We start from the raw sequence: 144,179 nt of genomic DNA, 5'->3' as shown, positions 1-144,179 counted from the left end.
TTTCAAGGCTCTCTTCTAAGGATCCTTAGCATTAACACTGAAACTTCCCAGAAAACCCAGGAAAATCTTTTGATCCTAAGGTCCTCTGGTTAGCAACTGTAATTCCATCTGCAATGTTAATTCCCATTTGCCATGTAACCTGACATACTCAGGGGTTTCAAGGATTAGTCTGTAAACGGTATCATCATTCTGCCTGCCATACTCATATCCAGAATAATGTACTTGATTGAACCACATGAAATTGTCATTTATGTAAGACAAAAATGGTCATTTTTTTATGTACATATTTTCTTGGCCATGCTCCATGGCCTGTGGACACCAGTTCCCCATCCAGGGATTGGACCCACACCCCCTGCATTGGAAGCATGGAATCTTAACCACTGGACCCCCAGAGAAGTCCCCAAATGGTTATGTATTGACAAATTCATCTGCTTCTATTATTAGTTCTGGTAAGAATGAATTAGTACTTCCTCTAAGATGGAAGAATTTCAGTGGCATTGTCACCATGTAGCTGGCTCTTCTATCTATTTTTTGGATAGCTGGCTTTTCTATCCAAAAAATAGTGGCAGATGAGAGCTAAGTGTTGAGTCACTGCTGCTGGTGAATTGTGCACTCCACAGTGCCAGTGCTCAGGTCCAGTCATGACTGTGCCACCTCCATCCTACAAGGATTCGCTGCTGTGTGCATTTAATATGATGATGCATGAGATCCAAAAACACTCAATTCATGAGAGGCAGCTCACATCCCATTCTCATTTGCTGTTCCATGATCAACTACTCAGGCTGCATGAGGGCTCTGAAACATGCAGGGAGCTATTCTTTAAAAAGAAAGAGTGGTAGTCCAGTGGTTAAGAATCTGCCTGCCAATGAAGGGGACACAGGTTTGATCCCTGGTCCAGGAAGATCCCACATGCAGTGGAACAACAAAGCTTGTGTGCAAAAACTACTGAGCCTGAGCTCCTAGAGCTTGTGCTCCCCAATGAGAAGCCCAGGCACTCCAAAGAAGAGTGGCCCCTGCTTTCACAACTAGAAAAAGCCCATGTGCGGCAATGAAGACCCAGTACAGCTGTAAATAAATAATACAATTTTTTAAAAGAGAGAGTGGCCTCATTTCAAAACCCTACAGGACTGCACTGCAACCCACCCCTGGGAAATCCTCATTCATCATGATAGTTACCCCTAGTTGAAAACAGTGGGTCAGATGCTCTAAATGGCAGGGTGGCTTGACTGCAGCCTGCACCTTGGACATGCCATGCTGGCACCATGCCCAGATATAAACTGGCAGATTTCCAGAGTACCTCAATAAATAAGTCATATATTCTGCCTTCTAAATCCAAAAAGACCCATCAAGTCCTAGGCCTCTTAGTGATAAAAGATGCAAAGTACAAGGCACATCCTTCTTAGTGATAAGAGATACAAATCCTTTATTAATAGTTTTCCCAACGTGCTCCAAACCAGTAGGTCCCTAAACACTTCACTGATGTACCAAGCCCCTGGGGTTTACCTTTCTCCCTTTGTCACATAGCATGTTTTATGAAAGCATTTGGGCCACTTGCCTCCTCTTGCTCATCAGGTGTAGTTAACATGATATCATCAACACAGATGAGTTACATGACAGCCTGAAGACCATCAAGATAATCCAGATCCCTGTGTTATGACAGAAAGGAGGGGATTTATGCAAAACGATGAAGGGTATATATCGATGGAGGTCCAAAAGCATTCATCAAATCCAGAGCTGCATGCCACATACCAAGGCAATGCTGATCTATCACAGTCAAGAACCTACATGTGTAGTCTCTGCTACTGGGGCTCCAAGTTCCTGATGATCCTGTCATAATTTGTCAGGTTATTGCAAAAACTGGACAGGAGAATTGAGAAGGCAGGGATTAAGACATGATCCCCACTGTCCCTGTACTCTTCAACTCTTGAATAAAAGCACTAACTCTGCAATCCCTTCCAGGACATAATACTGCTTTTGATTATAGGGACTTACTTGACCCTTCCTATCATAATGGACCTTACTCCACGAATCAGAGAACCAATGAGAGGGTTCTGCCAGCAGCTAAGAATATAGTATCAATTAACCTTAGAGGGTGGGGAAATAGACACAGATAGGATCAATAGACCCACAGATCCCACTATGAAGCCAGCAATTCAGTTCTCACCTGCCTTCTATAAACCCCATGAAAACTAAGGGATTATAATACAATTTAATGTCAGATCAGGCTTTCCTGGTGGCTCAGCAGTAAAGAATCCACCTATCAATATAGGAGACTTGAGTTTTATCCCTGGGTCAGAAAGGTCCCCTGTAGAAGAAAGTAACAACACATGCCAGTATTCTTGCCTGGAAAATCCTGTGGACAGAGGAGCCTGGTGGGCTACAGTCCATGGGGTCACAAAAAGTTGGACACAACCGAGCAACTAAATAACAACAAATGTCAGATCACAAATCTAAGATCCTTGAAAACATTATGTATTACCTTTGCACTGTAAATGGGTATGTCATCTTTTCTGAAGGTTCAGAGAAGTATTTACCAGACAAACTCTTGGTAGTATTGTGGGGGTGGTCTTTCCTCAAAGGAATTCAGTCTGCCCTTCAATCATTGTGACCTATGTCTGTAAAATTGACTTAGATTTGGAAACTACACTCAGGCTTCAATTTTCCATTATAGCAACTAATTTCTACTTGCCAACCCCATTTTGTTTTTATTTCTTAATTACATAAATTGAGAATCCCTTAGTTAGCTGTTCCTATATCTTATTCTCAGGATTACCATGACCTATTGACCTTTACCACAGATTCCTACAGCTAAACAGACTTTGATTGTCACAACTGATTTGCTACTTTTACTTCTTATTCTGTAATTAAATCAATTTTATCTATGATAGTTAAGCACTGTTACCTGGCTCCTGACATTCTATAATCCCAGCATCCTTACTGATAACAGGGAGTCTAGTTTCATGGCATATTTTATTGCCAATCCCCAGCTTGCAGAAAACATCTACCAGTAAGTTTCTCCAAGATTTTGGTGTCCTCTCTAATGACTTCCATATTACCTTAGTGAAAGGAATATCATCACTTTTACTCTTCTGCCCAGTCTCTCCCAGGGACCAAAGTCAAATGGTAGGTCTTACCTTATAGAACCATCTAACAATTCACCTCTCTGAGCCTTCCCTCAATTTCCTCAAAGTGCCAAGGAAATTCTGGCCTCTCCACTTCATTTACTACTGTCCATTATCATGTCCAAGTTTCTAGGAGTCATCCTGACAAACTCCCAGAACCAACCTCAGGCATTGACTCCTAAGTCATTGCTTTTGTTTTGTTTTGGTTTGTTTGCTTTTTTAAAGAAAAAAATTTATTTATTTGGCTGTGCAGGGTCTTACTTGCAGGACATAGGGTCTTTTGTTGCTCCTTGTAGTAGGTGGGCTTCCTTGCCCTGTGGCATGTAGGATCTTACTTCCCCAACCAGGGATTGAACCCACGTCCTCTGTATTGCAAGGCAGATTCTTAACCAATGGACCATGAGGGAAGTCCCCTGAGTCATTGTTAAATGTCCACCATATCAGTGAATGTTTCCATATTCAGATATCTATTACATTATCTCCAAGTCAGTGTGTCAAGATCCAGTTATCTGTATTATCCTAATCCCTGATACAGAATAGTAGCAATTTCTAGAATTTCTTTGTCTTGTCCTCTTTATCTTTCAGAAATAAGACTTTCACTTCCTCACCGAGGCTGTGTTGAGACTCTTTGTCTTGTCCTCTTTATCTTTCAGAAATAAGACTTTTACTTCCTCACCGAGGCCGTGTTGAGACTGTTTATGGGTATTTGGTCTAGCATTGGGATAGTAATCACACATCTTGAGAGGAGCAAGCATCATCTCAGGTGGCAGTTTCTCAGCTGAGGTCGTTGAATGGTCTTTGGACAAACAGAGTCTGTTCTCTAAAGAAGGAAGAAGGAGTTTCTTTAGCCACCCAGAAGCATGTAGAAGAACTATTGGCCTTAGTGTTCTCAAATTTATCTACTTAAATATCTCAGGGGTCCACTCTTTCCCTATCAGACGTCTAACTTTGACATAGGACCCTTAATAAGACTCTTCTTTTAGTCTTCTTTGCAGCACTAATTTATAAGAAGATCCTAGTCCTGAGTTCCAGAACAGTCTGTCATGTGGCTATATGAGGTGACAAACTCCTTTAAAGCTGCTTGAAGCTTTAAAATCAGTGGGTTTTAACTTGGCAAGGAGGTGCCCCAAGCCTATCAAAGGTAACTGTCCTACACTGCAGTCCTTATAATTATCAATGCTCAAGTGTAACAGCCACTTCCTTTCCCAATACCTCGCCTTGCAGATGCATCCTTTTTCCAATTAACCACAGGAGTGTCCATCACTGTGATGCTGCTGGATGCTAAGAGTCCTTTTACCTTCAGACCAGTGGGCAATTAGACTTCAAAATTCCAATCTGAGATTCTGCTTTCTGGTATTACTCCTCACAGAGTTGTCTCAGCCTCTCCCAGAGATTAAGAAAAACTGTGCATGCTGGTGTTTCATTTTGGTGTGGGGAGGATAAGGCAGAATAGCCCTAAGAAAGTAAAGCAAGAGATGAAGCAAAGCAAAGCAAATATAAGATGAGTTGGTTACAATATGTATCGCCACCAAAAACAAGCCACAAAAAATCTGCAACTGGATTTCCCTGGTGGTCCAGTTGTTCAGAAGCTGCCTGCCGATGCAGGGGACATGAGTTTGGTCCCTGCTCTGGGAGGATCCCGTTTGCCTTGTGGCGACTAAGCCCCATGCAGAGCCTGTGCTTTAGAGCTGGGGCTCTGCAACAAGAAAAGCCACCACAATGAGAAGTCCTTGCACCAGAACTAGAGAGTAGCCCCTACTGACCGCAACTAGAGAAGTCTCACATGCAGCAACAAGGTCCAGCACAGTCAAAAATAATAATAAACAATTATAACAAAAAAAACCTTTTAGGACACCCAGACAGAAATGATCATTTCCTCTTCCATGTTTCCCAGTAACTTAACCTGAATCTTAAGACTCATATAAGTGACATCTATTCAGAAAATGCAGCTGTGATGTATATAAAGGACACATTTCTGGAGGTTTGCTGGCAATCCTGGAAATTCCTTGGCATGTAGAGGCATCACCTCGCTCTCTGCTGTCTCCCCATGGAATTCTCCCTTGTGTGTGCCTGTCTTCAAATTTTCCTTTTACAAAGAACCAATGATGCCAGGTTAAGAGCCCATCCTTAACCTTGACTGCTAAGTATGATGTCATCTTAACTAACTACTTCTGAAATAATCCTATTTCCAAAGAGGGTCACATTCTGAGGTATTGTAAGTGAAGACTGCAGCATATGAATTTGAGGGGACACAATTCAACCTGTAACAAAATCCCAGGAAAGTTTCATACATATTCGGGGCTTCATTCTTTTTATTAGAAAAATAAGAATAAGTTTAATAATGCCGTTTGCAACAACATGGGTGGGCCCAGAGATCGTCATATTGAGTAAGCTAAGTCAGACAGAGAAAGAGAAATATCATATGATATCCCTTATATGCAGAATCTAATAAAAAGATACAAATGAACTTATTTACAAAGCAAAAACAGACTCTCAGAGAATGAATTTATGGTTGGGGCAGGGGGCAGAAAGGATAGTTAGGGAGTTTGAGATGGACATGTACACACTGCTATATTTAAAATGGATAACCAACAAGGTCTTACTGTATAGCACAGAGAACTCTGTTCAATGTTATATGGTGGCCTGGATGGAAGCTGAATTTAGGGGAGAATGGATATTTATATATGTATGGCTGTCCACTTGAAACTCACAACAATGTTAATTGGCTATACTCCAAAATAGAATAAAAAGTTTTAAAAATAAGAAAAGAAAAACAAGAATAACAGTACAGAAATGAGTACTAAAATGGTACTAAATTAAATGAAGATCAACTGCAATATTTGAGAGCTGCTAGATGGAATAGCAGAGAAAGAAGGGATCAAAACAAAAGGAATTTTGTCTACTTATTAGAAAACAGATTCTGCATCCAAACAGCTTTCCATTTTAGAGTAAGATAGCCAGCAAAACAATAGAGCAAGGAGATACATGAAGTGTGTGTGTGTGCTCAATCGCTCAGTCATGTCCGACTCTTTGTGACCCCATGGACTGTAACCCTCCAGGCTTCTCTGTCCATGGGATTTCCCATGCAAGAATTCTGGGTGTGGTGCCATTTCCTACTTGAAGAGATCTTCCTGACCTAGGGATTGAATCCATGTCTCTTGCATCTGCTGCACTGGCAGGTGGATTCTTTACCACTGGCAGTGCCTGGGAAGCCCCTGAGATATGTGAAGAGTACAGAGTAATACATTCTTTAATTATAAGGAGTTTTTCTTTAAATAGTGAGGGGAGAAAAATAAGATCATCTATACCAATCTTTTACAAAGCAGAAAGAGGGACACAGATGTAGAGAACAAACACACGAACACCACGGGGGATGGGGAGCAGGATGAATTGGGAGATTGGAATTGACATATACACACTACTATGTTTAAAACAGATAACATTCTACATTTTCCATGCTTTTTTTTCATTATACAAGCACCGAATCCAAATTTCCTACCAGTACCCACAGATAATCTTCTGGACTCCTAAATAATTTCTTTTTTTTAGAAAAAGATAGTATTTCTTTGTAACATTTTTATTATGCAAGTAGGGGACAAAAACCTTGAGTCAAATTTGTTCTCAGAAATCATTGGCATTGAAAATACTTTGTATTCATTCATCGAAACTGTTGGAAAAATTGTACATTGGAATCCCCAACAAAGGCATTTTGCATTATTCACAATGTTTAAATGAGGCTGTCAATCTCATCACACAGTAAATAAGGAGGTTATAATGGTTTTTGCATAGTCGCAGCTACTAATGCTTTTAGCAGAGAATTTCTGATCTTGATTTAAATATTTAGAAGACCATCAGACGGGTGTGCATGAGCGCACCCACACACACACACACACACACACACAAACACACGCACACACACGAAAATAAGAGAGAGATTCTTCCAACAGTCCTCCAGAGGATCACAACTCAACAACTCTCCACACTTCATTTCTACCTTGCGTTTTCAAGTCTCTCACTATCAACTCCATGAACCACTCAATTTTGTTCTTTGTAATCATTATTTATGGCCTTACTTTATGCTAGTTGATGTAAGAGGAGTGAGAGGAAAGACCTGAAATTGAATACAATAAGAATTTCTTGAATCTCTTGCAAGCAAAGAGATTGAAAACATACATGTACATCAATGCAGCTTCCCAGGTGCTGCTAGTGCTAAGTAACCTGACTGCCAGTTCAGGAGACATAAGGGATGCAGGTTTGATCCCTGGGTCAGGAAAATCTCCTGAAGGAGGAAGTGGCAACAGAATTTCCCACTTGGTATTCTTGCCTGTGAAAATTCCATAGACAGACGAGCCTGGCGGGCTAAAGTCCACAGGGTTGCACAGAGTCGGACATGACTGAAGAGCCTTAGCACACACACACATAAGTAATTCTAAGACAGAAGACACCATAGACATAAATGTCGATGTGTATTCAGATGAGAGAAAAAAGAAAATCCTACTGTAGATAAGAGTAAGTAGGAGTAAGTAAGTAAGGAGGAGGACCAGGCAGAGTCACAGAGGAGCAGTATTTGAAAAGGGCTTTTAGCAATGAGCAATGTTTTTAGAAAAGATACTAAAACAACAAAGGAGTCAAGCTTGATTGAGTTGAGTGTATTTGTGGAGTAAGGACAGTTATGTGGCTGAAATATGTTAAAATGCTGTTTTTAGAAGTCAAAATTGTATGTGGGGGCCAAACTGTAGAAAATTCTGAAAGCCAGAATGAGGGGTCTATTTTCTCAAACATTGGGAGATCTTTAAGAGGAAAGCAGAAATGTGTGCTATTTTATAGAAGATTCCCTTGATAATTGGAGCTCAAGTTGAAAATAGGGAGAAGAGCTACAAAGCTCTCACAATGGTGGGTACCAGCTAAGTCCTCAAAGCTCTGCCAGACTTCATGCCATTCAACAAATATCTCCTTTTTCCTGCATCTTTTTTCTATCTCCTGTACATTCTTATTTAGTCAATATCCTCAACAAATCCTTTGGCCCCACCTTCTGTCCCTGTCCAGCCATAAGGACTCTTGCCTCTCCATCTGATTAGGCAAAGCCCAGCTCAGCAGGAAGATAGGGTCCATCTGTCTAAACTTGCAGTTACCGCTACAACGATGCTTATTCCATTCTACTATCGTATATGTTTGCATGTCTCTCTCTTTCCCATTTGACCATGCTCTTCTGAAGGGCAATGGTAATGATTTATGCATGTGCCTAGGGCCTAGCCAGGCACCTGGCACACACCAGCTGCCCCATAAATATAATTCCATAAATAAAATTTCTACCATTTCAACTTAGGGGGAAAGGGGTTGCTATATTAAAAATTTTCATGACCTACAACTTCACATTCTCAATAGCATGCCAAGAGTTTCCGAGCCTATAGCTTGGGTTTTCTGGGATATCCCCAAACCAAGATAGTTGATATAATTTTCTGAAATAATTTAATCCCTATGATATCATTTCAGAGAGCCATATTTAATGCATTTTTTTCAATTTTCCTTAGGGTTTATCAAGTGCAATTTTGGTCACACATTGGTGCCCCAAATTCTGAAACATTTCAGAAATTTTAATTATCAATCAACTAAGTCAGTTTATTTTTCAGACCATATGTCCTACTTTGGTGTCAAAAACAAGTATTATATTTATTCTATATAAATAAGAACTTAGGTATCTAGTGGCATGTTTCTTTCAACATTCTTGAAATGTGAATGCAACCAGTTCTAGATCTTAAGACCAGTCTAAGCCTTGTTTGCAAATCTCAACAAATTTGACTCCAAAACTTTGATGAGAGATAATTTTACTGAAAGTTTGCTTGAAAAACAAGATTTGTTACTTTACATATTACAGAGCAGGAGTTTCTGAAAAACTTCTTTGGGGGGTTCAAGATCCACCACTTAAAGCCACTTCTCTCTTTTCTACCCTACCCTCAACCCTCTCATACAAGATTCAGTCATTGTGGGTTTTCTCACTCCATTCTCAGGCCATTTTTCTCAACCTCCTACCCTGTGTTTAGAAACTTTTCCTACAATTTTCCCTCTTATTTGTTCCCTATTTTTATATCATTTTATATAACTCATAAAACAGTGCTTGTATAAAACTTCACACAAAATTGCTAGAGAGCATACCACTTCCAAAAACGTCCTGGGTTTTTGTTACATTCAGTTTTCTAAGGATGCACTCGGAGAAGGCAATGGCACCCCACTCCAGTACTATTGCTTGGAAAATCCCATGGATGGAGGAGCCTGGTAGGCTGCAGTTCATGGAGTCGCAAAGAGTCAGACATGACTGAGCGACTTTACTTTCACTTTTCACTTTCATGCACTGGAGAAAGAAATGGCACCCCACTCCAGTGTTCTTGCCTGGAGAATCCCAGAGACGGGGGAGCCTGGTGGGTTGCCTTCTATGGGGTTGCACAGAGTCAGATACAACTGAGCGACTTAGTAGCAGCAGCAGCAGCAGCAAGGATGCACTCAAATCAATGGTAAAATGCAGACATTATGCAATATTTCATTATTTCTGGTAAAACTTTTCTCATTACTTTGTCTCCTCACAGTATTAACTCTGATAGCCACTTTGCACGCTAGAATGTCAGAAAAACATTAAGCTTGAATCTGCGAGAGCCAAGTATCTCCAAACGACATTAAGAGCCCGTTGGCCCCCCAACCCCCACTTCTTCTTCTTCTTTCTTTTCTTTTTTTGCCCTACAGCACGTGGGATCTTAGGATCCCACATCTTAGGACACAGGGACTGAACCTGTGTCCCCTACAGTAGAAGCAAAGGATCATAACAACTGGACCACCAAGAAAGTCCCACCACTTCCGTCATCTGTCTACATGGTGGGGCAGAGTGAGAGCTCAATGACTTCCAGTCCAAGGTCTTGAGACCCTCCTCCTCAGTCAGGCAAGAAGTAAACATTTGGGACAAAAGTGGAAACTGAGGCCGTCTCTGCAGGAAACCAAGTGGCCATGCTGTGCTGTGGTCAGGCCTGTGACCCTTAGCATTTAAACTGCTAATCCATTTACCACCATGTAGAGCCACTGGGGGGCTTTCCTAGTGGCTAAGATTGTAAAGACTCTACCTGCAATATGGAAGACCCAGGTTCAACCCCTGGATCAGGAAGATACCCTAGAGAAGGAAATGGCAACCCACTCCAGTTGACTGGAGAATCCCATGGACAGAGGAGCCTGGTAGGCTATAGTCCACAGGGTCACAAAGAGTTGGACACGACTGAGCAACTGACCATTCAATATCACAGTAATCCAAGTCCATGCCCCAAGCAGTAATGCTGAAGGAGCTGAAGTTGAATGGTTCTATGAAGACCTACAAGACCTTTTAGAATTAACACCCCAAAAAGATGTCTTTTTCATTATAGGGGACTGGAATGCAAAAGTAGGAAGTTAAGAAACGCCTGGGGTAACAGGCAAATTTGGCCTTGGAATACAGAATGAAGCAGGGCAAAGTCTAATAAAGTTTTGCTAAGAGAACGCACAGGTCATAGCAAACACTCTCTTCCAACAATGCAAAAGAAGACTCTACACATGGACATCACCAGATGGTCAACACCGAAATCAAATTGATTATATTTTCTGCAGCCAAAGATGGAGAAGCTCTATACAGTCAGCAAAAACAAGACTGGGAGCTGACTGTGGCTCAGATCATGAACTCCTTATTGCCAAATTCAGACTTAAATTGAAGAAAGTAGGGAAAACCACCAGACCATTCATATGACCTAAATTAAATCCCTTATGATTATACAGTGGAAGTAAGAAATAGATTTAAGGGACTAGATCTGATAGACAGAGTGTCTGATGAAATATGGACAGAAGTTTGACATTGTACAGGAGACAGGGATCAAGACCATCCCCATGTAAAGGAAATGCAAAAAGGCAAAATGGCTGTCTGGGGAGGCCTTACAAATAGCTGTGAAAAGAAGAGAAGTGAAAGGCAAAGGAGAAAGAATAGCAAGGAGAGATAAGAAAGCCTTCTCAGTGATCAATGCAAAGAAATAGAGGAAAACAACAGAATGGGAAAGACTAGAGATATCTTGAAGAAAATTAGAGATACCAAGGGAACATTTCATGCAAAGATGGACTCGATAAAGGACAGAAATGGTATGGACCTAACAGAAGCAGAAGATATTAAGAAGAGGTGGCAAGAATACACAAAGAACTGTACAAAAAAGATCTTCACGACCCAGATAATCACGATGGTGTGATCACTCACCTAGAGCCAGACATCCTGGAATGTGAAGTCAAGTGGGCCTGAGAAAGCATCACTACAAACAAAGCTAGTGGAAGTGATGGAATTCCAGTTGAGCTATTTCAAATCCTGGAAGATGATGCTGTGAAAGTGCTGCACTCAATATGCCAGCAAACTTGGAAAACTGAGCAGTGGCCACAAGACTAGAAAAGGTCAGTTTTCATTCCAATCCCAAAGAAAGGCAATGCCAAAGAATGCTCAAATTACCACACAATTGCACTCATCTCACATGCTAGTAAAGTAATGCTCAAAATTCTCCAAGCCAGGCTTTAGCAATACATGAACCATGAACTTCCAGATGTTCAAGCTGGTTTTAGAGAAGGCAGAGGAACCAGAGAGCAAATTACCAACATCCGCTGGATCATGGAAAAATGAAGAGAGTTCCAGAAAAACATCTATTTCTGCTTTATTGACTATGCCAAAGCCTTTGACTGTGTGGATAACAATAAACTGTGGAAAATCCTGAAAGAGATGGGAATACCAGACCACCTGACCTGCCTCTTGAGAAACATATATGCAGGTCAGGAAGCAACAGTTAGAACTGGACATGGGACAATAGATTGGTTCCAAATAGGAAAAGGAGCACGTCAAGGCTGTATATTGTCATCCTGGTTATTTAACTTTTATGCAGAGTACATCATGAGAAACACTGGACTGGGTAAACAGAAGCTGGAATCGAGATTGCTGGGAGAAATATCAATAACCTCAGATATGCAGATGATACCACCCTTATGGCAGAAAGTGAAGAGGAACTCAAAAGCCTCTTGATGAAAGTGAAAGGTGAGAGTGAAAAAGTTGGCTTAAAGCTCAACATTCAGAAAACTAGATCATGGCATCTTGTCCCATCACTTCATGGGAAATAGATGGGGAAACAGTGTCAGACTTTATTTTTCTGAGCTCCAAAATCACTGCAGATGATGACTGCAGCCATGAAATTAAAAGACACTTACTCCTTGGAAGGAAAGTTATGACCAACCTAGATAGCATATTCAAAAGCAGAGACATTACTTTGCCAACAAAGGTCTGTCTAGTCAAGGCTATGGTTTTGCCTGTGGTCACGTATGGATGTGAGAGTTGAACTGTAAAGAAAGCTGAGCACTGAAGAATTGATGCTTTTGAACTGTGGTGTTGGAGAAGACTCTTGAGAGTCCCTTGTACTGCAAGGAGATCCAACCAGTCCATTGTGAAGGAGATTAGTCATGGGTATTCTTTGGAAGGACTGATGCTAAAGCTGAAATTCCAATACTTTGGCCACCTCATGTGAAGAGTTGACTCACTGGAAAAGACTCTGATGCTGGGAGGGATTGGGGGCAGGAGGAGAAGTGGACGACAGAGGATGAGATGGCTGGATGGCATCACTGACTCGATGGACATGAGTTTGAGAAGACTCCGGGAGTTGGTGATGGACAGGGAGGCCTGGCATGCTGCAATTCATGGCGTCGCAAAGAGTCAGACACGACTGAGCAACTGAACTGAACTGAATGAGCAACTATCACACACACACACGCAGATCCCATTTGTGGTTTGATGATTGCTGCTGATGGGATGTCCCCTGTCCCCCAAACTTAAAAAGCAAGGCTGGTTTGGAGCCAACACTGAAGAGGGAGGGGCACACTAATACCCATGACACTGGACATGATGTTATTCCCTGTCAAATGTGTGTTGTCATGTTAAGTTCAGTTCAGTCGCCCAGTCATGTCTGACTCTTTGCGACCCCATGAACCACAGCACGCCAGGCCTCCCTGTCCATCACCAACTCCTGGAGTCCACCCAAACCCATGTCCATCGAGTCGGTGATGCCATCCAACCATCTCATCCTCTGTCGTCCCCTTCTCCTCCTGCCCTCAATCTTTCCCAGCATCAGAGTCTTTTCCAATGAGTCAACTCTTCGCATGAGATGGCCAGTGTACTGGAGTTTCAGCTTTAGCATCATTCCTTCCAAAGAAATCCCAGGGCTGATCTCCTTCAGAATGGACTGGTTGGATCTCCTTGCAGTCCAAGGGACTCTCAAGAGTCTTCTCCAACACCACAGTTCAAAAGCATCAATTCTTCAGTGCTCAGCCTTCTTCACAGTCCAACTCTCACATCCATACATGACCACAGGAAAAACCACAGCCTTGACTAGACGGACCCTTGTTGGCAAAGTAATGTCTCTGCTTTTGAATATGCTATCTAGGTTGGTCATAACTTTCCTTCCAAGGAGTAAGTGTCTTTTAATTTCATGGCTGCAGTCACCATCTGCAGTGATTTTGGAGCCCCCAAAAATAAAGTCTGACACTGTTTCCACTGTTTCCCCATCTATTTCCCATGAAGTGATGGGACCGGATGCCATGATCTTTGTTTTCTGAATGTTGAGCTTTAAGCCAACTTTTTCACTCTCCACTTTCACTTTCATCAAGAGGCTTTTGAGTTCCTCTTCACTTTCTGCCATAAGGGTGGTATCATCTGCATATCTGAGGTTATTGATATTTCTCCGGGCAATCTTGATTCCAGCTTAGTCACAGCCAAAATGAACTGAAGTAGTTCACTATCTTCAAACCCTCTTTTAAAACTAACAGGAAAACGAAGGATAGTACCACCTATTGTAATGTGCTATTTTACTCAATATCAGAATATATCTGTGTTGTTTCTAGGTATGATGGGGAAAAAATTCCAAAAGAAAAAAAGCAAGTAAAAATCCAAGAATTTAGATGGGAAGGGAGAAGGGGTTTTGCCAACAATTTTTATGGAAAACATTAAATTTTGAAAAAAAAATTTAGTATTTTGTAATTCTATTGCTTCATTAAAAAAAAAAAAAAAAAGCCACCTCTTGAGCCCATCTGTATGGCTGGAGCGCTGAGGATACCACACAAACGCAGGACCTGCGGGTGTTCCTGGTGAGTCAGTCTAGAGAGACAAGAAACAGCTCACAGAGTGTGTCCACCTCTCTTCACTGATTGTTGTTATTGTTGTTCAGTCACTCAGTTGCATCCAACTCTTTGGGACCCCACAGACTTCAGTAAGCCAGGCTTCCCTGTCCCTAACCATCTCCTGGAGTTTGCCCAAAGAGAAACTAAAATTTGGGAGAAGGACCTCCACACAAGAAAGGTATTAAGGAGACCATCAAAACACGGTTTCCAAAAACTGAACATGCTCTAGATTATAAAGCGATGTATTTCATTCCTAGAACCTTTTGATGTCTCTATTGTGGGCATTGGAGAAGGAAATGGCAACCTACTCCAGTGTTCTTGCCTGGAGAATCCCAGGGATGGGGGAGCCTGGTGGCTGCCATCTATGGGGTCACACAGAGTTGGACAGGACTGAAGTGACTTAGCAGCAGCAGCAGTGGTGTTTAGTCACTAACTTATTCCCAGTTCTTGCGACCTCATGGACTGTAGCCTGCCAGGCTTGTCTGTCCATGGAATTCTCGGGCAAGAATACTGGAGGGGGTTGCCACTTCCTTCTCCAGGGGATTTTCCTGACCCAGGGATTGATCCCAAGTCTCCTCCATTGCAGGTGGATTCTTTACTGACTGAGCCACCAGGAAAGCTTGTTGTGGGTAGACAGGATGCTTTTGTAAAAATCATTAAATGATTGTGCTTCTGAAGTTGCAGGGTCACATTCCACCCTCTAGAAAGCAGAGCAATTTTCACAAGGCTTGGAATCCTCTTGGATACCTCCTAGAGACCAGAACAAATTCCACGGCACATTTCTGTCCCTCTTCTTAAGTAAAGTAACTCAGCCACTCTCAGCTTACCCAATATTCATTCCCAAAACCAGCTGAGCAAAAAAGGATACTTCTTCCTGGTGTGGATGGGAGTAAATATGAGAATTTCAGAGACATTATTTAATGTTTCCCTTATGATCTGTCTCCTAGAAGAACATTTAATGCATCTTTTATTTTTATTAACTTTTATTGGTATATAGTTACTTTACAATGTTGTATTAGTTTCTGCTGTACAGTAAAGTGAAGTAGCTATTTATATGGCAACCCACTCCAGCATTCTTGCCTGGAAAATTCTATGGACAGAGGAGCCTGGCGAGCTACAGTCCATGGGGTTGCAAAGAGATGGACACGACTGAAGCAGCTTAGCATACGCACATACATATATCCCCTCTTTTTTGGATTTCCTTCCCATTTAGGTCACCATAGAGCACTAAGTAGAGTTCCCTTATACAGTAAATTCTCTGTTAGTTACCTATTTTTATACATAGTATCAATAGCATGTTTGTATGGAAATCCCAATCTCTCAATTCATCCTGCCCACCTCTCCTTCCCCCTTGGCATCCCAACATTTGTTCTGTGTCTCTATTTCTAATGCATCTTTTAAATTTTCCTTAAAGCTGGCCAGACACAATACTGGGCACATATAGGTAATCAATAAATATGTGTTTATTGATTTCTTATGTGCACATTTCAAAAATTTTAATTATAGGCCTCTCAGAAGCATTGTACAGCATTGATCTAACAGTCATTGGACACCTACTGTGTGAGGCACTGTATGGATGTCCAGGGAACTGAGGATGGAGTATGCCAGAATCTCAGAAGAAGTTCCCACCGCATCAGCCTGTTTGTCCCACTAATCAAATAAAACTCAGAAACTGACCTGAAGAGGTGATCTAAAAGTCTCTTTAAACTGATCATTTTCAGGCTCGTTACACAATTTCTCATTAGAGTTTTCAGCTCTTTAGATTAAAAAGTCATAGACCCAGAACAAGCTAAGCACATAAGCAATATTTGGACCACTGTAGGAAGGCTCCTGCCTCTGTCAGCTCACTGACTGAACCAGACAGCCTAATGCTCATTCCCATCCCATTGCTCTGGAAGGCATTCACTGTGCATTAGGGCATCCTGGTGGTAACCAACACTGTCCATTAAACCTAGATCATGTTCACTAGCAAGGAAATCATTTTTAATGGAAAGAATTCCATTTTAACATTCTATAACGGGCCATTTAGTAGTATACAAGAGGGTCAGAAGGGCTAATTAGGGACTATTTGAGCAAGTATAAGTAATTTGGTTTTCCCAGGTTGTCAGTTGGGAACTCCAAATCCCTGAGCAGAATACTTACATGCAGATATAGTATCTGACTTTATATACCTGTGGGATTATTTCAGTACCCCATAGCTCAGTTGAAATGTCAGGTTGTGAAAATTTGCTTCAGTAAAACAAGTTTAAGTCACATCCGTCCTTTTGATTTTTATAGGATCTGAGTGGCTAAAAGCCTGCTTCGTTTTTTCTTTTGTTTTTTTTTTTTTTAAATTAGCTCCATGAAATTCTTTTTTTTTTTCACTCTATGTACTTCAGTATAAACACTGAAAAGCAGAATCTCTTCTTTTCTACACAAGCCAGCATTCAGGACAGTAATTATCCGAATTGTTTAATTCTTGCTCCCTTCCTGTTTGCATGTAACACACTTTACCGAAATTTCCTCAACGTGAGACCTTTCTAATAGTTTCTTTTTTTTCAGCAGTTGTGAAGGAAGCTGTCTGAGGAGAGGGAGTAATTTTGGAATTTGATAGCAAGGCCCCTGAGGATATGAAAACTCTCTCAAAATGCATTGTACTACCGCCTGAGGCAAGGAAGGTATACTAGTTCTGAACATCTGGCTTGAAACTATTATTTACATAATGAACTCATTCTTTCCCACCCTCAATATTTACCTCTGGATCCTCTGCTGTCTCCCTCAGGGAATGCTCCAGAAAGCAGTGGAGCCATCCTAAGCCAGCCTGGGCCAGCTGGTAGCGAGCCTGGCCTCCACATCCACCCCCCACCCCACCACACACATCCACCCCCTCACTCCCCCCCATCCACCCCCCCCAACCCCATCCCCCCAACCGCCGCTTCGTTCTTCAAGTTCAGGTACAAGGTTTGTTCTCATGCTTACCCTTTATGACTTTCACTTTCATTGTTTCCATCTAAGGTATTTTTTTCTGAATGTATGCATTTTTCCTTTGAGCCACAACAAAAACTCTTTCGCTTCTTTTTTAAACAATTCTTCACCGAGGACCTCTTTTCCTTCCTTGTTTAATTTTGAACCAGAAGGGCAACTCTAGATAGAAAACAAGAAAGCTTAAAAGTTAAGCTTATGGGAAACTCACATAAAAGAATTGTTTAAGTCAACTGAAAAACAAATAAAGAACTAAAGCCAAAATTCTCTCCTAGATTAATTGACAAAAACAAGAGAATGCACAAACACAATGGAAAAACATGAAATTTTTCTGAAGTTAAGATCTATCAACCAAAAAAATAGGACTCCCCAAGACAATCTTGGATAAAAAGAGCAAGGAGGAGTGGGAGATTTGTCCAACATTTTTATTAAAGTTCTAATATGACGATGTGGCATATGAATTGGACTAGGTAAGCAGAATAATGAAAAAGAGCAAAGAGCCCTAAAATAGTCCCACACAAATAATACTGAGCAGAAATTTGAGGTCAGTAACCTGAGTAATAATTATTCAATGGGTCTAGAAAAATTGGTTATCTACAAGGAAATTGAATATTTTCTTTTTAACCTAGATCATATCCAGAAATCAGTTGCTAGTTGTAGAATTTTTAAATATGAAAAGTGAAAACTATAGATATTATGGAATAATGTATATGATATCTTTACAGTCTGAGAGCAGAGAATTTCTTAAACTAGAATAAAACTGGCATACCATACAGTTAAAGATAGGTACATCACTACGTTGAAACTAAAAACTTCCATTCATTGAAAGACCACAAAGTGGGAGACTTTTGCTATATTCTTAACAAAGGATTTGTATGTAGAATCAGTAAGAAAAAGATAACACAAAAGAGAAATAAGCAAAAATGTAAATGGGCATTTTTTGGCCAAGGCAACACAAATAGCCCTAAGCATATGAGAAGATGCCTGTTCTTACTGGTAATCAAGAAAATACAAATTAAAGTCACAGTGAGAAATGAGTAATTAATATTGTAAAAATTAGAACAATGATATTAAAATTTTTTAATTAGAATTCAATCAAAACAAGGTGAAACTCTAACATATTGTAGGTTTAACTTGTTACAGCCATTTGGAAAGAAGTTTATCCAGATTGTACTAAGGAAAATAGAACATACAGATATCCTCTGATTCAGCAATTTAATTCCTATGCTGTGGACTGAATGTTTTTGTTCCCCCCCCCCCTCAAAAATGTATGAAATGTATGATGAAAGCCCAACCCCTAAGATTAGGAGTTGGGGGTCTTTGAGAGGTGATTCGGTCATGAGGGTGGAGCACTCAGGGATTCAGTTCAATTCAATTCAGTCACTCAGTCATGTCTGACTCTTTGTGACCCCATGGACTGTAGCACACCACACTTCCCTGTCCATCACCAACTTCCAAAGCTTGCTCAAACTCATGTCCATCAAGTCCGTGATGCCATCTAACCTTCTCATCCTCTGTTGTCCCCTTCTCCTCCTGCCTTCAATGCTTCCCAGAACCAGGGTCTTTTCAAATGAGTCAGTATTTTGCATCAGGTGGCCAAAGTATTGGAGTTTCAGCTTCAGCATCAGTCCTTCCAATGAATATTCAGGACTGATTTCCTTTAGGATGGACTGGTTGGATCTCCTTGCAGTCCAAGGGACTCTCGAGAGTCTTCTCCAACACCATAGTTCAAAAGCATCAGCTCTTAGGCACTCAGCTTTCTTTACAGTCCAACTCTCACATCCATACATGACTATTGGAAAAACCATAGCTTTGAGTAGATGGACCTTCATTGGCAAAGTAACGTCTCTGTTTTTTAATATGCTGTCTAGGTTTGTCATAGCTTTTCTTCCAAGGAGCAAGTTTCTTTTAATTTCATGGCTGCAGTCACCATCTACAGTGATTTTGGAGTCCCCCAAAATAAAATCTCTCACTGTTTCCATTGTTTCCCCATCTATTTGCCATAAGTGATAGGACTAGATGCTATGATCTTAGTTATCTGAATGTTGAGTTTTAAGCCAGCTTTTTCACTCTCTTCTTTCACTTTCATCAAGAGGGTCTTTAGTTATTCTTCACTTTCTGCCATAAGGGTGGTGTCATCTGTGCATCTGAGGTTATTGATATTTCTCCCAGCAATCTTGATTCTGGCCTGTGCTTCATTCAGCCTGGCATTTTGCATTATGTACTCTGCATATAAGTTAAATAAGCAAGGTACAATATACAGCCTTGGCATACTTCTTATCCTTATCCCATCTGCCATGTGAGAACATAGAGAAAACACGGCCATCTAGGAGTGGGTCTTCATATGTCACTTCATCAGTCATCTCTTGCTGCCTTGATCTTGGGCCTCAGAACAGTGAGAAATGAATGTTTATAAGCCAGTCAGTTTACTGTATTTTTGTTGTTGTTGTTATAGTGGCCAAACAGACTAAGACAGAAAATACCATAGAGAAACTCTAACCTGTAAGGTAAGGAAAATTGTATAATAATATTCTTTACTGCCCCCCAAAAGAAGTGATCTTAATGTCTATCAATAAGACCATGGATGAACCATTGGGTATTTACACAGTAAGACAAAGGAGTGAAAGTTATGAATTACTGTTATATACATCACATGAGACCACTGCCCCAAGGCCCATGATACCTACCCCCAGAGTACCATACATGTTCTCCAGTTTAGACTGGATTAGCAGTTATTGCACCATATTCCAGCATGTAGAAAAGGAGAAGGGAAAAAACAAGCAATCTCCTCTAAGGAAGTGACAAAATAACACACACCAATTCTAGTCACACTACCACGGCAAGAATTTAGTCACATGACTATGAAACCGCTGCAAGAGTGGAAAACATAATCTCTAGCTAGACAACCACGTGCCCTTTTAAACTCAGGTGAAAGTTCTATTCCGACGGCAAAGAAAGGGAGTAATGTAATATTGCAGATAGAGGTGTAGCGCCCCATATCAACGTCTACCTAATTCCATTCTCTTCACTCTCTCCCTAGAGATAACCTCTGTTGTGAATTTACTGTTTATCATCCCCATTCCTATGTGTGTATCCACAGCAATTACTAATTTTTTAGTTTTTAACCGTTAGAGGCATGCTGCCATCCTGGATGTATGGTTTTGAATGTTTTCTCATACATCTGCATATTTCTGAGATTTTCCTTTGTTAATAAGTGTAGCTCTAGTTCACTCAGTTTACCTACTCTTCAGTGGTCATATGTGAATGTAATACAAGCTATTTATTTATTCTCCTGTTGGTGAAAATTAGGTGGCTTTCGATTTTTCTTTAAAGTGCAAACTCAAAGATTTCTTCAAAGTCCAAAGGTGTTAATGTTAATGGAGATACCCATGCCCTAAGCTATGTGCTGTGTCTGTACTATAAAAATTAAGAAGACAGAGAAGATTTAGATTTATCTCCTCTAAGCATGAATCTGCACTGATTGGTTTAAATATCTGTTGTCTGTTTCAGTTACTTCCTAGTTTGAATTATGCTCTTGAATATAGTTGGTAAAGATAACACTAATGAATTAATGCTACTTGATTTTGCATACCTGGAGTAAGGTCTCTTTGATAGTAATGCAGATTTGTTTAAAAATAACCGGTGCTCAGTTGTAAAGAATCCACCTGCAATGCATGAGATGCAGAAGACATCAGTTTGATCCCTGGGTCAGAAAGACCCCCTGGAGGAAGAAATGGTAACCTGCCCCAGTATTCTTGTCTGGGAAATTCCATGGGTAGTAGAGCCTGGTGGGTTATAGTTCATGGGATTGCAAAGAGTCGGACACAACTAACAACTGAACATACACACAACCAAATCAACACTGCTCTGGCCCTTCTTTTAATGGGACCAGAGCCTAGCTTTGGATACAAATAAGTTAAACATCTGCCTTTCAGAACTATTTTTTTCAACTAGGTTTGATTTTGATCTCTCTCATAGAGTTGTTTTTAAAAGTTGGAAAATCTCTCCAAATATAATATACAACTTAAATGCTAAGATGACAAAGAATTTTTTAAAAAATCAGAGAGCAAAAAAAAGATTATTTTTACAGAATCATACCATAGCTTGAAAGACAATCAAGAAACACTTTTCAACACCAGACTTTTTACAGCTGATCTGCTCAAGACTGCAAGCCATGCAGTACCCAGTCTTCCTGCATGTTTCCTACAGGTTTAACCAGGACTAGCAAGAAATCCACCTGGTGGTGTGAGGCAGGCACCCTCCTGCTCAACCCTCATATCACATCTACATCCAAAGACTCTACGGCCTTTGTTATTGATACATAGGCAACAAAGGAGAATGTACAGTAATACAAGACAAATGATAAAGGTTTGGAACCTCAAAAGTTAGCCTGGAAGAAGATGGAAGCTTGGGAGACTGGATCTATTCAATGACATAAAGCTTCTTTCAGTTTTTGCTCAACACTCCTGCCCACCCCCAACATACACACAAATACACACATCATACTTTGCTTGCTCTAAGAAGTTCATTAATATTATTAATCAATTGATTGTAAACAAGAGGAAGAAAAAAAATTTCCAGAATATGAATAAATTTGGGGATTTACCTAGTGGTCCCAGTGGTTAAGAATCCACCTGCCAATGGAGGGGACACGGGTTTGACCCCTGGTCTGGAAATACCCCACCTACTGTGGAATAACTAAGCCCACATACCACAACTGCAGAGCCTGCTTGCCCAGAACCTGTGCTTCGCAGAAAAAGAAGATACTGCAGTGAGAAGCCCACACACCACAATTAGAGAGTAGTCCCCACCTGTCACAACTAGAGAAAGCCTATATAGAGCAACGAAGACCCAGCACAGCAATATACAATGGATTAAAGACAATCTCTTTAACAAGTGGTGCTGGGAAAACTGGTCAACCACTTATAAAAGAAAGAAACTAGAACACTTTCTAACACCATACACAAAAATAAACTCAAAATGGATTAAAGATCTAAACATAAGACCAGAAACTATAAAACTCCTAGAGGAGAACATAGGCAAAACACTCTCTGACATACATCACAGCAGGATCCTCTATGACCCACCTCCCAGAATATCGGAAATAAAAGCAAAAATAAACAAATGGGACCTAATTAACCTTAAAAGCTTCTGCACATCAAAGGAAACTATCAGCAAGGTGAAAAGACAGCCTTCAGAATGGGAGAAAATAATAGCAAATGAAGCAACTGACAAACAACTAATCTCAAAAATATACAAGCAACTCCTACAGCTCAACTCCAGAAAAATAAATGACCCAATCAAAAAATGGGCCAAAGAAATAAATAGACATTTCTCCAAAGAAGACATACAGATGACTAACAAACACATGAAAAGATGCTCAACATCACTCATTATCAGAGAAATGCAAATCAAGACCACTATGAGGTACCATTTCACACCAGTCAGAATGGCTGCGATCCAAAAGTCTACAAATAATAAATGTTGGAGAGGGTGTGGAGAAAAGGGAACCCTCTTACACTGTTGGTGGGAATGCAAACCAGTACAGCCACTATGGAGAACAGTGTGGAGATTCCTTAAAAAACTGGAAATAGAACTGCCTTATGATCCAGCAATCCCACTGCTGGGCATACACACTGAGGAAACCAGAAGGGAAAGAGACATGTGTACCCCAATGTTCATCGCAGCACTGTTTATAATAGCCAGGACATGGAAGCAACCTGGATGTCCATCAGCAGATGAATGGATAAGAAAGCTGTGGTACATATACACAATGGAGTATTACTCAGCCATTAAAAAGAATTCATTTGAATCCATTCTAATGAGGTGGATGAAACTGGAGCCTATTATACAGAATGAAGTAAGCCAGAAGGAAAAACACCAATACAGTATACTAACGCATATATATGGAATTTAGAAAGATGATAACAATAACCCTGTGTACGAGACAGCAAAAGAGACACTGATGTATGGAACAGTCTTATGGACTCTGTGGGAGAGGGAGAGGGTGGGGAGATTTGGGAGAATGGCATTGAAACATGTAAAATATCATGTATGAAACGAGATGCCAGTCCAGGTTCAATGCATGATACTGGATGCTTGGGGCTAGTGCACTGGGATGACCCAGAGGGATGGTATGGGGAGGGAGGAGGGAGGAGGGTTCAGGATGGGGAACACGTGTATACCTGTGATGGATTCATTTTGATATTTGGCAAAACTAATACAATTATGTAAAGTTTAAAAATAAAATAAAATTTAAAAAAAATCACACCTCAAAAAAAAAAAGAAAGAAAGAACTTCTTAGTATGATACATTTACTTAATATTGACACAAGTAGGCAAGACTGAGGTGTCCCAAATAATATTTGAGGATATAGAAAGATGCTTTGGAAAAAAAAAGTTTAAAGTGTTTTATAGGTCAAGAAAGAGCTATTAAGGGATGTGACCTATCACTAAGTGGATAAAAACACTAGCAGTGGTAGTAGTATCTTGGACTAACATGGAATTTTTTATTCAATGTCTTTGTGGCACTTTATTAATAACTAAACATAAAGTACACCTTGATTTCCTATCTCCACGGAATGCACACTAAATTCATACCAGATATTTACCTACGTTTTCCAACACATCCTCATTGATTTATGTAGTAGAATATTCTTCTTATAAAAAGAGAAGGGGAATTTCACTGAGCATCTACCATATGCCAACATATTACATACTTTATTTCATTTCATCCCCACAGCAATTATATGAGTATCATATTCCTATTCTTAATTTATAAATGAGAAATCAGAGATTTAGAAAGGCAAACAACTTTTTAAACATTCTGCAGCTAGAAGGTAGAAGAATCAGCATTTGAATGGAAGTCCATCTGGCTTCAGATCCCAGCAAGCTTTCTTCACTATTAAAATCCTTCCTAATGAATGCAGTATGTATTTGTGAAGAGGTAGAATGAGAGAAATTTCCCCTATGTCCACTCACTGTACGGGAGCAAAATTTGCCACCCCAAATTGCATAGCTCTGGCATCAGGAATAATTTTAATTTGATTAATTTTAAGACCCCAAACTGCAACGAGATCCAACCAGTCCATTCTAAAGGAGATCAGCCCTGGAATTTCTTTGGAAGGAATGATGCTGAGGCTGAAACTCTAGTACTTTGGCGAAGTATACCTCATGTGAAGGGTTGACTCATTGGAAAAGACTCTGATGCTGGGAGGGATTGGGGGCAGGAGGAGAAGGGGACGACAGAGGATGAGATGGCTGGATGGCATCACTGACTCGATGGACGTGAGTCTCAGTGAACTCCAGGAGTTGGTGATGGACAGAGAGGCCTGGCGTGCTGAGATTCATGAGGTCACAAATAGTCAGACACGAATGAGCTACTGAACTGAACTGAAGACCCAAAAAACTCAAGAAGAACTGTTGACCTTCCCCCTAAGTGCCTAAAAGAATGCAGAGGACACGTTCCAGGAAGGGAGTATCTGCTTAGATCACTATAATATGAACTCAGTGTGGAGACAGGGAGGAACATAGCAAAGTCTGTTAAAATTCCTCTCTGTGTCCCACAGTCTCTGAGTGGCCCATGGAACATTTGTTTATCAAATGCTTACTTTTCCATATCCATGTCAATTGCCTTCCTCCCCTTTGAAATCCCACTACTCCCAACATCTTCTTTTGTCTTTAACTGAAGATAGTATTTAAGTTTACCCCAAAACTGAAGTTTGCGGGTAAAGAATCTGCTTGCTGTGCAGGAGACACGGGTTTGATCCCTGGGTCAGGAAGATCCCCTGGAAGAGGAAAATGGCAACCCATTCCAGCATTCTTTTCTGAAAAATCCCAGTGACAGAGAGGAACCTACAGGCTGCAGACCAAAGGGTCACAAAGAGTTGGATAGGACTGAGTGACTAAGCACTTCTGCCTCTTTGGTGAGTTACTCAGGTTTCTTGAGTCTTTCTCAGGTATTGTTGCTGTTTGTAGTTGTCTAGTCGCTAAGTCGTGTCCATTAGCAACCCTTTGGACTGCCAGGCTCCTCTATCCATGGGATTTTTCAAACAAGAATACTGGAGTGGGTTGCCATTTCCTTCTCCAGGAGATCTCCCCAACCCACAGATCAAACCTGCGTCTCCAGTTTGGCAAGAAGATTCTTTACCACTGAGCCACCTGGGAAGTTCCTCTTAGGTATAAATGTTATTAAACTTTTGACAGATTTTCTCCTATTAATCTGTTTTATGTCAATTTAACTCTTAGACCAATTAGAAGAACCAAGAAGGGTGGAGGAAATTTTCTTCCTCCTTCATACCATAATCTAATAAAAAGGATGCATTTAATGGAGAAACTGACATCACGTCTCATAGCAAATCCTGTCAGTAGTGGAATGCTTTGGGAAAACTTGTTGGAATACCAGTCCCTAGGGTAGTTAGACAATGTGGCTTTGCCTCCTCCTACTAAGTCATTCACAGTCTCAGCTTTTCACTAAAATGCTACTGATTGCAAGTGACTTCCAAATCCAAACAAGCATTTTAGGTCTATTTAATAGATCAATACAGTAATTCGCTCCTGGGCCCCTGACATCATTTGTTTAGACCTGAAGTCTATGTAGTCAGATTGAGATGTATACGTTAGCATGGGCAGGAAATTACACAAATAACTTGCACTGAAAGATGTTAAACCAATTTAGATTGTGTGAAGGAGGTAGTATTTAACTCATTTCCAAGTGACTGGGATTAAATGGGTCATTATAAAGGCAATGCCTTCAACTAGCATCACAGAAGAAAATAAACCTTTCGGCCAAAAGGATATACTCCATCAGGTATAGATGCTTCGGAATTCCACTGAGCAAAGGCTAGAAAGAAAGCAGTCAAGAAAACCTAATATAAGTGGAAGAGGTTTTTTTCCTTCTTTTTTTCCCCTTCTTTTTTTTTTTTTTTTTAATCACTTCTATTTGACAGTGAAAGAATCTCCCAAGGGAAATAGCAGAAAACCTGTTGCTTGATTCACTTAAGCTCAGTGGACAAAACACCAGAGGGGAGCAATTTTGCCTTAACTCCCCAGAGGATCAGAGTCTATGTGGAACTAATAATAATTTTCCATCTCTAATTTTGACAACACGAAAACCAGAGTTATGTGCTTATTTGATCCAGTGTTGGGTTGGATTCCAGCAGCAACATTTCATACCAACTGAAGTCTGTTAATTATAAGTGCTGGGACATCAGCCAAAAGACCATTACAATAGTCTGAAGGGAATAAAATAAAAAGTTTTAACATGGATCCTTCCATCAGGAACAGAGAATTGGCAGTGGAAGGAAATTTTCATTACAGTTGAGGTGTGACTCATTTGTCAGGTGTCGAAGGAAAAGAGGGTTCTCCATAAGAGAAACAAAAGAGATACCTTGAAAAAAGAGTTTAAAGGAAGTCCTTTGCTGACCAATAATAAATGACTTGAGTGTGAACATCAATTCAGTGCTGGTAACAGTGAAGCCATATAAGCATTCATTCATTCATTTATTCACTCTTTCAACAAGCAGTTGTTTCATCACCAAGTACTTTGCTGGATGCTGTCAATCTGAAAAGGAATAAGACTTCATCCATATCTGTGAGATGGAAGGACAAAATGGGGAAAAGAGATAAAAATAGATAATGGTAATGTGATATCTTGAAGCACAGTGCTGGAGCAGCACAGAGACAGGACATGTCACCTTCCATGGACTGAAACGTGGGTACAGCTTCTGAGAGGACAGGAAATTTGACATAAATCTTGAAATACAGATAAAACTTAGCCAACTGGAGAGGATAGTATTCATGAAAGAGGACACAGCATGGGCCAAAATAAATTAAGGCCAGAGTTGTGGTGGGAAATATTGATGGGTTTCCCAGGGGGTACTAGGGGTAAAGAACTTGCCTGCCTATGCAAGAGACTTGAGAGAGGGTTCGAAGGTTCGATCCCCAAATCGGGAAGATTCCCCTGGAGGAGGGCATGGCAACCCACTCCAATATTCTTGATTGGAGAATCCCATGGACAGAGGAGCCAGGTGGGCTACAGTCCCTGGGGCTGCAAAGTCAGACATGACTGAAGCAACTGAGCATACACACATGGGTAGTTTGATGTTGACGAAGCAGAAAGAGTTGCTGAAGAATGAAAAACAGAGGTCAGAGGATGGTGAGCACCGCGTCTTCCCAAGGAGTGAGTGCTTTATTCGGGAGAGTGACACAGTAAATAGAGGATTATGGCAGCTGGATAGAGAAGGAATTGTAGTATCACTAAAGTGGAGAGAGTCTTTTACAATAATTATGGCAAGGGATCAGGAGGGAACACCAAATAAGGGACACTGAGGGTAGAAAAGAGGAGACAAGCTGAAAAGTATCTGAAAATAAAACAAGTGCAGTCGTGTGATTGGATGTAAAGGCTAGGAAAGAGGAGACAACTCTCCAAAAACTCAGAAGCTTAAATGAGAAAGGAGAAGGAGGGATAATGGAAGGTAACAAGACTTAGCCCTCAGTCAGGGCATAGGCTGAAAGAAACCATTATAAAGACTTGTAGGGACTCATCTTGAGTACCTGAGTGATTCTGTAAACAGTGCCATTTTCCTGGGCTAATATCCTCATTTCTACTTAAGATATTGGTTTAATGTCATTTAAACACATCCAGATCTATTATAGGCTTCCCTGGTAGCTCAGCTGGTAAAGAATCCACACCAGTATTCTTGGGCTTTCCTGGTGGCTCAAACGGTAAAGAATCTCCCTGCAGTGTGGGAGACTTAAGTTCGATCCCTGGGTTGGGAAGATCCCTTGGAGAAGGAAATGGCAACACACTCCAGGATTCTTGCCTGGAGAATCCCATGGACAGAGGATCCTGGTGGGTCACAATCCATGGGGGCACAAAGAGTAGGACATGACTGAGTGACTAAGCACAGCACCAGGTCTGTTATATTTGGCTTTTGGTTTGGGATTTTTTTTCCATCAGATACATATATCTATATACAACATGTAAAAGCACCCACGCAAGTTTTGGTAGACTGAATTTGAATCTGAATCTGCTTGTACCCTTGCCTTCTTTCAAAAAAAGACGCCAAGTTAGTTCTAGAATGTTCTTTCAGGCTCACCATTGCCTCCTCTTTATTTTCTATCAGTGTCTCTCTCTAACGGACTGAAGCATAGCTGAAAGTTACTATCCAATCTTATCATCCAGCAGCACAATTCTGATATGAATAAATATTTTCATTACTTAAATCTCAATTTCCCATTCAAATGACCAGGATATAAGGCATTACCTTTCCTGCCATTTGCAATCTCTGAGTCATGCAGCATTTACCTGTAAGTATGAGTGAGAAAGGAGAAGGAAATGGCAACCCACTCCAGTAGTCTTGCCTGGAAAATCCCAGGGACAGAACAGCCTGGTGGGCTGCCATCTATGGGGTCACACAGAGTCAGACACGACTGAAGTGAGTTAGCAGCAGCAGCAGCATCAGTGAGAAAAATGATAAAAATCAAAACACTAATTTGATAGTTGGGACATCAGCATGGCCTTTCTATTCTAATTTTTACTAATCTGCCTTGACATATAAATTTTTTTCATTCATTTAATTAGTATTTATTGAGCACTGCTTTGAGACCTTTGGATGTTTCTGTGGGGATGGGGGAGAGGGGGCGACTGTGAAAAGTCCTGCTGTTGTAATAATTCTTCTATAGGGAAACATTCAACTAAGCGTGTGTATGTACATGTGTGTGTGTGGTGTATATAAAGATGGATGGATACATACATACATATACACATAAATTAACAACTTGGACAGAGTAAGGGGTACTAGAGGAGGAGGTTTTTGGGATGTGGGACTTGCAGTGTTAAAACAAGGAAAGTTCCAGGCAAAGCAGGACAAGCCAGTTCCCAGAGTTTAAAGTGTGTGCTAGTCATGTCCAACTCTTTGAGACCCCATGGACTGTAGCCCGCCAGGCTCCTCTGCCCATGGGATTCTCCAGGCAAGAATACTGGAGTGGTTGCCATGTCCTCCTCCAGGGGATCTTCCCAACTCAGGGATCCAACCTGCTGCATCTTCTGCATTAGCAGGCAGATTCTTTGCCACTGAGCCACCAGGGAAGCCAGTCCAGTGGGGAGTCAGTGAGCAATTTTAAAGAGGAAGCTCAGTGTAGGCCTAATTGAGAAAATGGTAACTGAGCAAAGTCTTGATGGAGGTGAAGAAGACGGATATGTGGTTACCTGGGAGAAAATCCTTCTATTTAGACAGAGGAAAGGGCTGAGGAAAAGGCCCTTCCATGAGGACATGTTTGGTGTACATGGACATAGTAAAAATATGTATTCCAGGCAGCAAAATTTTAAAAGTGAAGTTTAATTCCAACAAACAGTACTCAAATGCAGTATCTTCTACTTCTTAACACTCTGATAGTGGACCTCTCCAAACTCTCTAGGAAAATATTTCACACTATTGGAGATATAAGCAAAGTAGTTTTAAATAGCTAGTGAATAAATAAAACTTTATTTGTGCTGAATCAACAAGCCAGAAGGACTTGAACCCCCAATTCATTATAGCTGTTCTTTAATATCCTCACAGTCATTTAGTGTTTGTCAGTATAAATAAACCCAACATGAAAATAATCAACATAATAATTTTTCTTCTGCATATTTAAGCTTTGCCTTAATAATAAAATGTGGTTGTGGGAATCCTCAAACATTCAGTAAATATCTGGTTGTTGTCATTGTTTAGTTGCTAAGTCGTGTCTGACTCTTTGCGACCCCATGGACTGCGATGCGCCAGACTTCCTCATCCTCCACTATCTCCCGAAGTTTGCTCAACTTCATATCCATTGAGTTGGTGATGCTATCCAACCATCTCATCCTCTGCCGCTCCCTTCTCCTTTTGGTATGGCCATAATAATCCCAGATTTAATCCATACCAAGACTCGATGGGCATTTCACAAGAAAAATAAGAATTTGCATGTTCTCCTTATTTTCATTCTTATTGACAGTATCTGAATAATCACACTCAAGAACATTTTTGCTCACAAGGACTTTAAATGGATTCATTAGAACTACTGTTTCAGTAAACCATGCAATTGCATCCAATTTCATCTTCATTTTGCATGTTGTGGGCAGAATTTACTTGTTCAGGCAGAGTGAACCCTTCAAATAAAACTGAATTTACAGAGAGAGCCCAAATCCTTGCCCCCACGTCATTTTCTACTCAAGGATACATTTTGGCCTAACACCACATCACAACAGAAGTCCCTTTCTTTTCATTTTTTTACCACATCCTAAGCAATTTCTCCAAGGGCTTCCTCAGAGTTATCTGCAGATGGGAAAGGCAATTCACAATGCAATAAAATTTATAGCTCATAAAATTATGAATAAGCCAAACGTTAAAAAAGAAAAGTTAAACTAGGTTTAAAATGATTTTTATAATAACAACCACATGAATTGACACAGAGTATGAATTGCAAATGTAAGGGAAGGCAACAGCTAAATGTTCTGTGCTCTCTGGGTGTTAAATGAAGACCATCAGCACCGCACAAAGAGATTCAGGAAATAGTTGCTGATTTCTCTTAGTAGAGATGGCCAGAGTAAGGCGCAAAGTAGATTTTTTTTAAAAAAGCAGATTAACTGGGTATGGCTATAAGTAAAATCCCCCAAAAAAGGAACCTGAAAATTAAAAGATAAAATGAAATGAGTCAATCCAAATAACCAGTGTGGTTTTTTTTTATGGTGTTGTTAAAAAGAGTAAAAATGCAGGCAAATAAAGACTGAAACAATCTTTATTCCTCTGAGTGGTAGATGTTCTTTTAAAAAGAAATATTGAAATACTTACCAATATTTAGAATAACCTCAATTTTCCATATATTATCAAATCTAATCCAGAATTGTCAAATCCTCACAGGACTGAGTCCTTGGTGGTCTTCTCATCTTGCTATACACCCCTTATGAACTCATCTATTTTATTGGCTCTAATGATTATCTATACGTTGATGATTCCCAGGTCAACTTCATTATGGCTCACATTCTTATGTCCTAGGTCCAAATTTCTATATCTGAATATCCTCACGTTTCTTGGGAACTTCAACCATACACTTAAATTCAAGCTAAATGAACTTTTTCTTCTGTATCTTCCACTCCAATTAAATGTCGTTCATTCACCCAAATGTGTGTGGGGACCTGGGTGGGGCAGGGATGCAGTCGACTTCCATAATCTCTCTGGGACCAGTATCCCTGACCCATTCCATACAATGAGTACAGTTAGGCATCAATGTATGCTCAGTTGTGTCTGACTCTGCAACCCCATGGACTGTAGCCCTCCGGGCTCCTCCACTCTCCACGGGACTTTTCAGGCAAGAATACTGGAGAGGGTTGCCGTTTCATCCTCCAGGGTGTCTTCCTGCCCCAGGGACTGAACCTGTGTCTCCCGCATTGCAAGGCAGATTCTTTACCCGCTGAGTCACTGGGGAAGCCCATAGGCATAAATACCTAAGACTTCTTTATTCCCTTTATCTCTTCCTGTCCATTTCCAGTATTATTTTTTCTCTGGTTCATCTGGGCCTTTTGCTTAGTTTGTTCTGTATCACTGGAGATTGACCTCTGAAAACTGTTTCTGAAGCTGTCTTACCAGTTGGATTCTATGTCAGTTTGATCAATAGATGGGGGGTGTGCACAAGTGGAAACTTGGAGGCCTGGAGAAGGGAGACCGTCAGGAACACCCAGTCACATAGGGACCCAAATATTCTATGTTTACCAGGCTTCAGGATTTTGTTTATACTGTTGCCCTAAATAGAATTCACTTTCTCACCTTTTCCATAAGGCAAATTCCCATTTTCTTCATGGTCAGTTCAAATGTTATCTGATGGTCTCCTCAACTCAGGGGAATTAATCCCACCCTTTCATACAGGCATCTTACATAAGAATCCAGGAACATGCTCTGAGCACTTTGAAAACATGTTCAGTGCAGCATTTAGTGTGCCAAGGAAACTGGCTCCTCATCAAAGATAGCAATGTGTATGTGTGTGCTCAGTTGCTCAGTCACGTCTGACTCTTTGCGACCCCATGGAGTGTAGCCCTCCAGACTCCTCTGTCCATGGAGTTTTCCAGGCTAGAACACTGGGGTGGGTTGCCATTTCCTCTTCCAGGGGATCTTCCTGACCAAGGGATTGAAACTGCGTCTCCTGCATTGGCAGGTGGATTCTTTACCACTGAACCACCTGGGACACCTAAAGATATCAATACTTTATTTATTATTAAATTATTTAGATACATTTTATTTGACTATTCAGTTCTTCTAAAATCTACCAGGCAATCCCACCCCGGCCACCACTCCCTTTTGCATCCTGCATTCCCACATACACAACTCTTTTTCTGACTTAAATATTGAAATCCCCCACCAGGCCTTGTTTTGCCTTTGTTTTACTCTCCCCACCCTCTTCGAATGGCTTCAACCACTGCTATGGTACTCTTGCCTGGAAAATCCCATGGATGGAGGAGCCTGGTGGGCTGCAGTCCATGGGGTCGCTAAGAGTCGGGCACGACTGAGCGACTTCTCTTTCACTTTTCACTTCCATGCATTGGAGAAAGAAATGGCAACCCACTCCAGTGTTCCTGCCTGGAGAATCCCAGGGACGGGGGAGCCTGGTGGGCTGCCGTCTCAGGGGTCGCGCAGAGTCGGACACAACTGAATCGACACAGCAGCAGCAGCAGCAGCAGCAGCAGCAGCATGGTTCTATTGATCATCAGTAAGCAGGTGACTCAATTTGTATTTCTGATCCAGGTTGTATCCTCAACTTCAGATATGGATATTCTGGACATCTATTTCAGTATGTTCCTCAGGCTTCTCAAAAGCAATATATCAAAACTGAGTCCATGATGTTCCTCATCCCCACATACACTCCTACTTCAAAACCCTCCCACGCATCTGTGTCTCAGCAAATAGTGCTATGAAATCTCTCCAGTCAGAAGCCTGGGAGTCAAGATTGATTTCCCCTTCCCTATCATCTATATTTAAATCAGTCAGAAATTTTCATCATGTTTTCCTCCTTCATGACTCACTAACCCCTGCCTTCCATCCTCATTAAAACACCCACAAATAGGCTGTGATCACTTATCTCCCAGGTTACATTTTCGCTAGCCGGTTTCTATGGCCTCCTAGCCATTCTTCCCATTGACGCTGGAAGGATAATCCTTCTGCGTGTTTAGAATATAGTTCTGACTCCATCAACCCACAATTAGAAAACTTCATGGCTTTCTCATGAGTTCATCATAAAACCTAGCATGAAACAAGACCCTCCACAATCTTGCCCCATCTTGCTTGTCTCTCACCACTCCTTCTCTTCATACTGTGCTCTAGAATTATCAAAATGAGGTTTCCCAGGTGGCAGTAGTGGTAAAGAACCCTCCTGCCAATGCAGGAGACTTAAGAGATGTGGGTTCAATTCCAGATCTGGAAGATCCCCTGGATGAGGGCATGGCAACCCACTTCAGTATTCTTATCTGGAGAATGCCATGGACAGAGGAGCCTGGGAGGCTACAGTCCATGGGGTTGCAAAGAGTCAGACACAACTGAGCACACACACACACACACACATACCACACACTTTGGGCAGAGCACCGTGAAAACTTAAAAGGTTTGATTTTTGTTCTCTTGGAATTTTTACAATCTAAACATATAGGTAGATATATATGTAAGTTTAATATCAGTCTATCACATGGACAAGATAGGCAGGATCTTACCAGCCTTATGAAACAGCTCACCACCCCCTGGATTCTGTGGGTTCAGAAATAACATTGTTCCCATTTGTATATGTAGCTTCACAATACAACTTTCTAAAATCCATGTCAAGAGCTAGGAAATGAGTCAGAAAAAGACATCTAACTCTATGAGATAACTCGCTCTAATTTCCTCATTAGTGAAAACGACATCATCATAAAGAATATCTGCCAACAATCTGATATAAAAATGTACATGCATCATGAAAAATAATTGCTGTTCAATTACTACTGAATTATAAAGCCGTCATACAGGTGCAATAACGCAAGAGCTTTGAAAGTATGAAAAACTGCTTAGCTTAGGTAATTACATGTGTTTGAAGAGTTTGAAGAAACAATGAAATCAGTATCAAAGTGCTATTTATAACCATATATTTTTAAATTTTCTGTTTTTTCTCCTGCATAAATTTTGAAAGGACAGGGACGATTTTCTAACTCTGGGGTCCAGGGAGTGAGAGAGAGATGAGGAGCTCTTCCTTTGCTTTTTGCCTTCTCACCTCTCAAATTGGATCCACAGGGACAGTACTACAAAGATAGAAATCTAGCTATAACCATGGTAATTGCATCTTTTAAAATAGTTAAATCTTACTTATGCCCTGTTCAGAGTTTACATATACGAAAAGTAAAATTTATAGGAAGGCAACTGTATTACTACTGTGAAAAGGATATATTTCTTGTAAATTTCCAGGATCTTTAGCAAGGGAAATTAGGATCTAAAACTAGAAAGGGCTTTAAATATCATGTAATCCAAGGGCATTAGTCACCATGAAAGGAAACTGAGGTCCTGAGAAGTTAAGTTTATTGTACAAATGTGTGTAGATAACAAGAGAACTGAGTCTAAAAGCATTTCTACAATGTTATAAACTTGATTAACTGTAAACTTTATTGGTCTGGGTCAATTTCTAGTTTTCAAGGTACTCAACCTTCAGAGCTCTAAGACAGATTATTTTACCCAACTACAATGCTACAGAAATAAAAGTGGCATGAATTTTACCACAGGACAAGCTATCAATTAGTTAAGTAAGCTTAGACAAATCACTTCACCTCTCAGCCCCTTCAGTTGTAAAACACTGTAAAACAAGGTGATGGTGGTGGTTTAGCAACTAAGTCGTGTCTGACACTTGCTTCCCCATGGACTGTAACCCACCAGGCTCTTCTGTCCACTGGGCACAAATACCCTCTTGCAGATTTAAGACTGTATAATTTTGATGTTAGGTGCCAGTCTATCTAAAATTATAAATTTTAAAAACCAGATGCCACCAGTCTTACTCCTGTATCTATATTTCCAATCCTTCTTCCCCCTATGGTAAGATGCTTTCCTTAAGCAAGGCATCATTCTTTCAAAACATGTCTATTAACGACCAAACCTGTACTCTAAGCAAATGATTAGATTAAAACTGGGGGCTGGGACTTCCCTGGCAGTTCAGTGGTTAAGACTCTGCACTTCCAATGTAGGAGGCATAGATTCAACCTCAGGTTGGGAAACTGAGATTCCACATGACTTGTGGCATGGCCAAAGAAAATTTGTTTTTAATGTTTTTTAAGTGGGGGCCTTAACATTCATCAACATCTTAAGTTTTCAAGGTCAGTACCATAGAGAGTAGTAATTTCCTCCTACAGATCTTCTCTAAAATTGGCAAAACCCAAATCTGAGGTGAATGACAAGAAATTAGTTTTACCTTCATACTGAGTAACATAGTACATGATTCAACTGCTTCCTTTTTTCTTTTAGTGAAGATATAATCTAGTATTAAAAATAACAAATTGTTTAGTAGACTTGGCAAAATTTTAGAAATAGTGACTCAAAAAATTAAAATTTTAAAATAGATTACATCTTGTGATGAATTTTGAAACAACTAAAACAAATCCATTTTCTTTCTTGAATAAAAATGTTAACTTTTTCTTAAGGTTATCATCCTGGCATATGTTTAGCAGAGGCTATAGTCTCCTATAGTCTTCTCTAGGTGCTTTTCAAAGGTATGACATGGTGCTCCATAAATTCCCATGAAATATACGTATTATTCAGTAGAGGTGATTAAACAGCAATGTTCTGAAATACTTTTGCTTTGGAATATTTAACATCGTTACAAAATGTCATTGGGGTTATGTTTCACTTCCACTCAAAGCAGGAAGTAACTCTTCCCACATATACACAAAGGGAACTCCATTTCCCTGTTTCATCATTGATTGGATATTCTGCAGGTGCCCCAATATGTCAAATGGTAGAGATAGTTTGACTCCAGCTCTGTTCCTTAGTGGGCTTCCCTGATGGCTCAGTTGGTAAAGAATTTGCCTGCAATGCAAGATACCCTGGTTCGATTCCTGGCTCAGGAAGATCCGCTGGAGAAGGGATAGGATACCCACTCCAGTATTCTTGAGCTTCCCTTGTGACTCAGCTGGTAAAGAATCCGCCTGCAATGCGGGAGACCTGGGTCCCATCCCTGGGTTGGGAAGATCCCCTGAAGAAGGGAAAAGCTACCCACACCAGTATTCTGGCCTAGAGAAGTCCATGGACTGTATAGTCCATGGAGCTGCAAAGAGTTGGACATGACTGAGCCACTTTCAATTTCACTTAACTTTTTTCTGTTCCTTAGTGTTGAACAGTACGACTATCCACAGCAATGTCTGCTATGTAATGTACTCATCCTCCTTGACACTCTTACTTCATCATGCTGCTGCTGCTGCTGCTAAGTTGCTTCTGTCGTGTCCGACTCTGTGTGACCCCATAGATGGCAGCCCACCAGGCTCCCCCATCCCTGGGATTCTCCAGACAAGAACACGGGCAGGACACATATCCAATTAGTACTAAAGACTCTACCTTCAATTTTCTAGCAAATCCTGGCATTTCTTTTTTTCATTCATTTTTGCCTAGGTTACTATGCTAGTATTTTAGGTAGTGGCAGTAGTAAAAGCAGTAGTTAGGAATTACTGAGTTTTGTCAATACCTCTTAACTGGGGTCCATACTTCTGATCGTGAGTGGAAAAAAAATGATTTGGTATGAAAGATTTTAGCCTTTTGTATCCTGTGTTATTGTAGAAATATGTTCTATTCAATGGGTTCAATATATAAAAGAGGGATGACTTCAGGACCCAGTCCAAATTCAATATTATAAAGCCATTTATGATCTAGATTTTTTCTTATCCCTTAGCTTCCTGACTCTTTTCTCCCCGACCTTGGAGCTCCCCAATCTAAGCCTTTTGAATCCTTAAAAAACTAAAAACAGAGCTATCCTATGATCCAGCAATCCCACTCCTAGGCATATACCTTGAGAAAACCATAATTCAAAAAGATACATGCACCCCAATGTTCATTGCAGCACTGTTTACAGTAGCCAAGACATGGAAGCAATCTAAATGTCTATCAATGGATGAATGGATAAAGAAGATGTGGTATATATATACAATGGAATATTCCTCAGTCATAAAATAAGAATGAAATAATGCCATTTGCAGTGACAAAGATGTACCTAGAGATTGTCATACTGAGTGAGGTAAGTCAGACAGGGAAAGATAAATATCATATATCACATATGTGGAATCTAAAAAAATAGTACAAATAAACTTATTTACAAAACAAAAATAGTCACAGATGTAGAAAGCAAACTTATGGTTACCAAGGGGAAAAAGGGAGAGAAGACTCTTTTCCACTCTCAGCCACTAGACACAAACTGAAATAATATTCCAGGCACTGTTCTAGGAAAAAGCATATAAAGATAAATATGAAACTGCCTCTATTCTCAACACATGGCCAGTGAAGAAAATGGGGAGATTGTGATTGACATATACAAACTACTATTAATATATATAAAATAGGTAACTAACAAGGACCTACTGTATAGCACAAGGAACTTTACTCAATACTTTGTAATGACCGTATGGGGAAAGAATCTAAAGAAGAGTGGAGAGATATATATATATATACAACTGATTCACTTTGCTGCACAGCAAAAAGTAATACAACCTTGTGAAAATTAATTTTAAAAAAAGTAAAGTGATCTGTATTGTGGAGAGTATGTCTTCTGTTAGAAACAAGCCTCATTTTATACATTTCCCAAGGGTGAATTGTATCCTTCTAAGGACAGTTAGGACTTCCCTGGTGGCTCAGACGGTAAAGCTTGTGTCTACAATGCGGGAGACCCGGCTTCGAGCCCTGGGTTGGGAAGATCCCCTGGAGAAGGAAATGGCAATCCACTCCAGTACTATTGCCTGGAAAATCCCATGGACAGAGGAGCCTGGTAGGCTACAGTCTATGTGGTCGCAAAGAGTCAGACATGACTGAGCAACTTCACTTTCACTTTCAAGCGATTTCAAGGACTTCCCAGATGGTGCTAGTGGTAAAGAATCCACCTGCAATGCAGGAGACACAGAAGACACCGGTTGGATCCCTGAATAGGGACGATCCCCTGGAGGAGGAAATGGCAATCCACTCCAGTATTCTTGCCTGGAGAATCCCATGGATAGAGGAGCCTGGCAGGCTACAGTACAGAGTCAGAAAGAGTTGGACCCAACTCAAGCAACTGAGCATGCACGCAGGGGATTCAAGCATAGGTATCGCTTCCATGGAAATATTTCTGTGGACTTTATTTTTATTGGAGTATAATTGCTTTACAATGTTGTTAGTTTCTGCTGTACAGCAAAGTGAATCAACCATATGCATACATATCCTGCCCCCCTGCTCCCCGACAGCTAGCATTGCTATAAGCTCTACTGCACTCTCTTCTTCCTCCACCACAGCACATAACTCTCTGGAGTGTAGTTCTTGCTTAATTGTTGATATTCCTCACTGTATGGTTACCCCTACCCAGCCAAGATTGCTATTCTGTCATCATGGGCTCCCCAGGACCTGGTAGCTACCCGGTGCTCAGTAAATATTGCTAGTGGTCAGATAGGGTTCATTAGGTGCATAACAATGCCTTTGTTTCCTTCAAAACATCCTAAGAATATCTCATCTTAAACTGTTTTTTCATTTATTCACTCAGGAAGTCAACTAGTCATGTATTCATATATAGACATCAAGTGTATTCTACCCAATTACTAGAGTCAAGATCTGGTAGCAGATTTTAAAAAAACAAATAAATAAGCAGCACTTCTTGTAGAACTGCATGAGTAAATGTTATTTCTGTCTGGTATGTCATACTCACTCTTAGCCACTAGACACAAAGTGAAATAACATTCCATGCACTGTTCTAGGCAGTGAGGTATAAAGATAAACACGAAACTGCCCCTATTCTCAACACACGGTCAGTGAAGAAAATGCAAACTAATTAAAAACTATTTTTTAAGAAAGATGTACACAGTGTCTTAAGAACACAGAGAAAACTATCTTTGAGAATCAAAGGAGTATTTGTTATTGAAGCATGCTGCTGCTGCTGCTAAGTCTCTTCAGTTGTGTCCAACTCTGTGCGACCCCATAGACGGCAGCCCACCAGGCTCCACCATCCCTGGGATTCTCCAGGCAAGAACACTGGAGTGGGTTGCCATTTCCTTCTCCAATGCATGAAAGTGAAAAGTGAAAGTGAAGTCGCTCAGTCGTGTCCGACTCTTCCCGACCCCATAGACGGCAGCCCACCAGGCTCCTCCGTCCATGGGATTTTCCAGGCAAGAGTGCTGGAGTGGGTTGCCATTGCCTTCTCAGCAATGTACATTTCTGGTACATTTCCAATGAAACCCTTGTGGAATCTGATACATTCAGGCACTGGGTGCTCAGTAAAAATCATGGGTGGTCATTAGGTTATCAAATAGGCCTTTGACTAATTTCCTCTATTAGATATGATACATTAAATATGTATTATATGTATAATATATATTATAAATATATAACATAAATAATATATATATACTAAATATGTATTATAATAAATTTCCTCTACTAAATATGATAAGTAAAATTTTGCATTCCAAAAATGATACAGGCTCTTTAATTTCAAAACATGCCTGATTTGTATTATAATTTGACATTAAATATCAAGATGTCTAAAAACTTTCCCACACTTTAACCCAGTGATGTTATTTCTGAGAACTAGCCTAAGGTTGTAGTCAGGGAATGAGAACTTTTATGCACAAATATTCATTAAATTTTTGCTTATAAGGTGCCTTCTCTTTTAAATGTGGGCTCAGGGTCCAGAGTTAAAGAAAGATTGACATAACTGATTTGAGACAAATGTAACTAACCCCAAGTGGAGGAATAGTTAAGTAAGCCATGCATCTGTCTATTAATGCAACCATAAAAATTCATGTTTACAAGGAGTTTGCAATGGCATGTTAAACTGCTTATAACATTACCTACAAAAGGGGTAGAAAACATATTATATAATAATTGTATACAATTATACAACTGAAATATTTAAATCTTGCTAATAAAAACTAGCCATGAAGGGACAACATCAAAGGAAATGCTTCAAAAAATTCAGTTTTTTTCCTTCTATTTTTAGACATTTTCCAAATTGTATCTAATGTGTGTACTTATTTCTATAATGGGGGGGGGCAATGTCACTTTATTAAGGGTGGCGTGGAGGGGGAAGGACAGAAAACAAGCCTGAGGGTGTTGGTGTTAGGATAGGATTGTATAAAGCTAAAGTATGCCTAAATTTCCACTTAAGGACTCAAGTGTATTCATAACGACAGTATTCAGTATTTCTGGCCAAGTGTTATTCTCAAGTGGAGTTGAGACTTGTCCTTTAAGTTCATTCTGAGCTCAGTATTGAGAAATGCTTTCCTATTGTTTCAACTTTACTCAGCAAATACTGTTGCTTTGGGGAAGCCCAGGTGGTTCAGTGGTAAATAATCCACCTGCCAATGCAGGAGACAAGGATTCAATCCCTGGAGAAGGAATGGCAACCTGCTCCAGGGTTCTTACCTGGAGAATCCCATGGACTGAAGAGTCTGGTGGGCTACCGTCCACGGGGTCACCAAGAGTCAGACACAACTTAGTGACAGAGCACACACTGCACACTCCCTGGTAACCATCCCCTGATGACAGGTTCCCACCACCTGAGTCATGTCCTTGGGCAAGAATGCACACAGGAGCCAAAGAATTCAAACACAATCATCACCAGGCCCCGGTAAGAGGTGGTGCTACCCTGCTTGTGAAATCACACTGCAGGAGTTCTTTGTCACATACTGGCTAAGTATTAATATATCAACCAGTGGCTGGGGACGATCTTTCCCTTCCATCTGGGGTGGAAAAAAAAAAAACAAAAACAGTATCACTGAGGGTTCTTTGTAAGCCACAGAAATCAAAGGGGGCTAATTTAAACCAAAACTGATTGTAAATTGAGTCCTGGGACTTCCCTCGTGGTCCAGTGGTTAAGACTTTGCCTTCAGTGCAGAGAGTGTGGGTTTAAGTCCTGGTCAGGGAGCTAAGACCCCACATGGCGCTCTAAAGAATCAAAGCATGAAACAGAAGCAGTATGGTAACAAATATAATAAAGATTTGTCTTAAGAAAAGAAATTGAATCCTTTACAGAAGGAAAAACTAACCATGTCTCCCTGAAGAATGTGAACCAGAACAGTCCTAAGCTCTCCATCAGGGGCACATGGACAATCCCTATTGGGTAGTACCATCAGACTCGGCTTCCACCAGGTCTAATCTTATCAGTCCACTTATGACTAAAATTCCTTGTGGAGAAACAGCGAAACGGCCATCTTAGACCTGTGCTGATCTCCCTTGGCCAGAAGAAAGCCCCACCAGGATCTCGTGGAATAGAAGGAAGTCATTCCTCAAAGGTAAGGAGGACCACACTTTGGGGTTTGCCCTACACAATCCCAGGGTGTACCTGTTTTTCAGGAATAACTATAAATAGCATCACTTTCGCTCACAAATATGTGTAAGTTTGGATAAGAAATTGCATGATTACTCCACACAAAGGAAAAACAAGGCATTGTTAACCAAAGGGGGAGAAGCAGTGCTGAGCTGGTGAAGATAGCCACCATCCCAATCAGACCCTTAGAGGAGGCCGACACAAAGAGTTTTGCACCCAATCTCTCAGGTCAAAGAATCACAGTCAGAAGTCTTTGTCAGTCTTCAGCTTTCGACTCCAATATGAAAATAACATTTCTGTACTCACCCCCTATGTTTTGAATTATTATGACTTTGACCCAATAATTCTACTCCCTTGTCTTCCTATGTCCTTCTGCTAAACTCCTAACTGTTAAAATGTTATCTTTTTACTGCTGCTTTTTTAGCTTAATTTGTGCTCTCCTGCTTTCCAAAATAGAATGTTAACATCCATTCAACCAGCTGGAGGGTCAGGGTGATACCAGAGTCGATACTCCCCAAAGCATGTGTAGGATAGCTGCTGTACCCCTCTTGCTGACTAATAATGAATCAAATAGCGCCTTTTCATTCTGATTTCCTCTGAGAGACTGTTCTACAAGCATGGGGTCAACTTAAAGGAACACGGTTTTTGTTTAAAAATTTCTCCTTTCATTAGTGCACTTAAATTACTTTCTTGCAAACTCTGCTTGTTACCTAAATGTACTAGCACTTTTGTTACCTAATTAGCTTTCTTATCAGAATTCCAACCAAAAATAACAAGAAATGTAATAATGATAAGGTGTCCTGCCCCCTCCAAACAGATTTCCTTTCGCGCTTTATCTCTAGGTACTGTTCTGGCTTGTTTTAATTAAAGTATCAGAAATTATTAGACTCAAATTATTTCTTGATCTAGTGCTCAAATTCTCCTGAAAAACTGCTTCTTCTGCCTCCGTATTTAAACCTTTATCAGTGTGAGGCAGATGAGTTTCCACATGTATGAAACTGGATTCATGTAATTCAGTATAAATTTTAGAGGAAAAGCCTAATTTAGCCTCTAAGTAATTAGACAAACAAATCGGATTTGGCCACACTGAGCTACTATGGTTTAAATACTCATGTCTCTTCTCAGGTTCTCTTGGATCATCAAAATGAACATTAAGGTGCAAAAAAAGCCTTATGAAATTTAGCATGGAGTTGTGAAATTCAAAGCAAAGATCTTATTTATTTTTTCGTAAGAGAGATGGGGGCAAAAATCACCAAGTTCAAACCACTAACTTAAGTAGTATTCAAGGAGGGTAGTCATGTCTGTTACAGGCTTTAAAAACACCGATGAGAGGGTGCCTTTAAATCCCAGCATTGAGAAGGAGAAAACCATAAGACATATTGGTTATTTGTTTTCCTCATACTCTGTGAAAAAAATTCAGGTTGGAATCTGTTTACTTCTAGTAGAGCTGTGTGAGAGGTTCACTTTATTTGAAGTCGTCTGCAATACCATTCCCTTCTGTACTGTCAAGCTTGGTTATGGCAATTACCAGGCCGCCATTTTGAACTTGTGTCTTATTGGAGCGTCAATCCTTACCCGGGTGTTTGCAGGTTGGCTTGCTGATGTCTGCCTAGGAAGAAACAAGCTGGTCCATATTTGCTTATTTCTGCATTTTCTAGGTGAGTGTCCACTTCTGACTGGATTGTTTTACAACTTATTTTAGTGGATTTTTATTAGAATGTTTGATTTACATTATTCCCACCTTGTTTTTAGCATAAAGTGTAATAAATGAGCCTAGAATGTTGTTTCAATTTATTTTATTCTCTGTATAATTTGAGGGATACTAGTAAGTGTGTATGTATGTATGTGTGTCTCTGTGTGTTAGAAGTTGCTTTGATACCTTTATCATTGCATTGATTATATTTTATATTAATTATCTCTTCAAATGTCTGTCTTCTGTAGAATGCCCTCCTTTTCCCCCTTCCTATCACAAGCCCAAATTTGTGACAAATTCTATGTGAAATGTGATGTTTATTTGCTTCACAATTAAAATGAAATGTGCTAAAAAGGTGTTTTGAAGTTCATGTAGAATAACTGAGAAACATTTTCATGAAAAAAATGATCTTTTAATTAGTCATATAGTAATTAAGATTGCATTTGATACATGATTTCCATGTTATGAGCTATGGTTACCTGCTAAAAAAATGAGTGAATTTAACACTATCCTGGGCTACTTTACATAACAAAAAAAGAAATATATCCTTAAAATTTTGGGAGCAAAGTGATTGTAAGCAATATTGGTAAAATATCAAGTTTGTTTGATAAGGTATAGAGACCAAGTTGATGAACAGTTTAGAAATTTAGACTGTGAAGTTCAACATGGTCTTCTAGACACAAAGGAGTTACTGAAGATGAGATGAACACGTTTGGGAAATCTTCCAATAAACAATCACAGTGAGAGGTTAGAGAAAACAGAAAATCTCTGGATGCTGGTCTAGTTGATGGAGAAGTATCAATTCAGGAAAGAGCATAAAACAACAACAACAAAAAACCTCATCGACTAAATAAGAGCACAAATATGAGGGAAGGACAGAAATTAACTCCAAGTTCTGAGCTGAGAAACTTAGGAAGGTACTTCATCAAAACCAACCAGTGCAGCAGAAATGCAGTTTTGGGTGAGAGGGAAGATGATGAGGAAGTGATGGGTAGCAGATACTCAGCCTATGTACATTTATATCAGATGGCCAAGTACCATTCACTAAATCGATCAGCGTGTGATTCAAACTTGTAAACTGCTTCAGTTCTGTGAAACATAAACTAAGTCACTGCATGGCAAATATTCATTCACCATTCCACAAATGTTTCTCATTGACTACTAGGCATTGTTCCAGATTCTGGAATGTAATAGAGAAGAAGGCAGTCTCTTTTCTTATGAAGCTAACTTTCTCAAATGGGACACGAGAAAATCAAGAAATAGCTATTTTGTTGGGTGGTAATGCACAATGATGAAAAATAAAGCTGGGGGAGTGGACAGGACAGACTAGATAGTGACAAGGCTGCTCTTCTGTATCAGGGAATATTTTCTGATGAGGAGGCATTTAAGCATGATTTACTCTTTTTTACTTGGTAACAGACTACATAGCAGTATACATATACATCAGTGCCAATCACCTTTGCAGATAAGATCATCTATATCATTTTTCTAGATTCCACATGTATGTATTGATATACGGTATTTGTTTCTCTCTTTCTGACTTACTTCACCCTGTATGATAGTCTCTAGGTTCATATGTGCCTCTACAAATGACCCAACTTAATTCCTTTTTATGGCTGAGTAATACTTCATTGTATATTGTGTACCACATGTTCTTTATCCATTCCTCTGTTGATGGACATCAGGAAATTAAAAAAAACAGGGGATATATGTATATGTATGTGTAGATGTAGAGCTGATTCACTTTGCTATACAGTGGAAACTAACACAATATTGTAAAGTAACTATACTCCAACAAAAAATTTAAAAAAGAAAAATATAAGCAATTCACGTTAAAAAAAAAAACCAAAAGTTTTCTTTAACAGGCTTCTGAGTTGCTTAAGATCATAGCGTTTTCTGTCTCTATTGATTAAGAACAAATAACCGTTGTGAAAGATGGTTTTCTCTGAGGGGTGGGAGTGCAGACATCTTTAATATCTCACATCAGGTGTTTCTGAATTGTTTTAATTTTGTTTAAATGGACTTGATTTGTTCTCCCCCAAACCCTTCTCCCATATGGACTACCACATAACACTGAGCAGAGTTGCATGTGCCGTACAATAGGTCCTTGTTGATTATCTGTTTTAAACATAGCAGTGTGTGTATATGTATGGCTGAGTCCCTTTGCTACTCACCTAAAACTATCAGAACATTGTTAATCGGTTATACTCCAATACAAAATAAAAAGTTCCTCCCAAATGGACATGATTTGTTTATATATTCTGAGAGGTGGTTTGAGTTTGAGGGAAAAATAAACTAGGACTCTGGATTCATTAAAAACACATATTGAGGGAAATATTTACTTTTAGGAAAATTATATTGCCTCCAGAATTGCCATGATTAATATTTTAATAAGACTATCACAAGACGAGGCTACATTCAGAAGAAAAACTTTATTTCTGGTGTGCTTTGGTGAGTCAGTGGTCTATGCATATTTATTTCTCTTTTTCTCCATCTACAGGCACTGCTTTATTATCTGTGGCTGCCTTTCCCTTGGAGGATTTCTACATGGGCACTCACCATCTGATTAACAACGTACCCAAAAAAGAGCAGACAAGGCTGTTTCACGTAGCACTGTTGACCGTCTGCCTCGGCACAGGAGGAATCAGAGCTGTAGTCTGTCCATTGGGTGCTTACAGCCTTCAGGAGTGTGGATCCCAGAAACAAACATCCCTTTTTAACTGGTAAGTAGAGCTAGCTAGGAGAGAAAACAGGCTTATAACATCCTTTTCCCTTTGTGCATTTCTCATTGTTTGCTCTCTGGGTCCATTTTAATGGCAGTCATTCAGCCTTTGCCATTGATTGGGCTGGGTGACAGTGAGATAAGACCTGTGACAGTGATTAAGCCAGTAGTCCCAGGAGCCTATGAGTCAGGTATAGACCAATACAGCTTAATGGCACCTTCTTGAAACACATCGATGAATTTGTCCTCCACATAAACAAGTGTGAGATGGTGTGTCGTATTGAATAGAAGATGGTTTTGGAGCCAAACAGGCCTTGGTGGAAATCTCAGGTCTACACAATTGCCTGATCTTAGTAATGTCATTTATTCTTTATGAGTTTAACCATTTCTGAAGGGTTATCATAATACCTCTTCTTGGATTTTCTTAGAAGTAATAATATGTATATTGCTGGTAGAGAACATGGCATATAGCAGTAATCAATAACTTGTTTTTCTTAGTTATGTCTACATTGTAATAGACTAATTCGGCAGGGATTATAAATTCAGCAAGAAGATGAGAAGGATGGAAGAATTTTACTTCTTAAATATCCATTAAAGCATCAACCAACATCTCTATTTCACATTCACTCCACCCCCAGCACCTGACAGAATTTCTAGTCCATAGAAATCAAACCACATTTCTATGAGTCTTTCTCTCCCAGTGAGTTCTTTTACAGTGTTATGTGTTTCTAAAGAACCAATTTTAATTATCAAATGCAAATTCAAGAAAAAAATTGAAATTTTGATCTTAAGAAAATGTAGTTCAACACTTAGTAGAGAACTTTGTTGTTATTGTCATTCATTAATGGATATCAGATATATCTGAGATATGTTGTCTTTCTTCCTCTTCTCTGTGAAATGAGTTAGCAACATTTTTCTAAAATATTGCGTTTTCCACCAGTGTTAGCAATAGATAAAAGCAAAGCAGAAATAGGATCAGACAAAATGTCTAAAGAGAACTCATATTTAAAGCATTAAATGAAAAAATTATAATAAATATTATTTAGGTATTATTACATGTAGTTATCTGAGACATTTCCTTTTTTCTTTCTGTCTTTCTTTCTTCCTTCCTTTTCTTTTCCCCACCCTCCTGCCATATTATATTAATATTACAAAGCACTCAGGCCTATTTTGGATTAAGTCCAGACGAAAGAGAATAATGCTATTTTACCAAAGGTGGAAGGAACTCTACTTCTTACAGCAAATTCTGCCTCCTTGACCTGCCCAAAGGAGAAAGAAAAATCTTTCTTTTTTATTCTATTCGGAGGTTTTAATCCTTAATTAGCAGCATCATTTTGATTAAATAAGACTCTGGAGGATTAAGACTAGAGAGCAATCAGTTGTTCTGAAAGATAGCTCTGGAGAATTTATTGTACTGTGGTCTTAGTCATTCAGAATTGTGTTTAATCAAAGTGACATTTCTCAGCGTTGATTACAAAGGAGACATTATATGAATGAAATATTTCCTCGGGGAAACGGAGGGGACACCCAATGGGTTTGTGCTTTAGGACATTGGAAAGGGGGATGAGGAATAGGGTGAAAATGAATTTCTGGAGCCAGGCCACATTTAAGATGAACACCTTTAGATTGGGTTACTTATTATTTTCTGATTTCATTAAAATCTCCAATAAAGGGATAATGCAACATTTTTTTTAAATTAAGGGTTCTGAGAAAGGGATATAAAGAATCAGAATGTTATTCTTTAACATGATGAAAGACTGTAGAAATAATAAGCTCCTTGAAGGCTGAAGATGGTTGTTTTTTCTTTCTCAGTTCAAATACTAAACTATGGAAAAACTTTTATGAACAGCTGCTTGTTGCAGTTTATAGAAATGAATGTTCATTCTATTCTTGTACATACTGCAGGGGTTGGTGGCAAGATGGATAGAACCCCTGCTGGGCAGCCAGGCAGCTGGCGGGAACCCGGCTGTGTCACTTAGGTGTCTTAGGTTTTCAGCAAGTTTCTTCACCTCTCAAAGCCCCGGGTCCCTCAGCCACAGAATGTGGATGCTTTGGAGGGCTGTTGTGGAGTTTTTATGCAACGTACCAGGGCACATTATAGGTTTTCAAATCAGGGTAGCTATGACCAATGTTATTCAATGACGAGTAAGTCATCAGCTAAAGTCATTGTCCAACTTCTGGGAAAGAGGAAGGCCATTTAGGAGAAGGTCATCTTTAAAATGAGCCGTTCCTTGATTTATCATCTATTTCTTCAAGTCAAAAATGCCCCTAGAAATGACAAGCGTAGTTAATATAATGAATTTCAGTAGTGGCTTTTGAAAAAGCAACATACCACTTGAATCCATAACCACTTGAAGGTTGCATCCAGTTCCGGTTTCAGCACAGATGTCAGATGTTCATAGTTACGGGACCCTTAATGAGATGTGTCATTGCATCTCTACCACCTAACGATCATGTGAAATAGTGTAGACTGGAAGTCTCAGGCACTGAAAGCACCACTTCCGAGTGGAGCTGCCAAATGTAGGTGAGAAAACCTCTCCCAGCCAACATCACCATCTGGTACTGGATTATCCTCAAATATGTACCTCATTGAAAGAATAAAGCTAAGCTCCCTGAAATCAAGAGGCACAGTAATCTGCCAACTTCTGCTCGTGCCATCACCCAGAACTGAACCTGGCTCTTTCAGTATTTTCCAAACGCTGAGGTGTACAATTAAGAGTTACCATACTGGAGATCATATGAGTAAATACACCTGTGCAGAATCTTTTCCGGAAGCAAACTGAATGGTGAATAATTAAGTCTGTTCATGACCGTAATTTTAAATCCTACCACAGTTAAACTTAAATCTTGCTCCCTCACGTCTCTACTTTGGGTTTCCCTGGTGGCTCAGATGGTACAGAATCTGTCCACAATGCAAGAGACCTAGGTTCTATCTCTGGGTTGGGAAGATCCCCTGGAGAAGGGAATAGCAGCCCACTCCAGTATTCTTGCCTGGATAATTCCATGGACAGAGAAGCCTGGTGGGCTACAGTTTATGAGATCGCAAAGAGTCGGACATGACTGAGCGACTAACACTCACTCATATTTTTGCTTACTTCACGTGATAATTTGCATCCCGTCTGCATATCATAGCCTGTTGTGAACCAGTTGCCAGAGTGAATTCTACATGCTGTAAAGGCTCAAATAGGATATTGGTAAATTTCTTGTAAAAGTCTAGAGACTGAATTATTCCATCCCTGAAATTTTGATTATCTGGTACTCAGTTTGACTCTACATAATATATGTCTCCTACTAAACTGTTCTGATTTAAAATACTTGCTCAAATTTAATATTTTTTATCTTAGGAAAATACTAGAGGTAAAAATCATTATCCCACAGCCTTTTTTTTCAAACCTGTTGTAATATTTTACTAAAGTATTGTCTGAGAGAAAGTGAAAGTTAGTCACTTAGTTGTGTCTGACTCTTTGTAACCCCATGGACTGTAGCCCACCAGACTCTTCTGTCCATGGGATTCTCCAGGCAAGAATACTGGAGTGGGTTGCCATTCCCTTCTCCAGGGCATCTTCCCAACCCAGGGATCAAACCTGGGTCTCCTGCATTTCAGGTGGATTCTTTACCAGCTAAGCCACCAGGGAGTATTAGAGTATTGTCTGAAAGAAGTGATTCTCAAACCCAGATGTCCAGGAAAGCTTAAAAATACTGATGCCTGGATCCTGCCACCAGAAATTCTGATCATGTTAATTTGAGGTGGGAACCAGAGGCTTTTTTTTAAAGCTGCCTAAGTAGTCAGGTTTGAGAACCACTGCTCTCAAGCAGTGTTGCCTGATTTTAAGAATCATTTGAGGATTTTGTTAAAAAATGTTCCCCATAACTCTACTTAATGCAGTGTGATGACTTGAATGGAAAGGAAATTCAAAAGGGAGAGGGTATATGTATGTGTATGGTTGATTCATTTTGCAGAACAGTAGTAATTAACACAACATTGTAAAGTAATGATATGCCAATAAAAATTAATTAAAAAACAAAACAAACAAACAGAAAACACTGCCCATGTCCCGACCTCCAACTTCTCAGATCAGAATTTCCTGGGAGCATAGCTGGGGAATGTGCATTTTTACCAAGTGCTTCAGAATTTTGAAAACAGTTCGAGAGACGTAAGAAAAGAGAATTCCACACATGGTCTGGATTTTTGAAAAGAAATAGAGCTAAACACTAATGGAAGCACTTATTTTGTACGAAGATGCTTCAGAAAATTTTGGTGATTCATGACAGTTTTTCTTTACCACTCCAGAAATCTACCTGATTGAGAAAGCCTACCTAATCCTTTAGGAGAAAAACAAAATATGAAATTACACAATTCTGCAATGGTAAAATCATAATTTACAAGATACATTTCAGCTAACAAAATCAAAACAGTTCTTGGCATAGTCTTATTAGAACTCATTTCTTTTTTTTTTTTTTTCTCTAATTTTATTTTATTTTTAAACTTTACATAATTGTATTAGTTTTGCCAAATATCAAAATGAATCCGCCACAGGTATACATGTGTTCCCCATCCCGAACCCTCCTCCCTCCTCCCTCCCCATACCATCCCTCTGGGCCGTCCCAGTGCACCAGCCCCAAGCATCCAGCATCATGCATCGAACCTGGACTGGCAACTCGTTTCCTACATGATATTTTACATGTTTCATTGCCATTCTCCCAAATCTTCCCACCCTCTCCCTCTCCCACAGAGTCCATAAGACTGTTCTATACATCAGTGTCTCTTTTGCTGTCTCATACACCGGGTTATTGTTACCATCTTTCTAAATTCCATATACATGCGTTAGTATACTGTATTGATGTTTTTCCTTCTGAACTCATTTCTTATTAGTACTCACTAACATGGACATAACTCTTTTTATTGCTTTGCTTTATTGTGCTTCACAGGGAATAGAATTTTTAAGTTCATAAATTTATAAATTTTTATGAATTGTAAATTTCGTAAAATTTACAAATTGCAAGTTAATGACAGCCTTGTGTGTAGCAAGTCTATTGGTGCCGTTTTTTCCAACAGCCTTTGCTGACTTTGTGTCTCTGAAGCATCTGATAATTCTCACAGTATGTAAACTTCATTATTATTATTTTATTTATTATGGTGATCTGTGATCAGTGATCCTTGATGTTACTACCACCATGCACTCAAGGCTCAGATGATGGTTAGTATTATTTAGCAATAAAATATTTTTAAATTAAGGTAAGCATATTATTTTTTTAGGCATAATGCTATAGCACATTCAACGCATTATAGCGCAGTATAAACATAACTTTTATATACACTGGAAAACCAAAAAGTTTTTGCAACTTCATGCCCCCTGTTATATCTTGGTGGTCTGAAACCAGACCCATAGTATTGATATCTTCAAGGTATGCTTGCACTCAGAATATCTTCTAAGTTGAATACTGAGGAATAGCTTGTAAACTATTAAACTATTAAAAAACCACTAGACCTTCCAAAATTCTATTTGCCTGGGCTCCAGCCAAGTTTAACAAATGTGCCCACTCAACGTAGTAACAACAGGCACCTCCTCTGTTATCTTTGCCAAAATTGTCAGCATTCAGAAAACACTCAGAATTTCTCTCTGACATACAATGATAAACTAAAAAATATTGAGAAAAAAAAAAAAAAAAGAAATTTCTTACATTTCTTACTGATCCTGCAGCCTCCCGCTTTTTCTTAAGGCCTGTATGGTGGCTTTTAACCTGTAGGTGCGTCAATAGTGACTTACTATCATCAATAAACATGCAGTGGTTCAAAGATCTTAAACTCAGAAAATGAGAAAATGATACACCTTTTTTTAAAAAAAGCAACAGAGTAAATTTGAAGACCTAGTGGGCTTTATCAGGTCATTCATGAATTGGGGAGCATCTCTTCTAACAACCAGAATGGTGCTTTGAGGGGTTGTACGAAATGGAAGCCTTTTGTAGGAAGAAGGATAGGGCATGGGAACTATTAGAAAAAGAAAATAAAGCATTATTTTTGGGTCAGGATATCTTCTTTTGGGAGTGGGTATTGGGAAGGGAATGGCAACGGTTGCACCACATAGATTGCTGCTTTTTCTCCTGAGGGATGGAGAGGTTCACAAGACAGATGACTTCATTGATGCTGACCAGAAAATTCCAGACTGGTTGATTACATTTCTGGGGAGGCTCAAAACTTCAAGTAAGTCATGTATCTAAGTCTAGGTTTGGTATCATGGACTTTAGCCCAAGTGACATTATTTTGGGCCTGGTTTTCTCTTCAACAGCATTAACAACTGTTAAAATTGGGATGTTGACAGAAGAAAGGGAAATAAAGACAGAAAGGGAATGAGAGCAAGTTAGAAGAGTGAGAGGCAGGGAGAGCAAAGAAAGAGAATGAAGCAGTCCCCTGAATTTCTTAATTAAAAATAAACCTTTTATTTAAATTTTGCTGCCTGTCCACCAAAATTAATGATCTTCTTTTATTAAGCTGTCTTTTCTTTAATAGCATTGTTGAAAAATACTTATAGATGAAAAGTAGGAAAAATTATATAAATGAATTTATTTACAAAACAAAAACAGACTCACTAATTTTGGAAACAAACTTATGGTTAAAGAGAAGAAACTTAGCAGGGAGGGATAAATTAGGAGCTTGGGATGAACACACAGATACTACTATATTACTATTGTTTAATTGTTCAGTCGTGTCCTATTCTTCTGCAATCCCATGGACTGTAGCCCTCCAGGCTCCTCTGTTCATGGGATTTCCCAAGCAAGAATACTGGAGCGGGTTGCCATTTCCTTCTCCAGGGGATCTCCCTGACCCAAGGCTTGAATCTGGATCCTGCATTGGCAGGTGGGTTCTTTAACACTGAGCCACCTGGGAAGCCCACAGAACTATATTTATATAATAGATAATCAACAAGGACCTATTGTACAGCATGGGGAACTCTACTCAGTATTCTGTAATAACCCAATGTGGGAAAAGAATCTGAAAAAGAATGAATATATGTACTATTTAACTGATTCACTATGCTGTATACTTGAAACCAACACAAACATTGTTAATCAACTATACTCCAATAATTTTAAGTAGAAACTGCAAAACTTCCTCTGGTCTCTCTTTCTCCAAGTTCATGTCAGCTAGGTTATTCTTTGAAGTATTTCAGTGGGCCAGTGGTCATGCTAAAAGAAGCAGTGGCTGACAACAGCTGCTGCTGCTGCTAAGTCACTTCAGTTGTGTCCAACTCTGTGTGACCCCATAGACGGCAGCCCACCAGGCTGCACCATCCCTGGGATTCTCCAGACAAGAACACTGGAGTGGGTTGCCATTTCCTTCTCCAATGCATGAAAGTGAAAAGTGAAAGGGAAGTCGCTCAGTCATGTCCAACTCTTCACGACCCCATGGACTGCAGCCCACCAGGCTCCTCCGCCCATGGGCTTTGCCAGGCAAGAGTACTGGCATGGGGTGCCATCGCTTTCTCTGATTGACAACAGCATCCACTATGAAATCAGCGCCCCACTGTTACATTGACTCTTCTAAACAGTTCAATTTTAACCCATTGAAGAGCCACAAATCCAGGTGAAGAGCCACCATAATCCTGGTGAATTATCTCAGTATCATTCCATGAAGAATAACATATTCTCTCTGAACTCTTAAAATTATCCACTAAGACTTGGGAGACCTGGAAGTTTTCCTCCCCTCTTTCATTATGTTCTCAAGTAGGATGGAAAGCCCATTTCAAACTGTTTCTCTTATAATCACTTAAAATAAGTCTGAAGCATGTCAAAATTGGTCAGTCTAAAAAATGACAAAACATTTGAGTGACTTTAAAAATTATTACTAAATATGTTTGTTAGCCATCTGTATGTCTTCTTTGGAGAAATGTCTATTTAGTTCTTTGGCCCATTTTTTGATTGGGTCATTTATTTTTCTGGAGTTGAGCTGTAGGAGTTGCTTGTATATTTTTGAGATTAGTTGTTTGTCAGTTGCTTCATTTGCTATTATTTTCTCCCATTCTGAAGGCTGTCTTTTCACCTTGCTGATAGTTTCCTTTGATGTGCAGAAGCTTTTAAGGTTAATTAGGTCCCATTTGTTTATTTTTGCTTTTATTTCCGATATTCTGGGAGGTGGGTCATAGAGGATCCTGCTGTGATGTATGTCAGAGAGTGTTTTGCCTATGTTCTCCTCTAGGAGTTTTATAGTTTCTGGTCTTATGTTTAGATCTTTAATCCATTTTGAGTTTATTTTTGTGTATGGTGTTAGAAAGTGTTCTAGTTTCATTCTTTTATAAGTGGTTGACCAGTTTTCCCAGCACCACTTGTTAAAGAGATTGTCTTTAATCCATTGTATATTCTTGCCTCCTTTGTCAAAGATAAGGTGTCCATATGTGCGTGGATTTATCTCTGGGCTTTCTATAGATCTATATTTCTGTCTTTGTGCCAATACCATGCTGTCTTGATAACTGTGGCTTTGTAGTAGAGCCTGAAGTCAGGTAGGTTGATTCCTCCAGTTCCACTCTTCTTTCTCAAGATCGCTTTGGTTATTCGAGGTTAGATGGCTAACAAACACATGAAAAGATGCTCAACATCACTCATTATCAGAGAAATGCAAATCAAGACCACTATGAGGTACCATTTCACACCAGTCAGAATGGCTGCGATCCAAAAGTCTACAAATAATAAATGTTGGAGAGGGTGTGGAGAAAAGGGAACCCTCTTACACTGTTGGTGGGAATGCAAACTAGTACAGCCACTATGGAGAACAGTGTGGAGATTCCTTAAAAAAACTGGAAATAGAACTGCCTTATGACCCAGCAATCCCACTGCTGGGCATAAACACTGAGGAAACCAGAAGGGAAAGAGACACGTGTACCCCAATGTTCATCGCAGCACTGTTTATAATAGCCAGGACATGGAAGCACCCTAGATGTCCATCAGCAGATGAATGGATAAGAAAGCTGTGGTACATATACACAATGGAGTATTACTCAGCCATTAAAAAGAATTCATTTGAATCAGTTCTAATGAGGTGGATGAAACTGGAGCCTATTATACAGAGTGAAGTAAGCCAGAAGGAAAAACACCAATACAGTATACTAACGCATATATATGGAATTTAGAAAGATGATAACAATAACCCTGTGTATGAGACAGCAAAAGAGACACTGATGTATGGAACAGTCTTATGGACTCTGTGGGAGAGGGAGAGGGTGGGAAGATTTGGGAGAATGGCATTGAAACATGTAAAATATCATGTATGAAACGAGATGCCAGTCCAGGTTCAATGCATGATACTGGATGCTTGGGGCTAGTGCACTGGGATGACCCAGAGGGATGGTATGGGGAGGGAGGAAGAAGGAGGGTTCAGGATGGGGAGCACATGTATACCTGTGATGGATTCATTTTGATATTTGGCAAAACTAATACAATTATGTAAAGTTTAAAAATAAAATAAAATAAATTTAAAAAATTAAAATTATTACTAAATAAATTATGGCTAATTTTAAAAATTATTAATCCCAAAAGGTTTGCTAAATTTTGCAGCGATAAGGTTTTTCCCCTTTATTTGTATTCAACACTGTGGAATCATGAAGACCAAAAAAAAAATTACCATTTATATATACTCCCAATTATTTGCAGTTCCCAGTCTGTGTTTAAAAGTAGACTAAAGAAACATATTTTTACTGCTGCTTTCAATTTTCCTTAATCACTAGTATTTATTTTGCTTTAGTGCTTTGCTCTCTGACTTTCTGTGCGAGAGGTGCTTTATATATTCAATTTGCTAGTGAGCTATGAGATGAAAGGAGTCTTAATGGTGAGTTTGAAGACTGTGGATTTTTATTTCTTTTATTTTTTTTACAGTTGATACATATATAATTTTACCCTTAATTATCTATGGCTTGTCCTGTCCATGGATCAACAAAGACATATATAAAACGTGATTGTACTGGGCAATTCTTTTAGAAAATTACACAATCAAATAGGTCGGGTGACATTTGTTAAAATACACTTAGTACTTTATGTGAAATCTCTTCCTATACAGAGATATTCAGCACTATAATTCTTTGGTTTATAACTATATTTCACAAGATGTAAGTCTTGGAAGAATTGTAATTTTCCTTGACCCTCTTTAAAGTAATTCCGTTTACATTCCCCAGTGGTGTACTGAAGAGTCTCAGGGAGTCCTCATGGATTTCTCTGCAATACTTAGCATTTGAAACAGTGTTTCTTAAAAATTAAAAGGACTATAACATTGCTTGCAGCTCCAGCTTCTCTTTGTTATTACCAGCCACAGTTCAAGTGTCCGGCTTGAAGAAGCATTAAAGATGACCTGAGGTAGAGCCAAGGGACTCTATCCCATTGTCCTAGAAAATTCTAACTTTGTACCTCCCCTGCATGGTGGTACATAAATCACTATTAGTAGATTATAGTCAGTCAGCTTGCTGGGCATGACCATGCTTGACATTTGATTACTTTTCCAGGTCAGTTATGGAGAGTAGATGTTCAAGATTTTGAATGGGGTGGTCATTTCATGGGTGCATACATATTCAAAACTTAATTTGACAAGATGACATTGGTCAGACCACCATATGACCAATTTTAAGATGACTCTCAGACTCAGTGTACTGTTTCTATATGTACCCCTCTTCTTCTGCCAATAAAAGCTCTTGACCACTGATTGTCAGTGGAGGGGAGTCAGCCTTTGGACAGGAGTCTGCTCTCCCCCTTCCCTGGTTGTCGTGTCCGGGGTCTTTGTGACCCCATGGACTTAGCCTGCCAGACTCCTCTGTCTATGGGAATTCCCAGGCAAGAATACTGGAGTGGGTTGCCGTTTCCATCTCCAGGTAATCTTCCCTACCCAGGGATCAAACCCAGGTCTTCTGCACTGCAGGCAGATTCTTTACCAACTGAGCCAGCAGGGAAGCCCCCTGCCCTAGTTGCTGGCACCCAAAACAAAGCAATTTTTCCTTTCTACCAACTTTGCCTCTTTATTGGCTTTTGAGCAGTAAGCAACCAGACCCTGCTTAATAAGTATGTACTTAATAAGAAAGCTAATAAACAAAGATGCAGATGGCCAACAGGCATATGAAAAGATGCTCAACATATCTAATCATCAAGGAAATGCAAATCAAAACCACAATGAGATATTAATATTACTTCACACCCATCAGAACATCTATCATCAAACAGAACACAAATAACAAATGTTGGTAGGGATGTGGAAGAAAGGGAACCCTTGTGCACTATGGGTGGGAATGTAAATTGGTACAGCCACTGTGGAAAACAGCATGGAGGTTTCTCAAAAAATCACAAATAGAACTACCATATAACCCAGCAATTCCACTTCTGGGTAGATATATCTGAAAAAAAAAAAAAAAAAACCAAACCACTAATTTTGAAAAGAATCATGCACCCCAATATTCATAGAAACATTATTTACAGTTTCCAAGTTATGGAAACAGCCTGTGTCCATCAACAGATGAATGAATAAAGGAGATGTGGCATATACATACAATGGAATACTACTTGGCATAAAAAAGAAAGAAATTTTGCCTTTTGCAGCAACATGGATGGAATACCCTCCAGGGTATTTTGTCAAGTGAAATAAGTCAGATAGAGAAAGACAAATACTGTATGATTTCACTTATATATAGAATCTAAAAAATGCAACAAACTAGTGAATATGACAAAAGAGAAGCAGACTCACAGATGCAGAGAATGAACTAGTGGTTATGGGGCGGGGGAATATAGAGGCTGGGGGAGTGGGACATACAGACTGTTGTATGTAAGATAGCCTACAAGGATGTATTTATACAACATGGGGAATAGAGCCACTGTTTTGTAACAACTATAGATGGAGAATAACCTTGAAAATTTTTATAAAAATTTAAAAAATGGAATTTGAAAAAAGAAAGCTAATAAACAATATTTGCAAAATCTAGCTTGCCTCATATGCTACTACTTTATAGCTTATGTTTATTAAAAGAATTAGCAATTATTATATGAAGTTACTCAATGGCAATTTTATTTTTGTTTTTGATTCCCACGTTTTATTGAATCATGAACCTGAATGCAACTGTGGTCTTTCTGGGAATATCTTATATCCAATACTCAGAGGCCTGGGCCCTGGTTTTACTTATTCCTTTTATGTCTACACTTATGGCTCTGATAACTCTTTATATGATGCACTATAACCTGATTTACCAGCCAGAAAAATGTAAGTAAATCTCACTTTGCATTTTTTTGTTTGTTTGTTTTTATGGTTTTCTTGATGCATCTTCTTCCTCTTAGGTTCCCTATAATTTCACTTTCAACTCACAGAATTTATAGAGTCTGTCACTTACTTCATAAACAAAAGTAGAAAAAAATCATATATGATCCCTTCTATCTAGCTCTCAGCTTCAACAATTCTCAGTTCATTTCTACTCACTTTTTCCCCATCCCTATTGGTAGTTCTGAAGCAAGAACTAAATATCACAGTGCTTCATATGTGTGTATATAAAAAGAAGCTATTTATATGCTCAATACTTTAAAAATATAATCACAATGTCATTAACGCACACAGAGAATTTCTTAAGATGATCAAGTATCTGTTAAAAAATGTTTCCCTTTTAAAATCTGTTTATTTTGTTTTGTTTTATAATTTATTCAAATGAAATCCAAATAAGGCCCATATATTCCAAATGGCAGCTATGTCCCTTAAACCATATATATTCCCCCTTCATCTCTATTTCTCTCCTTTCTATATTTTTTTCCTTAAGAAATCTGAACATTTCACATAATCTGAATTTTGCTGATTTCATCCATTTAATGTCATCCAAAAGGTTTTCCCTTTTTATTTCCCCTAAAATGTCTGACAGACATAGATCCTTGATCAGATTCAGATCTGATCTGAATTCCTTCACAGATGATGTTAGGTACCTCACACTGTCTCATTATCTGCTTTTGCAGGGTCAATACCCATTGTTAATTTTTGTCTAAATCTATGATCCCACTGGGGGTTGCAGGTTGGTGATATTTTATATTTCTTCCTCTTTTATTAGCTGAAATATATTCTCAATAACTATTTCATTACACAGAAGTAGTTTGTGTAAGGAAAAAAAGATAAATGTCTAATTCTTTCCCTTTAATTTTAGATTTTCAAATTAATGAGGTGAACTTCAGTGTCTTCCAAAGATGATCTATTAGTTGTTTTTAACCTATTGTTAAAAACAACTAACAGGTCATCTATTAGTGACCCTGTGGACTGGACTGTAGCCCACCAGTCTTCTCTGTCCACAGGATTCACCCAGCAAGAATACTGGAGTGGGTTGCCATGCCCTCCTCCAGGGGATCCTCCCAACCCAGGAACTGAACCCGCATCTCCTATGTCTCCTGAATTGGCAAGGTGGGTTCTTTACCACTAGTGTCACCTGGGAAGCCCATAGATTCCATATATATGCATTACTATATAATATTTCTGTCTTACTTCACTCTTTATAATAGGCTTCAGGTTCATCCACTGCATTAGAACTGACTCAAATTCATATCTTCTTGTAGCTGAGTAATAGTCCACTTTATATATGTACTACAGTTTCTTCATCCATTCATGTGTCGATGGACATCTAGGTTGCTTCCATGGTCTACTGCTGTAAATAGTGCTGTGATGAACAGCACTACAAGGTTGCTGTTGTTCAGTTGCTAAGTCATGTCTGACTCTTTGTGACCCTGTGGACTGTAGCCCACCAGGCTCCTCTGTCCATGGGATTTCCCAGGCAAGAATACTAGAGTGAGTTGCCATTTCCTTCTCCAGGAGATCGTCCCAACCCAGGGATTGAACCCACACCTCCTGCATTTCAGGTGGATTCTTTGCCCTTGAGCCACTGGTAGAGCCCTTCCACGCACAAGACTTTTGTCTTTTTGCTTTGTCTTTTGCATAGTTTATGTTTGAAATAAAATTTACCTATCTTCTTTATGTTTCTAGATTTTGAACTTTGGTGAAAAAGTTTTCCTCACTCCCAGATTATAAAAGAATTCATTCATATTTCTTTTGGCATATATATATATATATATATTTACCTTTATATTTGTGACCCATTTGGAAATTGTATTAGAATAAGTTTTAAGAGTGAACTCAATTTTATCTTTTTCCATATGACTGTCATATTATCCGGCCTCTTATTAAAAAGTGTATTTTTCCCACTGCTTTGAGATGCCACCTTCCTGTATACCACCACTTGCATTTCTGTAATTTCTGTTCTCTTCCTTTTATCAGTCACTCTCTTCATATTATCTCTCTTGTTTAAAAAAACTCTGATCTTAATTTCTAACATATTTTACTTTCAGTGGTACCTTCACTGTTACCCCTACTTATACCCCTTATCTATACAACTACCACTAATAGCAATGCAAGAAGTTATATTTTTAAAAATTAAGCACATTCACCACTGGTACTTCCTTTCACCCCATATCAGTGAAGTGGGCAAGAAGGGCACAGGGTTTCCTTTTACAGACTATACTCCACGGACTTTGTTTCTGCTCTTGCACCATCCCGAGCTTTACTTTTCCACCTAGCACGTTGTGTTGAAATGATCTATTTCTGAATACAGTTAAAAATTCATGTGTCAGTTTGGCAGAAACCAACACAATACTGTAAAGCAATTTTCCTTCAATTAAAAATCAGTGAAAGTCGCTCAGTCGTGTCCGACTCTGTGAACCCATGGACTATACAGTCTATGGAACTCTCCAGGCCAGAATACTGGAGTGGGTAGCCTTTTCCTTTCCCAAGGGATCTTCCCAACCCAGGGATCAAACCCAGGTCTCCGGCACTTCAGGCAGATTCTTTACCAGGTGAACCACAAGGGAAGCCCTCAATTAAAAATAAATACATTTAATTATAAAAGAAAATTCCTGTGTCGTATACATACTTGGAATATAGTAAATGTTCAGCATTTATTATTGTTAAACTGAGTGCAGAAGATGAGACATAATTGAATTTAATGAGTTGCCAAGACGTCACAGGCAATGGCTGATGTGGAACCAGAACCCAGATCTTACTTTTCTCAGGCTAGAGCTTGTTTTTTTTACACTACGTACTGAGGCAGTGAGACAGGGGAAACATTACCCTGGAAGTCTCTGCCTTGTTTCTCAGAGCTCTGTGTTCTGTCAGTCACAGCTGGGCAGTATACAGCCTCCTGCCAGTCTGTGGAATGGGTTCATTATGCAAAAAGATGTCTGAGAGATCCTCTCAGCCCCAAAAGGCAAAAAAGAGGAAAATGTAAAGGAAGTATAAACTTTTGTCAAAAGACCACTTTGGCATATTCTGGAGTATGTAACTGTCAAGTAATTCTGCTTTTGTGAATGTGTTAGTCACTCAGTCGAGTCTGACTGTTTGCAACACATGGACTGCAGCCTACCAGGCTCTTATGTCCATGGAATTTTCCAGGCAAGAATACTGGAGCAGGTTGCCATTTCCTACTCCAGGGCTTCTTCCCAAGCCAAGGATCAAACCTGGGTCTCCTGCATTGCAGGCAGATTCTTTACTTACTAAGCCAACAGGGAAGCTTATACATAATTTTTACATTCAGATTTTCTAAATAACTATTCAGCATCCAACCATTTGCTTCCTAATCTCCTATTGGAAAGTATATATTTATCTGAATAAAGAACTACAATTCTTCATGTAATACAAATTTAATCAGCTCGGTTTACTGCCAGACTACTGTAGTTCATATGCTATATATTTTAACATGTGATAAGGTAACCTTTCTTTGGCCAGTTACAAGAAAAAATTGTATTCGTTGCAGGTAAAGTTACAAAATGTTCACCAGCGGTTTACTTTACATAATACTCTATAAAATGAATATTTTGGAGTTGTTTTGCTTTGTTTTGTTTTATTTTTCAAAGTTATATAATCACCCAACTATGGTGAAGTAAAACTCTGTCTTCCCTTTAGAAAAGTATATCATCCTTATTTTGGCTTCTTCCTCTCTGATGACTAAATTGGAACTTCCTCAAAGCTGTAATTCAAAGCCATAGGTGACCTTAAAGAAATGATTTTTTATATGCTACCTTTTATTTTAAGGTAACTTTTCAAATGTGGACCATGCATTCCATTATGTTTAGCTGTCAAGCACAGTCTTCATTTGCATTTCTTCCCACTGCTGTAATTTTGAGAACTGGCAGGTGACCAAAGAAGAAGAAGAAGGAAAAAAAGTGCATCTACCATCTAGAGTGCAATGTAGGATTTTTTATTATAATTAAGTAGCATAGATATTCATGATTAGATCAAGGTCAGAGGAGCAGACCATCAGAGCCAAGGACTTAAAGGTACAAAGAATTAAAAAATTGCTTTCTAAAGTTTTTTTTTTTTTTTTTAATAGTAATGGTTACCATCTTTTAAGTTTGGCAATAAGCATTTAAAATAGCTCATCTGTTTTATTTTAAAATGTGCACACTGGTGTGTTTGCCATGCACATTTAAACTGGAGCTTGAAGTTTCAGTTGCATTTTCATTTCAGGTTTTTTTTCCAGCTTCCCGTTTCTGCTCCTGGTGTAGAAAAGCAATTTGAGGATTATAATGACAATGGATTTTTCTAAAGGCTGAGTCTACACGACACACAATATTATTTGTACAGAAGGCTTGAGTTTCCTATTAAGCCTAATAGATTAATCCAAGAATGTGGTATGATGTTTAGGTACAGATGTTTTCAGTGGGACTTCCCTCCTGACACTCAGGGATAGTTACAGTTTAAATGGATAATGGATGCTCCCTCTGCATAGACAGATGACAGCATAGTTCCTTTTTCTGCCTCCTTACTGGCTCCCTCTCAGTCCACCTTATCAATTAGGTTTATTATTTCCTCTTTCCTCTGACTAACAGTCCATCTAGTTCATTGTCCACTCTTTCTCCTTGGCCACCTTTTCTCATTCTTATAGTCTCCTAATGGAGTTGTTGTTGTTCGGTCACTCAGTTATGTCCAACTCTTTTTAACCCCATGGACTGCAGCATTCCAGGTTTCCCTGTCCTTTACTATCTCTCAAAGTTTGCTCAAACTTATGTCCATGGATGCCATCCAACCATCTCGTCCTCTGTTGTCCCCTTCTCTTCCTGCCCTCAGTCTTTCCCAGCATCAGGGTCTTGAGTCAGCTCCTCACATCAGATGGCCAAAGTATTGGAACAGAGCCCTGGAATTTATTCCAGGACCCCATTCTTCTCTCTTTACCCTCTTTCCTTAAGTGACCCACACCAAACACTCCATCTCATTTAACCTCTCCTCATCTTGAAACTCACATTCCTGACTTCCTATTCACCATTTTCATTTGGTTATCTAGGGGTCATCTCAAATTTAAGGTGACCAAACCTCAACTCTTAATTCATCCAACTGCAAATGTGCTTGCCTTTTCCATCTTCATGTAAGGGGAATAGAAGTAGAATCTTCAAATCTTCTCATTTCTTCACCCTCTCCCCATGTCAAAATATCCTGTTGATTCTTCAAAAACACTTCTCATTCTTTTTTTAACTTTTTATTTTATATTGAAGTATAGGTGATTAGGTGATAGGTAATTAACAATGTTGTGTTACAGATGTACAGTGAAGTGATTTAGTTGTACATATATCTATTCTTTTTCAAATTCTTTTCCCAGTCCCTGGTTCGGTCCCGGGTTTCGGCACCAAAAAAAAAAAAAATTCTTTTCCCATTTAGGTAGTTATACAATATTGAGTAGAGTTCCCTGTGCTGTACAGTAGGTCTTTTTGGTTATCCACTTTAAATATAGCAGTGTGTACATTATATGTGATGAAAACTCAGCCATTAAGAAGACTGAAATAATGCCATTTATGGCAGCATGGATGGCCTTAGTGATTGTCAGTATATACTGAGTGAAATAAATCAGAAGAGAAAGACAAATATCATAATGGTATCACCTATATGAATCTAAAAAAAGATACAAATGAACTTATTTATAAAACTGAAACAGACTAATAAACTTAGAGAGTGAATTTATGGTTCCCAGGGAGGCAGGATTGAGGAGGGGCATAGTTAGGGGTTTGGCATTAATAAAACTGAAACAGATTTATAAACTTAGTGAATTTATGGTTCCCAGGGAGGTAGGATTGGGGAGGGGCATAGTTAGGGGTTTGGCATTGACATGTAAACACATCCCATTCGGTTCACTTCTCTTCTTCCTGGTCTCTGGTCAAGTCATCACTACCTGTTAACCGTCTTCCATCTTTGTCTCTTGTTCCGTAAAATCCATTATGCATGCAACTATCAGAGCTCCAGAGTAACTTTTTTAAAACCTACATCATATCTTATGTCCACTCTGTGTAAAATTTCTTAAAGGTTTCTCATAACATGAAAAATAAACTCCAGGTTCCTTACTTTGGCCTGTAAAATCTGACCCTGACCGGTTCTTAGACCTTATTTCCTTCCATCATTCTGAACTACAGCTTCATTGACCTTTACTGTTTCTGAGCTTCTCCCAGCTAATTTCTACTTCATGACATGCTTGGTATATGCTTCCTCTGGGTCATTTTGCCTATTTCCAATCTATTCAACTCTCAATTCAAATTTCAACTCTTTAGGTGTTGTCTACACCCTACCCCAGGCTTCCCAGGTAGAGCAGTGGTATAGAATCCACTTGTCAATGGAAGAGACACTGGAGATGAAGGTTTGACTCTTGGGTTGAAAAGATGTCCTGGGGTAGGAAATGGCAAATCACTCCAGTATTCTTGCCTAGGAAATGCCATGAATGGAAGAGCCTGGTGGTCCACAGTCATGGGATCACGAAGAGTCTGACATGACTGAGCATGGACACGCACACCTTATTTCTACAGTCTCTATCTTATCACTTCACTTTGTTTTCATCATTGAACTCACCTAATATTTCCCAGCTTGTTTAGTGTCTTCTCAGGGACCTATAGATCTTCTTCACTACTATATTCTTAAGGACCATAAAAGTTACTGGAACATAGTAGGTATGTAATAAAATATGTTGAATGAATGAATGAATGTTGGCATTCATATTTGTTGGGCATCACTTATGCACAATCACTGCAGATAGTGATTGCAGCCATGAAATTAAAAGACGCTTACTCCTTGGAAGGAAAGTTATGACCAACCTAGATAGCATATTCAAAAGCAGAGACATTACTTTGCCAACAAAGGTCTGTCTAGTCAAGGCTATGGTTTTTCCAGTGGTCATGTATGGATGTGAGAGTTGGACTGTGAAGAAAGCTGAGAGCCGAAAATTGATGCTTTTGAACTGTGGTGTCAGAAAAGACTCTTGAGAGTCCCTTGGACTGCAAGGAGATCCAACCAGTCCATCCTAAAGGAGATTAGCCCTGGGTGTTCTTTGGAAGGAATGATGCTGAAGCTGAAACTCCAGTACTTTGGCCACCTGATGAGAAGAGTTGACTCATTGGAAAAGACTCTGATGCTGGGAGGGATTAGGGGCAGGAGGAAAAGGGGACAACAGAGGATGAGATGGCTGGATGGCATCACCGACTTGATGGACATGAGTTTGAGTGAACTCTGGGAGTTGGTAATGGACAGCGAGGCCTGGCATGCTGCAATTCATGGGGTCGCAAAGAGTAGGACACGACTAAGTGACTGAACTGAACTGATGCACGCTTGAAGAGCTAGCTAAAATTTTAGATCTTGTTCATACTTAATCATTTCTTGTTCTTAATCATTTTGTTTTCATTGTTACATATCACCATACAGATACACTTTTACTTGTCTAAATATATTCATTTTTCAAAGTGTGTATTTAAGGTAGGCTACTGAAAACTTGGTCCATCAAGCAATGCTTATCATAAATTGTTACTAGGGTGTAGCAAAGAAAATAAAGTCACTGGGAGAAAACACAGTAGAAGTATTATGGAAAGTTACATCATATATCTGTTGAATTTAATCATCAGATGATCAGGTTTTATATTTTGTATCTTTGTTTTTATGTTATTTCTTAGGTATTTCATTTTATCATACTTCACAAATATATTGACTATTATAGTTGAGAAATTTTTTTTAAACTTTTATCTTTTAACACAGCTAATTTCAGAAGCACTAATTCAAACTCCCTTTCTTTAGAAATAATAAGATAGCAATATTAATTATTTAATAAGATTGGAGATATCAATTTATCACACATAAAAGCAGATCCCAATTTTCCTTGAGACATAGTGATTTGTTTATGTGAAGAAGAAATAGTGAGTTTAAAACATTATATTCAATAAAGTCCTGAATTTAAAACATAGGAAGGAAATTAGGGAAGATACCTCTGGAAATAATCTTTTATCCTTCAAACAGTTATCATTTAATAATAAAGCCTATTTGAAAGCACAGAGTAAGTTGGATCAATGCCAGTAATGACCCTTCTGACTACTTGGTACTGTTTCACGAGTTGAGCAGAGAACAGGTTGATGAGCAACTGAAGCAGGATCAGAAGGAAATGTCAGGAAGTTAAGTCTCCAAGCCCAGACCTGTTCAAATTCAGTCTCTAGACTGTTCATCAAGACATTTTTAGTTCTCATCTTACTAAAACCTTAAGTAAACTAATTGAAATAGCTGAGAAAGTTTCCTAATAGAGCAGTTCTTTGTCCAATAGTAAAGAGATGTCCCAATTATTTGGTTTTTAAGGGACACAAATCTTGTCTCCTTTGGACTTCTCAGTTCTGGGGACCTTTCATCCAAGTCTGGCCACAGTGACTACAAGGCATGAGTGACAGTAGATATGAGCCTGTCTCCTGTCAGCAATTATCCCGACATACTTCCACTTGACCTCAACACACTTCACAGAGGCAGCCAAAGAGCCTCTGCTGTAATCATTCTTGGTCACTAACAATTTGGGCTGGATTTGATTCAGTGACTTAGAGGTGAAAGGCTCCATATTCAATTACCAGGCCCCCAGCTTCCTCAATTAATCAAAGACTGACATAATAGGTCTATTACAACTCTTAAAGAAAAGACCAGATCCAATCAATATCATCACTCTATAACCATAAAAAGAAATTAATATTCTTTATTTAAATCTGAAAACCAACGCTGTGGCATTTAAATGAACTTGGTTACAATCAATGCATTTCGTCTAGAATTTTATTATGGGAAACTTGAACATATTTAAAATGATGATCAAACTGTATACTCTGAGTTTCTAAAGCAGCCTTCTTTGGAGAAACTCAAGCATGTTCCTATCTATTTCACTGTTTATCCTGCAACCATGGTTTGGTGTCTTTGTAATTTGAGGCAGGGTTTATCTGGTCTAAGGGAGTGCTATGAAACATTGTAACATTCATGATGGCACCTCTGAACTGCTAACTAAACCAGGATCTCTTATCTGTCATTGGATTAGGAAGTCCTAATAGAGTCAATGGAGAAGGCAATGGCACCCCACTCCAGTACTCTTGCCTGGAAAAACCCATGGACGGAAGAGCCTGGTAGGCTGCAGTCTATGGGGTCCCTCAGAGTCGGACACGACTGAGCGACTTCACTTTCACTTTTCACTTTCATGCATTGGAGAAGGAAATGGCAACCCACTCCAGTGTTCTTGCCTGGAGAATCCCAGGGATGGGGGAGCCTGGTGGGCTGCCATCTATGGGTCGCACAGAGTTGGACACGACTGAAGCAATTTAGCAGTAGCAGCAGCAATGGAGTCAATGAAAAGGTGAAATTTGGAAGATTATAAAAGAAGCAACAATGAGGTTGCAAATCACTAGCAGTTAAGTGATTGCAAATATCTAAAACAATAAAATGCTTCTGATGCTAAGCAACAGCCATATAAATCCAGAGGAAACTACTGGAAAAGTCGAAAGCCAGCTAATCTAATCTGAACTTTTGGTGACACTATTAACATATATAAAGTCATTTGAAGAGTTCAAAGTTTAACCTTATGTCTGAAATTCAAGGATAAAGCCAAAGCAGAGAATATATTTCCTTTCATCTACATGTCAAAATAAGAAACCACCTTCTACCTGACAAGGAAAGTGAGGATTATTTATATGGCAATTTATATTAAAAAAAAAAAAATAGTACCAGTTCTTTGTGTTAAGGCTGTAAAAGAAAGTTCAGGTTGTCTCATTCATTAATGTGTTAAAGTTAGAGGCTTCTGAGAGATTCTGAAATCTTTTACTTTGGTGCTATATTTTGTCATCTTTCTTCCCTTTTTAATATGCTCCCGTTGATCTTACCTTTTTCATTTTTCACATCGGCTGTCAGGCACCACCTTGGGCTGGTCACCAGGATGCCAGAACCCTCGTCAGAAGCTTGTTCCTTTGAATTCAGCCCCTTGGGTGCTAAAATCTTCTCACTTTACTGCCCTTCATCTTTACCATTGTTATCTTTCTGATAGATATTTTGGAAAACTGAAAAATATTCCTTTACTAAATACATAATATTTCCAATTATTTGCAGGTTGCTCCCGCTGACAACATTTAGGGTGTTTGTTAATGTACTGAAAACATGTTGTCTGCAGTATTGCCACCTTGGTGGAGGTGTGACAAGCTGGTTGGACCATGCCAAGGACAAAAATGGCGGTCGCTGCAGAGAGCTCCTTGTGGAAGACGTAAAATTTTTCTCCAACCTTCTGCCATTCTTTATTTTTCAGCTCCTCTACAAAATGTGCATTATACAGGTGAGGAAAGATAACTAATACTACCCACAGAAACAGTAAAATGATTGCATGATAACATTACAAGTAGACATTTCTTTTCACCCCAACAAGTGCTTCCCATATATTTCTTTAGGATGTTAACCTATAAATGCTTCTAATCATTACAGGTTCTAGCTTTTAAGGACTAAGTGGAGTCAGGTATAAGCATTCCAGAGGAGGATCTGAGTGTGGCATTTTTCCTGTAGAACTGCAAGTGTCTTTCAGTAGGTGCAGACATGGCAGACAATACTTTACAGAATTTCCAAGGCGTGTGAGTAACTCAGAAAAATATGAGATCTGTGGGCAATTATGGGCTTCTCAGGTGGTGCTGCTGCTAAGTCACTTCAGTCGTGTCCGACTCTTAGCGACCCCATGGTCTGCAGCCTACCAGCCTCCTCCATCCAAGGGATTTTCTAGGCAAGAGTACTGGAGTGGGGTGCCATTGCCTTCTCTGCAGGTGGTGCTATTGGTAAAGAATTCACCTGCCAGTGTGGGAGATGTAAGAGATAAAGAGTTCGATCCCTGGATCAGGAAGTTCCCCTGGAGAAGGACATGGCCTCCCTCCCCAGTATTCTTGCCTGGAGAATCCCATGGACAGAGGAGCCTGGTGGGCTATATAGTCCATGGGGTCACAAAGAGTCAGACATGACTGAGCATCTGAGCAACAAAATTGGGGATAAATTAACTTTGCTTTCCTCCTTGACCAAGCCTTTAAAAATTGGTATTAACAAGTAGCTAAATTGGCTGATTCAGTTATGAAGAAATATAAATGATTATAAAAATCTTTGAAGAAATTTAAAACTCTTCATTGCTAACATCTAACTTGGAATTAGATGGCTAACGAGTGAGTTAAATCATAGAATAGTAGATTCTATGATCTATAGGTCTAGAAAAAAATCTTAGAGATTAAAATACTCAATTCCTTCATTTGTTGAAGAGGAAACTGAGACTTGAAAAAAATTAAGTGATTTGGGGTAAGTAGGTCAAACAGTGAGTAGTAGTGAAAGAAAAGGCAGAATCTTATCTTCTGGCTCTTAGTACAACGCTTGCTCTAAACCAGGGGTCAGCAAATTACTACCTGCAAACCAAATCCAGCCCACTGCCTTTTTCACATATCCTGTAAGGTAAGAAGGTTTTTGCATTTTCATATGATTTTTAAAAATAAAAAAAAGAATAATATTTTGCAGCACATTATAATTATAATTGGGTGCACAATTATAATTATAAATTGTATGAAATTAAAAATGAGGTGTCCATAGAAAACAAACAACAAATTTATGATTACCAAAGGGAAAGGGCAGTAAGGATAAATTAGGAGCTTGGGATTAACATACACACTCTACTGGGTGGCGCTAGTGGTAAAGAACCTGCCTGCCAGTGCAGGAGATGTAAGAGACACTGGTTCAATCCCTGGCTCAGGGAGATCTCCTACAGGAGAGCATGGCAACCCACTCAAGTATTCTTACCTGGGAAATCCCATGGACAGAGGAGCCAGGCAGGGTACAGTCCATAGGGTCACACAGAGTCAGACACTGCTGAAGTGACTTAGCATGCATGCAGTACTATAGATAACCGACAAGGTCTTATCTAACACAAGGAACTACATTCAGTATTTTGTAATTACCTATAAGAGAAAAGAATCTGAACAAGTGTTGGGTTGGCCAAAAAGTTCATTTGGGTTTTTTATAACATCTTATGGGAAAACCTGAATGAACTTTGGCTAATCTTATATATACATAGAGAGAGAGAGAGAGAGAGAGAGGATGAAGTGAAGTGAAAGTTCCTCAGTCATGTCTGACTCTTTGCAACCCCATGGACCATATAGTCCATGGCATTCTCCAGGCCAGAATACTGGAGTGGGTAGCCTTTCCCTTCTCCACAAGATCTTCCCAACCCAGGGATCAAACCCAGATCCCCCGTATTACAGGCAGATTCTTTACCTGCTGAGCCACAAGAGAAGCCCAAGAATACTGGAGTGGGTAGCCTATCCCTTCTCAGCGTATCTTCCTGACCCAGGAATCGAACTGAGGTCTCCTGCATTGCAGGCAGATTCCTTACCAACTGAGCTATCAGAGGGCCCCCATATGTTGAGTGTACATATATTGAATCACTTTGCTGTATACATGAAAGTAGCACAATGCTATAAATCAACTCTACTTCGATTAAAAAAAAAGAAAGTACAATTGTTAGGAAAGAATAAGTATAGGAGTTCTCCTTGTTTAGAAGGATGCTGCCAGCAACTAGAATAAAAGCCTCTTCTTTTAAAAGAAAAAAAAATTCAGTGTTCATAAATACAGTTTTATTGGAACACAGTCTTATGTTTGTTTGTAATAGTATGTCTGTTTATGCATGCACACAGCAGAGTTGAGTAGTTGCAACAGAATCCACACGTGGAAATATTGTCTATCTGGCCTTTTACAGAAAAGCTTGCTGACCCTTGTTCTAAACAATGCATGAAAACTAGGCTGATTTAGTAGATTTAACCTCTCTCTTGACTCCACAATAATAGATGGTGCAAAAATACAAAAATACCACCTCTATATATGAACATTAATATTATAAAAAATCTTAGAATGAAGAAATTAATCTTGACTACAAAATTGCTAACTGACCCATGGGCGGCCTTGAACCTTCTGTGCAAATAGCACAAATTTTTGATTCTTACCCTCATAATGTAGTGACTCCTACTATTTCTTCTGACTAAATTCAGCCCTTTTCTGCAAACTGTCATATATTTTAAAATTTGACATAAATTATAATAAACTTTGATAAACTAATTTTTAAGCATATCACCAAATCTAGATGCCTACTCTGTTGCAAAGAACAAACACTAATATCATTGATCACCTGTATGTGGCATAGTCTCTAAAGGATGACTTCACAGTGTCTTAAGTCAACCCCCACAGCATGCCTCAGGACTGATTTTGTTATCCTAAATCTGAGTCTCAGAGACATTAAGTGACTTGCAATTTGCTCTTGGTTGCCCTACTAGCAATATGGCAGCATGGCTGTCCCAACCCAGGGCGGGTATCAGTGCCCCCACTTTGCTGTTACCAACTATGCCTCTCTTGCATCTGGGTTAAAAACCCTTATACAGGCTTTCCCTGATGGTTCAGTAGTGAAGAATCTGCCTGCCAATGCAGGAGACAAGGATTCGACCTCTGATCAGGGAAGATCCCACATGCCTCAGGGCAACTAAGCCCATGCACCACAACTATTGAGCCTGTTCTCTAGAGCCCGGGAGCCACAGCTACTGAGCCCATGTGCCTCAGCTGCTGAAGCCTGGGCGCCTTAGAGCCCATGCTCCACAAGAGAAGCCACTGCAATGATAAGCCCGAGCACCGCAACTAGAGAGTAGCCCCTGCTAGTGGCAACTAGAGAAAAGCAACAAAGCAACAAAGACCCAGAGCAGCCAAAAATATAATAAGTAAATAGATAAAATTATATTTTTAAAAATCCCTGTACAATGAACTCCCTGGGCAGTCCAGTGGTTAAGACTCTGTGCTTCAACTGCAGAAGTCATGGGTTTGATTCCTGGTCAAGGAACTAAGATTCTGTATGCCAGGCGGTGCAGCCAAAAATTAATTAAAAAAAAAAAACTCTCTACAGACTATACAGGTTCCAAAATCATATACAGTAATGTTATACCAGAAACTCCAGAGAAAATAGTTAGAATATACTTCTCAAGGGAGGCAGGTGGAACTTCCGCTGGGATAGGCTGGTGCTAGATTTTTGCCTCCAGATGAAATAATCACCAGTATAAAGGAGATCAAAGCACCAAGAATAAAACATCATAGCATGCCATATTTTAAATTTAGTAGCAATTATTGACCTTCAGTTCCAAGACATACATTTAAAATATGTTGATATTAAAGCCGATGATGTTGCCATTTGACATTACTGGCCATTCAGAGGTGAAAATGAATCTCTATTGACAGCAATTATTCCTGAATACTCAGAGGCTTGTATGAAATAAGAGTATTTAAAATTTTAAAAGGAGATGATTTCAGAACTTGAGGCAGAAGCAGAAATGATTTCAAGCTTTCAAGACATCGGAGCCTTTTCTTAGATTAGGCAATATATGAATATTGCTTCACTAAAGATTAATCATACATTCGCCACATTATTAAGTTAACAGGTTTCTGTGTCTGTGATTCATGCTGATAATAACTTTATTCCTATTAACAATAATTCTCATTTGAAATCAGTAACAGAAACTTCCAAGTTGTGCTGTGAGCCTCTCAGTCTTAGAGGAGCTCTGCTGCCAGCACTTTTTCTTAAAAAAAAATCATTCATTTTCCTCTGATTAAGGAAGGAACTTAATATTTTGATGGAACTAGGGCAGAACTAGCTAATGTTCCCTTCTCTCTTGCTGTCTTTAACCAACTATAACAATCCTGTTTACTAACCCAAGGGTCAAATCCAAGATCGGAAGATAAATTATCACCAGGACACATTTTATATAGATTAAAAAAAAATCTCAGTGAAAATGTAGTCCATCCCTGGATGGAGGCAGTTAACAGAGCAAAAGGCTCATTTTATAATCGGTGGACTTGTTAGCAACTGTACTGACTTATGACTGCTTCTCCTTATCCTTCTCAAGTTGCACACCTGATAATTAGAGAAGGAGATAGTGAAGGTTTCAAACAAGAAGTTATCATCTGGATGTTTGAGCCAGGTTGCTCTCCCAGGATGGGGGTAAAGCAGGAATCCTAATGAAGTTCACACACTGTAAGAAAAAAAAAAAAAAATATATATATATATATATGTATATGGAGACTCCATCCCTTAAGGACAAAACTTGGATTGACTTTCTGACCAAGCCAATTAGTAGCTTTGTGTGCCACTGGGAACTAAAGAAATACCCTGTGCTGCTAATGATAATGACAAAGATGTGATTATTGCAACAAAGCTCATGAACTATAAAAGTGAGAAGATACACCTTTCCTCTGACACTGAGCTTTAGTTCTGACCTAACAGTTATAACCTAACAAAAGGTTTGGAGCACATGAAGAGACTCCAGGTTAATGTCAGAGTTTTAGTTAGTATTAGGATTTATTTTAAAAATGAAATTCTGACACTATGTTGAGGGTTTGCAGTGAGGCAGAGGTATTGTTAGTTGTTGTAGGTTTTTTTGTATGTTTGTTTTTAATTTCTTCTACTTTATTGTGCAACGTTTTTCATGGAATTCCCTTTTTGGTCCTCTAGTGCTTCACAATTAGTTTAAAAGGAGAGTACAGACACAAGTCTGTTTTCTCTCTTTTTTTTTCTCATTTTACTTGACATATTAAAAATGAGACCAATCCAGGGAGCCTATAAATATAGCCTACATCAAGTAATGCGTTTCTACACTGGGCCCCTCTTCTTAGGGAAAAATCATTCTTACTTACTTTGCTACCAAACTCAATGTTATTTAAAGGATATACTAGCCACAATCTATTGTTTACGAGTGAAAAGAAAGTCTTAATACTTTCTGCTGGCTTTTGCTTTATTGTTGGGAAAAACAAAAACTTTACTTGCTGATATGCAATATTTGTTACCTGATTTCTTATGTGTCATCTGAAGCACAAAATTAGGGTCTTTGTTACTTTTCCAAGGAAAATTAAGAAGGAAGGCTAGATGACAAAAGATTCATCATAAAGGATCAATAGCATTGTCGGTAGACTAAACAGAGCTCCTACTGACCTTTGTCAGCTCATAATCATGACCTCAAAGACATGGGGAATGTCCAACTTATCTGTCACAGAGTACAGGCAAGGGACAAGGCATCTGCCACAGGAATCTTCCTCTAAAGTTAAACTACTGTCTTTTTTTTCTTTTTTGAAATCATTTTATTTATTTATTCATTTATTTTGACCTCACCATGGGGCACGTGGGATCCTAGCTCCCCAACCAGAGACCAAGCCTGCACACACCCCCTGCACTGGAAGCTCAGAGTAGTAACCACTGGACCACCAGGGAAGTCTTAAACCACTGTCTTAATGCCTGGCTCTTTCCCTGTTGAAAAGCAGATTCCTTCAGGATATTGTCTGCAGACCGTGAATTCCAGTCTTAATCTGCGTGGATCGCTTCTGCCAGTTTCAGTCATGAATGTCATCAGTATCCTACCGTTACTCATTCTGGCTCCTTTTATGGAATATTTCAGCACCTGCCTGCTTCCCTCTAAGAGAGATGGCTCTTTTCTGTCAGCATGCATTCGTAAGTACAACTTACCATTTCTAGTAAGTGGTTTGTAACTTTTTTTTAATTGGAGGGTAATTACTTTACAATATTGTGCTGATTTCTGCCATACATCATCATGAATCAGCTACAGGTATACATATGTCTCCTCCCTCTTAATCCTCCTTGCCACCTTCCACACCACTGTAGGTGGTCACAGAGCACTGGGTTGAACTCCCTGTGTCACACAGCAAATTCCCACTGGCTGTCTGTTTTACGTACGGTAAAGTGTATGTTTCCATGCTACTCTCTCAATTCATCCCACCCTCTCCATCCCATACTAAAATAAGAAACACTGTACAAGACTCTAAGTTAGCTATGTGCTCTGGAGTAGAGTCTGATTTTGACAAATTAGGAAGAAGGTACATTCAAGAGTATTGATGTCCAGTTTCTCAAGTCTCTACATGGACATCAGTGTTCCATTTTCTTCCTATCTTTTTATGCTTCTCAGAAGACACACCTGATATAAAGACTAGGCGAAATTTTCAGTGCCACCAAATAGCCTCTCCTTCTTCATGTAAAACAGTCTCTACTCCTAAGTTGATGCTGAGAATGTTTTAAAAAATTAACACAGGTAAGCAATAATACTTGGGAGGAATTAACTTCTGAACCAGCAAAAAAAAAAATTATTACAAGTTAGTACTGTGATTCAGTTTCAGCACAGTATTTCTTCCAATAGTAAGGTGCGCAACAATAATTTTCAAACAATTTTTCCACCTTGAAATATAATTGACATTGTTGTTCAGTTGCTAAGTCATGTCCAACTCTTTGGGATTTCATGGACTACAGCACACCAAGCTTCCCTGTCCTTCATTTAAAATTTTAATTTTTTAAAAATCATAATAGTTTCATGGATCTAAAATTTCATGTACAAATAAGAAAGAAAGTGAAGTCACTCAGTCGTGTCCGACTATTTGTGACCCCATGGACTGTAGCCTACCAGGCTCCTCAGTCCATGGGATTTTCCAGGCAAGAATACTGGAGTGGGTTGCCATTTCCTTCTCCAGGGGATCTTCCCGACCCAGGGATCAAACCCAGGTCTCCCGAATTGTAGGCAGACGCTTTACCATCTGAGCTACCAGGAAACCCATGTACAAATAAGGTCTACTTATATTTGTATATTCTCTGTATTCCTTTGGGTGTCTATTTACATATTCTTAAAGAATTATCCTTCCATTTTTAAAATAAAGATTCAGTCTCTCAGTCGTGTACGACTCTTTGCAAGCCCATAGACTGGAGCACACCAGGCTTCCCTGTCCTTCACTATATTCCAGAGTTTGCTCAAACTCATGTCTATTGAATCGGCCATGTTATCCAACCATCTCATCTTCTGTCATCCCTTCTCCTCCTGCTCTCCGTCTCTCCCAGCATCAGGGTCTTCTCCAATCAGTTGGCTCTTCACATCGGGAGGCCAAAGTATTGAGCTTTGGCTTCAGAATCAGTCTCTACAGTGAATATTGAGGGTTGATTTCCTTTAGGATTGACTGGTTTGATCTCCTTGCTGTGCAAGGGACTCTCAAGAGTCTTCTCCAGCACCATAATTCAAAAGCATCAAATGTGTGAGTTTAAGGTACACAGTGTTATAAATTGATACTATTCTATATTGCAAAATATTTATGACAATAAGGTTGGTTAACACATCCTTGACCTCATATAATTGCTACTTTGCTGTTGTTATGGTCCCCTCTTAATTTTTAAAGTGAAAAAAATGTAGGACATCTTACACAGATTCCATCCCTGGATCAGGCAGATACCCTGGAGAGGAAATGGCAACCCACTACAGCATTCTTGCCTGGAAAATTCCATGGACAAAGGAGCCTGGTGGGCTACAGTTCATAGGGCGGCAAAGAGTTGGACACGACTGAACACTGACCTCATATTATTACCATGTTGTTGTTGTTGATATGGTCTACTCTCAATTTTTTAAAGTGAAAACAATGTAGGACTTCTTACTCAGAACACAATCTATAGAGGGTAAAGTAAAATTTCTGCCAATGAAATGGGAGAGGAGGAGCATTCTGGTGACATTCTCCTCTGCCTTGCTGTGGTCCCCCAGGCACTGCCATGGAACAAGAAGATAAGAAATAGGAAAACCAAGCTCATCTGATGACCAGAGACTGGGGTCTCAGCCCCTGCTCTGCTGCTGAGCTGTTCCTGGGTGACTTGGGAAAGCCACTTAATTTTGTCTTCTAGTTCACTTTTTTAATTGAGGGCCATACCGAGATAAATGTTAGAACCCTTTGTTCTGTAAAACTTTTGAAATCATTCAAGGTGATAATAGCGCCTAGAGCACAGTTGGGGCACAGTGTGGAAGCTCTACAAATATTAGCTAATACTAAGTCATAGTTTGCAGAGGCAGGTCTAATTGTTTGGTGAGGATAAACAGAAAGCTGAGGAAGTTTGAAACTCTTAAGAAATAGCATGCAATGGCAACATTATGTCTTATCATCTACTTGAGAAATAATTTCAATGAGAGTCAAGGCCAGGCATCTGGAAGTTTCTTTTCTCTTGGTTCAGTTCAGTTCATTTCAGTTGCTCAGTGTCCCACTCTTTGCAACCCCATGAACTACAGCACGCCAGGCCTCCCTGTCCATCACCAACTCCTGGAGTTCACCCAAACCCATGTCCATTGAGTCGGCGATGCCATCCAACCATCTCATCCTCCGTTGTCCCCTTCTCCTCCTGCCTTCAATCTTTCCCAGCATCAGGGTCTTTTCAAATGAGTCATCTCTTTGAATCAGCTTCAAGATCAGTCCTTCCAATGAACACCCAGGACTGATCTCCTTTAGGATGGACTGGTTGGATCTCCTTGCAGTTCAAGGGACTCTCAAGAGTCTTCTCCAACACCACAGTTCAAAAGCATCTATTCTTCGGCGCTCCTGTTGTTTTTCTTAAAACCTCCTTTGTAGAGATCTGTGAAGACAACACAATCTTCTGGCAACCCATTATTATATATATATATTTTTTTGCTATTTCTCTGTTTATAGAAGTTACATTTTAGCATATATGCCTCCTGTTATTTACCAGAGCCATCAACAAGATCACTCTAGACCACATCACAGAATAGATTTGTTTTTAGAAAGAACTCAAAGTGACTAAACTCAGTTTATCTTCGATTGTAGAGGTCTTCAGTACTAAATATTTTTTGATTTATTCTGTAAGCCAGTAGCCCTGACATTATTTATTGTTATAGGTTTAGACAAACTATAAAACTTAATAGGTTTTAACAATCCTTAAATCTTACAAACTGCTTTTTTTTTTTTTTCTGCTAATATAGAAATCCAAACCAGTATTTAGTGAATGTCCAGCACTATTTGAGGATACAAAAGAAAAGTAAGACTTTGTACATACCCTCAGCAAGTGTACTATTAAAATATAATGAATGCAGAACAACGTGGGGGTAAATTTATATTACAAAATGCCAAAACTCTTGGCAGTCCTGTACAAAATCATGAAAATTCAGTCTAAGCTTCTGAATTATGTTTTATTACTAAAAAAATTTTTAAATTGGGTTACTTTAGAGAAATATGGTATACAATATGGATGAAAGAACTACTTTTTAAAATCCTTCCTGTGAATTCCCTGGCAGTCCAATGGTTAGCTTTCACTAACGAGGGCCCAGGTGAGGACTCAGGTACATTCTCTGGTTGGGGAACTAAGACCTTACAAGCCACATGGCGTGGCCAAAAAAATAAAATAAAATCCTTCTTGAGTATAAGAAATCTTAAATTCACTTGAAATATGAGCACTTTCTCTTGGACAATTCTCCAGTCTCACCTATTTGAAAGCATGTCTATTCTTAAAGAAGTGTATGTGTTTTTCTGGAGGGAGGAAAGTTAGCTAGAATTATCTGATATATTATTTGATGTTAATGAACTAAATATTCCCTGTGAAGGTTGGTAACAGACTTAGTGGGCAGGAAGAAAAGGAAAAAAACTAGATTCATCTAAAACATCTGAGCTATATCCTTCTGAGTACAAATTACTGAATTCAATTGTTTCTAAGCCAGACTCCATTCATTTGTTCATTTACATACTTGCTCACTTATTTGCATAATATTTTGCTCTGGGGAAATAAAGAGGTGTGATGATATGTATCTTTTAAACTAGATGTTTGCTTAAGTTTTCCATATCCTGCTTGTGATTATGGAAGATTAATAAGTTTTATCAGGACATAGAAGCATAAACCTAGAGTACTTTTTGATAGTGATTTACATAACTGAATTAATCTAACATTAAAATTCACTTTCGCTTTGAACCTAAGTGCCTTGAAAATGTGAGTGAAGTATGTAAGTATATAAATTATGAACAAACAAATATTTATGAATTCCTCATTTGAACCTAGGCACCTTCCTATGCATATCCCACTTAATCTCATGATAAATCATCATTTACTAGGTCAAGGATCTCAAAAATAATGTCTTATTTGAATTCAGACCTTCTAATTGTAAGGCCATTGTTTTATTATTTGTTATTATTATTCCACTTACTAGCTATCTATAGTTCCTTTTAATTGGAGTATAATTGTTTTACAATGTTGTGTTAGTTTCAGCTGTACAATAACGTGAATCAGTCATATGTATACATATATACTCTCTCTCGAGTCTCCCTCCCATACCCCGATTCCTACCCTGATTCCACCCCTCTAGGTCATCACAGAGCACCAAGCTGAGCTCCCTGTGCTATATAGCAGCTTCCTACTAGATATCTGTTTCACACATGGTAGTGTATATATGGGAGAAGAAAATGGCAACCCACTCCAGTGTTCTTCCCTGGAGAATCCCAGGGATGAGGGAGCCTGGTGGGCTGCCATCTCTGGGGTCACACAGAGTTGGACATGACTGAAGCGACTTAGCAGCAGCAGCAGCAGCAGCAGGAGTGTATATATGTCGATGCCACTCTCTCAATTCATCACCCCCATTTCTTCCCCCACTGTGTCCACAAGTCTGTCTTCTACTTTTGTACCTCTATTCCTGCCCTGCAAATAGATTAATCAGAACCATTTTTCTAGATTCTATATATATACATTAATACACAATATTTGTTTTTTTCTTTCGCACTTACTTTACTGTGTATGACAGGCTCTAGGTTCATTCACATCACCACAACTGATTCAATTTCATTTGTTTTTATGGTTGAGTAGTATTCCATTGTTGGAGAAGGCGATGGCACCCCACTCCAGTACTCTTGCCTGGAAAATCCCATGGATGGAGGGGCCTGGTGGGCTGCAGTCCATGGGATCGCTAAGAGTCGGACACGACTGAGCGACTTCACTTTCACTTTTCACTTTCTTGCATTGGAGGAGGAAATGGCAACCCACTCCAGTGTTCTTGCCTGGAGAATCCCAGGGACGGGGGAGTCTGGGGGGCTGCTGTCTATTGGGTTGCACAGAGTCGGACACGACTGAAGTCGACTTAGCAGCAGCAGCAGCAGCAGCAGTATTCCATTGTATATATATACCATATGTTCTTTATCCATTCATCTGTCAATGGCCGTCTAGGTTGCTTCCATGTCCTGGCTGTTGTAAATAGTGCTGTTTTGAACATTTAAATTATAGACATTATCAGTGTTAATTTGGAATCCTTACTGCTATTTCTAATCAAGGCTATGAAGTAAATGAAAAATCCTTCTGCCATCACAATGAGTTGGTCTTTAAGGTTCCCCCACTCCCTTTCCAGAGAAGGCAATGTCACCCTACTCCAGGACTCTTGCCTGGAAAATCCCATGGATGGAGGAGCCTGGAAGGCTGCAGTCCATGGGGTCGCTGAGGGTCAGACACGACTGAGCGACTTCACTTTCACTTTTGACTTTCATGCATTGGAGAAGGAAATGGCAGCCCACTCCAGTGTTCTTGCCTGGAGAATCCCAGGGACAGGGGAGCCTGGTGGGCTGCCGTCTATGGGGTTGCACAGAGTCAGACACGACTGAAGTGACTTAGCAGCAGCTTAGCAGCAGCACTCCCTTTCACAGTCAGTCACTCCCTGTCCAAGGACTGTAATGTTTAAGGAGGCAGATGGTGCCAAAGCTGAGATGCCTAGGGTTTGACAAGGATAATAACAGCCCAGGCAAAGAGTGAGGGGTAGAGAAAACTCATTTGGTTGATCAAAGTAGAAATTTAACACAGGAAAAAAAAATGAGCTTGCTTTTCTTTATCTAGCTCATAACAATGCAAGGAAAGAGGGGGTTTCTGATTGAAGATAGGACATTCTTGAGTTTATCAGCTAAAGAAATTAACAAGTATATGACCGTACCAATGATAAAAAAAAATCTCCAAATCTTTTAGAACTTGGACGACAAAGGTTTGATACACACAGAGTGTTTCATCAAGACTGTATTTTCCTAACATTACATGAGACAGATGTATCTATTTAAAAGTCAGCCTTAATACACCAAAAATCTAGAATCAGTGATATTATGATGTATCCTGTGTCATAGTTTGATATACTTTGTTTTAGCTTTTTTCAGTTCAAAAATGTTTACACCATGAGTATTTCCTCTCCTACCATTAGTTAAAATCCAGTATGTGACATTTAGTAGCTAGTGCTGACACACACCAGTATTAATCTGACTAAAATTAGCCTAATTTAGATTGTTATTAAGCCTTATACAAAGCAGAAGTGCACAACGCAGTAGGTAGCTGTTATCTTGGCTTTTAAGTAACATTGATATTGAAATGCAGATGAAGTATATCCAAATATCTTCCAGGCCTTCCTCTTTAAAATAAAATTTGAAAATTCAAATCCTAATTCAAAGTTCTTTATGATTCAGGTACAACCAAGGTGCTGGTCGCTTTTTATATATATACCTTCTACTAGTTTATATATAGTTTATATGTAGTACCTTCTACTAGTTCTAATAATTGACAGAGTTTCTTTTTGGTTGGAATCAAAGTGCTTGATAAATTAAAAACCAAGCCAGGGATCCAGTTACCTTCATTGAAAGTAGGATTATTTCATCAAAACTACTTTTTCTCTAGTATAGTTTTCAGAACTGTGACACCAAGAAACATCATGGTGTATACCTTCTGCAAAATACCTGGCAGGAAGTTTTGTAAACACTAAAAAAAGTAACATGCAAATATCTAGCCTGAATAACTCATTCATTCAGTTATTAATTTGTTTAATAAAAGCACATCAATGTTTTTAGGTTCTTACTTTTAAAGTTGACATCAACACTGGAATTAAATTTGAGGTAAAGTAGACCAGAAGGAAAATAGTTTTTTTCCAGGGAAAATAATTTTTCCATGGGTTGGAGGGGGATGGTTTCCAAATGATTCAAGAGTGTTACATTTATTGTGCACTTTGTTTCTATTTTTGTTATATCAATTCCATCTCAGATCATCAGACATTAGATCTCTGAGGTTGGGGACCCCTAAATTAGACCATCTAGTAAGTCAACTGAAGCAATATTTTATGCCTTACAGATATGTTTGTGTAACTGATCTCCATGCAAATGAATGACCTGTTCCAGATTCAGAAGTTAAAACACAAACTGAAGCTGAACCTCCTGAAATGAGTTCCCAGTGGTCTAAAGAGAAACAAAAGACAGAATATGGATAGCTCAATTCAAACACAGGAACATACCACTAACAGGAGAAACAGCAAAAAACATATGCCAAGTAGCAGGTGAGAAAGATCTTCCCCAAAGGCAGAAATATATACAATGATAAAATCATAGCTATCTTTATAAGAGTGTTTTATGGACATCAGTGTGTTCTTACATTAGCCAGTTTCCTGTTTTTGGAATTTGCCAAAATCATGGATCTGAGGACAATTTCTCAAGGACTCAGTAGAGTTTCATCCTTTCAGTTGTGTTACATATCAGAGACTCATACGTTAAATGACACATTAAAAAAAAATCCATAGTTTTCTCAGTGAGGCAAATTTATCCAATGTTTGAATCATCTTTACATATTTATATTGTAGTGTTAGATTTTGCTTCAACAGGAAACGGCAAGTACAACCAAAATGTTTGAATAAATTCTGACTTAAAAAATTCATTGTGGTCTCATTTGAAAAATTATCACATGGTGGGATAATAGAATAAACTCTAAGCGATTTAATACTTTTAGAGAGTTGTCTACAACCATGTGTGTGTTCAGCCTCTTCAGTCATGTCCAAATCTTTGCGATCCTATGGACTATAGCCCACCAGGCTCCTTTGTCCATGGGATTCTCCAGGCAAGAATACTGGGGTGGGTTGCCGGTCCCTCCACCAGGGGATCTTCCCGACACAGGGTCAGACCCAGGTTTCCCGCATTGCAGGCAGATTCTTTATCATTTGAGCCACCAGTGAAGCCCCTACAATGACATAGCCAATATTAAAGCATACATTATTTATCTGAATATAAGATCTCCTTTGGAACCGTGTGCTTTATCTTGTAAATACAGATCTGCTAGAGGTTTAAAATGTGTACTTTCTGATGAACTACACTCTGCTTTGGACAAGTTATGATCTCATAGGTGTTAAGAATAAAATTGGAGCAGATTTAATTTAGGTTGGAATGCAGCTTTGTTTTGAATTTTTTAAAAAGCCATTTTTCATCTGCGCCAGAGTGCAGTAGCAAATAAAAAGCAAATGCAGTTAGTTTGATGTTTCAGTTAAAATATGCTTTGCCCTAAAATATCTAGGTAGATGAACTAAATATTTGTGCTTTGCTTGAAATTGTTTGGAGAACTGTCTTTCGTTGGATTTTCCTAGAACAGGTCTCAGAGCTTCTTGGATCTGGTTGAATGTAGGTCTGATCAAACCTTCTAGGATGGAGCTTGAAATTCTGTCTAGCAAGCTGCCAGGTGATTCCTATGCTGTTGATCAAAGACTAGACTTTAAGTTTCAAGGACAGAGCAAAAAGCCAAGAGACTGCTCTCTCACATTTCATGCTTGTATACTGCCAGCAGAGGCTTAGGTAAAAAAATGCTACAATTTCTCATCAGGTCAGAGCTAAAATTCAGCAGTAGGCAATAAAAGCTGACAAGTCAACCAAAATTTGGCCAACCACTACACTCATGGGCCAAATCTGGCCTGCCATTTGCTTTTGCAGTATCTGCAAGCTAAAAGTTGTTTTCACTGATGAACATTTGCAATTGATTTGATAAGAAATGATAACTTTGAATACCAATTAAGTGAAATTACATTATACCCTCAAAAAAGCATTATTAGTTTGAATCTGATCAATAAAAAATTTGTAGAAAATGTATTCTATTTCTTGTTATATAATACTTACATAGCTTCAAAATGTTGCCTTTTGTCACATAAAACCAAAAATACTTACCGCTGGTTTTTTACAAAAAATATTTGCCCATCTCTTGTCTAATCTATTGCCTCTAAAGCTATAAAATTTCCTGGATAAAATACAATATAAGCCTTTTTATATACAACAGGTGATAACAAAAAAAAGGTGGTGGGGGGGAGTGGACATGATATCTTTGTCTAAATTATACTAAATTAGAATGAGACGTACTGTAGAAGATACACAGAGAATTCAAATTCTAAAATAAGAAAGCCAAGAAAATTTAAAAATCTATTCTATCTACTTCGATCCTTTCTTTGAGGTTCATGGGAATATCTTACAATTTAATTGCACAATATTTGAACAACTTAATTTTTTGCATAAAGGATCTTAGTTCCCTAACCAGGGATTGAACCCATGCCCCCTGCATTGGGGAGCTCCGAGTCTTAACCACTGGACTGCCAAGGAAATTCTTGAACAATTTAATTTTCACGTAATACCTGAACATACTTGTAATCAGTTGGCTAGTGCTACCAGAACAAGATATCATACACTAGGTGGCTTTAACAACAAGTTTATTTCTTACAGTTCTGGAGGCTAGAAACCCAAGATGAAGGTGTTAGCAGGTTTAATTTCCCCTAAGTCCTCTATCCTTGGATTGTAGATGGCCAATTTCTTGCTGTCTTCACCCTTCCTTTCCTTTGTGTCTGTATAGACATGGTATCTTTTCTTCTTCTTACAAAGATAACAGTCATACAGAGCTTCCCTGGTGGCTCAGGCAGTAAAGAATTTGCCGGCCAGTGTAGGAGACCCAGGTTCGATTGCTTGGTTGGGAAGATTCTCTGGAGAAGGAAATGACAACCCACTCCAGTATTCTTGCCTGGGAGATCCCATGGACAGGGGAGCCTGGCAGGCTTCAGTCCACCCTATTGCAAGTGTTGAACATGACTGAAGCAACTGAGCACCATATTAGGCTACTGTCCCACTCTTACGACCTCATTTAACCTCAATCGCCTCTTTAAAGGCTCTGTCTTCAAGTAATGACTTTGGAGGTTATGGCTTCAAATGTATGAATTTTGAAGGAACACAATTCAGTCCATTGTATGTGTGTGTGAAATTGGGTTGCATATTATGCTAGATTGGCAGCATTTTTTTCCTTTCTCAGTGGTATGAAAGAATGTTTCCTCATATAGCTAAGTTAATCTTAGATTCAGGGAAGCATGGTAGGTGAGAAAATCAATAGTTTTGAAAGTTTTTTAACAGTAAGTAACAGTCTCCAACTGTTGCTTTCTTTACATTCAGTCAGTCATAATTCCCAGAGGCAAATCATTTTTTTAAATCTTTAGGTGTCATTTGTCTAATATTGTTGAATAATATGATTATAAAAAACATTTTTAAACAATAATAATATGTATGTCATTGCAAAACCAAAGAAATAATTTATTTTTCTGTACTTAATAAATAGGTCGGTTTCTGTACAGTTGCTCAGTCATGTCCAACTCTTTGTGACCCCACAGACTGTAGCCCACCAGGCTCCTTTGTCCATGGAATTTTCCAGACAAGAATACTGGAGTGGGGTGCCATTTCCTTCTTCAGGGGATCCTCCCGACCCAGAGATCAAACCCACGACTGTCTCTTGCCTTAGAAGACGAATTCTTTACATCTCGTGCCACCTGGGAAGCCCGTACTTTAGCCTTTAACTTCCTAGCTATCTTCAGTATCACTCCCATTCTATCAACCAGCACCTGGCTCTTAGAGTTATCATCCTAAATGCCAATTCTAATCTTTTCACTTGTGTTTAATATCTTCAATGATTCCATTTTCTTCAGAGTAATTTGAAAATTCCTTAAAAATTTATGAAATGCCTCTTATGATCTGACCTCGATCTGTCTTCTCCCCTGACACCTAAATAACTTGTTTCTCACCATTCTGAAAATTTGTCTGATACTCTCATGACTGTGCTTTTGCTCAGGCCATTCATGCTGCCCTCACCTCTTCCTACTGAAACCCTTCTTTCTTTCTTTTTTTGTATTTATTTATTTATTGGCTGCACTTGGTCTTAATTGCTGCATGAAGGCTTTTTCTAGTTGCAGCAAGCAGGGGCTACTCTGGTTGCACTTTGAGGGCTTCTCATTTTGGTGGCTTCTCTTGTTACAGAGCACAGGCTCTATAGCGTGAGCTCAGTAGTTATGGAACATGGGCTTAGTTGCTCCGAGGCATGTGAGATTTTCCCTGACCAGGGATTGAACCATGTCTCCTGAATTGGCAGGAGGATTCTTAACCACTGGACCACCAAGGAAGTTCAGTCTTTCTTTCTTTAAATCATAGAAGGATTTCTCTCACTTTTCCAGCTGGAAGTAAATTCTTCTCCTTTTAGAATAGCATTATAAGTCTACAAAAACTGAGAACAATTTTTTTTTTAATCTTACCTCCCCAACTGCCCTAACAGACAACTTTATGTATAGCAGTAATAGAGTAAATATTAAATCAAATTGACATTTTAGGTCTCTTTCTAGTGAGTTTTAGTGTGCTAAGTATAGATAAATTCTGGGATGAATTTTATCTTCAAGGTGTATGCATGTTAGTCACTCAGTTGTGTCCAACTCTGCAACCCCATGGACTGTAGCCCTTCAGGCTCCTCCATCCATGGGATTTTCCAGGCAAGAATACTGAAGTGGGTTGCTATTCCCTTCTCCAGGGGATCTTTTGACCTAGGGATCAAACCCAGGTCTCCTGCATCAAAAGCTGATTCTTTACCCTCTGAGCCACCAGGGAAGTCATATCTTTAAGATAGGTAATATTAAAATTCCTTTTTTTTCAATCTGAGCTGTTAACAGAACCAAAATCTCTACTTCATTATGAACGGGCCCTCATGGAATCTAATTTAAAGTAATAATATATTTTAAAATTCCTTAAATTTTCTGTTATTCAGATTTCCTCCTTTTTTATACCTTCTGTTTTTTGAGGTCTCAGAAAGAGCAGACATTATGGATACATTTAAATGTTGAGATACAATCAAAAAATTTACCTACCAGTTTCTCTATCAACTAAAACAAACACTAAGCTATTTAAACACTAGATTGATTTTTCTGAATTGAAAGTTTGCTTATCTGAAATTTTATGCAAGTTAGCAAAAGGTGACTATCTCTAAATTTCAAGTAAATTCCATCAAGCTAAAGTTTGCCTCTGCTCTAACAATGGGATTAAGTCCAGCAATATGAATGATAACTTGAGAAATGAAATGGGTGCAGTAGATATCAGTTCAGTTCAGTCGCTCAGTTGTGTCCGACTCTTTGCGACCCCATGAATTGCAGCACACCAGGCCTCCCTGTCCAGCACCAACCCCCGGAGTTTACCCAAACTCGTCCATCGAGTCAGTGATGCCATCCAGCCATCTCATCCTCTGTCGTCCCCTTCTGCTCCTGCCCCCAATCCCTCCTAGCATCAGAGTCTTTTCCAATGAATCAACTCTTCACAGGAGGTGGCCAAAGTATTGGAGTTTCAGCTTTAGCATCAGTCCTTCCAAAGAACACCCAGGACTGATCTCCTTTAGAATGGACTGGTTGGATCTCCTTGCAGTCCAAGGGACTCTCAAGAGTCTTCTGCAACACCACAGTTCAAAAGCATCAATTCTTTGGCACTCAGCTTTCTTCACAGTCCAACTCTTACATCCATACATGACCACTGGAAAAACCATAGCCTTGACTAGATGGACCTTTGTTGAAAAAGTAATGTCTCTGCTTTTCAATATGCTATCTAGGTTGGTCATAACTTTCCTTCCAAGGAGTAAGTGTCTTTTAATTTCATGGCTGCAATCACCATCTGCAGTGATTTTTGAACCCCCAAAAAATAAAGTCTGACACTGTTTCCACTGTTTCCCCATCTATTTCCCATGAAGTGATGGGACCAGATGCCATGATCTTCGTTTTCTGAATGTTGAGCTTTAAGCCAACTTTTTCACTCTCCTCTTTCACTTTCACCAAGAGGCTTTTTAGTTCCTCTCCACTTTTTGCCATAAGGGTGGTGTCATCTGCATATCTGAGGTTATTGATATTTCTCCCGGCAATCTTGATTCCAGCTTGGGCTTCTTCCAGCCCAGCGTTTCTCATGATGTACTCTGCATATAGGTTAAATAAACAGGGTGACAATATACAGCCTTGACGTACTCCTTTTCCTGTTTGGAACCAGTCTGTTGTTCCATGTCCAGTTCTAACTGTTGCTTCCTGACCTGCATATAGGTTTCTCAAGAGCCAGGTCAAGTGGTCTGGTATTCCCATCTCTTTCAGAATTTTCCACAGTTTATTGTGATCCACACAGTCAAAGGCTTTGGCATAGTCAATAAAGCAGAAATAGATGTTTTTCTGGAATTCTCTTGCTTTTTCCATGATCCTGCGGATGTTGGCAATTTGATCTCTGGTCCCTCTGCCTTTTCTAAAACCAGCTTGAACATCAGGAAGTTCACGGTCCACGTATTGCTGAAGCCTGGCTTGGAGAATTTTGAGCATTACTTTACTAGTGTGTGAGATGAGTACAATTGTGTGGTAGTTTGAGCATTCTCTGGCATCGCCTTTCTTTGGGATTGGAATGAAAACTGACCTTTCCAGTCCTGTGGCCACTGCTGAGTTTTCCAAATTTGCTGGCATATTGAGTGCAGCACTTTCACAGTAGATATAAACTGTAACAAAATCTCTTCTCATTTTCAACCAAAATGTCCTAGGTAATTCCTTAAAAATAAGAGAAGAGTTGAACTGCTATCTGAATAATTTCTTCCATTTATACTCTCTACCCACTTAATTACATTTAATATTTTTTCCTAAGAAAAAGTTCCTAATCTTTAATTCTGTAATAGTTACTTTACTTTTTCTGCAAGGATTAGAGAAATGTCAGAAAACCAAGGACTGATAATGCTTACAGTTTGTTTCATAACCTTTTTTAAAATAGTAATTACAATCTTTTGAAGAGATCATTTATTTTAAATTTTCCCAGATCATTTTTTATTCAGACATAGATTTTAATTTTTTTCAGAATAATGTATTTTATCTCAGGATAAAAGCTCAAAATCATTGCCTTAGCTTCAACAATTGCTACTAGTTGCTACCAGGAAGTGTTACAATAATACTTGGGCATGCTCAGTCACTTCAGTTATGTCTAACTTTTTGCCACCGCATGGACTGTAGCCCACCAGGCTCCTCTGTACATGGGATTCTCTAGGCAAGAATACTGGAGTGGATTCCCATCCCCTTCTCCAGGGGATCTTCCCAACCCAAGGATTGAACCCACGTCACCTGCATCTTCTGCATTGCGGGTGGATTCTTTTCCTCTGAGCCACCAAGGAAGCCCAATATTACCTATATGTGATCTTATTTAAATCTCATAGGCATCCTACAAAATAACCACCTTTTAGTGTCAAGGAAGGGCTTCCCTGGTGGCTCAGATGGTAAAGAATGTGCCTGTAATGTGGGAGACCTGGGTTCAATCCTGGGTTGGGAGGATCCCCTGGAGCAGGGCATGGCAACCAACTCCAGTATTCTTGCCTGGAGAATCCCCATGGACAGGGGAGTCTGGTGGGCTACAGTCCATGGGTCGCAGAGTCAGACATGACTGAGAGACTAAGCACACACACACAGAGCCAAGGAAAATGATAGTGAGGTTAAATAACTTAGGCCATCTGGATAGTCAATCAGTAAGTTCAATTCAGTTCAGTTCAGTCGCTCAGTCGTGTCCGACTCTTTGCGACCCCATGAATTGTGGCATGCCAGGCCTCCCTGTCCATCACCAACTCCCAGAGTTCACCCAGATTCATGTCCATCAAGTCAGTGATGCCATCCAGCCATCTCATCCTCTGTCGTCCCCTTTTCCTTCTGCCCCCAATCCCTCCCAGCATCAGAGTCTTTTCCAATGAGTCAATTCTTTGCATGAGGTGGCCAAAGTACTGGAGTTTCAGCTTTAGCATCAGTCCTTCCAAAGAACACCCAGGACTGATCTCCTTTAGAATGGACTGGTTGGATCTCCTTGCAGTCCAAGGCACTCTCAAGAGTCTTCTCCAACACCACAGTTCAAAAGCATCAATTCTTCGGCACTCAGCTTTCTTCACAGTCCAACTCTCACATCCATACATGACCACTGGAAAAACCATGGCCTTGATTAGATGGACCTTTTTTGGCAAAGTGATGTCTCTGCTTTTGAATATGCTATCTAGGTTGGTCATAACTTTCCTTCCAAGGAGTAAGTGTCTTTTAATTTCATGGCTGCAATCACCATCTGCAGTGATTTTGGAACCCCAAAAAGTAAAGTCTGACACTGTTTCCACTATTTCACCATCTATTTCCCATGAAGTAACGGGACCAGATGCCATGATCTTGTGAATGTTGAGCTTTAAGCCAACTTTTTCACTCTCCTCTTTCACTTTCATCAAGAGGCTCTTTAGTTCTTTTTCACTTTCTGCCATAAGGATGGTGTCATCTGCATATCTGAGGTTATTGATATTTCTCCCAGCAATCTTGATTTCAGCTTGTGCTTCTTCCAGCCCAGCGTTTCTCATGATGTACTCTGCATATAGGTTAAATAAACAGGGTGACAATATACAGCCTTGACGTACTCCTTTTCCTGTTTGGAACCAGTCTGTTGTTCCATGTCCAGTTCTAACTGTTGCTTCCTGACCTGCATATAGGTTTCTCTAGAGGCAGGTCAGGTAGTCTGGTATTCCCATCTCTTGAAGAATTTTCCACAGTTTACTGTGATCCACACAGTCAAAGGCTTTGGCATAGTCAATAAAGCAGAAATAGATGTCTTTCTGGAACTCTCTTGCTTTTTCCATGATCCAGCGGATAATGGCAATTTGATCTCTGGTTCCTCTGCCTTTTCTAAAACCACCTTGAACAGTAAACAGGGAACTCTAGCAGCCATTTCTGAGAGACCAAAGCCTAAGCATAGGAAAATCACACAACACAGTCAGCTGACATCTGGACATCCCCAGAATAACAATAACAAAATGTTGAGGATACATCCTCTAGTGTCAGTGTGTAAGAAATATTACACTGATCTTGGGTGTTGACTGAAAAAATATGCTCACAACCTGAAAGTAGAGAGCTGTTCCATTCGATGAGAATTTTTAGGACTTCAAGCCAGGGAGGCAGCATCTCAAGTAGCCCTGAGAAACTGCTCTGAGAGGTGCGGGATGGAGTCAGATTATATAGAAGTTTGCAACAAAGGGAGAAGATAGTCTGAACATCGAAGATTACTGGTAGTTAAGGAAAACCAGATATCTCACGGTAAGAAATTTAGCTCTCTTCTATGTATGGGAGAAGAGGGCATGACAGCCCACTCCAGTATTCTTGCCTGGAGAATCCCATGGACAGAGGACCCTTGGCAGGCTACAGTCCATGGAGTTGCAAAAAGTCGGACATGACTGATGTGACTTAGCAGGCACACATGCATGTCTGGGAAGATGCAAGCATCTGGACTCACTGAATTCATTCCTTTCACATGCACCTCAGCTATCTGGGGCCAGTAATCCTGCATTTTCACATCCCCAGCTGCCCACTCCCTCATTCCTGTCTGTAAGGAATGTCGTGTCGGCAGCTATATCACAGGGATTGTTCTTTCTTTTGGGGGCCCTCCGGGTTGAGAAATTCCCATTTGGAGGGCCAGAATCATAGATGGCTGTGAAATCCTTGTTTATAGATATGGCAAGAGATATTCCATTTCACTGACTTTTAAAAAAATTTTTTTTTTCCTTTGCATTCTTCTTCAGTCGCTGGCAATCTTGGTGCTGCCTTGTCTGTGTTGGTAGCTGGCTTCTTTGAAATACACAGAAAGCATTTCCCTCCAGTGGAGCAACTTCTTTCAGGCAAGGCTGTCACCGTCTCCTCCATGGCCTGGTCCCACCTCGTTCTTCAATACGTTTTACTCAGAGTGGCTGAAACCCTGGTCAACCCAGCATGTGAGTAATAATTTATTTCACCTCCTGTTGGAACATACTGAGTCTTTACTCGGAGTTCATTGCCTCAGGTGGTTGGAAATCTGATCCTGCCCCAGAAATTTCCCACAATGCTTCACAACAAGCTTATGCATCATCCTCATTTAAAAAGAAATTACAGTTTCTCTTTGTTCTTTTACCACATACAGACAATGATTAATTCTACCTGAAGTTGATAGGATGGAATGGAAGATTTACTAATCTGGTTAAAGGTAGCAATCATTTGGTCAGAAACAGGAGAAAATTCTGCTAAAACTTAGAAGATAAGACCGATATGTAATCTTTCCTCTGATCTTCTCCCTGCCCTCTTCCCACCCTGTCCCTCTCATTCATAAACTCACTTATATACTCCCTCCAAAAATGACAATTGTAGTGTACGTTGAGAGTATCAGATCAGATCAGATCAGTCGCTCAGTCGTGTCCGACTCTTCGTGACCCCATGAATCGCAGCACGCCAGGCCTCCCTGTCCATCACCAACTCCCGGAGTTCACTCAGACTCACGTCCATCGAGTCAGTGATGCCATCCAGCCATCTCATCCTCTGTCGTCCCCTTCTCCTCTTGCCCCCAATCCCTCCCAGCATCAGAGTCTTTTCCAATGAGTCAACTCTTCGCATGAGGTGGCCAAAGTACTGGAGTTTCAGCCTCAGCATCATTCCTTCCAAAGAAATCCCAGGGCTGATCTCCTTCAGAATGGACTGGTTGGATCTCCTTGCAGTCCAAGGGACTCTCAAGAGTCTTCTCCAACACCACAGTTCAAAAGCATCATTCTTCGGTGCTCAGCCTTCTTCACAGTCCAACTGTCACATCCATACGTGACCACAGGAAAAACCATAGCCTTGACTAGACGAACCTTTGTTGGCAAAGTAATGTCTCTGCTTTTGAATATGCTATCTAGGTTGGTCATAACTTTCCTTCCAAGGAGTAAGTGTCTTTTAATTTCATGGTTGCAGTCACCATCTGCAGTGATTTTGGAGCCCAGAAACATAAAGTCTGACACTGTTTCCACTGTTTCACCATCTATTTCCCATGAAGTGATGGGACCGGATGCCATGATCTTTGTTTTCTGAATGTTGAGCTTTAAGCCAACTTTTTCACTCTCCTCTTTCACTTTCATCAAGAGTCTTTTTAGTTCCTCTTCACTTTCTGCCATAAGGGTGGTGTCATCTGCATATCTGAGGTTATTGAGATTTCTCCCAGCAATTTTGATTCCAGCTTGTGCTTCTTCCAGCCCAGCGTTTCTCATGATGTACTCTGCATATAGGTTAAATAAACAGGGTGACAATATACAGCCTTGATGTACTCCTTTTCCTATTTGGAACCAGTCTGTTGTTCCATATCCAGTTCTAACTGTTGCTTCCTGACCTGCATACACATTTCTCAAGAGGCAGATCAGGTGGTCTGGTATTCCCATCTCTTTTAGAATTTTCCACAGTTGATTGTGATCCACACAGTCAAAGGCTTTGGCATAGTCAATAAAGCAGAAATAGATTTTTTTCTGGAACTCTCTTGCTGTTTTCATGATCCAGCAGATGTTGGCAATTTGATCTCTGGTTCCTCTGCCTTTTCTAAAACCAGCTTGAACATCAGGAAGTTCACGGTTCACATATTGCTGAAGCCTGGCTTGGAGAAATTTGAGCATTACTTTACTAGCATGTGAGATGAGTGCAATTGTGTGGTAGTTTGAGGATTCTTTGGCATTGCCTTTCTTTGGGACTGGAATGAAAACTGACCTTTTCCAGTCCTGTGGCCACTGCTGAGTTTTCCAAATTTGCTGGCATATTGAGTGCAGTACTTTCACAGCATCATCTCTTAGGATTTGAAATAGCTCAACTGGAATTCCATCACCTGCACTAGCTTTGTTCATAGTAATGCTTTCTAAGGCCCACTTGACTTTACATTCCAGGATGCCTTGCTCTAGGTGAGTGATTACACCATGATGATTATCTGGGTCCTGAAGATCTTTTTTGTACAGTTCTTCTGTGTATTCTTGCCATCTCTTTTTAATATCTTCTTCTTCTGTTAGGTCCATACCATTTCTGTCCTTTATCAAGCCCATCTTTGCATGAAATGTTCCTTTGGTATCTCTGATTTTCTTGAAGAGATCTCTAGTCTTTCCCATTCTGTTGTTTTCCTCAATTTCTTTGCATTGATTACTGAAGAAGGCTTTCTTATCGCTTCTTGCTATTCTTTGGAACTCTGCATTCAGATGATTGTATCTTTCCTTTTCTCCTTTGCTTTTCGCTTCTCTTCTTTTTCATACGTTGAGAGTATATAAACATGCAAATGAAATGAAAGTTTAAGCCAGTTTTCCAGACAACTCAGTGTCTTTAAATTAAATGACACTAAATTAAGTGTGATCACTAATGTTTCATAAGACAGGTTCAAAATAACTTTATTAAGTATCAAGGGTTTTCTGTATCATCTAGATGCTGATATTAATTAAACTAGCCACTTCAAAATTCATCAAAGTATTTCAGTGACTTCTTACAAAACTGCAGTATGTATGTGTGAGTGTGTGTGTGTGTATACTTATCAGTGTGATCTACTGCATCTTATATTTCTGTCTGCCTTATAAGTTCGCCACACAGAGAATCCTGATTGTAACTCAAGCCAATTATACTTTACCAAAATTACTTTTACAACTTCCTGACTCTCTTCCTGCCTCTAATGTCTTTCCCATTCTATCTGCTCAACTCAACCTTTTGAGCAATATTCATAGATGACAATTCTAACTAATTCTCTTGTCTAAAACCTTCAATTATTCTATTATCTTCAATTATTCTTAAATTCCTCAAAGCAATATACATATATATATGTATTTAATATATATGCAAATATACATATATATGACATCAAGGTAATTCTTGTAAAAAAATCAAAATAAAATTAAATGTAATTACAGCCATATATGTATGTTAGACTTCTTTTTTCTAATTTTAAGTCATTTCATTCACATGGAATAAATAATTTTATGAGATTCTAAGATGTGACTATCACTGTTTGACACTAGAGGAAATACAAAAAAAGTATAAAAGAATGTCACCACACAAATGTTTGTGACTTCCCTGATGTTTCCAGAAAATTGTTGGAAGTAGTCAGCTGACATTTTATAGGTAATGAATGAAGGTGATGAGTGAATGCTCATGTGCTCAGTTGTTAAGTCATGTCCAGCTCTTTTGCGACCCAGTGGACTATAGCTTGCCAGGTTCCTCTGTCCATGGGGTTTTCCAAGCAAGAATACTGGAGTGGGTTGCTATTTCCTCCTCCAGGGAATCTTCTTGACCCAGGGATCAAACCCGAATCTCCTGTCTCCTGCAATGCAGTTGAACTCATTACTGCTTGAGTCATCAAGGAATCAATGAAGGTGATGAGTGAATACAGTTAGGAAATTCCCAGCCAGCTAAGCAACTGTGGTTCAACATTTGAAAGCCAGTGAGATACTTTTAACCAGAGAGTTAAAAAGGCAGATCATGTCATATTAAGCACTTAGTCCATCCATCCCTGATTTCCCATCTGAAAACTGAGGTCCAACTAAGTCCACTGACTTTTCCTCTATAGAGCTCATGGGACAGGGAGCAGAAGATTTCATTTTAATTTCCAGCCTTGTTATTAACTACACATGTGACCTTAAAAATCCACTTAACCACTAAGCTTCACCTTTTAGACCTTTAAAATGGAAATACTTATAATTCTTCCTCATATCACAGCATCAGTGTAACAGTCAATGGGAATGAAACCTACTCCTGAGAATTAAATGACATAAAATGTGAGAGGGTGTTTTGAACTATGAAATCAAGAATCATTCTTCTGGAAGGCAGTATGGCATAGTTGTTAATATCCATGAATCTTAAAGTCGGATGGAACTGAATTCAAACCCAGTTCAGCCACTGACTTAGTTGTGTGACCTTGGCAAAATTAGTCTGCATTTCTGAGCCTTTCTCATCATCTGTAAAGTGAGGAAGGGATGTTGTAAGGACTAAGTGAAGTATTTCATGTAAAGGAAAAAGCAGTATGTACACAGACAATATATAGGATAGACCACACTCACCATTAACAATTGTATAGCTTCCCTGGTGGCTCAGACAGGTAAGAATCTGCCTGCAGTGGGGGAGATCTGGATTTGATCCTTGGGTTGGGAAGATCCCCTGGTGGAGGGCATGGCAACTCACTCCAGTATTCTTGCTTGGAGAATTCCCAAGGACAGAGGAGCCTGGTGGGCTACAGTCCACGAGGTTGCAAAGAGTTGGACACGATTGAGTGACTAAGCACAGCACAGCACATGTGTGCTGTTATTATTGTTACTATGCTTCAGGGAAATTAATAGTCCAAGACTCAGGGCTCAAGCACAGATGTCCGGCTCACAGGTCATAGTAGAAAACCACACCTCCCACAACTTGAACACCAGGAGATTTGATAGTGGGAGCAGTATGGTGTCTTTGTCACCAGTCATCCAAAGTCCCTTTTTTCTTCTTACTTCTCACCTCCAATCCAACAGCAAGTCAGTCTTTACTCTGAAGTATAATTTAAATCTGGTCCTGTCTCATCTCTCCTTTTTCTATTCACCTGGTTTCTAATCCCAGTTCTTTTCTTCCCCATGTATACTTCTTATTTTTTAAAAATAAAAGATTTAATATTCCAGGGATATAGTGGACTTAAGTGTGAGCTGTTTAAAATATTTTTAATAAACATCACTGCTGGAAAAGTGGCATGTAAATGCACAGGTGGGAGTGTGTCTGGCAAGAAAATGCAAGGGGTCTCATGCAGTTGGAAGAATGAGGAAGAGATAAACTGGTCAAACTCTCAAACTTCTTTTTGCTCCAGGAGGGGCCCAGGTTCAATCATTTGTTTGGAAAACTAGATCCCACATGCCACAACTAAGAATTCACATGCGACAACTAAAAACTCCTGCATGCCACAACTGGAGAAGGAAATGGCAGCCTACTCCAGTATTCTTGCCTGGGAAATCCCGTGGACAGATGAGTCTGGCAGGCTACAGCCCTTGGGGTCGCAAAGAGTCAACACAACTTAGAGACTGAACCACCACCACTGTGCTGAAGCTGAGACCTGGCACAGCCAAATAAATAAATAAAATAAAATAAAATTTTTTAAAATGAATTGGTCAGCAGGGTTATGTGGTTTTCTCTAGCTACGTCAGACTTCGTGGATCTAGGAGCAGATAGTGAATTGTCTTGCCAGTCAATTTCCAGAAGGAAAGAGACAGGCAAAGAAATGAGGGAATGTGGAAGAATATGATTCTAATAGTTGACTGTGGAACTTAGCTTGGATAAAAAGAGTAGTGAGAACATGTAGGGCATGAAAGAGGTGAAAATAAGGAAAGGAGTAATGGAGTGGAATCCCTGAAGGAGGACAGGCATTTTGATGGTTGGGTCATTGAGAGTAAGCTGGGAAGATGGAAGGTGGTAGTCAGAGGCCAGTGCACAAAGTTGAGATTATAGATCAGTGACAATCACTACTCTGGGGCATGCGTTGACAAACTTTTTCTTAAAATTTTCAGATAGTAAGTGGTTTGGTTTTGCACTCATTTCTGGTGCAACTACTGAACTCTGTCATTGTGATGTATAAGCCGTCAGACAAGATATACAATGAATGGGCATGGCTGTGTCCCAATAAAACTTTATTTATAAATAGGTGGCAACTGGACCTTACCTGACGGTAGTTCACCAACCCCTGGTCTGAGGTACAAGATTCAGCATGTGTCCATAGGTGTGAGTGGCTAAGGTCAAGTCGGGGACAAGGATATTGGAAAGGGGGCCATGGAACTGAAAAACCAAGATATGACAGAATGGAAGGTTGGAAAGATGATCTATATGTATGTGTGTGTTAAAATTGCAGGGGACTTCTCTGGAGGTCCAGTGGTTAAGACGTCACTTTCCAATTCAGGAGGGTTGAGTTCACTGGGGGACTAAAATCCCACATGTATTGAGCCCCCAAAATAAAAATAAAACAGAAGCAATATTGTATAACAAATTCAATAAAGACAGAAATAGTACACATCAAAAAATATATATTTTTAAAAAACTGCCAAGAATTAAGGCAGAAGTGGAACCAGAGAGTGTAACCATGAGAGGGGAGCTGATGACTTTGAAAAATATAAGAAAATGTCACAGAGATTGGCAGCTCATAGCAAAGACAAGAAATATTAGGTGATCTAACCAGGTAACATGAAATTCAAAGTTGAAGATTTTATAGAGATGAGGGAGGAATAATGATCTGAAACTGTTAATAGCATAAAGTTCCATTTTCTAGTTCTGCCATACTTCTCCACATGTTCAAAACAAACCCCTCACCAAATGCAATAAACACATTTTAACTGTTTAAGAACAAGTGAAGTAAAAGAAATTTCCAAGAATGAGTCTCCAGTACCAGCTGCCTGAGGAAGGTAGTTATGGCTCTATAGTTTGTAGATTCCACATAAACTGTGATGGGGCATCTCTGCAAACACTACAGTCTCCACCTGGAGACACATTTCAACTTGCTCTTTGGCAACAAGACCAGCTTTCCCGTACACTGTATATTTTTTCACTATGTCTTCATAGTAAAATGATCTTCCCTGGTGGCTCAAGCAGTAAAAAATCTGCCTGCAATGCTGGTGACTCAGGTTCGATCCCTGGATCTGGAAGATCCCCTGGAGAAGGGAATGGCTACCTTTCCAAGTATTCTTGCCTGGAGAATTTCATGGACAGAGGAGCCTGTTGGGCTATAAAGTCCATGAGGTAGCAAAGAGTCAGACACGACTGAGCGACTAAAACTTTTCACAGTAAAATTAGGATTTTAGAATAGTGGCAGACTTGTTGATTACATCTATACTACAGTATGCTAAAAGAAATATCATGGAACCTAAAAAAATCAAGTCGATGGTCACCGAAGTCAAAAAAGATCAGAACACGCAAGTAGATGCCTGAAATTGGAGATCGGAGGACTTGAAAAGTGAAGTCCTATAAAAGGGAACCAGAGATTTTCAAAACGAGGAAAATGACACCAAAGAGAGATTAACCAGCAGGCAGAGAGCTGGCAAAGTGTGCTCATGAATTATATACCGCACCAGAAGTTCTAGCAAGAGAAAAGCACGGGATTAATAATTAACTAGCAAAGTAATAATGGGCCCGAATGTTCTGCTTTTTCTCACTGAAAGAAATCATCCTACTTCATCTTCCTGCCCATTGTTTGTCTCCTTGTATTTAGAAAGAGGAAAGTTCACCAGCCAAATCCTTTTTGTAACTGAGTCATTCCTGCCCAAAGCCTCTTCAGTGTTTCTCTTGCACTTTCCTTTGGCTCTTCCTGAGAAAACTTGCAAGCTTGGCCTCAAAGTCCTGCAGGTAATTTGCAGGGCACAAGACAGCTCTGGAACCCACGTCTCCTGCTGCCGATATTTGAAGCCTTTCTTCACAGCATTTTACTTCTCATCATCATTACCTTAATCTCCAATAACAATATTTGTGATGTTAAGCACCTGGTTAGTGCTGCCCTTAGTATTATGCATATCTCTGCTCTCTGCCCTCCCAGAGTTCAAAATCCAGGGAGGATGTACTGATACTTTCTCCCACCCTCAGCCTTAGCACTTCAGCACATCTGAAGCACAGAGATTCCTTTAAATGTTTATTGAATGATAAATAAAAACACATGGAGAACACAGAGAAAGCAAAATGAAAACGTTAAATAAATACAGGAAGGAATGCTATGCTATGCTATGCTAAGTCACTTCAGTCGTGTCCGACTCTGTGCTACCCCATAGACAGCAGCCCACCAGGCTCCCCCATCCCTGGGATTCTCCAGGCAAGAACACTGGAGTGGGTTGCCATACTAGGATCCCACAAACCATGAGGTGCAGCCAAAAAACAAATTTTGTAATGCATATAAAAGGATTTGCACAGTGCCTTGCACAAATAGGGGATATTTGATTTGGTAAAATTAATATTGTTACAAATAGCTAACCTTATTCAGTTCTTGTATACATCATAGCAAGTAACAGTCATACACCTCCAACAAGTACATAATGAATGATCTTACTACCATTTCATAGAGAAGAAGGCTGAGGCTTGAGAAGTTTAAGTATAGAATCTGCCTACCAAGCAGGAGACATGGCTTCGATCCCTGGGTTGAAAAGATCACCTGGAGAAAGAAACGGCAACCCACTCCAGTATTCTTGCCTGGAGAATCCCATGGACAGAGGAGCCTGGCGGGCTACAGTCCATAGGGTTGCAAAGAGTTGGACATGACTTAGCGATTAAAAAACAACCTAAAATCACAGAAGTAATAAACATCTGACCCAGGATTTTATCATAAGCTTATCTAAGTCAGAGCTCACACTGTCCACCGCCATGCTAGTTTTCTATGATAGATTGAGTTTTCCATGGGGAATCTAATGATTTATATGGACAACAGAATCATAGAATTTACTGATATCACCATGATACTATCCAGTACAAGTCTTCCCAGGTGGTGCTAGTGGTAAAGAATCCACCTGCCAATGCAGGAGATGTAAGAGGCACAGGATGGATCAATCCCTAGGTCAGGAAGATCCTCTAGAGGCAGGCACAGAAACCCACTCCAGTATTCTTATTTGGAGAATCCTGTGGACAGAGGAGCCTGGCAGACTTCAGTCCATGGGGTCACAAAGGGTCTAATACAACTGAAGCAACTTAGCATGCATGCATGATACTCTCCAGTACAAGCCTTAGCTCAATCCAAAATCCAAAAGAAATATTCAAATTGCCGTATAACTTGGGTGACTATTTTGGGACACTCAACCACCTAGCAGTTAAATTTTCCTTATAGCTACATAGGAGTGTATTTTGCCACATTTTATTTCTTGTAGATATCTGTAAACTGTAACATTGCATCAGCTCAGTTCAGTCGCTCAGTCCTGTCTGACTCTTTGTGACACCATGGACTGCAGCATTCCAGGCTTCCCTGTCCATCACCAACTCCCAGAGCTTGCTCAAACTCATATCCATCGAGTTGATGATGCCATCCAACCATCTCATCCTCTGTCGTCCCCTTCTTCTCCTGCCTTCAGTCTTTCCCAGCATCAGGGTCAGTCGGTTCTTTGCATCAGGTGGCCAAAGTTTTGGAGTTTCAGCTTCAGCATCAGTCCTCCCAATGAATATTCAGGACTGTTTTCCTTTAGGATTGACTGATTGGATCTCCTTGCAGTCCAAGGGACTTTCAAGAGTCTCTCCAACACCACAATTCAAAAGCATCAGTTCTTTGGCACTCAGCTTTCTTTATGGTCCAACTCTCATATCCATACATGACTACTGGAAAAACCATAGCTTTGACTCAACGGACCTTTGTCAGCAAAGTAATGTCTCTGCTTTTTAATACACTGTCTAGTTTTGTCATAACTTTTCTTCCAAGGAGCAAGCATTTTTTAACATCATAATATATCTTACTCTAGTAATGTTAACAAAAGTGAAGTGAAAGTCTGTCAGTCATGTCTGACTCTTTGCAATCCATGGACTATACAGTCCATGCAGTTCTCCAGGTCAGAATACTGGAGTGGGTAGCCTTTCCCTTCTCCAGGGGATCTTCCCAACCCAGGGATCAAACCCAGGCCTCCCACATTGCAGGCGGGCCACAAGGGAAGCCCAATGTTAACAACGCCCAATAGAAATTTTACCTGCATCAGTAAACTTTCTTGGAGGTATGATCAATACTGATTTGAAGAGTACCTATACTTTTACTTTAGAGAGAATTTTCTATGAATTTATGGTTGCTGGGAGGAAGAATGGAGGGAAGGGATAGTTAGGGAGTTTGGGATCAATATATACAAACTCCTGTATTTAAAATAGATAAACAACAAGGACCTACTGGTTAGCACAGGGAACTTGGCCCAATGTTATGTGGCAGCCTGGATGGGAGGGGGATTTAGAGGAGAATGGATGCATGTATATGTATGGCTGAGTCCCTTTGCTATTCATCTAAAGCTATCATGACACTTCTAATTGGCTATACTCCAATATAAAATCAAAAGTTTAAAAAAAGGAATAATGTTCTAAATTCTGAACTTTTGTCTTCTCAGTCTCTGTAATACACAGATTTGTTCCAAGTACCATCAGAGGAACCTTTATGAATTGCTTGACACTGATCAATGGATTTGCTTGTTTCATGGGGGCACTGCTTTTCGAGTCGGTCTACCTCATCTCAGAAGGTAAAAAATAGTTCCATGGTTTGCTTATATATATATATTGATTTGATGACTAGAGAATTGAGAGACAAAACCTTAAGAGAGGCTTTGCCAGTGTAGTCTTTTTTTTAATTGATCCACTTTTGCAATTAAGATAGAATTAAGATAGGAAATAGACTCTTGCTGTATTCATTAATTTCTGGGAATTGTTTTTCTTTTGATAGGAGGAGGTAATTACAGAATGTCACTTCTCATGAGACCCTGTCTGCTGTCTTTCTTTATTGTACTTTAACACAAACTGGTCATTATATTCTTATTAGGTTTTTCAACAGGGCTGTATTCAATAATGGGTCATAGACAACCCTCAGAAAAGGTAAGTCCTGTGTAAATATAGGAGGATGGGGGTATCTGGATGATCCTTTATCCAGAAATATAGTCTTCAACCAAAGAGAAATTGTGAGTTGAATTGGAAAAATTTCCCAATAGATATTTTGGTCAGAAAGCGAAAGTGAAGTCGCTCAGTCATGCCCGACTCTTAGCGACCCCATGGACTGCAGCCTACCAGGCTCCTCCATCCATGGGATTTTCCAGGCAAGAGTACTGGAGTGGGGTGCCATTGCCTTCTCTGGACTGGTCACTTACTCTAACAGAAATTTCTCTAGTTCCTCCAAGGAATCAGAATAGCTTAGTTATGCACAAACTCTCTCTCCAGGTGCTGCTGCTGCTAAGTCGCTTCAGTCGTGTCCAACTCTGTGCGACCCTATAGACGGCAGCCCACCAGGCACCCTTGTCCCTAGGATTCTCCAGGCAAGAACACTGGAGTGGGTTGCCATTTCCTTCTCCAATGCATAAAATTGAAAGGTGAAAGTGAAGTCGCTCAGTCGTGTCCAACTCTTCGAGACCCCATGGACTGCAGCCTACCAGGCTCCTCTGTCCATGGGATTTTCCAGGCAAGAGTACTGGAGTGGGGTGCCATTGCCTTCTCCGATTTTGGTCAGAAGAAACAACCAATCTGAAAAAGTCACATGCTACATAAAAAGTACTACTCTTACATGGACTGGTAGAAAAATCAAACAGAATAACATTAAAGATTAGCTGTCATGACGAAATGTCTTTGCCTGTATATTAAATCTACAGACTTTTTCCTTTATTTGTTCTGAGATGTTAATACAGCTTAAAATTTATTAAATTTGCTTGTGCTTATTTTATGGGAAATACTGAAAGCTTATTGTTCTCTCCTTTCAAAAATAAAATACATTTTAAAATTGTAAACAAATATTCTATTCTTTACAAATAAATTTAATTTACCTACCTTCCAACTATGGAAAAAATAAATTGTATGAAAGAGAAACTCCTTTTAACACTAGGTATCCATTCAAAAAATATTTATGAGGATCCACTCTGTTCCAGATACCATATTGGGTACTAGAGATACCATGCCAAGAAAAATTAACTTACAGATCCTCACAAAATTTCCAGGGGTGTAGGGAAGCAATAAAATTGAGTAATAAATTAAATGATAGGCACAGTAGAGTTCAAGGAACAAATCTACAGTCTTTGATTGTTAAGATCAAACCCTGTTCTTAGTTAACTGAGAAAGTTAAGCCAAAGTATGTAATTATGTGAGACATGGTTCCAGTTCTTATGAGCTCACATTCAAACTGTCATAACCAAGTGTGAACAACAGAATTTGATCTCTGATGATCGGAGTCTTTAAATGTAAACAAAGCCTAGAACACCAGTATTAGGATTTTATAAGATAGCTTGGAAAAATCTTACTAAAACCTCTACCTAAACATCTCTTGACAAGCTGGCTATAAATGTGGAGATTCCCCACAAACTCCCCCTCAGAACTGATAATTTGCTAGGAAGCACAATACTTGTGATTACAGCTTTATTATAGCAAAAAAGTACAAATCAGAATGAGATAAAGGCAGAAATGCATGAAACAAGGTCTGGGAGGGTTCCAGAAACAAAGCTTGTTTCACCCTCAGAGATGTGGTACCCAACTGGCACATCAGTATGTGACAATACACAGAGCACTCTCACCCAGGAGGTCTTACCTGAGCTTCAGTATGCAGAGTTTTTTTTAATTGAGGTAGGGGCTTCCCTGGTGTCTCAGACTGTAAAGAATCTGCCTGCAATGCAAGAAGACCCAGGTTCGATCCCTGGGTCCAGAAGATGCCCTGGAGAAGAGAATGGCTACCCACTCCAGTATTCTTGCCTAGAGAGTCCCATGAACAGAGGAGCTTGGCGGGCTACAGTCCTTGGGTTCACAAAGAGTTGGACATGACTGAGCAACTAACACTTCTGTCTTATGTGGGCAGGATTGACTGAACCATTGGCCATGTAGTTGAACTCAGTCTTCAGCCTATCTTTTCTCCCCAGAGACTGGGCTGATACCCACTCTGTGGCTCAAAATCCCAACCCTCTAACCCTATGGTTGGTCTTCCAGGCTTGCCAGCTCCCATTCTGAGTCATGCCATTAACAAAAACCATTAGGTGGAGCTTAATGAGCCAACCATGAATAACAAAGACACTTCAGTCACTTGGGAAATTCACAGATTTTAGAGTTTACTTCCCAGGAACCAGGAAGAAAGGCCAGACAATTTCCTTATTACACACAACTGTTCTTGCAAATATATTTTACTGAAAATCTATTTTTACTGAGAATCTGCATTGTATGGTAGGATCTGTTATATAACATTACTGGGTCTATTACAACAATTTTATAAAGTTGACAAAGCGTCTACTCTCTAGTTGCAGTGGGCAGGCTTCTCATTGCAGTGGCTTCTCTCCTGGCAGAACACGGGCTCCAGGGTGCATGGGCTCCAGTAGTTGCAGCACAAGGGCTCAGTAGTTGTGGCTCCCTGGCTCTAGAGCTCAGGCTCAATAGTTGTGCACATGGGCTTAGGTGCTCTACAGCATGTGACATCTTCCCGGATCAGGGATGGAACCACATTTCCTGCAGTGGCAGGCTGATTCTTTACCACTGAGCCACCATGAAAGCCCAAAAGTTTATATAGTTTTGGCAGTTTGGTGCCCATTAAAGGAGGTCTACCAAGAACACAATGAGTACATCTTAGCATCATGCAATGTGAGGCAGAGGGGAGGAGCAGTCTCTAAACTTATATTGAAAAGAACATCATTTTTTAATATAAATTTATTTATTTTAATTGGAGGCTAATTACTTTACAATATTGTATTGGTTTTGCCATACATCAACATGAATCTGCCACAGTATACACGTGTTTCCCATCCCGAACCCCCCTCCCTCCTCCCTCCCCATCCCATCCCTCTGGGTTGTCCCAGTGCACCAGCCCCAAGAATCCTGTATCCTGCATCAAACCTGGACTGGAGATTCATTTCATATATGATATTATACATGTTTCAATGCCATTCTTCCAAATCATCCCACCCTCTCCCTCTCCCACAGAGTCCAAAAGACTGTTCTATATCTCTGTGTCTCTAGAACGTCATTTAAATTACTGCTAATTCATTTAATTTACTTATTTAAAATATGTTTCTATTCATACTAATACTGTATTGCATCAAGTCATATCCTAATCAGTTAGAAGCTTGTAATTGGGTGTCACTGTAGAGGTCATCTAATCTAACACTGTACCAAAAACTAGAAGATGCACAATCTTCTTCTAGTACCCAGGGAATGTTCTCTACTTTGAGAAGTAACCCATCTGTTGATAAATATATTTCCCAGAATAAATCTAGTTTTTCTGTCCACATAGCAACTCTTCAAAACATTCAATAAATATTTGGGGCAATAATGTACAATGTTAAAAGAGTAGGTTCTATAGCCAAACTCCACGGATTCCAATCCAGGTAGTCTAGCTGTGTGTCTTCAGTTTTCATGTCAATAGCAACAAAAAATAATTCATTATGTTGCTTAGAGGATTAAGTAGTTAATATGCCTAATAAGTATTCAATAAAGATAGCTATTTTGACCCCCTTCTAATATATAGACAAACCACTCCAATTTTTTTCATAGTACATGATTCCCTGATTTTTCATTATCAAAACCCCTCTATCTTGATGGATAGATAACAATTTGTCAGTATCGTTCTTAAAATATGGTTTCCAGACTCAATCACAGGCTCAAAATGGGTACATCCAAGATAGATATGTTACTTTTATCAATCTTCTCAATCTCTCTCTCTCTTGGCATTTTTTTTTTTAATAGAATGCCAACAGAGATTGTAGTTACTTTTTCAGCAGTTGCATCACACCTATATTCAATTAAAACCTGAGGCTTCTTTTTTTATTTTTAGCAGTTTCTCTCAGTTCAGTTCCAATCATCTTATCACAATTTCTTTGTCTAATTAAATGCAGGACTTTATCTCTTATCCTTAATAAATGTCAGCCCATCATTCTAAATAACAGACAGTTTAAAAACTTGATTCTGTCATCTGGTGTATTTCTGGTCTTTACTTCTTTACCAGCTTTGTGTCACTGGCAAATTTAGTAAGCAAGTTTCTAGATTTCTTTCAGGTAATTGATAAAATTGTTGAATTGGACAGGACCAAAAGCAGAGCCTTGTGGAAAATTCCTGGAGACCTCACTGTAAGTTAATGGTAATCAACTAATCCTCCCCTTTTGGATATAATCAGCTGCCTCATCACCCAATTACTATCATTGAGCCCACACGATTCTCCATCATTCCCAGAATGACATCACAGACTTTTGTCACACAGTTTTTTCTGGGAGTAGATACATCTGAGTTTGTGACAGTCACTTTAGCCATCAGATTAGCATTCATCAAGAAAGGCAATGAAGTTCATTTAGATGATTTGATTTTAGTGACCCTAAACTGGCTTATGGTGACTAATTAGGGCCTCTAAAAGAGAGTGATCCTTAGACTATCTGCATGATTTCAGGTAGGACACCATCTCGTTAAGAATGTTTAAAAAAAGGAAACGCTGCACTTCACTGTTCTCAGAGATGATGAGAAGATAAAGTTAAATAATGTATTTGAGCATTTTAATGTTAGAGATTATTTTAAATATAGAATAAAGCCATAGTGGCCCATTCAGTTAGAAATAAGATCAGTCTGTTTAATCAAACAACCAGACCAATTTCTTTGACAGAACTGAGCATCATGAAAAAGAACTCTATAGCTCTATGTTTAAGCATCCCACAGGCCTCCACATTCCATTTAGCATATAGGATATTTTAAATCTTTAAGGATTCATGTCAGCAGAGCATGTGTGTATGTGAGTGTGTGTGTGTGAGTGTTAGTGTATGATTGGAAAAGATGATCAGTTATCACAGTCTCCAAGCTGCATTAGTCATTTTTAGCACCATGATGGAGAATGGTGTGAATGCGGTAAATTCAAAAGATTTCTCAAAACTTGACGGTGCAGACAGATAGCTGTTAGAGTGACATTTTCAGTACAAGTGAGAAAACTGATGCTTCTGGGATCTCTAACTCTAAGTGCCTTAAAGGAGAAGATACAAGACTAAACCCATCCTCCTACACTAATCATTTCAGGAATAGTTTATCTAAAAGTAGCAATGCTAATAAAAAGGGAGTGAAGAAGTCAGTCAAACTGCTTATTTCGACTCTGTGCCATTAGCAACCAGATCAATTTTCTCACATGCGTGAGCACAAGCTTACCTTCTGACAAAAATAACAAAATGGGAATTCAGTGAAAAGTGACATCTTAGTTACGGACGTGGAGGTGATTGAAAGATCCAAAGCAGAATGTCTCAGAGAAAAAAAGGATAATTGGGCAGAATCAAGAGGTCAAGGTATACATCTTCCTGTCCCTCTTAGTCCTTCCTCTTCGGAGTTCAGCAAAGGGGCAGAGAACGTAGCCATTTAACGCCCATCAAGAGCCATTTTAAAATAAAACTGTGATCTTTTAAAATTCTCATTTAAATATCTCTGATGATTGAGACCACTGACAGCCTTGTCGGCATGAATCACTGAGTTGTTCTTGAAATGGGAATTTGCAGTTGCAGTAAACTTGAAAGAAGGAAATATTTATGCATCTGGAAAGCTATTCAGCTGGATTTCACAGGTCCGCGCCTATTTTCTTAGAGATGGGTTTCTTCAAACTCAGGTCAGTGCCTAAGGTCCAACCTCATATGGGTTTTGAAATGACAGACCCAGAGGGGAAAAGCGGCTCGCTACGCAGTAATTCACCTATGTTGTTATTCAGTCGCTAAGTCGTGTCCAACTGTTGCCTGCCAGGCTCCTCTGTCCCTGGGATTTTCTAGGTAAGAATGCTGGAGTGGGCTTCATTTCCTTCTCAGGGGATCTTCCTGACCCAGGGATCGAACCTGTGCCCCCTGCATCTCCCGCATTGGCAGGCGGATTCTTTACCACTAGTGCCACCTGGGAAGCCAGGCCATATTCTTCATTCGATTGTCAAGTAGTTTAGTGCCCCCATTCCCATGGATAATATGGCAGGCCCCCAGTGCTCCACAAGCAGGCCCTGCTCTTCCTCAGTCAGAATCAGGTGCAGAGACCCCCTCATCTAGTGGGATTATAGGTCCCAGAAACAATTTATTCTACATCCTCAACGTTTGGCTCTGCAGAGACCCTCGGCATTGCCCTGAGACCTTAAGTTTTCACAACAGTATCAGGTCAAAGCTCAAAATACCTTTCCAACATGGACCGCAAGTATCCAGTGCTGTTGGCTCATGAGAGGTAGAAAGGGCAGAATTTGGAGTCAGAGCACTTGAGTTCAAACTCAACTCTGCCCTTAATAAGCTGTGAAGTTTTTAGCTCTAGGGGTTCAGAACAGGTCTCAAGATGAGTTCCTTTGGCAAGTGGATTATTTTCAGTGAAAGACAGTGGGAACCCTACTGCCTCTCCCTTAGCTTCCTAGAAAAAAATTTAAATTGGAAAGTTTTCCCCAGAAAAAAAGAGTTTTCATCAGAGATACATTGTATCTAAGATGGCAGGGCAAACATCTAATTACCAAAGGTCTATATTTATCTAGGCCTATGTGCTCAGTCTGTCAGTTGTGTCAACTTTTTGCAACCCTCTAGACTTCAGCCCACCAGACTTCTCTGTCCACGGGATTCTCCAGGCAAAAATACTGGCGTGGGTAGCCATTCCCTTCTCCAGGGGATCTTCCTGACCCAGGGATCAAACCCACATCTCCCACAATGGCAGGCAGATTCTTTACCACTGAGCCACCTAGGAAGCCACAAGATTCTTACACTATTACGTTATTATATTTATCTATATGGCAGGGCGGACATCTAGTTATCAAACATCTGCTGTCTTTCTTATCATCCTATGAATGACCCTCCTTTTTTGGAAGCTCTAGGTCCCTATCCCATTTCTTACATCATGATGGCATATATACCTCATTGTATCTTTCTCTCTTTGAACCTGTCATGTGTGTGTGGGGAGGGAGGGGGTCCTTGTAAGGACAAGATTCAATTTTATTTTCTCCTGTCAATCTGTCTCAGGTCAGTTTCATTCTTAGACCAGCCAGAAGAACCGAGAGGGACAGAAGAAAGGATTTTGCACTCCTGACTGCACATTACTTAATTTTTCTGAGTCTCAATTTCTCCTTCTCTAAAATGGTGTCACTAACAACTTCTAAGATATCTTGGACGACCAGAGGAAATAGATATAAAGCACCAAATCAGTAAAAGCACACAAAAAATAATGATTTGTGTTGTTGGGTGGTTGTTATTGTAATTTGAGTGGGATCTCAGCATTTTCCAAGTGGGCTAGGATTATCATGGATATGATGTTCTAGTCTGGCACTTTTATAATTCTTCAGGAAAGAATATGTTCCATAAATGCAGAGCACACGTGTCCTAGTCAGCTTGAATTCTAGGACTGGATTGGGATGAGATGAAATAAAGCTATGTTCTGAGATTTTTCTTGGCCCTCCTGGACCCATGTCATTAGTGGTACACCCTTTGCAAGGCAAACTTACACATCTAGATAGAGTTAGACACACAACTGTGTTCCTGCCTGCAGTGTTGAAGTTGACTCTAGAAAGATGAATGGTTATTTGCCTTGGTAAGCATAAGGGTGAAGAATTTCTGGTAGAGAGAATATATAACAAGTGAAAGTGTTAGTCGCTCAGTCGTGTCCAACTCCTTTTGACCCCATGCACAATAGCCTGCCAGGCTCCTCTGTCCATGGAATTCTCCAGGCAAGAGTACTGGAGTGGGTAGCCATGACTTTCTCCAAGGGATCTTCTCAACCCAGGGGTCGAACCCACATCTCTTGCACTGGTGGATTCTTTAGCACTGAGCCACCAGGGAAGCGGGCATATATCAAAGCCTAGAAGTAAGGAGTCACCTGGTGCATCAGAGGAACTCAGAGAAGATCAGTAGCCTGAAAATATTCAGGGAGAATCACGTGAAGTCAGGTCAAGAAAGTAGGAGTAAAATCATGCAGGAACTTTGGCTTACAGATTTTTTTTTTTTTTAAAGCTGTATGCAATATATATGGAATCTAGAAAAATGGTGTTGATGAACCTATTTACAGGGCAGGAATAGAGACACATAGAAACAGATAGAGACATAGAAAATGGTCTTGTGAACATAGTGGGGGAAGGATAGGGTGGGACAGTTGAGAGTGTAGCATTGACATACATACACTACCACGTGTAAAACAGATAGTGGGAAGCTGATGTATAGCACAGGAAGCTCAGCTCAGTGCTCTGTGATGACCTACAGGGATGGGATGGGGTGGGTGGGAGGGAGGCTTAAGAGGGAGGGGATCTATGTATACTTATGACTGATTCACCTTGTTGTACAGCAGAAACCAACACAACATTGTAAAACAGTTTCCCTCTAATTTTAAAAAATCTGTATGCAATAAGAATTTATAAAGGCATTAAGCAAGTCACATCTATTTGTATTTTAAGATCACTGTGGATGCAGTGTAATTTGAAAAGGAAAGAAGCATGGCTTGGGAGAAGCAGGATGGGTTCAACTGAAGTAAAACTCAGGCAAGTCTAGTAATGATGAACTAGTGACAAAGTAGGCAGATGGAGCGAAATGGATGAATGTAAGCTTGATTTTAGAGGTAGGATGAACAGTATTTAGTGATGGTTTTGAGTTAGGAGGTGGTAGCATGCGGGAGACAGAAGTGGGGTCAAGGAAGTATTCCAGATTCTGCCAAGAGATAACTGGGTGGGCAAAGATTCTATATACCAAATGGAGAACATTGGAAGACAGATAGGTCGAAAAACTTATCACCTGTTCATTTTTTAATACATTAAGTTTGACCTATCTATGAGACATCCAAAGGGAAATACCTGGAGCTCAGAAAAAGGATCTGGGTTAGACATATAAATATGACAATCTGTGGCAAAAAAAATAGCATTTGAATCCAAGGAAGTGGACAAAATTATCTAGTGTGAGTATTAAGAATGAGAAGAAAAAGAGAGAAGGACCTAGGTGTTAGAGGTTGGGTGGAGGAGAAATGGCCGGCTAGAGAAGGAAGAGGACAGCCAGAGAGGTAGGGGGAAATATATGCATTCATGCGTGTATGTGTATGTGCATGCATGTGTGTTTGATGTGCTGTGTGTTCATTGAAAATAGGAAACGGTAAATTGTGTTAAATGCTACTGCGAGATCTGAAACTATCACCACATTGATAATCGGCTATACTCCAATACAAAATAAAACGTCTAACAAAAAACAAGGACCAGTAAGAAATGAAAAAGAAAATTCTAAAGGTGCTCTGAGGGTGAAATAGCTCAAACAAGTAATGTAAGGAATGGTCAAAAAAAGAAGAAATAGAAAGTATAAAACTTGGAAAATTCGTCAATCTTTTAGTTTCAGAAATGCTGCTCGATGAAGTAAATGAAGTCAGATATTAAATATCTGTATAGAACACATTTCTATTTAACAGCAGCAAAATAGTCATTAACATCATTTGATAATGAGCAATCCTTTCCCTTATATTCCCTATATTTTATATAAACAATATATGTTTATGTATAAAAAAATGCTACTGTGAGATCAAATAATAGAATGAAGAATGGAAAGTATTCTTAGATCTGCAACATTATGATCCCTAACAACTGTAGCAAGAGTCATTTCAGCAATGAAAAGAGAAAGAAAACCAGATTGGAGCAGGGTCAAAAATATCTACTAATTGAGGAAATAAACGAATCACATTTAAAACAACTTTTTTTTTTTTTTACTTCACAATATTGTATTGGTTCATCTAGTCAAGGCTATGGTTTTTCCTGTGGTCATGTATGGATGTGAGAGTTGGACTGTGAAGAAGGCTGAGCGCCGAAGAATTGATGCTTTTGAACTGTGGTGTTGGAGAAGACTCTTCAGAGTCCCTTGGACTGCAAGGAGATCCAACCAGTCCATTCTGAAGGAGATCAGCCCTGGGATCTCTTTGGAAGGAATGATGCTAAAGCTGAAACTCCAGTACTTTGGCCACCTCATGTGAAGAGTTGACTCATTGGAAAAGACTCTGATGCTGGGAGGGATTGGGGGCAAGAGGAGAAGGGGACGACAGAGGATGAGATGGCTGGATGGCATCACTGACTCAATGGACGTGAGTCTGAATGAACTCCGGGATTTGGTGATGGACAGGGAGGCCTGGCGTGCTGCAATTCATGGGGTCGCAAAGAATAGGACACGACTGAGAGACTAATCTGATCTGATCTGATTGTATTGGTTCTGCCACACATCAACATGAATCTGCATGGGCGTACACGTGTTCCCCATCCTGAATCCCCCTCCCACCTCCCTCCCCGTACCATCCCTCCAGGTCATCCCAGTGCACCAGCCCCAAGGATCCTGTATCAAACCTGGACTGGCGATTCGTTTCTTATATGATATTATACATGTTTCCATGCCAATCCCCCAAATCATCCCACCCTCTCCCTCTCCCACAGAGTCCAAAAGACTGTTCTCTACATCTGTGTGTCTTTTGAAGAACTTTCTCTGAAGATTTAAAAAATAAAGTGATGGCTGGAGGAAGCTGTGAGTAGATTTGCCAACTTCAGCAGATAAAAATACATGACACCCAGTTACATCTGAATTTCAAGTAAACTAAAATTTTTTTAGAATAAATATATCCCATGCAATATTATGGATGTACTTTGCATAAGTTACACTTTATAAAGTTACCAGTGCAATATTCAGGACATGCTCCTTCTAAAAAAATATTTCAAGGTTGTTCTCAAAATCAGATTTAACTATGGGTCCTGTGTTTTATCTGGGAAACTGAGATGTGAGTTCAAGATACTTTTTTTTAATCTTGAAAGATACTTGAGCATGTTTAACAGATGAAAATATCTGGTACAAGTGGAGAAATTAAAAATGCAAGAGAATGGGGGAGAATGGATACACGTGTGCGTATGGCTGAGTCACTTTGTTGTGCGCCTGAAATTATCAGAATGTTACCAATGGGCTGTACTCCAATAAAAAATAAAAAGTTTTTAAAAAAGAAAGAAATATATGTGAGCAAAAAAAAAAAAAAAATGCACGAAAGAAAGGGAGATTGACTTCTTATCAGAGGGTGGATATTTCTTTCCTCTACTGAAACAGAAGAAAGGAGAGTGGGTGTGCAGGTGCAAGCAGATGTGTAGTTCTTGTATTAGAAATATACGGGAATCTTCCTTTCAAGGGTCCCAACTTTCTTCATAAAGTAGGCAGCAAACCATTCCTGAGAGCAAAAAGGAAATAGGATGAGAATGAAGAATGAGAAGAACGGGAGATAGGAGACTGTTATTTCGAGAGCTAGAAAAGATGATTTAGAAGAGAAGTGTTGGACTTCCCTGGTGGCCCAGTGGTTAAGAATCTGCCCGCCAATGCAGGGGACACAGGTTCAGTCCCTGGTCCAGACAGATTCCACATGCCACAGGGCATCTAAGTCCATGCACCACAATTACTGAGCCCATGTGCCTAGAACCTGTGCTCTGAAGCAAGAGACACCACCACAATGAGAAGCCCATGCACCACAACTAGAGAAAGCCCATGTGCATCAATGAAGACCCAGCACAGCCAAAAATAAACAAAAAAAAGAAGAAAAGTGTTAAGATGGGCGGTAGTGTTGAAGGCGTAGTTGACACTGGTGATCATGAAGGGCAATTTCAAACCTCCTAAAGCATGATTCTACCCAGTAATATTCAGGTGCTCAAGGCAGTCATGAAACTGTCCAGTAGATTTTAAAATGGTCTAAAGACCACAACTGGCAACCCACTCCAGTGTTCTTGCCTGGAGAATCCCAGGGACAGGGGAGCCTGGTGGGCTTCCATCTATGGGGTCGCACAGAGTCAGACACAACTGAAGCGATTTAGCAGCAGCAGCAGCAAAGACCACAAGACACAGGGAGAAAGGCACAAACTCTATTCATGACTTTAAGTACTCTGGGGTAAATCTTATAGGCTATTTTCTTATAAATATGCAAAAAAGTGAGAAAGCTTTCTTCTCAAATTCTGAAATTAATGTCTGCACCATTAGCTAATTGAAGCTGCAAATGAGTGAACAGACTGTACAAGCAGGCAGATTTGGGACAAAAATCAGTTCCTGCTATAAGCATGATGTTATTTAAACTCAATACTTCACTCTTTGAAATAGCTCCACTTAGAGATGGATTTATTAAATCAGTCCACAAAAACATATTAGGTTCCTACTATGTGCAAGTACTGGCTAGATACTGAATTAATAATACCAAGGCTGATGTTTAATTAACAAGAAGAATCTTATAGAAATATTTGACACTCAAATTAATATCAGATATATTCATTTGACTAATGCTATTACAATTACAGTTCATAGCTAATGGCATTATCGGGCTATTATCACAAAGCATTACCTCTTTTCTAAAACTCATTTCCATGATAATTCATTGAAATCATCATGAGAACACACTATCTTGATGGGTTTTTACCTCCCAATGCTCTTCAAAAGAATGAACTCACCCTTCTAAGAAAGCTTGTTATCCCAAATAGTACCCAGGCCTGTTCTGCAGTTCAAGTGAACGATGCATAGAGATTTCTCTACAGTTTTGAAAGACACTGTGTCCCTTCCTGGAAACAGCAAGCTGATTTCATTTTTATCCACAATTCCCAAGAAGTAGAAATGCAAATTTAAGTCTCCATGCAGGCATTGTTATGAGAAAAAAGTATTGAGCATGTATAGATTCAGGACCCAAGCTCCAACCACCCCTTCATTCAACAAATACTTATTTTATCTCCTTTACATGACTTTAGGCAAACAGTTCAGCCTCTCTGTGCCTCTGTTTCCTTGTCTTTAAATTGAGGGTAATAATAATTTGAGTAGTTATTAGATAAATATGAAAAAAATGGTAGAAAAGCCAAAGTTAGAATATAGTTGTTAGGTATTATTTCCTTCAGGTATCATGAAAATTAATGTGTTTTAAAAATTAACTCAGGTAGGAGAGCTATGAATCTCAAATGAAGCATTTAAATCAGGTTACTGAAAGGAAGAAGGAAAGAAATTAACATTTATTAAGTGTCAGTTATATGCAGACCTTGCTACATGCATTTCACAAGGATATTATTTCATTAAATCTTCACAACAATTCTTTGGGGGTAGGTATTTGTAGCCCCATCACGGATAAGAAGGAAATGAGCTCAGAAAGCTATACAAGTTGCCCAGACCCTATAGTGGTGGATTCCTGATTGGAAAGCTCTTTTTACTGCATAGGGTTTATTTCTCGAGATGCAGAAGCACATACACCCTGGAGAATGATGGTTACATCTTTTTAATTGCCTACTTCTTGGCTCCAAAGCCAAAAGCAGACAGTGAAGTGATAGATGTGCCTAAAATAAAGTAAGGTGTAAAACCCATTTCAGTTTTGCCTCAACCATTTTGGATGTTTGCTAAACCATTCCCATTATAAAATAAGTTTTAAAAAATCTAACAAAGTTTGAAGGAAATAATTGCTCCCTGTGCCCAACTGAAGTCCTTGAAAAATTTCAAAAGGCATTGCTGCTGCTGCTGCTAAGTCACTTCATTTGTGTCCGACTCTGTGCGACCCCATAGACAGCAGCCCAACAGGCTCCCCCGTCCCTGGAAGGTTTTTGACTTTTCAGTTCAGTTCAGTTCAGTCGCTCAGTCATGTCCGACTCTTTCTGACCCTATGAATCGCGGCACACCAGGCCTCCCCGTCCATCATCAACTCCCGGAGTCTACCCAAACCCATGTCCATCAAGTCAGTGATGCCATCCAGCCATCTCATCCTCTGTCGTCCCCTTCTCCTCCTGCCCTCAATCTTTCCCAGCAACAGGGTCTTTTCAAATGAGTCAGCTCCTCGCATGAGGTGGCCAAAGTATTGGAGTTTCAGCTTCAACAACAGTCCTTCCAATGAATACCCAGGACTGATCTCCTGATCTTTTGACTTTTAAATAAAGACAAAAATAAACAAATAGGACCTAATCAAACTTACAAGCTTTTGCACACCTAGAGGAAACCCTAAACAAAATGAAAATACAACCTACAGAATGGGAGAAAATATTTGCAAATGATATGATCGACAAGGGCTTAATTTCCAAAATATATAAACAGCTCATACAACTCAACAACAAAATAAACAACCCTATCCAAAATTGGGCAGGAGATCTAAATAGACATTTCTCCAAAGAAGATGTACAGATGGCCAATAGTTACTTGAAAAGATGTTCAACACTGCTAATTGTTAGAGAGACGCAAATCAAAACTATAATGAAGTACCACCTCACACCAGTCAGAATGGCCATCATTAAAAAGTCCACAAATAATAAATGCTGGAGGCAGGGTAGAGAAAAGGGAACCCTCCTGCACTGTTGATGAGAATGTTAGTTGGCGCAGCCACTATGGAAAACAGTGTGGAGATTCCTCAGAAAACTAAAAATAAAATTGCCACATGATCCAGCGATCCCACTCCTGGATACATACCCAGACAAAACTGTAATTCAAAAAGATGGATGCGCCCCTATGTTCATAGCAGCGATGTTCACAATAGCCAAGACATGGAAACAACCTAAATGTTCACTGACAGATGAATGGATAAAGAAGATGTGGTATATATATATATATATATATATATATATATATATAATGAAATATTGTGTGTATGAGTCACTCAGTCATGTTTGACTCTTTGTGACCACATGGACTGTAGCCCACCAGGCTCCTCTGTCCATGGAATTCTCCAGGCAAGAATACTGGAGTGGGTTCCCATGTTGTTCCCTTCTCCAGGGGATCTTCCTGACCCAAGTATCGAAGCCAGGTCTCCTGCATTGCAGGTGGATTCTTATCATCTGAGGCACCAGGGAAGCTGGCAGTAATTACTGAACATCTGTGTGTGATAGAATGAAATATCACTTAGTCATACAAAAGAATGAAATAATGCCTTTTGGAACAACATGGATGTAAATAGAGATTATCATACTAAATGAAGTAAGTCAGAAAGAAAGATAAATACCATATAAAATTACTTATGTGGAATCTGAAATATGACACAAATGAACCTATGAAACAGAAACAGAATCACAGACATAGAGAACAGACTTCTGGCTGCCAAGGAGGAGAGGGTTTAGGGGAGGAATTGAGCGGGAGATTGGGGTTAGCAGATGTAGGCTTTTATATGTGGAATGGGTAAGCAGCAAGTCCTGTTGTATGGCACAGAAAACTATGCTCAATATCCTACGATAAATCATAATGAAAAAGAATATTTTAAAAACAGTGTATATTTACATGTACAACTGAATCACTTTGCTCTACATCGGTAATTAATACAGCATTGTAAATCAACTATACTTAAGTAAAAAATTTTAAATATTTTCACAGCTCCATAACATTCAGAATGAAATGTTAGTAAAAAGAGAAAATACTACCTCTTCCTCCAAAAAGAGATAGTTGAAATCTGCCTTAAATCAAAAACAATATGCTTGTCATTATATATATATATATTATATTTAGTGTGTGTTGTACTGCAGAAACCAACACAAAATTGTAAAGCTATTTTCCCCAATTAAAAAATAAATAAAATTTAAAAAACACCCAATATGCTTTAGCACTTAAAATAATGTCATGTATACCTGAGGCATTGGGTAAATCTAGGATTTCAATACAGAATATAATGAAATGTCACTGAAGGGTTCAGACTCGACTGGTTATTGTCACTTGGGGTATTATAATTTCCAAAATAAAATCTTAGGACAGGTTCATAAATAGCACATAACTTGCAACTTACAATATCGAGGCCATCATCCAGACTTTGACTGCTGAAAAAGAGTTGATTGTAGTGGAAAACCAGCCATTTTTGGTCTTTTATAATAAAACAGAAACAATTTTTAGAAGTCAAATACCCTCAAAAGTATGTTTGATGAAGTGGTTTAAAAATATTTTTCTCCCATAAAGGTGCCCATATATGTTTTACAATATTATTATTCTGCCATATATGATGAAATAAATTCAAAGTATAAAGGAATGGAGAAAAAGCTGTGGCCATGGGCTCAGTAGTTGTGGTTCCCATGCTCTAGAGCACAGGCTTAATAGTTGTGGCACTCAGGCTTAATTTCTCCACAGCATGTGGGATCTTCCCAGAACAGGGATCAAACCCATTTCTCTTGAACTGGCAGGCAAATTCTTTACCACTGAGCCACCAGGGAAGCCCCATGGTTATTTATTTTAAACAAAATTAGTGCCTGAATTAATCCTGCTGAAAGCTCAATAAACAGATTTGTATCAAGTACCTGCCTTTGGTCTTTCCTTAAAATTATCGAGAGATAGTCCAATGTCATTTGAAATTCTTCTCTGAAAGAAAAAAGAAAGCTTACTTTTAACAATTACTTGATATGTTTTATTGCGTGGATAGGGATATATATTGATTTAATTTTAATATATATCATATACATGTATAATATATATTACTTTGCCTTTTCCTTCTTAAGGAATATTTAGATTTTTCCCATTTTCTAATGCTATAAATATTATTAAGGTGTGCATATTTTATATAATCTTAAAGTACATGAGATAAGGATTGTCCCCTTAGACTAGAATCTTGGAAATGTGATTGCTCTTTCAATGAAGTTAAATATTTTAAAGACTCTTGAGAAGTAAAGCCAAATTGTTTTCTAAAAGGCTAATCAATTATGCCACCAGTGTGGTAGGATAATACTTGTCTCAATGTATTAATTTCAGCCCTGAGCATATTACTATTTTAATCTTCATCAATCTGATTAGCAAAAAATTATATTCCATTGTTACTTTAATTTGTATTTTTAAGAACAGGAAATTGAAATTTTTAATGTGAGGAACATTGCTTTTTTTCTTCATAAAATGACATATCATGTTCTTTGCCCATTTTTCTTTTAGTCTATCTGTGTTTTTTCTTATTGCTTTCCATGTTCTTTAAACTTAAGGGATATTATTATATCATTGCCATTTATTGCTAATATTTTCCCAGTTTTAACTAAACATTTAATTTTATAGATGAGTGTTTTACATGTGTTTTGTTGATATATACTAATAATCAAATCTATCAACCTTTTTCATTTTGATTAACTTCATCACATTTATCTATGGTTATGGAATTTTGCATGCTCAGTCACTTCAGTCGTGTCCAACTCTTTGCAACCCCATGGACTGTAGCCCGCCAGGCTCCACTGTCCATGGGATTTTCCAGGCAAGAATACTGGAGCTGGTTGCCATTTCTTACTCCAGGGGATGTGAACCCAACCTGGGTCTCCTGCATTGCAGGCAGATTCTCTACCACTGAGCTACCAGGGAAGCCCTATGGAATTCTAGTAGAATAGACTTATTCATGTGGACTTAATTTTTGTATTAAGTGAAGATAACACTTATTTGATTCAAATAAACAAGTTTCACAACATAATTTGATATATATTGAGAAAAGTTAGCTAAATCAAAAATATTCCACAACTATAGGATAAATGAACTAGACTTAGTTCTCAGGTGGTCTTAGCATTGTTTCAAGGATCTCTTTCCATCTTGTTCCTTTCCAATCCCTCTTGAGTTTAGCTTAGTATCACTCTCTTTTTAATTATATGGTTTTATGATATATAATGCATCCAGTGGCTCAATGGGTAAAGAACCTGCCTACAAATTCAGGAGACACAGGAGATGCAGGTTCGATCCCTAGGTCAGGAAGATCCCCGGAGGAGAAAATGGCAACCCACTCCAGTATTCTTGCCTGAAAAATCCCATGAACAGAGGAGCCTGACAGGCTACAGTCCATGGGGTTGCAAAGATTCAGACACGACTGACCAACTAATCATGCATGCATGCAGTGCATATCAGGTATTACTAATCATACTTCTTGTGGTGATTCACTTATAAAAATATAATAAATGTAAAAAGTATATTCCCTATGGTTTATACCTCCATATGAATTTTGAAGTCATTTTATTAGTTTTACCCAAATCCTGTTATTTAAAAAAATAAGTAGAAGTCAATAGCAAATTTTAGGGGAGAAAGTTTTTACTATAATTAGTGTTCCATCTAAATGTGTAACATTTTTAATTTATTAGTGTTCAAAAATTCAGTTTAGTAAGAATTTTTCTTTGCATATATCCTGAACATTTCTTAGAGTTATTGTTGGCATTTTATGCTCTTTTTCTTTTTGCTGTTATGAACTGAATCATTTTCCCTCATTACAACTCACTGAGATAATCACTATTATATAGGGAGATTATTAATGTTTATGTCTTCATCTTGCATCTAACTTCTTAAACTTTCTTAGTAAATTTATGAGGGCATTTTAGTTGATCCTTTTAAGTTTACAGCTGAATTCTCTAATCTTAAGATAAATATAATTTTCATCCTTATTTTCAATATTAACTCCTCTGCTTTGCATCCTCATCAGGACACAGAACTTCAGGGCAATGTTAATACCAGAATACAGTCACATTTTATCTTTCTCATAACCTTAATAGGAATTTTTCTTAATTTTCTATTAAGCATATTTATAGGTTTATAAAGAGAATCTTAAAGGATGTTATCATAAGAACATTTCTGTTTCTTGTTCTCTAAGATTTAAATGAAGCAGGCTAAATTTTATTGAATGCTTCTTAAGCAGTTCTTGAGATCACCTTTTGATTTTTCTTACTGCTCCTGACATTACAGTATATTTAATTAATAGATTTTTCAATATTAAATCATCTTAACTACATGGGATAAACAATCCTCAGTAGCATCAATACTTGATGATCTTTTGCTCTGTAAGATCTGGAGGAATGACACTTCTTCCATGAAAATGAAAAGGTACATTCAGACCTAATGTGTCTTTGAGTATCATTCTTTGCAATGTTTCTTTCCCTGCTATTTCTTGCCATTAAGATTTTTCAATTCTTCTAGGTTCTATTTTGGCAAATAACGTTTTCCTAGATAATCATCCTGTTTCCAGAACATTTTTTGACACTAACCTAGCATACTCATAACTTAACACTGTTATATCGTCTGATTCTTTTGTTGTATATTTTGATTGGATTTGTCAAGTTTTATGTTGTTGTTGTTACATTTTCCTGCAATGAATCAGCTCTTAGAACTGTTTAATATACTTTAAGATATTGACTTTCTATTCTATTTCCTTCCTCTCCTACTTTCCTTAGATTTGTTTTATTTTCTGATTTTTCATGTTCAGTGTTTAATTCATGTATGCTTATTCTTACTCTAAAAGTGAAAACAGTATGCCTTTAAATGTCTCTTAATAGGATTTAAATCTGTATGCTTAAATTTGTAAATGCAATTTTCTCATTTTCTTTATGTTCTAAATACATTGTGATTGTAAATTTCATTTCCTTTTTGACCAGCTAGTTATTTAGGAGCAGAATCTTCAATTTACAGGAATTTGGTTTGTCATTAATGTTATCTAAACTTCTATAAGTCCTCTAACATTTTTCTTTGTACTCAACAATATTGTAATCTTAATTAAACTCTTACCAATCATATTATTCCTTTTTATTGAAGTATAGTTGATTTACGGCATTGCATTAATTTCAGGTGTACAGCAAAGTGCCAATTACATTATTCTAATTCTCTACATTATTTTCCTTTTTGCCTACTCTATCAAAAAATGAATCAAACTATGATGTAATCATTCAGCAGAATTATTTGTCTATCTGTGTTTTTCTTTGCATTTCCAACAGATTTTTTTTATGTTTCATTACCTTGTTATATTTCATTGACATAGCTGCAATTTGAATTGAGCTTTTTATCAATATAAAAAGATCCTCGATGTCCCTTTGACATGGTTTTGCCTTTGAATTCAGTTTTTCCTGAAATTAGTTTTTCCGCTATTTTATTTTTACATTTGCTGTATGAGTTTCTCATTTTATCATTATTTTTTTAACCTTTGTTATTTTGTGTTGGGGTATTTTGTAAACAACAGTAATAATATGTATTATCATCACATTTCTTCCCTCATATGGATTTTTTTCTATTTACTCATCTCAGTGAAAGTGTGTTACTCACTCAATTGTGTCTGACTCTTTGTGAACCCATGGACTGTAGCCCACCAGGCTCCTGTGTCCATGGCATTCTCCAAGCAAGAGTACTGGAGTGGATTGCCATTTCCTTCTCCAGGGGATCTTCCCCACCCAGGGATTGATACTGGGTCTCCTGCATTGCAAACAGAGTCTTTACAATCTGATTTACTGAGGAAAGCTCAAGGAACAGATTTACTGAGAGGCAGTATCTACTAACTGAGAATGTATATGGATTTCCTTACCTCCAGTCACATTCCCAGGTGGCGCTGGTGATAAAGAACCTGACTGCCAGTGCAGGAGACATGAGAGACATGAGTTCAATCCCTGGGTCAGGAAGATCTTCTGGAGGAAGGCATGGCAACCCCACTCCAGTATCCCTGCCTGGAGAATCCCATGAACAGAGGATCCTGGCTGGCTACAGTCCATGGTGTTGCAAAGAGTTGGACATGACTGAAACAACTGAGCACAGTACAGTCACATTCCATATTTTTGCCAAAGTCTTTTGTTAAAGATCCCCATTAAAACCCAAGTTACAACGAGAAGCAGACTGACATGAGAACGTTCTCTCCCCCCATTTTCTAGTTCTTCAACACTCTGATCATACAGTGTGATTATAACCTTCAGTCTCAAGCATACTTGACTTTCGGGTGCTCCCAGAACTCTTGTTCACCTATAATACTTCTGAAGACTACACTTCTGGGATGCAACGTCCCCTGACTGTGCTATGCCCCCATTACTTCTTGCCTGATGGTTTATGCAAGTTCCACTCCCTGATATAATAGTTTAGAAGCAGAGGTACCTGGTGCTGGGTGCTGGCTAGAGGGGTATATGGAAGGGCTTCCCAAACATCACCAAAAAAACCCAGTAACTGTGCATTAGCTCAACAACAAATACCATCTTTCTGTCTAGGACTGACCTTGATTTCTGGGATGGGGGCATATCCCAGTCACCTCCTATTCACGATGTTAGTGAGAGAGGGATCCTGCTGCCTAAATAGCATAAGATGAACACGTGGGCAGATGGGACTGAAGGCAGTTTATCCCATCACCCGTGCTCATGTTAGGGTACAAGAGCATGCTGTGCCCGGCCCTATGGGGCTGCACCCAGCAAGAGAGCATACAAGCAGGGTCTGTGAGGAACAGACTTATAGCAACAAACAGTGATGTGATCTCTGCTTCCCATATGAGGATGTGACTGCTGGGCTGAATAATGGTGAAGGACTGGTGAGAAGTGAAATCTGTTGAGGACCAGTTGGAGTGTAGCTGGTCTGGCTGATAGTGAACTAGCCTGAGGGGACACTATCCCCCTGGGTGGGGAACATATCTGATGAAGCAGGGAAATTTGTGGTCAGGCCTTTAGGGCTCTGTGACCCTCAAGACACAAAGGCATTACATGAAACGTTAGGCTTCACATCACAGGGCATAAGATGCAATAGGAATAAAGTATTTTTTTCACATCAGTAGTTTTGTGCTGTTTACAGCATCATAGCATGTGTGGGTCACTATATGTATTTCTCAAGCCCATTCCTAAAACCTTAAATTTAGTGTAAATTATTTTAAGTCTCATAATAAGTTGAATATCAATCCCAGGATTTAGGTGGAGATACCATCTTAGATATTTTGGATGTTATTTGAAGCAAGCTATTGCAAAGACTGCTGTCCAGATGTTTTTAGACTGTTGACAAGATGCTAAGGAAAATCATAATTAATCATTACATTAGCACCAATAGGGAGCTGTAGTTGTACAGTTTTAAGAGTAAGAAATGAAGGTTCTGGAAATTCCCTCCTGGTCCAGTGGTTAAGAATCTGCCTTGCAATGCAGGGGGCACAGATTTGACCCCTAGTTAGAGAAGTAAGATCCCACAGGCTGCAGGGCAACTAAACCCGCAGGCCACAACTAAGACCGATGCAGTCAAACAAATAAATATTTAAGAAAAAGAGAAATAAAAAGCTCAAAATAAAAAAGAAAATGAGGGTTCTACCGAGTGAAGTTTCCCTTTACCTCTCTGTGCCTTCATCTTTTCATTAATAAAATACAAGAACTAGTTTAGATAAGTCTATGGTCCTTTTATCTCTAAAATGACCATGATAATTTAAGATAAACAGAAACATTTTATTTAGTGCCTATAAAGTCAAATGTTCGAGAATAATTACTGGCATACCTCAGAGACACTGTAGGTTTGTAAAGCAAATATAGCAGTAAAGCAAGTCACGTGAATTTTTTTCCTTTCCCAGTGTATATAAAAGTGCTGTTTACACTATACAGTCTATTAAAACAGTATGTATAAAAGACATTGTATATTAAGATACTATATTGTCTATTAAGATGGTATAGCATAAAACATGTTTACACTGTAAGTCTGCTAAGTGCCCAGTAACATATGTCTAAAAAAAACAATGTACATACCTTAATTTAAAAAGGATTCTGTTTGGGGGAAGTTTCCTGGTAGTCCACTGGTTAGGACTCTGCATTTCCACGGCTGGGGGCCCGTAGTTCCTGTGGTTGGGGAACTAAGATCCCACATACCACATAGTGTGGCCAAAAAAAATCTGTTGGAAAAATGGCACCGGTAGTCTTGCTTGACAAGAGTTGCCACAAACCTTCAGTTTGTAAAAAATGCAAGATCTGTGAAGTGCAATAAAACAAGGTATGTGGTGTATCTGTTTGTATGTTTCATGTTACTAATCCATGAGCTCCTTTGCTTAAGCGATGGAATGCCCATTTCCTGGTACATAAAAATTTCTTAAATGATTTTCAAATGAACAATTAAATCTAGCTGAGTGAGAGATGATTTAGGGGGATGGTGAATAATGCCAAATATTTTGTGAGTGTTCTTCTAGTCAGTAGTCTAACACTCATTACTAACAAGCTGGTTACAATATCAAAATACGTCACCAAGGCTTAACTGTCAGCATTAACAAACAGCACTTTGTCATCCTCCAGACTCTTCATGTGGCTATTTTTTTCTCATGTTGTTAACCTTCCTGTCCACCCCAGCTAAGACCTAGAGAAGTCTCGTTAGTCCCATTCGAGACCTATAGCCTTCACTTTGTCTCCTTTTGCAAGGATGCTCCTGATTTCAATCAGCTACTAGAAATGTCAGATGAAAAATGGCACAAATGTGAATTACGACAATAAAAGTTTATAAGCTACTAAAATAAAGTTATAGTACCTAAGAGCTGAGTCAACTGACAATGTTAAATGGAACATTTTACAACCAGTCCTGGGATAATGATAAAAAAAAAAAAAAAGGCACACAGAACATGAAGAAATATCTGACAGGAGATGGGCTCATGATCAGGCTCAGGCTCCATGAGTTTGTATGAGCACCTCTCAAGTGAGGCGCAAGAAAGGATAGCCTAATGCTTACGGGGTTACCCTCTCTGTGTTCAACCCTCAACATCTATTATCTCTTTTTCTTTTCATACCAGCTCAGTGAGAGGGGGTACTGCTATCATTTTAGAGAGGAGAAACCAAGGCTGAAGCCATCCATTTGGGCAAATCCTCAACAATCAAACTATTAAATAATAGACTTCAAAAGTCTCTCTGATTCCAGCAATGCTTTTCTATATTTTTTTCTATCTCTTTCTATAGGCAATGCTAGCTCTAAAGAGGAGAAGGCAATGGCACCCCACTCCAGTACTCTTGCCTGGAAAATCCCATGGACATGGATGGAGGAGCCTGGTAGGCTGCAGTCCACGAGGTCTCTAAGAGTCAGACACGACTGAGCAACTTCACTTTCACGCATTGGAGAAGGAAATGGCAACCCACTCCAGTGTTCTTGCCTGGAGAATCCCAGGGATGGGGGAGCCTGGTGGGCTACCGTCTATGGGGTGCACAGAGTTGGACACAATTGAAGTGACTTAGAAGCAGCTCTAAAGAGCATACATAGACATGTAATCTCATATATAAAGCAAAGTTAAGCTTCACAAAGAATCTCTCTCTCCAACTTGATGCTAGTGCTTGCTCCATGTAATCAATTCAGGTGATGGTTTTCTTGACCATGAAGCACACCATGTAAATTAGCTACACAATCAAAGGCTTCCCTGGGGGCTCAGATGGTAAAGAATCTGCTTGCAATGCAGGAGACCCGGGTTCCATCTCAGAGTTGGGAAGATCCCCTAGAGAAGGAAAGGCAAAACTATGGAACCAGAATGAGATCAGCATTAGGAAGAAAGACGAACATTAAAAATCATATTTTAGAAAGAATACTCCTATATATAAAATAGAAAAGTAATAAGAACCTACTGTATAGCACAGGGAACTCTACTCAATACTCTATAATGGCCTGTTTGGGAAGAGAATCTAAAAAACGAGTAGATATATGCATATGTATAACCGATTCACTTTCCTGTTCAGCAGAAGCTAAGAAACATTGTAAATCAACTATACCCCGATAAAAATTTTAAAAGAATAAAGGAGTATTATCAGGAGCTTGACTAGGTGGTGTGGTTCTCTTTTATTTTTTAAATAATTCCAGTCACAAAATATCTTGTGTTATTTGCAAATTTCCACTGCCTTTCTCTAACTTTTCAAGTACTACATCCTCCTGTCAGCCCCATGCATATAATACCAGGTGACACTGTTTCTCTTGTGTGCCCACCCCAGCACCCCCAATGAGAGAGATGCATGCACACTAACCCCACACCGGGCGCGTGTGTGCATGCTCAGTCTCTCAGTTGTGTCGAACTCTTTGTGACCTTATGAAGTATAGCCCGCCAGGCACCTCTGTCCATGGGATTCTCCAGGCAAGAATACTGGAGTAGGTTCCCGTGCCCTTCCTCCTCCAGGGGATCTTCCTGACCCAGGGATCCCAGGGATCAAACCCCTGTCTCTTATCTCTCCTGTACTGGCAGGCAGATTCTTTACCATTAGCGCCATCTAGGAAGCCCTGATAGTCTGGTATTTGCTGTAATTGCACAATTTCTTAGACATATTATGTTTTACCTTTAAAGATCTTACAAAATTTATATTCTTCTCCCTCATCTGACTTTGTTATGGAATAAAGATAGTCTTTTCAATTACTTATTATGGAGTAAAATTCATGCTCCAAGAAGAATTAATGTCATGTTAATTCTGAGGCTTTGCCTACTCTGTGCAAACTCCTCTTACTCTAGCCAGAGAAACACGGTGATAAAATGGTATAATCGCATGACATGCAAAGTGCTGATGTGAAATGAAAAGGACAGAAATATGATTGGGATATTAATTCGCGAGAAATAAGGAAATGGGACTGTTTGAATAGGCTTAGCAGGATGGTTTAGTTCTTCCTGAAAATAAGTGTGATGCTATCTCAACTTACCTTGACCTCTACCCTGACTCCCCCATTCAGGTACAATCAAATGTTTAGTTTCTAAACACATACACACACACACACACACACACACACACACACACCCGCATTAAAAGGGTTACAAAATACCCAATAGACAGACACAGACATTCAGTGAAACTTCTCCTAAATATCAGATAAAGGCAGCATGCCAATGTAGCAATAAAACCATAAATTTCTATTGTAATGGAACACAAATTAATAAAATGGGGAAGTAGAACTTACAAAATAGCTTTAAACTCAATACCAGATTTCATTATAGGTCCTAGACTATAATGGACACAAGATAATTTTCATGGTTGATCCATAATAATAGTCATTGGGAAGTTAAATGACAGAAGAGCAGCAGCTTTAAGTGGGAAATGGCACAATTCTTCACAGCTGTCATGCTTGTGCACTTGCTGACTATCAACCTTGAACAAAGCATTTAATTCAAACCCCATTTAAAAGTATACACTGTCAAGAGAGAGGCCAAAAACCATATACTAGTTAAGGAAGCAACCTGTAACCTATGTGCCAGAGATGACACTGAACATCAAGTCAGTTGGAACGTAGACGGATTGCTCACCACCCAGTGTAGGAGCTGATTATTCAGAGATGATCTCTTCCTGGTCTCATACTGCATAATATTTTGCGAGGTGGCCACCTGATGGGAAGAACTGACTCATTGGAAAAGACCCTGATCCTGGGAAAGATTGAAGGCAGGAGGAGAAGGGAACAACAGAGGATGAGATGGTTGAATGGCATCACTGACTGGATGGACATAAGTTTGAGCAAGCTCTGGGAGTTGGTGATGGACAGGGAAGTCTGGCATGCTGCTGCCCATGGAGTCGCAAATAGTCGAACGTGACTGAGTGACTGAACTGAACTGACTATTTTGCCCATTCAGAACTGCAATTGAATTTAAACTCTCTCTCTGAAGATAGATTTTGCCTTTTAAGTAATCTTTTAAACTTCCATAATACTATATATCTATGATATATTATTACTACTAAGATCCTACTGCTGTTTTTAAAAGTAGTGCATAAAAATAAGTGGTACCTGTATAATGTGTACAATAGAATACATCATATTTCATAGAACATATTCAATATTAAATTTAAACACCCACCGAAGAAAAATTGAGTGTGTGTGTAAGTCATAGTGATAATATGGATATAGATATATAGATTTAGGTATGAAAAGAGAGTTCTAGCAAAGATCCAAAGCAAAAGTCACAACTTACTGCTGCTGCTGCTAAGTCGCTTCAGTCGTGTCCAACTCTGTGCGACCCCTGAGAGGGCAGCCCACCAGGCTCCCCCGTCCCTGGGATTCTCCAGGCAAGAACACTGGAGTGGGTTGCCATTTCCTTCTCCAATGCATGAAAGTGAAAAGTGAAAGTGAAGTCACTCAGTCGTGTCTGACTCTTAGCGACCCCATGGACTGCAGCCTACCAGGCTCCTCCGTCCATGGGATTTTCCAGGCAAGAGTACTGGAGTGGGATGCCATAGCATAGTAAAAGCAATGACCTTGAACTCTAATTAATTTCCTATATACTCAGTTTGGGGCTTCCCAGATGATGCTAGTGGTAAAGAACCTGCCTGCCAGTGCAGGAGATATAAGAGATGCGGGTTCGTTCCCTGCATCGGGAAGATCCCCTGGAGGAGGAAATGGCAACCCACTCCAGTATTCTTGCCTGCAGAATTCCATGGACAAAGGAACCTGGAGGACTACAGTCTGACTCTGCAATCCCATGGACTGTAGTCCGCCAGGCTCCTCTGTCCATGGGGTTACAGAGTCAAACATGACTGAAGCAACTTAGCACAGCACAGCACATACTCAGTGTGACATCAGAAGGAGGTGAAGATTTCTTACTTAAGGGTATTAAATTGAGGAATTCTCATTTAAAAGAAAATCTTCACATGAACCACAGACTGCAATATGACCAAAAGGGTCTGTGGTATTAAAGTAACACTGGATTTATCCTATCTCAGTTATCAAAATAAAGTAACATCTGGCATCTACATGTATTATCTCACTAACCTTACAATTGGGCTTCCCTGGTAGCTTAGCTGGTAAAGAATCCTCCTGCAATGCAGGAGATCCCAGTTCAATCCCTGGGTCGAGAAGATCCCCTGGAGAAGGGATAGTCTACCCACTCCAGTATTCTTGGGCTTCCCTGCTGGCTCAGACAGTAAAGGATCCACCTACAATTCAGGAGACCTGGGTTCGATCCCTGGGTTGGGAAGATCCCCAGAAGAAGGGAATGGCTACCCACTCCAGTATTCTTGGCTGAAGAAGTCCGTGGACAGAGGAGCTTGGCAGGCTACAGTCCATGGGATCACAGAGTAAGACACAAGTGAGTAACTTTCACATTCACAACCTTACAATTAGCACATGCAATGGGCTATCTGGTGATGACAAATATTTTTCATACATTCAATATATTTTACCAAACAATCCCTGTGGGGGTGCCAAGCACTGCTCTATATATTAAACATATAAGAATAAATTAAAAATGTGATTCTTGCAAATTAGAAGCATAATCAGGTTCTTCTGATACCTATATTGTGCTATAGAAATCAAGTTTTTTGACCTTCAAAACATTTGGCATGCTTTGCTTATTATTTTACTGTTAATTACAGAATTAAATGAATTTTGACTCTGAGTTTCAGATGTGCTTTTTTGCTCTGTAGATATTATTCAAGCGAATAAAACTCTATGAATTGTGGAATGATAAAATATTCACAGAAACTTACAACTCTGCAGTTGAATAACAATTACATTTGTTCCAAACAGGCAATTGGTTTCCAAACACATTAAACAAAGGCAATTTAGAAAACTTCTTCTTCTTCTTGGCATCATTAACATTGTTGAACGTCCTGGGATTCTGGAGTGTTTCACAAAGGTAAGTAAGTGTGTGGTAAGATGAACAATTTCTGAGTCCATGAAATATTGATCTGGGAGCCATCACTGAGCCAATGGGAATCTTGTATTCCATGACTGGACAAATTAGCATATTAGAGAAATTTAACAGATATTCAGAGCAAGAAATTTCCATTTAGACTTCACTTTTTCCATCAGTCCTTATAATAAAAAGTTCTTTGCTCAACTCTAAAACAAGATATTTTTCCTCCAACATACAGTGCCATTTTAGAATTAGAAATAACCATATCGATAATAAGAATGAATGAGTCATTATCATTAAAAGCAAATATCATTAAACAAATAGCTAGAAATCTAATGAGGCTTAAGATTTGGATTCCATTCAGGCCTTTAAATCAGCAGTGACCATTTCAAGGTCAATAACAAACTGTGCAAAATCATTTAGCCAGTCACCTGAGACCATTCAAGTGGCTTAATATGTATCATCTACCATCCATGCATTGCCAGCCTGTCTCTCTCTCTCAGTGATATCTTCTTGGATGGCTGTGTGCTTTTGAGCAAAGTGCCTCACCTCTCTGAGCCTCTGTCTTCACACATGTAAAATAAGGACAATAATTCCAACCTTTTGTGGGCTTTTTGGGGAGATGAATTTTGATAAAAGACCAAGCACAATGTCTGCCATGTTGCAGGAACTAAATATGTCTATTTTCCTCACTTCTTTCCATTCATTTATCTATTTAGTCATTTAGTCTCTCATCTAGTGCCAGTTATTCCTTGCCTGAATCATTCTTCTATTCCTCTAATAAATCTCTTTTGGAACATCAGTCATGGGATGTGGTAAATCAGAAGGACATGAAGTCAGTATCAGTCAATGTTCCATGCCACCTATGCCCTCACTATCATGGGGCCTATGGTCCAGCGTAAGAGAAGCACTGAGACCTCATGCGAGACAGAATTAATGACAAAAAAAAAAAAAAATTAAAAGTCTTAAGGGCTTCCTGAATTTTAAAATTTCTTACCTTCCGAAGTATATGTTATCAAAGTGACCCTCTGTACTGTAAAATCTCCTTAAAAATGCCCGCCTGGTTCTTAGATTGACTACCTCATTAGAAAGTCAGATTCTTGCAGAAGGATTCAACAGCAATGTGCCCGTCTTTGCAGCAAAACAGAGTCGGCAATAAAAACTGAAACTGAAGGCAAGGCTTCTTTCCCCTCTGGCCACTGCCTCCAAATACATGAGTGCCACCCATCAGCTAATTCTCACAAACCTGTGTTGTGTCTCAATTTCACGTACTCTCCCACTGTAAGATTTGACCTGTGTTTCAAAAAGTAGTTTGGGTCATTTGTCGAGATGCGCGCGGACCTCAAGTTTGTCATACAGAGTGGAGTAAGTCAGAAAGAGAAACAAAATCGTATCTTAACACATAAATGTGGAATCTAGAAAAACGGTAGAGATGAACCTATTTGCAGGGCAAGACTAGAGACAGACAGAGAATGGACACGCAGACACACGGTGAGGAAGGCAAGGGCAGGCTGAATCAAGAGAATGGAATTTACATATATATACCACCATGTGTAGAATAGATAGCTAGTGGGAACCTGTTGTATAGCACAGGGAGGTCAGCGCGGTGCTCTGTGATGACCTTGAGGGGTGGCACGGGTTGGGGTGGGAGGGGATATATATATATACATATAGCTGATTCACTTTTTTGTACTGCAGAAACTAACACAACATTGTAAAGCAACTATATCTTAATTTAAAATATATATGTCAATAAAGTTGAAAAAAAAACAACAATCTTTAGATTCAGCCCAGTTGAATCCAGTCCTACAGCTTAGCTGCACAAACCTTGGCAAGTTGCTTAACCTTGCCAAGCCTCAGTTTCTTCTTCGTCAAAAGGAAACCATAAGAATGGTAACTGTGCCATAAGGCTATTGTGAGGATAAGTAAATACTCAAAAATGTTAGCAATAATAATAATAATGGCCTCATGTGTTGCTTTATGCTCTCTTCTTCCTCCTGTTTATTTTTCACCTAGACTCATACTGAGATATGGCCAAGATGACCATGACTGTGGGCTAAATTCAGGTAGCACTAGCATGAGAACCAAAACTCTATTAGCTCTGGGACTGACTCACATTTATTCATTCATCCATTCATTCAACCAATGTGTTAAGCATTGTTCCAAGCACTTAAAAAATAAAATTGAAGAAAGCAAAGTACTGGTCTACGTGGAGCTAGCATCTAGCACTCAAAATATTTAAGTGTGATTATTCTTCTGTGATTGTTGAGCAAGTGAGTTACTATAAAGTGAGAGATGCTAGAGCAGGGTTCAGAGAAGGAGGCAGGAAAAAAAATATACAAAGCACCAGAGATCAGAGGAACCAGAGATGAAAAGGACTAAGAGATAATGTAGGCAGGGCTTGTGCATGTGTGCTAAGTCACTTCAGTCATGTCCGACTCTTTGCAACACTATGGACTATAGCCTGCCAGACTCCTCTGTCCATGGGATTCTCCAGGCAAGAATACTAGAGTGAGTTGCCATACCCTCCTCCAGGGATCTTCCCAACCCCAGGCATGTCTCCTGCGGCTCCTGCATTGCAGGTAGAGTCTTTACCACTGAGTCATCGAGGAAACCCCAATGTAGGGCTTATTTAGAAAGAAATCGGATTCTTACCAAATCTTCTCCATCTCCTGTATGCTTTATTTTATCTTGCATCCTTTATGAGGGAAGGAAACAAAGAGAGGATGAAACAAACCAGGATGAGAAGAAATTAATTTTCCATATGTTGAGCATTTCTGTCTTAAGCAGCATGTTTGTCCACCTCTCTGATCTTATCACTCTATACATGAGAACTGTGGTGTTGGAGAAGACTCTTGAGAGTCCCTTGGACTGCAAGGAGATCAAACCAGTCCATCCTAAAGGAAATCGGTCCTGAATATTCATTGGAAGGACTGATGCTGAAGCTGAAACTCCAATACCTTGGCCACCTGATGTGAAGAACTGACTCATTGGAAAAGATCCTGATGCTGGGGAAGATTAAAGGCAGGAGGAGAAGGGGACAACAGAGGATGAGATGATTGGATGGCATCACCAACTCAATGGACCTAAGTTTGAGCAAGCTCCGGGAGGTGGTGATGGACAGGGAAGCCTGGCGTGCTGCAGTTCATGGGGTCACAAAGAGTGACTGAGTGTCAGTCCATGGACATGACTCAGTGACTGAACTGAACTGAATACATGAGAACACTGAAGTGAAAACCTAATTGAGTAAATTGTGCTGCTGCTTCTTTTTTTATTTTATTTTTTTAAATTTTATTTTATTTTTAAACTTTACAATATTGTATTAGTTTTGCCAAATATTGAAATGAATCCGCCACAGGTATACCTGTGTTCCCCATCCTGAACCCTCCTCCCTCCTCCCTCCCCATACCCTCCCTCTGGGTCGTCCCAATTGTGCTGCTTCTAAGTGCCATGGAGGAGCCCTCTTCCTGCTCTGATGACCCCTTAACTCTATGGGGATGGCGACTGTCCCTTCAGCTCAAGTAACTGTACTCAGCACCACCTGTTGATCAGCCTCCACAAGAAAACAATGCTTGTCCCATTTCAGAAGAAAGGAGAGTCTGAGAAATTTGCCCATAGAGATTAAATAACTAGAACCAACTACATTAGTTCAAAGGAACACATTGCCTTGGGTATCTATTCCCAGTTGGGATTGGAGAGGCCAAACCAAAAGCATTAAGTGAGAAACGGTATGGAATATAAGTGATTAGATCAGTGTCTGCAATGAGAAGTGCAGGATTCCAGCTTATTTCTATACTGATTGCTTCTGTCTAACACTGGCAAAAAATAAGGGGCTTCCCTGGTGGCTTGGTGGTAAAGAACCCACCTGCCAAAAAGGAGACAAGGGTTCGATCCCTGGGTCAGAAAGACCCCCTGGAGTAGGAAATGGCAACCTACTCTAGTATTCTTGCCTGGACAGTCCTATGGACAGAGGAGCCTGGTGGGCTACAGTTCACGGGGTCGCAAAAGGATCAGACATGACTTAGCAACTAAACAACAACAAACAATAAGGATGGAAACAGGAGAAAACACAGATGTCCCAGGGATGGTATTATTGAAGCATTATTTATGAGAGAGATGATGTTTTATCTCAATACACTTCCAAACACAATCTAGCTCTTAACAAACCCAAAGGTATATCTGGTCAGAGCCAGATATTGGTGATAAATCTATCAATGTCAGTCCCAAGTATCAAGGAGGGTCCCAAGCTATTCTTGTCCCAAAGATCCTGAGGCCAGTGGATTAAAGATGAAACAGCACCCTCACTAACATACAAGTGGAATTAGGTCTGTGTTAGCATACAAGGGCACCCCACCATCAAGTTTATATTACTGTGCTACAATCCTGGTGTAAGTCCTAGAACCAAACTAATCTTGTTGAGGTCTGTGGAAAATCACTTAACTGGGTATGCTGCTGTTTAGTTGCTAAGTCATGTCCAACTCTTGCAATTCCATGGACTATAGCCCACCAGGCTCCTCAGTTTGTGGGATTTCCCAGGCAAGAATACTGGAGTGGGTTGCTATTTCCCTCTACAGAGGATCTTCCCAACCCAAGGAGATCAAACCCGTATCTTCTGCATTGGCAGGGGAATTCTTTATCTCTGAGATAGCAGGGAAGCCCTAGCTAAGTATAGTTAGGAATATTCCAGAGTGCCAGACCAGGTGTACCTTCCATGTCTAAGAAGAAACAAAAGCAAACAGTTTCCTGCCTCTGTCTGTATTAGAGTCCTCTTCAATCACATCTATTTCTGCTTTATTGACTATGCCAAAGCCTTTGACTGTGTGGATCACAATAAACTGTGGAAAATTCTGAAAGAGATGGGAATACCAGACCACCTGATCTGCCTCTTGAGAAATTTGTATGCAGGTTAGGAAGCAACAGTTAGAACTGGACATGGAACAACAGACTGGTTCCAAATAGGAAAAGGAGTACGTCAAGGCTGTATATTGTCACCCTGTTTATTTAACCTATATGCAGAGTACATCATGAGAAACGCTGGACTGGAAGAAACACAAGCTGGAATCAAGATTGCCAGGAGAAATCTCAATAACCTCAGATATGCAGATGACACCACCCTTATGGCAGAAAGTGAAGAGGAACTCAAAAGCCTCTTGATGAAAGTGAAAGTGGAGAGTGAAAAAATTGGCTTAAAGCTCAACATTCAGAAAATGAAGACCATGGCATCCGGTCCCACCACTTCATGGGAAATAGATGGGGAAACAGTGGAAACAGTGTCAGACTTTATTTTTCTGGGCTCCAAAATCATTACAGATGGTGACTGCAGCCATGAAATTAAAAGACGCTTACTCCTTGGAAGGGAAGTTATGACCAACCTAGACAGCATATTCAAAAGCAGAGACATTACTTTGCCAACAAAGGTTCATCTAGTCAAGGCTATGGTTTTTCCTGTGGTCATGTATGGGTGTGAGAGTTGGACTGTGAAGGAGGCTGAGCGCCGAAGAATTGATGCTTTTGAACTGTGGTGTTGGAGAAGACTCTTGAGAGTCCCTTGGACTGCAAGGAGATCCAACCAGTCCATTCTGAAGGAGACCAGCTCTGGGATTTCTTTGGAAGGAATGATGCTAAAGCTGAAACTCCAGTCCTTTGGCCACCTCATGCGAAGAGTTGACTCATTAGAAAAGACTCTGATTCTGGTAGGGATTGGGGGCAGGAGGAGAAGGGGATGATAGAGGATGAGATGGCTGGATGGCATCACTGACTCGATGGACGTGAGTCTGAGTGAACTCCAGGAGCTGGTGATGGACAGGGAGGCCTGGGGTGCTGCGATTCATGGGGTCGCAAAGAGTCGGACACGACTGAGCGACTGATCTGATCTGATCAATCACATCTGAAATAGTGACAAACACCTGAGGCTCTCCAGGTTGGGGCTGAAGGAAGTAGGTGGATGAAATGTTTTCCCTTGCTGGAAAGTATTATAGGAATATCGCTATAGATCTTAATATAAATATGCATCCTACATCAGATGCTAAGATATTAATAAAGGATATTATAGATGTTTATTGGGCTTCCCAGATGGCACTAGTGGTAAAGAACTCCCCTGCCAATGCAGGAGACATAAAAGACACGGGTTCAGTCCCTGGGTTGAGAAGATCCCCTGGAGGAAAGCATGGTAACCCACTCCAGTATTCTTGCCTGGAGAATCCCATGGACAGAGGAGCCTGGCGGGCTACAGTCCATAGGGTCGCAGAGTTGGACATGACTGAACTGACTTAGAGTGCACGAACACATGTTTATAGCGGGGGAAAATAGAAGGGTAATTATTATTACAACTTGACACCATCATCCCTCTAATATTGTAAAACACATAAAGTTAATATCATTGTGCTTAATTTGTTAATGATACCAGTAATCTTTTGTACATAACCTGTAACAATTAGCGAAAGAGACCTAAATCAGAGACAAAGGACTAGTTATTCAAAGCATATCCTTTTCTTATAGGTATTTTTAGCAATGTTGACAAGGGAAAGAAGGCAAAGCTAGCATCAGAAACCTTCACAAATTAAAAAAAAGCCTAACCTCGGAGACTTATGTGTCTTTGATAAAATTGAACTTATGGTTCTTATTCATTTGTTCATTCAACCAATATTTATTGGACATCTGATACGTACCCTGGAAGAGGAAATGGCAGCCCACTCCAATATTCTTGCCTGGGAAATCCCATAGACAGGAGCCTGGCTGGCTACGGTCCATGGGTTCCTAAAAGGATCGAGCATGACTTAGCGACTAAACAACAACATGTACCAGGCACTGGTCAAAGCAGTAGCATACAGCAGTGAATAAAACAGCCTGAAATTCCTCTCCTCCTAGAGCCTCTTCGAAATGTTGAAGAAACAATTGGTCTTCAGAGGCAGCATGCTATAGAGGAAAACAGTCAGGACTCAGAGAGTTCTGGTTTCAAACCTAAGCTCTGTCAACTCTTACTCCTGTGAACCTAAGCAAGTTATGTAACCTCTTAAAACATCAGTCTTTTTTGCCTATGAAATGGGAATGGTTCCATCCTTCCCAGGTTGTAGTGAGAATTTGGTAAGTTAGGGTGAGTACCGGGCCCTGGCTTACTGTCTGGCATTTAGAAGATGGGGAATCCAGATTTTGCATAAGTCAGGGATAAGGGGACACAGTTTAGAAACACATTTGTAGATTTCTTCTTCAATAGTGGTGTTTTCCACACAGTCTCAGCGCTAAATTTAAAAACCCCTAGTGCATCTGACCACTCTAATGTGGCATTAGTGGTAAAGAACCCACCTGCCAATGCAGGAGACATAAGAGACATGAGTTCGATCCTTGGGTCAGGAAGATCCCCTGGAGAAGGAAATGGCAACCCACTCCAGGATTCTTGCCTGAGAAATCTCATGGACAGAGGAGCCTAGTGGACTACAGACCGTAAGGTTGCAGAGAGTCGGACACGACTGAAGTAAATCTTTCCAATCCTGCCGCCATTAAATCTACAAAGTTGATAATTCCAGACTTCCACGTTTCTCACCATCAGACTCATGGCAGACTGTAAAACAGCACCACCTAAAGGTCCTTGTGAGACACCGTCACATGTCCTAAAACTCCCTGTGTCGTTTTATCCAGACTCTTCTGGGGAGCAGGGCTCTTAAATAATCATCACCGTTGTGCCAGTATCTATGGGACTGTAATAAAAGGGAGACAAGCACGGGGAGAAAGCAAATGATTTATCAAGTCATCTACATCTGGCCTTAAAAAAAAACCTTTCTTTCTTTCTTTTTTAGGTATTGTAATCTAAATCATTTTAATGCCCAAAACGCCAGTGGAAGTAATCTCAAAGAAACCCTTCCCCTCCAGGAAAAGTCTTTGAAATTTTACGGCAGTACACTGGAATTTTCTTCAAGTATTGATCTTTAGGAAACAGCCCTGTGAAACTATTCGACTCAACCCATCATATGAGCGGAGTATTCACTGTCTTCTTCAGCTGGACGCTATGCCTTTTAGTTTAAGAGCTAATATGTATTGGTATGAGAGTGGCCTTATGGACGCTATCTGTGTACTTTAATGGTTCAGCCGTTTAAAGCAATGTATATGACACTTCTTAGTTGTCATAGTTTTAAGTCCTTAGAATTGAAATAATAGTATGTCAATATTCTTCCCTTCAGTACATTTATTGAGCCCTTATTACATGCCAGGCATAATAATCAGACACAGTTTATGTCAGAGTAAATAACAAATCTAAATACAAATAACCTATATATTATACATAAATAATAAGCCTATATAGTTTTACTGTACTTCATCTTGCTCTTACACTATCAAGTTATGAGTGAAGGAAACTTTCTCTGAATTAAACAGCAGCATTACTGGGTCCAGTGATTAAGACTTTGCCTTCCATTGCAGGGGGTGCAGCTTTGATCCCTGGTTGAGGAGCTAAGTAAGATCCCAGCCACAGCCAAAAAGCCAAAACACAAGCAATATTGTAACAAATTAATAAAGACTTTTAAAAAATGGTCCACATTAAAAAAAAAATCTTAAAAAAAATTTTTTTAAAAAAACAGCATTACTAAAATAGAGATCCTTCACCCAAAAGTGAATATTCACATACTGAAGAAATTGTAAAATAAATATAAGTGGTGGAATTATTTAGATTAAAGAAAAGAAGAAAATTAAGGAGGTTAAATGAGTGTTGGGGGAAGGGCAAGTGATCAAATCAAAGATACTTAAAGAGATTCCCTAACCTGGTCTCCACTGGTACTAGTTCAGATGCATTCAGAAAACTGTTTTCCAAAAGAGATTTTACCATTATAAGCAAATAAATGTGAAAAAATTCATTAAAAAAATACAACTAGGGTCCCAAATCTTTGTAGCAGTGTTTATCAACATTTTGTGAGGACCCCCAGTTTTAGGCAGATCTTTCTGGTCCCAACCACAGACTGCTTTAAGGCAAAACTTTTCCCAGGAATTGGCAGTTCTGACAAATCCACCCAAATCATTCTTATGCTCTCTAAAATCTGAGCACCACTCTTTTCTGGGACAGTTCAAGCTGGATAGGAGAGGTGGGTTTTATCAGTTGATTGGAAATGATTCTTCAATTAAAGCACCTCCCTTGTGTATATCTAAAACATTTTAGATCTGCAGAATAAAAGATTTATACATCTTGATGAGGTGTGATATGCATTTTTAATTGCAAAAGAGCAGCTGTAAAGCACCAGGTGTTTCTCTTACTCAAACTATTTTTCATTTGTTTGTTCTGAGGACAGTGAAAAGACAAACCCTTACAGACAAAAATTCTTGCCCTGTAACTTTTTCGAATCCTTTTTTTTTTTTTTTTTTGGCATTTGTTCTCTGATGAAACAGTGAGGCCGATCCCTGATCTGCCTTAGAATCTTTCTTTGTTGTAAAAGGTTAAATGCTGAGTTTGTGATTTGGGTTTAATCAATGCTCCAAAGATCAAAAAACCTTTAAACACACCTCATCTCAGAACAAGTCAGAAGCTCCAACAGTCCCTCTCACTGTTAGAAATAGGGTTTGCTTTATTTTGTTGTCCACCCCTCCCAAATTTGCCTTTGTCTCCTTAATTTCTACATCATGATAGGAAAAAGTGCTCATTATGCTTTCACTCGTCATTAGCGATAAAAAAAGATCTACAGAATTATAAAGATGACCCCAAGCAAATACCAAAAGAGCTTAGAATTCTCACACTGGGGATGACACTCGTGATTAGCTAAATTGCAGGGACTACACACACTTGCATTGGAAACAGGAGGCATTCACACACTAGTTTCTTGTCTAGTGCTTAGCAACATTATCACTGAGCACCTGGAATAGTTTAGGCATTAAGTGTAATTGGTTTTGCTTTACATAAATCTGTAGCTTTGTAAATAAGCAGAGCATTTCAGCTTCTCTATAACACCAATTAACTTAAAGGGATGTGTTGTTTGCAGAAGCCTGCTGGGTTCTGTACAGTATTTTCTCCAGTAATATGCTCAGTGGCAGGCAAAGTTCTGTGTCCCCACAGTGTTGCATTGACTCCCAGTCACTTGTTGCCAAGGGTCTGAACTCAGACACTCGTTTGCTCCATTTTTCAGCTGTAAAACATCGGGAAGATGAAGTCTTTCCTAAGAATCACCGTCTGTGCTTTATTTCTGTCCACCACCGAGACCTGAAAGATGAGGTACTTGAAAATGTTTCCTGTGACCTGCAGAGCACACATCTGACACCAGCTGACTGTCCACAACTGACAGCTACATCTCTTTCCTCTTTCTTTTCTTCTCGTAACACTTCAATCCAATGCAGCCAAAAGTCCCTGCATTGAACTGTATACAAAATTAAGAAAACCACTGTCTTTTTTTTTAATTAATTTTATTTTATTTTTAAACTTTACATAATTGTATTAGTTTTGCCAAATATCAAAATGAATCCACCACAGGTATACATGTGTTCCCCATCCTGAACCCTCCTCCCTCCTCCCTCCCCATACCATCCCTCTGGGTCGTCCCAGTGCACTAGCCCCAAGCATCCAGTATCGTGCATTGAACCTGGACTGGCATCTCGTTTCATACATGATATTTTACATGTTTCAATGCCATTCTCCCAAATCTTCCCACCCTCTCCCTCTCCCACAAAGTCCATAAGACTGTTCTATACATCAGTGTCTCTTTTGCTGTCTCGTATACAGGGTTATCGTTACCATCTTTCTAAATTCCATATATATGCGTTAGTATACTGTATTGGTGTTTTTCCTTCTGGCTTACTTCACTCTGTATAATAGGCTCCAGTTATGATGTGAATCTGCCAGTGAAAATGTTCCCATCAGAGTGACTTTTTAGATAACAGTTAGAAATCTGCTCCTGGAAGTTGGTAAACTTTTTCAAGCTTCTTGGATATTTCCCCTCATTGTCTCTCTCTTTTTTATTAATTAATTGTTAATTAATTAATCAATCAGGTATTAGTTGCTTCACCCGTGATGTTTTTAGTTGCATCATGCCAGATTTTTAGTTGCGGTATGTGGAGTCTAGTTGCCCTGCCAGGGATTGAACCTGGGCCCCTTAAGTCTTAGCCACTGGACTACCAAGGAAGTCCCTCCCCTCATTATCTCTTGGACTCAGCTTAATACTTCCTCATATCCCTTTCAGGTAATCTTGATTTATAACATTCATTCCACCCTGGCCAAAATCTAATTCTCTTGGTTTCTGAAAGTGTTTTATCGACTATCAGAGTAACAGTATCACCAAAAAACAGCTCATGATTCCAAAATGCTTCCTATTAATATTACATGATTTACAAATTGAAGGAGGGAGACTCCTAAAAACCACAGGATCCCTTTGCTGTATGACAAAAGAGCTTCAGCCTTAGCACCTTGAACCAGTCCGGTGGTGGGCATAGCCCATCACCACTGCTAGAAAAGCTGACATACAATCACCAGCCACAGACTTATAAACAAGGTCCTTAAATGAAATCAACAGCTGAGTGATGACAGCACGCAGGTGCTGCTAACATTCAGGTCTGCTTGTAGAGAACAGGGAAATTAGAGGAACCACTCATAATAACAACTCATATCTGTGTCACCCTTTACAGTTTACAAGCTGCTGTCACATGTATCATCACATTTGGTTGGCACCACCCTGGGAAATAGACACATTTTGGCAAGCCCGTTTCGTACAGGAGACATTGCAGCTCTGAGACATTGTGAATAATCGAGTCACAGAGATAGTGGATGTCTCAAGATGTGCACTTGGTCTGTCTGTTTTTAAAGTGCCAGCCCCTTCTACAAAAGACACTCATAATAGTCACCAACAGCAGATGATTCCCAGCCACTTGGGTGAAACACTCTCCACATCATCCCAAAGGGAACAAGAATGAAAGGAAAGACCACATAAGGGTCCGCTGTTGTTTAGTAGCTAAGTCGTGTCCAACTCTTTTGTGACCCCGTGGACTGTAGCCCTCCAGGCTCCTCTGTCTATGGGATTTTCCAAGCAGGAATACTAGATTGTGTTGCCATTTCCTTCTCCAAGGGATCTTCCTGACCCAGGGATTGAACTCATGTCTCCTGTATTGGCAGACAGATTCTTTACCATGGAGCCACCTGGGAAGCCCCACTGGGGTTAGAGACTCTGACAGAATGGTTACCCAGAACAACATTGTTCTAACATCTCTTCCCCAGCCCTTAGCTCCCTCTATGGAGCCAGCCACTGTCTTTGTGTGGATCTTAGGCTTTTAGGAGCACTGCACTGAAAGACGCCCCCAGACTGAACACCCTGGGGTTGAGAAAGAGGGTCTTGGGTTCAAAACATCCTTTCCTTCCCTTTGCAACAAAATGCCCCCAGATGTGTTATAGTCAATTCCAAATGCCTTAGGAAAGAACAGGTTAAGGAAAGCAAATTTACCCTCCAAAATATTATTAATAATGGTGAAGACTCCTAAATGCTAAATACAAGGCTCTGTTGTGTTTGTGTGTGTGTTTTTTAATATTAATTCATTTAATCATTAGCTTCCCAGGTAGCTTTAGTGGTAAAGAACCTACCTGCCAATGCAGGAGAGGTGGGTTCGATCCCTAGGTTGGGATGATCCCCTGGAAGAGGGCATGGCAACCCATTCCAGAATTCCTGCCTGGAGAATCTCATGGACAGAGAAGCTTGGAAGGCTTCCATCCAAAGGATCACAAAGAATCAGACAGGACTGAAGCGACTGAGCATGTGCACAAGCATTTGGTCATCACAATAAATACTCTGTAAGTATAATGGTAAATCCCATTTTACAAATACAAAACATGAAACACAGAGGAGTTAATAACTTTACAAAGTTGTACAAGCGGCACGGACTGAGTGAAAATTTGGACCTAGGGAGCCTGATTACAAACTCTAGAGGCAAGCCCTTTATATGGAACTGCCCCTCACTAGAGTTGTTGCCTACAATAGATTTTTATATATTATCAGGGCAATTCCAGGGAAGACAGTGCCTTGGCCCAAGGCATTTCAGTATCTTCTGTCCCAGCACAAAAGAAAAGGACTTCTTCCATCAGTAAGTGTTGGATGCAAACAACATCAACTCTTAACCCCAGGGACTGCCCCTCCCTCTCTTTTGTGAATAATTATTGCTCTTCTGCTTAAATC

General features: G+C 39.5%; 1 protein-coding gene across 1 annotated transcript; it reads left to right on the top strand.

Annotated features, from left to right (window-relative positions):
- Positions 1-43,088: 43,088 nt before the first annotated feature.
- Positions 43,089-138,996, top strand: SLC15A5 (solute carrier family 15 member 5). The gene is given in 9 exon segments (XM_070370041.1): positions 43,089-43,449; positions 45,985-46,207; positions 58,257-58,430; positions 68,600-68,819; positions 74,849-75,035; positions 92,037-92,225; positions 102,306-102,434; positions 130,947-131,055; positions 138,849-138,996. Coding segments are annotated over 9 exon segments (1,740 nt in total).
- Positions 138,997-144,179: the final 5,183 nt, after the last annotated feature.

This window comes from Bos mutus, chromosome 5 (genome assembly GCF_027580195.1).
Source record: "Bos mutus isolate GX-2022 chromosome 5, NWIPB_WYAK_1.1, whole genome shotgun sequence".
NCBI classification, from domain to species: Eukaryota; Metazoa; Chordata; class Mammalia; order Artiodactyla; family Bovidae; genus Bos; species Bos mutus.
The sequence above is the reverse complement of the archived record's forward strand: the minus strand, read 5'-3'. Positions and strand labels throughout refer to the sequence as shown.